Source organism: Apostichopus japonicus, chromosome 8 (genome assembly GCF_037975245.1).
Source record: "Apostichopus japonicus isolate 1M-3 chromosome 8, ASM3797524v1, whole genome shotgun sequence".
NCBI classification, from domain to species: Eukaryota; Metazoa; Echinodermata; class Holothuroidea; order Aspidochirotida; family Stichopodidae; genus Apostichopus; species Apostichopus japonicus.
The window spans coordinates 38690985-38826130 of NC_092568.1; the positions used below are offsets into that span (position 1 = coordinate 38690985).

Genomic DNA, 135146 nt, shown 5'->3' on the forward strand with positions numbered 1-135146 from the left:
TATACCTCCTATTTTGAAATTGTCTTGCTGGCAGTCATTGTCACTGGACACATGCCAAGTCCATTGACCCTCACCAGTCAGCTTGTTGTACAATTCGCATGATAATGCCGTCGGCAGTTCGTCTGAAATAACAAATGCGATATAGATTTGAGGTTTGTGACTTAATAAGGTAAAGTGAGTTTCGCTTTTCCAAAAAAATATAAAACTAGTTTTTATTTACTACTATATCATATTGACATGATAGCCTGCGAGTGGATATAAAGTCAATTTCTATAAGATAAAAAAAAAAAAAAGACAAGGGGTTAACTGTTGTAAGGTACTGTGAGAGGACTTTGACCTTGACATGGGACTGAAAACCTTTAACTTTACGCAAACCTTTCAAAGTATGAGGTTTCAATGAGGTTGAAAATATCCAAGTAAAGCTTTCGAAGATCACACATATGACTTGATAACATCACATGTGGAACCATCGGGTAAAGGAATTTTTAATGATTCAAAATAGGTACATGCATTAATTGATTTGTAATAGCAGTCCCATGATACAATCAGCCACATCTCCAGTTAGGGACAGGATATTAGAATCAGGTATTGCACTAACAGTGTGAAATATTTGTCTCTTGAATAACTGTTTTACGTCGATCTGCCACCAAAATATCACTCTAAACAGAATACGACCAGGAAGCAATTAAAAAAAAACGTAAACCCATTTATCAGCGTTGACCTACACCATGCTTGATATTGCAATCAAATAAATAAAGTTAGGAATGGATTTTTTAGAATCAGTCCCATGATTCAATTCAACCATATCTCGCTTAAAGGCTTATATTAAAGGATGGCTCTATGCCAAATGTAATATCGTTATATTTTATAGTGTAAGAAAACAAAGGATTGCTGGTAATTTCTACAGCTCTTCTGGATTGCAAGATATTCACTTTTAAGAAATGTCTGGAAAGCTATTTGATGACGTTAATCCATTGTTTGAAAACTTCTAATAACTCAACAAAACCAAGTTTTTTTCACCTCACATTAACGAGAGAGCGTTGAATGACATTCTATATCATTTGTTATATTTTACAAACATTTCATTTTGAGGCCATAAATGTCTTGTTTTGTGTTGCATCTGAGGTATTGACCAAATTGTATGTATATTAGACTTGATAGTCCAGTCACTTTAACCGTTGAACCTAGTTTTTTTATAAAGTGTCATTAATCGAAATGTACGATAGAAATAACCTGTAATGACAGCAGTGAGTTTTAATGGCCCCACATATCAAAAGTTCATTTGTATCATATTAAAGTCATATTAAAATGTGTTGTGTGTGCTACGTTCAAGCCCCACAAATTTTCAAAAATTGGGATAGTATTGAAATGTTAACCAACATAACTGAAATAATTTCAACTTTTGGAAACAATTTGTTCCCATTTTAAGAATTTGTTTTAACTGTAATGATATAAAAGCTTACCAGCAGCTGAGCGTTGTTTCAACAGGCACACAAACCAAGCAGCATGGATAATAATGCTCATCTTCGATTCCAAGGATGTTATTAAAATATCCAAGTTGAACATTAAAGTATCAAAATTAACCCCTTGAAATGGTTGTTGCAGTGATTAGCATGCACATGAATTCATTGTGGAAACTCAAATGTTTTCAATAATGCAACGATAAGTCAAGCTTATTCGACATCCTTCTTAACAAGCGTATTAAATGACACTTACGAAAGCTTTCAAGAATTCTGATGTTATGTTCTCCTAGCTGTTTCGGGTTTTTTTTTCGGTTTTGAGTGACAAACGTTCAGTTGAAATACTACATCCAACGAAGCAACAGATTATGAATGTCAAAAAATTAATGTCAGTTCTGAGGCCTTCAACAAGACAGTCAATTAAACGAAGTGAAATATCTTCTGCAATGGCAGTTATATGATTAAGAAAGTCGAATAACGCGCAAGCTCAGTAGAATACTGATAAAATGTAAGGGTCCACAATGACTTCAAGACAATGTTATCTGCAAGGGTTTTTTTTCACCTTTTCTACTTTTCATGTTGATGAAAAAACCTGTATCACCGAAAAGTGATAAAACCGATTACACTAGCCTCTTGTGATTTCTTTCCTAGCACAGGATGTTTTTATGTGAAAATGCTGATTAATTGTTTTCTTTCAAATCATTCATTTTCACACTTTCAAAAGAAACGAATGTTTGCAGTTGGGATAAGCTTTATGACCATAATCGGCATTGTAATTAACTTGATGAGACTCGAATCGAGTAATTAAAACTTGCCTTTTTCATTCGAAACCAATGGCGTAGGAAGGTACTTTTGAGTGGGGGGGGCTGAAGACTGATGGCCGGCCTGGGGGAGGGGTCTAAGGGGAGGGGGTGTCCCCCTCCCCTTTGGAATTTTTTTGCATTTCCAGGTGGCCTCAGATGCAATTTGGTGCAATATAGCACACTTCAACACCCACTCCATTTTGTAAAGAATTTTGCATTTTCACCTGGCCTTAGATGCAATTTGGTGCTTCAAATGAGATTTTTTTCTCATTTGGAAATGAAAAAGGGGTTTTCTGACTTGCGGAGCGGGGGGCGGAACGATACTTCCGCCCCCCCATATTTTTCACTGGGGGCTGGCGCCCCCCAGCCCCCCCCCGGTTCCTACGCCCTTGTTTGAAACGAAATTACAGGAGTGGATATGCACTCATTCGAAATCAGGATCAGTATTATTTAATAAATTGCTTTAACAGGGTCTGAAATTTGAAGAAAATAATGATAGTAAAACGAAGCACATTGATTAAAATGGCGCTCTCAGCTTAAAGGTGTGTTACGTGGTTCATACATAAATATTGAAGTTTATTCATTTAATTTGGATAAGTGAACTGCACAATAATCTGTGTATTACGTATAATTATGCACTCTCAACATTTCATAGATCCACTTTAAGTTCCTAGGTCTTTCACGCTGCGGCCGGGCTCCTTCAGATGTCGCATAACAAATTTATATGGTTACATAATAAAGCATCATATTTTTTCCAAGCACCCTTGACATTACAAAATGGACCGACTCTCCCATGACCTTATTTAATAGAATGGTCCATGTCTCTAGTGAATGCAATACTCCATAGAAAATCTAATGTACGGGCTTGTTTCATACATGGACCCCGCATATACTTCAATGTTATAGCCTCAAAGATCATATATAATCAAACTAATTCAACTGTTTGACAGATGTAATGTTTTACTGATGTGGTATGATACAGTGATTTCAACAAAATGAAAGTGATTTCGACTATGAGGCATTCTTATAAAAGTGAAAAGCACGGGAGTTAAATGCACCTTGTATGCCTATGACATTCAAAATTATTGCACAAAAGCTAACTAAGAAATAAGTAGCCTATTATGATATTTTAGATTTCATGTTTGCCTCCCTCCGTCTGTTAAGTCAATAAACGTTGTAATAATAATAAAGCAATTGACACATTGTAGCACGCTGATGTCAGACTTGGATTTAGACTTGATAAAGTCTGATATCCAATCAATAATAGCAACAAAAATGTATTTCTCGTAGCAAATATATTTCATAATTAATGTGCGGACTCAGAGCCTAATTATTCGGTTTCAATATGGCATGAAAGTGATATTGTTGTGGCTGCATTTAATTGCTTATTAAAATTCTCTACACTAGAACTTTTCTGCATCACTGAATATGTCAAAACTACACCCTCCTAGACTTTGTATGGCGAAGATATGAGATGCTGAAATGAAGTAGTATTTTGTAAATGCCTCTGGCAATGGCAGAGTGAATAATGTCATCACGGCAATTCAGCTGAAAATGTTTTTGTTTCTCCATAAAATATTTGACTCCCATTTGCAAATTGAAAAATAATATTTCTACATATAAGTTGCATTTGATGAATTCTAAATACAGAGAACCTTAGCAACTCGGCAAACATTCAAAATATGCATGGATAAATCGACAAACTAATTATTAAAACCTGCAGAGAGTAGCTTTTGAAGACTTTTGCCGTTGTGACGTACCGTACCATCACGGACAACCTATTCTGAACTTCCAACAACAAATGTGCCTTTAATGGCACTAATGGCCTTCCTTGTACTTACCTGTGAAGCATTCGGCATACAGACGACATCTGATAGTCAGCGTTATGTAACTAAAAACATATATTGCATAATATGAGACTTTTGCAACTGTGCCCACGGTACGACAGTAACTTTAAGTTAAACCCCTGATTGGACCGTGCATCTTTCATACTAGTGCTTCTAAAAGCATTCGAAGGTACGTATGTCACGATTATATTCCAGTTAACACAACGATGAACGTTGTTGTTTGTTATCGTGCAGAGAAACGAAGTAGCCTACTGTAGGAATACTAGGTATACATTACTCTTGGACACTTAAAGTAGACCTTGGCTAAACTTAGGCCAAGCTTTTAACATGTAATGTCAAGTTAATACTTACACTAACAGTAACAGTTGCCAGAATGACAGGAGTCCAGCTTAGCATTAGGCATGAGCACAACTGTAGAGTAGACTACTTGTCGATTGAAAGCACAGTTCGCCTTAGTAGTTGCAGTCTCAGACCTAAAAAAAAATATGCACAAAGCTATCACCACTGGCACTATACAGATGCTCCCCTCAACACCATATCGAATGGATTAGAGCCTTTGGAGGCTGAGTGGACTTGAACATTTATATGTTCGATAATCCCTTTATCCAAGTTGTCAATCTTAGATTATTAACATACGTTCAATTTGTATACCCGTCCACACCAGGATGGAGCCTCAGTGGAAGTAAACATTTTAATGAAATAATCTCTGTGCATGTACACATGTATCCCAGTCAAGTTCCATCTCTCATCATGACTGTGCCTCCACACTGGAAAAAGGACACCTGTCTTTCTTGATCTTGCACAAATTTTGTTAATCACTGTCTTGTCAGCATATAATGCTGTATGGTTCTTACTAGGTAGGCTAGGCTCTACGATAAACCTTCAAGTTTAGTCAAATTTAAGCCTCAATCATAGCCTCATAGGCATTCATAGGCTTTACATTTCTCTTTAGTTTAGTATACATATAAGTCCAGCCTACATCCCTGTGAAATCCAAGTAAAATATTATTCTATTGGACTCACCATTTTATGATCTCACAGTGGAATCTCCAAATCTCACTTGCGTATAGCTACGTAGGCCAAAAGTAGATTTACATGAAGTTCAATGGCGATATGTTTAGTATGATAAATGAGTTTGATTGAACCTTCGATAATCTCTTTGTAAAAGTACCAGTGAAGTCATGTTTCATTTGCATAGTTTTTGTAACCATTACCCCATAACCACTTTGCCCGGGACATTTTAAGAGTGATCATCTGTTAGCTCTTAAATTATCTTTATGAACTGCAATGTTCCATAACATAAATTATTATTTATTTTGTTTTTCAGAAATGCGATGGCTGGTACTATATTTTTCTGGTCAGCTGGGGCAGTGCTGTCTCTCCTCTCCCTTCCTATACTGATTGTCATTGCTCTGGTATTACATCTCCAGTATAGAATACGGAAATTTGCACACATTCCTAGCCCGAAAATGAAACCACATTGGTCAAGGTAACAAATATATACTTAGCTCTATAACAAAAGTGCTTGGTGACATCTTTTCAATCAAATGGGTTGCTTGGAAAATACTCTTCAGGCAGTCTTGTGTTTCATATTTCAGACATCCCAGTGGAATTTTGGACCATTTAAAAACATTAATTTCTGCAATGTGCAATATATGCTAACTGAATGTAAAATAAAAGTAGACACTCTTATGTGACCATTCCCTATATACAGCTACATTTTTGGGCATGCCAACCAGATGGATAAAGTTAGAACCGGAGAAGAAACAATGGATGAACGAACACTGATCTGGTAAGCGAACAATTTCTTACATGTCTAACTTTTGCAATGTCATAGACTCATAATAGCATTGAAATCAATATTTTATGTATTTTGATAAAACATTGATGAAACTGTGGGTAATTTCTATAGAAGAATCTTCACCAATAATGGCACATGTAAAAGAGTGAATAGCATCTGGAATGTGACCTTCAATAAAAAGCAGTATACCTTTTGCAGATATTTAATCCATGAAGGAAAACTTGATCTTACCATGTAGGCAACACATTGGTTGATAACTGTTCTGTCCTGAAGAGACTACTGCTAGGGTGTTGATTGTCCAGGATAGAAGAGATTGTAGAGAGAGGTTTTCAATTGATGTGCATACTTTGATAGGCTATTTTTTCTTTCTTGTTTTCCCAGCACTCACGTGCATACATCTGAATATCCATTACTTATCACATAAACTGTACCATTCCAATAGTAATAATTATGTATAATAACTTGTTAAGGCTACGATGCAAAATATGAGGGAACATTGTAGCTTTGCAATAGAATGCAAAATTTTAAAAAAATGTGGTAAATATTGAAAAGTTTTAATCTGCTGATGTAGAGTTTCATTGTTTCTTGCTGCAGGATTCGTGAAACTGGGCCAGTGATGGTAGTCCATGTGTTCTCCAGGTCGATGATATTGTTTGCAACAAAGGAATCTGTAAAAGTGAGAGTTCAAGTTGCTACTTAAGATAACATCCAATCAGCTGCAAGTGTTATAGAATGATCTCAAATAATGTTTACATATTCTACAAAGTTTTATTGTACTGTAGCTAGGGCTGAGTTTTCAAGCAAAAATGGTCTAAAATTTCATAAAAATGTTTCAGCATCAACTTTTGAAAGTTTTTTTTGGGAAACAATATTTCCCTGAACACATGTACAGTAGGTGTCAGATATTTATCGCACCAAAAAATGGATGCTGACATACAATCAACCACAAGAAAAAGTCACCAGGTGTCAGCATTCCTTTTAGTCAATGGTGTACGATATCAGCTTTTCCCGCAGTCATGGTGTAAGTTGTCAGCATTATCATCAGTCAATGGTGTAAGATGTCAACATTCCCAACAGTCAATAGTGTAAGGTGTCAGCATTCTTAGTCAATGGTGAAAGGTGTTAGCATTCCCATTAGTCAATAGTGTAAGGTGTCAACATTCCCAACAGTCAATAGTGTAAGGTGTCAGCATACTTAGTCAATGGTGAGAGGTGTTAGCATTCCCATTAGTCAATAGTGTAAGGTGTCAACATTCCCAACAGTCAATAGTGTAAGGTGTCAGCATTCTTAGTCAATGGTGAAAGGTGTTAGCATTCCCATTAGTCAATAGTGTAAGGTGTCAACATTCCCAACAGTCAATAGTGTAAGGTGTCAGCATACTTAGTCAATGGTGAGAGGTGTTAGCATTCCCATTAGTCAATAGTGTAAGGTGTCAACATTCCCAACAGTCAATAGTGTAAGGTGTCAGCATACTTAGTCAATGGTGAGAGGTGTTAGCATTCCCATTAGTCAATAGTGTAAGGTGTCAAAATTCCCATCAGTCAATGGTGTAAGGTGTCAGCACTCTCATTAGTCAATAGTGTATTGTGTAAGCTGTCATCATTCCCATCATTCAATAGTGTTAGGTGTCAGTCAGCATTTCCATTATTCATCAGTGTAAGGTGTTAGCATTCGACTCAGTCAATGGTGTAAGGTTCAGCATTCCCGTGAGTCAATAGTGTAAGGTGTTAGCATTCCCCTCTACAATGGTGCTAGGTGTCAGCATTCCCATTTTCAATAGTGTAAGGTGTCAGCATTCCTTTCAGTCAATGGTGTACAAGGTTTTTATTATTCCCCTCAGTCAATGGTGTAAGGTGTCAGCATTCCTGTTAGTCAATGGTGTAATGTGTCAGTGTTCTCAGTTAGTCAATGGTGTAATTAATAGGCATTCCCTTCAGTCAATGGTGTAAGGTGCCAGCATTCCCCTCAGTCCATTGTGTAAATTTTTAGCATTCCTGTCAGCCAATGGTGTAATGTATCAACATTAACGTTAGTCAATAGTGTAAGGAGTCAGCATTATCATGTCAATGGTGTAAGGTGTCAGTATTCCTGTTAGTCAATTGTGTAAGGTGTCAGCATTCCTTTCAGTCAATGGTGTACAAGGTTTTTATTATTCCCCTCAGTCAATGGTGTAAGGTGTCAGCATTCCTGTTAGTCAATGGTGTAATGTGTCAGTGTTCTCAGTTAGTCAATGGTGTAATTAATAGGCATTTCCTTCAGTCAATGGTGTAAGGTGCCAGCATTCCCCTCAGTCCATTGTGTAAATTTTTAGCATTCCTGTCAGCCAATGGTGTAAGGTATCAACATTAACGTTAGTCAATAGTGTAAGGAGTCAGCATTATCATGTCAATGGTGTAAGGTGTCAGTATTCCTGTTAGTCAATTGTGTAAGGTGTCAGCATTCCCGTTAGTCATTGGTGTAAGGTGTTAGTATTCGACTCAGTCAATGGTGTAAGGTGTCAGCATTCCTGTTAGACAATATTGTAAAGTGTAAGGATTCTAAGTTAGTCAATGGTGTAATGAATAGGCAATGTTCCCTTTCAGTCAATGGTGTAAGGTGTCAGCATTACTGTCAGTCAATGGTGTAAGGTGTCAGCATTCCCCTCAGTCAATGTAAGGTGTCAGCATCATCATCAGTCAATGGTGTGAGGTGTCCGCATTCACCTTAGTCAATGGTGTAAGGTGTCAGTCATTGGTGTAAGGTGTTAGTATTTGACTCAGTCAATGGTGTAAGGTGTCAGCATTCCTGTTAGTCAATAATGTAAAGTGTCAGGATTCTCAGTTAGTCAATGGTGTAATGAATAGGCATTCCCTTTCAGTCAATGGTGTAAGGTGTCAGCAATACTGTCAGTCCATTGTGTAAATTGTTAGCATTCCTGTCAGCCAATGGTGTAATGTATCAACATTACCGTTAGTCCATAGTGTAATGAATAGGCATTCCCTTTCAGTCAATGGTGTAAGGTGTCAGCATTACTGTCAGTCAATGGTGTAAGGTGTCAGCATTCCCCTCAGTCAATGTAAGGTGTCAGCATCATCATCAGTCAATGGTGTGAGGTGTCCGCATTCACCTTAGTCAATGGTGTAAGGTGTCAGTCATTGGTGTAAGGTGTTAGTATTCGACTCAGTCTATGGTGTAAGGTTCAGCATTCCTGGTCATTGGTGTAAGGTGTTAGTATTCAACTCAGTCAATGGTGTAAGGTGTCAGCATTCCTGTTAGTCAATAATGTAAAGTGTCAGGATTCTAAGTTAGTCAATGGTGTAATGAATAGGCATTCCCTTTCAGTCAATGGTGTAAGGTGTCAGCATTACTGTCAGTCAATGGTGTAAGGTGTCAGCATTCCCCTCAGTCAATGTAAGGTGTCAGCATCATCATCAGTCAATGGTGTGAGGTGTCCTCATTCACCTTATTCAATGGTGTAAGGTGTCAGCATGCCTATCAGTCAATGGTGTAAGGTGTCGGCATTCCTGTTAGTCAATAGTGTAAGGAGTCAGCATTCCTGTCAGTCAATATAAGGTGTCAGCATGATCATCAGTCAATGGTGTGAGGTGTCCTCATTCACCTTATTCAATGGTGTAAGGTGTCAGCATTATTGTCAGTCAATGGTGTAAGGTGCCAGCATTACCACCTGTCAATGGTGTAAGTTTCTAGAACTTTGGTCATAGGTGTTCATGGCACTGGTATTATTAGCATTTTATTGGTAGAAAGTATCAACATCCCATTCAATATTTGCCATATGGTATTACCAGCCTTCCTATATACCAGCCATTTTTAAACAGTGTTAGCATTTTGGTCAGTCATTTGCATTAAATGTCAGCAGGACAGTTGGATTTGAATCAAACAGCTGCTATTAGTGAATTTATTTTCTTGTAAATGTTCCTTCTTTTATCTTTGAAATAGGAATTTGTTACCACTGGAAGGCATTTTAAGACTCCAGCTGTCTATCAAAAACTCCATACAGTCCTGGCTGAGCGGTTTCTGGGAAATGGCTTGGTGGTCGAACATACAGATCACATCTGGGCAGCAAGAAGAAATCTCCTCAACCCTGCCTTTCATCGAAGGTAAATAAACGTTATTATTGAAGTCTGAAGGGGGGCATGGAAAAACTTATTGTTTTGGTCTGTATATTTATAGCCAAGTCAATGAATTGCAGTATTTGCAATACTACATAATAGAAATAATAAATACTATGTGAGTCCATTTCTTTTCAGTTAAATAGAGGCTTTCATACTTGAAAAACACATGAACCGCAATTGTTGAGGCCAAACAATTTTTAGCTCATACCAGCATGCTGGTGTGAGCTATTGGTATAGTGTGGCGTCTACAGTATCATTCTATCACTCTATCACTCTATCCGTCAACAATTGGTAAAACGGCTCCCACTCGCACAGTGTTTGATGGAATTTAATGAAACTTGGACACAAGGACCATTAGGTCCATCAGAGATGGTCCGAAATTTGGGGTCAAAGGTCACCTGTGGGCCGTAATGGGCCATTTTGTGGAAATACGCAAAATGCTTCTTCTCCTTCAGATTCCATGGTACAATGTTGAGGGTTTGTCACGATAGTACTATGGAAGTGTTACCTTCAGGGTGTTCATGAATTTGAGATCAAAGATCAACTAGGGGTCTTTTGTGGCCCGGGCCGCGGCCCTATATTTTCAAATTGCTCCTGTTCATACAGTGTATGGCCAGTTATAATGAAACTTGGTCACAACGTTCATCGGGATGAGAGTTACGAGGGGTGTTCAGAAAATTGAGGTCAAATGTCATTTAGGGGGTCATTGGGGGTCATTCTTTGTAATATTTTCAAATATCTCAATCTCCTCAAGATTTTGATGGATCATACTCAAAGTTGAACTGATGATTGTTGGATTGTGTATGAATAAGGTGATGCCTACAGTAATAATTTTTGGTCAAAAGTTAATTAATTACAATTAATCCCCATTGTTTAAAAAAATCTGAGCCTTCACCTTTTGCCAAAGTATCTTTAATTTGTCTCCCAGTCTCTGCAGTGTTTGTTTACATTTGTGGTTAAGTTCTGCAGAGGCTGTTAGTGGAATTAAAGCAGGACTGGGAGTTGTTATTAACTGTTGAACTGTAAGCATGAGAGCCCAATAGCCAATCAGCACTTGCCGATTCTTAGAAGTCTTTGAGCCTGAGGTGTGTAGGCAGCCAGCCAAAATTTTGGCAAGGAGTGCTTCAGGTCTGCTCAGGTAGAGTTTAGAAAGTTTAATAGGGTAGGTCAGTGGTATTGTTTGAGAGAGTGGGGAAAATAGGATTTAAAGGGGGAAAATAGGAATTATAGCCAGTGGTGTAGCCAGGATTCTGCTAATGGAGGAAGGGGGGGGGGGGGGTTATCCCTCATGGGCCCAAAATTGGTTGAATCTGAAAAATGGCCTGAAATTTGGTGGGCCATAAAGTTTTGTGGGCCCTACATTTTTAAGCTCGAAAAGGTATGAGCTTCTGCACCGTTGGTGCTCTAGTTTTAAGTTAACCTTGCTCCCACATTGTTCAATGTTATAGTAGTGAAGTGATAATCATTCCTGCCTTGCTGGTTTTGTGAATATGTGTGTTAATTGGCATAGACATTCAACATAGATATATACCTAGATCCAACATGTTGAAACTTTCAGTGGGATGCCATTATCCATGCTTACAATATATGCATATAATTCTGTTCCTGTGTTATGCAGAACATAAAACCGAGACACACAGACAGTATGCATAGAGAGTTCAAATGGAGATATTCCTTTGTTCATTCAGTTGGATCCCAAATATTCTAAATCCTGTATGTGTGGTTATGCATACTGGAATACAGCAGGGCACTATTTGATGTGTTGTTGACACATCTGTGAAATGTTGACAGTAACAAGCAGAACATCAAACAGACACAAGTGCACCCTTAGCTTCAGGCCTGATCGGAACCTCTTTATATGATAAATTAGTATGTACAGACAGTTTCTATGTCCTTATACGCTACACTCTTTAGAAAGATTTCCAGTGATTAAAGTTGATTGCATATTCTCGTAGAATGTGGAATAGATAAAGCAACAAGAATATTACAGAAGACAAATAAAGCCTCTGAAGAACATCTATACAATGCGGAGGACATCACAGACCATCTGGCGTGATCCACTTCAGGAGAAAGTTGGGATTTATCCTGTCAAAATAGGTTACATTCAATCAAATGCATCTCAAGTTATGGACAATTTTTGGTTTTTGATGATAATCGTAACCTTTGCATTCATGATGGCGTATGTGTGTAAGTGTGAGCAGGTGTGTTATTGGGCAGACCTCGTGCTTGGTGTGTAGAAGTACCACATTGAGTACAAGAAGCCTATTGTTTTCAGTGAAGGTCAAAGTCCATTTGGGGTCACCAGGGGTCAAGTTGTGCAAACCCTGTAAACACGATATCTCAAGAAGTGAAGCTTGGGCAAACCTCATATTTGGAGTGTAGAAATACCACATTGAGTACAAGAAGCCTATGGTTTTCGGTGGAGGTCAAAGGTCATTTGAGGTCAACATATCCCAAACATTAACTTCACTCTCCTTTTACCTGTCTCTCTCTTCACTAACGCACCTTCCTAAACATAGGGAGCCTGGACAATTGTACCACATTGAGTACAAGAAGCCTAATGTTGTGGGTGGAGGTCAATGATCTTGAGTCCACCCGGGGTCAAATTGTGAAAACCATGTTTTACACAATATTCCAACAAAGACAGATGTCATATTTAGTATATTGATGTATCTATCACATTAAGATATTCAGAGACTACACAACGATTCTTAGCCTGACCATTGCTACTTATTAACACAATGTATGAGAGAAAATATGTTGATATTGAAGGTATTCCAAATTTGCAGCACAATAAATGTAAAATGCTGTATTCTGTATTGGAAATGCCTCAGATATGAATTCACTAATCCATTTATCAATAATGCATTTTCTGCAGTTTGCTTGTGTTTACTAACATATTTGGTCTCCAGGGTATATTTCTTACTGGAAGTACTGTATTTCATGCCAATCTTTGAATTCATCAGACATGTGGGAACATCATTTGAGGGCAATAGGGTTAAAAGTCTGAAAATCAAAAATAAGGTTCAGAAGTAAGCTTCAAAAGGAAAGCTTGGGTGAACTTCATATTATTTTGATATGTAGCTCTACATTGCTGCAAGAACCTTGCTGTAAACAAAAGGGAAAAAGTTTAATACCTTGAGTGCAGTGTTACATTTTCAAATATGCCGTGGCAAGGTATCACTCAGCCTATCGGCATTCTGGGTAATATTTCTCACAATGGTAATTGTTTTTTTTCTTTGTAGCTACCTTCGACTCTCTATGGACCAATTTAATCGCAGTACTAATGATTTGATCAGACACATGGCTAGGAAAGCTGATGGTAAGACCACAGTCAGAATGCTGGATGAGCTCTCTAAAGTTACGATGGATGTCATAGCAAAGGTAAATTTAAAAAGTGTTAGTGCATGTTAATTTTCATTTGACTTGCAAAGAAAAACATATGCTATAGCATGATTCTTTACAAGGTGGGAACTCACAGCATGTTTCAAGCTGATCAGATTAATGTCCTAGATGAAAGATTCTATGCAAGGTAACCACAAACATTGATTGTTCTGTTCAACCAGAACAAGTAACTTATTCTCACCTTCCATGGATATTATATATACTGTATATTCACTTCGCACATGTCTGAGCAGAACATGAAATGTAATAGCTAGTGAAGTTGGTGTTAGACCATTTAGTTATACCAATCATTTCTCAAGTACAGCCAAACATGGATATATATTGCTTAACAAAATCTTGGGGGTTGCTCACATGCACAGAGATCAATTGCAGCAGTCCAGATCACAAGCAGCTCTTCAGAGTTCTTAGTAATAGACAAGGATAGATATTTTCAATACTGTGTAATAGATGGATTTTCCCAACATTGTGATATTGACAATTTTTCACTTATACAGAGGAATAAAGTTGGTCCACAGTGTGGGAGAAGTCAAATTGGGAGTTTAAGCCAGTTTAACACTTTTGATTTGTTTGATTGCTGACATTCAATTAGAGAATGATCAACTAAGTGGTAATTAATTAGTTTGCAATTAGTTTCTTCAGGTTTGTACAGGTTTTCTTTGATCACCACCAGCCAACAAACAGCAGTATCAAAACTTATGTACTTTGTGCTTTGTGTGTCATCATCACATTATTGTGAGGCAATTATTAAAAGGAATATGTTTAAGTAAAAGCTGAGCAACCATGGTATGCATCTGAATTTCATAATTAATGATATATGTCCCTCTAGGTTGGATTTAACTTTGACTGTGGGTCATTCACCAATGAGCACTCTGAGTTCAATGGAGCTGTGAAAACTGCCTTGAAAGGTTACTCATTCTTTCTTCGCAATCCTTTGCAAAAGGTAAGTTTTCTGAATGTATTGTGTAATATTGTGTGTTATTATAGTCTTATCAATGTACTGTTCACAACAACTGTGTTTGACTGCATATGGCGCACTATATTTAAAAGTTTTCTGATTATTTCTTGCTAGTGAGAAAATCGTTTAACTAGTTTTACCAATATGTGGGCAAAGTATGTTTGATTCAATGTCAACCATTTGTGTCATCAGCAAAGAGACTATAGAGCTGAATGATTGGGGGTTACATTTTGTTTATCATTTATTTTTGCAAGAAAGACCCATGGTCCCAAAACAGAACTATGTGGAACCCCAGTAACGACATCAAATAATAGGAAAAGGTATTATTTACATTTAGTTACACAGAGTTCCATTATTTTGTCTTCTCCTTTTATTTGTTTTTTATTTAGTATTCGTTCAAAGCTGAAACCATTGCTCATAAGAAGAAAGTGCAATCATCCATCAAGTTATTGAGGCAAACTGGAGAACAGATTGTTAAAGATAGAATTGAGAATATGAAGAAAGGAGAAACTGGATCACCCAATGATATTCTCAGCTACATACTGAAGGCAACAAATGGACTCACAGATAAATCGTTTGGAATGACAGAAGTGGTTGATGAGTTTGTGACTTTCTTTGTGGCAGGTAAATATTTAGTAATGTGTGATGTCATTGTGAGTGTGATCAACAACATTTCTACATTATAATTATGCGAGTAGAACCTAGAACCCATTTTAGAAAACTGCGTTTGTCCTGCAACTAGGATATTCAAAATTCTTTTGGTTTGTTAACAAAAACAAGAAGGTTAAAAATCTAATACTAGTAGAGATTGCTCTTAATACTTGACTCAATCTGATATGAGCATAGCATGATTTTGTGTCACTGCAGTTTTGAACACAGCCAGTCCTTTTCAATAGATCTCTTTGGGCAGCCGACATTGGCTCAAAGACACAAATGTAACAGAAAAATTTTCTTCATCAAATTGTCAGCCAGCAAAATTATGCCCTGCACCACTTTACTGATATTTCTTTGAGGTACTTTGCATATTGAATATTCATGTAAAAAGAGTCATGATAACACCATCCAGTCTATTAAAATTGATCCGATGACATGATAACGATATCATATTCCAGTGGCTGTCGAACTGCATCTATATTTGGGGACCAAAGTTACACTCTAGATACGATTTTTTGAAGGTCAATGAAATTCGCCAGGCAGAACTTCTATTATATCATATTGGCTTATAAAGTTTTCTTTTAAAATTGTGTATTTCGCTTGCCCTTGATTCAATTGTAATGCAGCTTTTAATGAAGTCTCTAAGTTACAAAACTTCTTCAAACTACCTTTGTCTTTTATTTACAACAATTTCCCTGGATAAAATAATCATTGTTTACATTTATAGAAACTATATACATTTTTAGGTTAAGAAGCAGTACTGATACATTCCTACTTGAACTTCAAATTTAAAAATATTCTGCAAGAAAGCATGCTCTCAATATGTGGTTCTTACCAGTGGTACAGAAAACTTGGGAAATAACTTCTACCTTCAAAATACTCCTTTATTTACTTTAACAGAGCTGTAGATGTTACTAATTAGGGTCAGCACGAACACTCATTAGTTGTTCTTGTTCTTCTGTTTTTTTTCAGGCATGGAAACCTCAGCTAACACCCTCTCAACAGTATTTATGCATTTACATCAAAATAAAGATGTCATGGAAAGGTTTGATTTCTTCATTGAGACCTTCAGTTTACCTGTAATGGCCTTTTTTTTTCATGTCAACGGTTTTGTATGAACATTCTGTTCTAGCAGTTTAAAACTTCTACTATAATTTCTTCTCATGTTTGCTGGATCCAAGAAAAGGTTGTACAGTAGTTGAGACAAGGGTGAATTACCATCTATCATTAAAGTTGATGCAGATAAATATAAATAATAGCAGTTAATTTCGCAAAGTCAACTTACAGTTAATTGTTGGATTTGTCCAAGAATCAAGTAAATTGATCTTGTTTAAATTCCTCAAACTTGTTCTTGCTATTTTGCCACGCAAGTCAAATTTATAACAATCATCTAATTCATGTATATGTAATGCACATTTAATTTGTCATTTAAAATTGTTTAATAGATTACAGCAAGAGGTGAAAACAGTCATTGGAGAAAGAACTTCCATTAAGTTTGAGGATCTGGGAAAACTGGAATATATGGGAGCAGTAAGTGACTATTCTTCTAAAATATCTTGTAAATATGATTAAAGTATCGCTTTCAGAAGAAAGCTTTCATGTGAAATCTAAAAGTATTGGCCTTCATGATAAGTGTTTACAACTAACATTAGTTTTTAATGTGTGTCTCTCTTAGTCATAACTGAACAGAAGGCAAAGGAGATGTAGAAATTTATTGAAATGTCACAATGATATGTCAACTGGTTACTAGCTAACCATAACAACAACAACAATACATGAGCCTGTGAAGTGATCACCATAATGGAGGTTTGTAAGATTGTTTAATGCAACTAAACAGTTAAACATCACAGTATCTCAGCCTACACTTCAGTAACTCTAGTAAACAGAAAGACTCTGTGGAGTGTTGATCTGTAAGTTTGTGGCAGTACAGGATGGGAGCAGTAGACCACATATTCTATTTAGAAGAGTGGACACTGGAAATAAAATGCATGACATTAACAAGAGGATATAACATAGGGCTACTGGCAATTTGAGCAGCATAAACAAATCTTGATCTAGAAAAAAAAACTTTACATATTGTAGCTGTATAAGTATTAAGATGCTCCTTAAAGATGTTACCTTGTGGTCTCTTCAATGCCAATTGGCATTGTGGTTAAGGCAGTGGACTTGTGATCTAAGGATGACAGGTTCAAGGCATTTTATCTCCATTGCCCCTCTTCACCCAGGTGAATAAATAGGGACTTGCGAGGTAACTTGTAAATATAGTTGCGAGCGCTGGTTTGTGGCAGCACCCTATGGGAAGTCCCCGGGCGGACACATGGTTGTGGTGCACTGTGGTGCCCCAGGAGAGATTGATTGAAATGTGCACATTTTGGTGTGTAGGTGTGACAAGGTACCGATGACCAGGGTTAAGTTGTAAAGTCATGTGAAAGGTTCCAGAACAAGACTGTAAACCTAAATAATAAATCATTATAATTATTGTGAAGAAAAATAATATCATCAGTTTTAGTTTTCATGGATACCTCTTGATTATCCAACCTGCAAGTTATATATCTCAATTTTACTTGATGAGGCAACCTTATTTACGTTAGCCAACTTTGGCAACAGCATCTTTGACAGTTCACATATTTCTTTGTGATGTATCAGGTTATCAAGGAGACATTGCGGGCCTCTCCACCTATAGGAGGGACAGGGAGAGTTTCCAGTAATGACGTTGTGGTCAATGGATATCTCATACCTAAAGGAAGTGAAGTGATTGTGAGTTTCAAGTTACATGGAAATTGCATATGTTTATGATTATTCACTGTATCACTAAGTTTCAAATTTAATATAATTACAAATGAATTTTAATCTTGATCATTCCTCATATTGCTTATAAACATAATGAAGCTTTAGTGAAGTGTAACAGAATCTGAAAAATGGTTGACATTCCTCCTATTTTACTTACTGACAGTCAAGGGGAAGTTACATATATAGGCTTGTAAATCAGTTTATTAATTCTTCATCACCAAACAGTCCTGAACTGAAGAAATTAATTAAGTTCATTCCCACATTGTACTATCTATTTCATTATTCAAATCTGCTGGAAAGTTAAATATGGTTAAGAATTACAACCAACTCCTTTGTGGCAAGTATCCTCTCATTAAATTGTACAACTATTTAAAGAAGTTCACTCTACCTGTTTTATATTTTTGCTTTTATTTACTTGCAGATAACAATCTGTATCGAAAAGATGGAGGAGTACTTCCCCGACCCCAATGATTTCAGGCCAGAAAGATTCCTCCAGCAAACAATGTAAGTACTCTCATCTGATATGATTTTCACTCTTATTGCTTTTGTTCATTCTGTATTTCTTGCCAGAGGCCAAAACAGAAGTGCATTTGACACCTGCTTGTAAAAATAGTAACTCAAAAAGACCTTTGTACTTCATACATCCTTTTGAGCACCCTATGCTTTGCTGTGAAGGTCAAAGGTTATTCAAGGTCATAAGAGGTCAAAGTCTGAAAACTTTGCTAACACAATGTTTTATAAAGTACATCTTTGTTGAACTTCATTCTTAGTACCCTAGAGAACCCTATTGAAATTGGTAGAGGTCAAAGGTCACATGAGGTCAACAGGTGTCAAAGTCTGTAATCCTTGCTAACATCGAAAATAAAGCTGCAATTAATCTGTGAGTTCTCTGATTTACCAAGTTTCCTTATGGTGAACATACTTTTGGCCAATTCAGTTCAGTATAGTTTTGCGAAGGTCTTCAACAATAGGTCTTCAACAGTACAAGCAGTCATCCGGGAAATGAATCTGCTTCCAATAGTTGAAACTCTTGTGTTGCTTGCTGTAAACACACACAGAGGCCTTATCAGTTTTCACACTGAGCTTTAAAGGGTGAACAGGTTATCTCAAATGGTCTCAAAATTGGTCTTATTTGTGATGATTTATACAAGGTGACTTTGGCAGTAAGTTGTATAAAGTTGTCACATAACTCTCATTCATTAATAACAATTATTGAAGGGATAGTTGGTGGCAGAGCTGATTTACTGTTTCAAACTTTGTAAAAGAAATGTCTATTTGCAACAACAACAACAAAAACAAAAATTGAGCACAATTCTGTACTAAAAGGCACATTCTTAAATTGAGAACTATCTATAAACAACAACTGGCAAAGCAAATTTAATATGTAGATAAACTTACAAATGATAGCTCAGAAAACTCAAATGATCCATCTACACAATAATCCTTAACATCTGAATCGGTGATACACAGCCATCACCTTTACATCTGATTGAACACTGAAGCTATTAGATTGGGTAATCTCAAGGAATACCACAGTGAAGTGTGAAGTAGATGTAGAATGTCTGTTTGCTACACAGAACATCTATGTGTCTGTTATTACATAGGAAACTGTTCGTTCTGGATATTCAGAAATTTTAATAAAATCATGACTGTAAAATCCCTTACCAGTGAATAAAATGGTTGATGTCGCCCACAAGGGAGTGTTCAAAATAAGAGTTTAAAATCTCTCTTCTCTGGATCTCTCTTAATTCTTGGACAAATTTAACTCACTTGCTCTACATAAGTCAAATAATTATTGGAAGTATTGAGTAAACTGTAAGGAATCAAGGCAAGGAATCAGAGCTGGTGTCCACAGCTGGTCTCATAAGCGTACGGGACCATTTCAGTTTGGGGGGGCAGAACTTTTTGTGCCCGAAAGTTCCCATGACACTATCTAAGCGGAGCGCCACCATCGGTTGGCGCGTAGCGTACAAGAAAATTTTTGGCAAACAATGCCTCTCAGATTGCCGGAAACGGCACTTCTGAGGCCTTGCAAGTTGCATCTAAACATTCTTTATTTTATAATCTCACGTTTTAGAAATTTACACTTCCCCAAAAATTTGGTAAATTAGAAGAAGAAAATATGGTAACATCACTTTTAAGGGGAAAAATGGGACAGTATATTTTTTAAGCTCCTATTTAGTTACCTTATTTATTATTTTAACACAGTACTCAGCTACCTCTAGAAAAACATACATTAATTCTTCAACGACACGTAGGCCGAATAATGTCGCTGTGTCGGGTGAGACTGCAATTTGTCTCACAAAAAAGTATAAAATATAACAAAGAATATGATAAACCTGTACTTCTAGGCTTGTAGGCACTCCCCCCCCCCCCCCACCATCCATGAAAAAGATTTTTTTTTTATATACACTCATGTTGGGGATGTCCAGGTCAAGGGCGGCGGGAGCTCTTTTAATCTGGGGGGGGGGCTACCGACATCAATGGGAACTTCGCAGAAATTCGATTGGACTAATGCAGCCTTATTTTTAGTACCCTTTATAACTCTTATTGTATTATCTTATTTGTGTATACACATCACTCCATCAACCCCCCCCCCCCAAGGAAAATATGCATACTAGCACTGCAATATCCAATGCGCAAATTGGGAAACAAGGAACAAGTTTTCTATTGAGACAAAATGAGGTGAAACCATGCTAGTTGCTAATGTAGGAATCTTCCGAATTAGAGCTTTTTTCTTGTTAATATCTTAACAAATTTTTTTCCATTTGAAATAGCTTTGAGTTTGACCCACAGAAATTCATTATAAGTCACGGGCTTATTCAGGATTTGCAAAGTTGTATGCACGACTATCTGAGCGGAGCGCCACCATCGGTTGGCGCGGAGCGTACTATAAAATTTTTGGTTTTACAAACCCCCTCAGATGGCCAGAAACGGCCCTTCCCGAGTGTTCATTCTGGTTCCCTGGCCTCTTGCTAACTTCAGGCACCTCAGTTTTTATGTAGAAAAATGGCATATTTTTAACCTAAGGAAAAGTGGGGCATGTTCCCCCTGTGCGCCCCGGTTCCGCCGCCCTGGGTCCAGGTATACAATTGACTAGTTAGAACAAAAAAGATCGTGCAAAAAGCGTGGTAGCCCAGATGAACTGCGCTTACGGTGGTGTTACACGGAAATATTCGGGCATCATGATGCTAAATAAAAAAAAAAACATGGAATTGTCGGGCAAAAATTGGAAAAAGATTCGGGCAAGGTACTGCATATTTATATATATATATATATATATATATTTCCAGAGGACAAGAAATTCGGGCAAAAGTCCTGAAAAATTCGGGCAGCCTAAGAGGAGAAAAAATATATATATATATATTTTTTTTCTCCTCTTAGGCTGCCCGAATTCAGGACTTTTGCCCGAATTTCTTGTCCTCTGGAAATTTGGGGGGGGGCAGTCTGCCCCCCCTGCCCCCCCGCCTCGTACGCCTATGGCTGGTCTCCACAACTGTTCTGCTTTCTTTCTTTTAATCTCCTGCTCGTTTCCGTTCTTATTTTCTTGCCCATCTAAGTGATCCTTGGAATCTTGTATTTATGATACATGATCATGACTAAACAATTTTGCATTTTAAACAGAGTTGTTAACTATGTCAAAATGAGAACTTGGTACTCTGCCAATTAATGATGGTGCCAAAGTTTGCATCAACTATATATTATTTTAATTTCTTTAAAGTGCTTTAAGAAACATTTGATATGTATTCTATCCTGTAACCACTACATTATTACAACTTTATAAAACTCATGGTTGTTATGCATTTTATTAACTGTCTGTCTTCTGCAGTGAGGCAAATACATGGGTTCCTTTCATGGTTGGTCCAAGGTCATGCATCGGTCAACAATTTGCTATGGTCAGTATAATCTTGGTATACCCTAGGGGCCTCAGATGTGCTGTGCGCAAGTTTTCTCCAGCCTCGAGAAGCTTTTTAAACTTGTGCAAAACCTTTAATATCAGAGAAAGTGTTTTTGTCCAATTATATATCAACAAGGCCTTAAATTTACGGAATAACTAACAGTAAAGACATGCAACATTGGCTATTTCACACATAGTTCCAACTTGTGATAGGATATTATGTTAAAGACAGTCCTACCGAACTTCTACTTGTAGTCCTATTCATCCCACACTAGGATATTACATTGGAGACAGACCTACCGAATTTCTACTTCAAGTCCTATACATCCCACACAGGGATATTACGTTAGAGACAGGCCTATCAAACTTTACTTATATTCCTATACATCTCACACTGGGATATGACATTGGAGACAGGCCTACCGAACCACTACATATAGTCCTATACATCCCACACTGGGATATTACGTTAGAGACAGTCCTACTGAATTTTTACTTATAGTCCTATACTTCCTACAGTCCTCCTGAAGGTTGTTTGCATTTTGTTACAGTTTTATTTGTACCTATAAGGGGTCAGTAGGATTGTCAAACAACTTCAGAATGCTGCCCCCATTTATGTCAGCACTAAATTAACAAAGACAAAGATTTAGCAAGCTAGATATATTGGTAGTTATAATCGTTTGGAATTTCAAGTTGACAAACAATCGGTTCTCTCAGCTTTGAATAAGATAATACTGTGGAAACTAGACATGCGGTAAATAGGGCAAATTCGATTTTACTGTGCTTTGTGGATATTTCCTTCATTATTTGGCAATTCTAAGAGAATTTACTGATTTGTTTATCTTTTAGAAAGAAAAAGTTTTGTTTGAAATATTTGATGACAAGATGAAAATATTCTCTTTTTGTTTTTTCATGAAAAAGATGGAAATGAAAGTAATACTGGCCCGGCTTCTTCAAACATTTAATTTTGAGTGGCTCCCCGAACAATCAACCAAAATCACAGAGGAAACAACAATGAAACTTGCAGATGGCGCCCTTCACTACATCAGGCTGCTAGATGGTGTGACAGTTGACGAGTAATGGAGAACATGTAATAGAGGATACATTTCTGCCTATTTGTTATTGGGTACTAATACTAAAACTATATTATAGATCTCTCATAACTAACAATTGAAAGGTGAATTTTTACTTGCTAATCTCATAAATATGAAATTGTGTTTCGTTCACCCTGATCAAGCAAAGCCACGCGTACTTTGATACTCCTCCTAACTAGGAGATAGCAATGGTTACACATACAACCACTCAGGGCAAGACAGTTTTTGCATCCTATAAAGTAAAATTTGATGTTAATCATATTTCGTGGTATGGTTTTGGTGGACTAAAAGATGACTGTTGGCATAAATTATTAATTTTGATTTGTTATCAGTCTTTGTTATCAGTCAATGTTCTGTGTCTATACCACATTTAATTTTTGAGAAAGTACCTTTTAAACATCTAATCAGTCCATCAGATGTAACATAAAATAAACCAGGACAACACACACTTTCATGACCTCAGGAAATGTGTTACTGATGCATTCCATTTTTTTAGTCAAGTGCAAATTGTTGTCTGACGTCCAAGGGTGTTGTGTTGCTCATATTACTGAAGCTTAAAGAATGTCTTTTTGTCTCAGACTTATTAGAAATCATAGAACTATGGTTTAACATAATTTAGATATGCACCCATGAGCTGACATCATCATCAATTAATCATATTTTAAAGATTAATATGTCAATGATAAATGTCAAGACGGAAATTCCGCCTAAAGTCTTGCTTTTAAAGTCTTGCTTTATAGTTAAAGGTAAAATGTTTCCAGATGTCTTATCTTTTCATTTACATTAGAGTATTGTATGACATGAATATGACTAATTCAACACAAAATGCATCCCGACAAATTGAATACAATAAAACAACATTAGGTCACAATTATAATGTTATCCAATAAATCAATATATTTTGTTTAAAAGTGACTTGTTCAATTCAGATATCATCTCTATGCAGTTAAAGTAGCTTTCGTAATATTCCACCGTGATTGTGAATGTAACATTATATTTTACTACAGGATTTGTTCTGCCACAATTATTCAGTGATGTTTTTTACAGTGAATCAAGATAATCAGTGTAACCCAAAGAATTGATTCCTGATAGGAGTCAGAGTTTAGTTGGGTAGAAGTCCAGAAACTTCTCCTAACTAGGCATTTTTTCTTCTTTTCTTTTTAAATCTACTAATTTGTTCTTTGTCTTCTTGTGGTTGTTTTAATTTCATATACTTTTTTTCTACAACAATTTTGTATTTCAACATTTACTTGAATCGTTAAAGTTGTACAACATAGCTGTTAGACGAAGGGTTCTAGGAAGCCTTTGGGTTGAACAAAGAACCCGCCCCCCCCCCCCCCCTCCATAGTGAAAACGAAGAAAGAGATGCAACCAAATAATTAATGGCTTCTTGTAAGCTTTTAATACATAATAAGCTGGCTTGACTAAAATGAAATCTGTGAATTTTATAGAGGTCACCACAATAACAGACTTAACCAAAAGCAAGTTAAACATGTGTTGATAGGAAGCCATAGTCTTTTGCATATTATCTTGCTACAAAAACATTGGACCCAACTGAATAAAAATGTTTTTCTCAGAGTTGTGTTTTTTTTTAATCTGTTTTGGTTATTCCCCTGGGACTACCTTTACTGAATCAATCAACTTGTAAGTATAAAGTGTATCAGATTTATTGGAAGATGGAACTTTCCTTTCTTTCTTTTTCATTTCTTTTCTTTTATGTCTTCTTCTTTTGCATACTTTTCCTCTTCTTTTTTTCTCCTTTAGATATTAAGGGGATAGTGACAGAAATTTTGAAAGAATCTTTCTATGAAATTATTAATATGTTTGTGTTGGATGTAAAATTGATAATAAGATCTGCAGATAGCCCTACAACAAAATAGCAATTCTAACTTGAAATATAGTTGGTACGGAAATTCTCAGAAGTGAGTACAACAACCTTCATGGGCCACTGCTATCACCAGTGTAGGAAGATCCCTCTACACTGGAAGGTTGCTTTAGGCATTCAAATGAAATTTATTTTTACCTAGTTTTAACACCACACGATTTATCCACATTTTCAACATCACATTTTCACATCACAACATCACATTTTCAACATCACACGAATTATCCACCTAGTTTTAACACCACACGATTTATCCACATTTTCAATAAAAAATATCCATAGAAAATGCTGTGGCTTGTTCATCGGATGTAGCCTTAAATTTATGTTTAACTGTGATAAGAAAGTTTGGAAGAGAAAAAAAAAACTATGTACAGGTACTGAATATTCATACAGGTACATTTTCTGTTTTGACTTACCTATTCTTGAAGTCATTTCTGTATAAATCTTTAACAGTGTCTTGTAAGCGTATTAATTACAAAGAGTATACATTTTTCTTGTTGTTGTTTTCAACATAACATTCATTCTCACCAAAGAAATATTTGATATACAGTGTTTTAATTCTTCCCTACGGATGAAGGAACCTTTTTAAAGATGGTACATAATTCTGTTGATAAAGAGGACGGTTTAAAGATGTTTATGTAGATGGGTTTTGTTTTCATCACTTTTGACCTTAGAAGCTGTTATAATGGTAGAGGCTTTTGCATTTATGGTAGATTTAAATTTTCCATTCATGGCTTGTTTTCACTATTTTTAAAATGCTTTGTATCAACAATAAGGTACCGGTAACCACACTATCATGGAAGTTATTGCATTAACATGGCCTGTGGTTTGTTACAGTCCATGGTTATACCACTTGCAGGGGCAGATGAAGGGTTGTTAAAGGAATAACAAAGCAGGGGGTAGGGGGCGGGGGCCGTGCCCCCTCCCACTTTTTTCTACAATAGCAAATGTGACCTACTGGCAAATAAAATGTGCCCCTTTGATTAAGAACTGTCTTTTGGATATTTTAAGCCTTTGTTAATTTTAATATATATTTAATTTTTAATTATTCATGTGCACCATAATAGTATTAATAGCCTACTAACACGTCATATATATTTAAGTGATATGGCCTAAGGACTATTACACATAACTTAATAATGGTTTAATTTTAAATATGTACCACTTTTACAAAACTCAGAGATACTTTGTTTTGTAATAAATCAAATAAAAAAAAAATTCTGTGTTACGAATGCATTTCGTCTGTTTCATCTGAAAAGTTCCTCTCCATAATTGTTACACTCCCCATCCCAACTGTTTTACACATGTGACCCCCCCCCCCCGCCCTTTACTTTACATGTTGCTAAATGCCTGGTTACAGTGCGATATACAATGCCCCACGACTGTAGTGAGCTATTTCTTTTGTATAAATCAATATATAAGTTGGCACATTGAGACGTCATGGCATATCGTAGATGTGAAATAAAGTTATAGCCGGTATATATCCGTTACCTTAGTACTCCTACAGTCTTCTGCAAAACTAAGTATAGTTACCCCTCCCTCTCAGAAAAAAAAGAGAGAAAATGTGGATATTTATCATTAGGTGTCTGGTACAGTAGGTATAAGGGTATTCTAGGTAGAACTACTCCTATGAATGAGATCATGTTTTCTGGTTCCTTTAAACTCTGAGGAATAAATAATGACAACATGACTTAGGGAAAGTCAACCCTCTTCACAAACTTCAAACTTGAATAAAATATCAGATCAAGATTTAACACCATCACAGTTCATCCTCCAAATCATTTCCCTCTGCATCAACCATCTCAACATCTTCTTGGAAGTTGCAACAATTTCTACATTAACATAGGTCTGTACACGGCAGCTCTGCATTCATACAGGAACATCTTCCTTTAAGACATTTGCTGACTCTACAGCTGACACACCGAAGCAAAACATCTTGGGCAGGTGGCTTTGTCATCCAAGTGATTAAAAGGTCATCATTTTTAAGTTTCCATCCATGTCCCTCTGGTGAGGGTACATCAATCCTTTGCTGTAATGCCCTACTGTGAATAGCAGCCTGGTAGGTGCAGCGCTTCACATGCTGGATCAGAGCATCTATTGTTGGTGGTAAATTCTGCTCTGAGGATGGAGATAAACAGAACACCTTGTACCATGAAATTGGAGATTTTTTAGTCTCACATTTTATGGTGGGGTACCGATATAAATACAATTCAGCTAGAAATATGTTGCAAATTACTTTCAAAACTCCAATGGTAAGATTAACATGATATTGTATCTCAAAGCATTTAGGGATTTTTTTCTTGGTGGGGGGAGGGAACCCATATTCCAAGAGTCCTAGATCCACCCCTGAATACTTAATGAACCACAAATTGAAGAAAGTACTTACCCACCTTTTATGATCTGTATCAGTCTTCCTTGTCAAGAATGGTATGCAGCTCCTATAACATAGAGAGTGGCACCTCACTTCAGTGCAACACAGTCTTTCCCTCTTAATATGCATCAACATGCATGGGCTCATCCTAATTCCGCTCGGCTGCTTGTCGAAGCAATCCTGTAATAAAAGGAAATAATAAAAAAAAGATTGGTTTGCATTTTCTGTTGACAAAAATGTAAGTTTGAACAAGTAAGAATTAAGACAATTTCATTTATATACCACATATTTTGCAAAGAAGAATTTAAACAGGTTTTCTGTTGTTATCGGCAGTACATTATCTCTTAACATGATGGTTTAAATGATACAATGGTAGATTATATCTGTTACAAATGATAAGGAATCAGATGGTTGTTCATTTGGTATAGCTAAACAGGCTGACCATAAGACCTTGCAAATCTAACCTTATTCCCCTTTTGTTACACTTAGTTTTCTAACTCAACTCCTTTAATATCTCTACCATTCAAATAACGGGCCACAGTGAGAAAACTATGAAGCCCGTACTTAACACCTAGGCTAGTGCCCAGAAGGAGAATTTTAAACAAAGTTTCCATGCCTACCACCAAATAATAAAACAAATCAGATGACCATGCCACTAAATTAAATTATGTTCAGGTCCAAGCGATTACGCAACACCAATATGTAAATCACGTTAATAGTATGCAGTTTAAGCGATTACGCAACACCACTATGTAAATCACGTTAATAGTCTGCAGTTTATGCGATAACGCAACACCACTATGTAAATCACGTTAATAGTCTGCAGTTTATGCGATAACGGAACACCACTATGTAAATCACGTTAATAGTCTGCAGTTTATGCGATAACGCAACACCAATATGTAAATCACGTTAATAGTATGCAGTTTAAGCGATTACGCAACACCAATATGTAAATCACGTTAATAGTATGCAGTTTAAGCGATTACGCAACACCACTATGTAAATCACGTTAATAGTATGCAGTTTAAGCGATTACGCAACACCAATATGTAAATCACGTTAATAGAATGCAGTTTAAGCGATAACGCAACACCACTATGTAAATCACGTTAATAGTATGCAGTTTAAGCGATTACGCAACACCAATATGTAAATCACGTTAATAGTCTGCAGTTTATGCGATAACGCAACACCAATATGTAAATCAAGTTAATAGTATGCAGTTTAAGCGATAACGCAACACCAATATGTAAATCACTTTGATAGGCGCAGGGTATGCGATCAGGCAACACCAATATGTAAATCACTTTAATAGTCGCCGGTTATATAACAATCCACCCCTAATATGTTATTCACTTTAATGAACTGCGGTTTTTGCGACAACCCACCACCAATACAGTTACCACTTTGCCTGCGCTTCATGCGACAACCGACCGCCAATATGTTATCACTTTAATAGCCTGCAGTTTATGTGACAAATCACAATTTTGACGATATAATGTCTCAACCATACATTGGATTTGTTATATAGAGAACAATTTATTTACAGTTAAATGATTGCTCCTTGAAACCAATTGGTTTAAAATAACTTTCATCTGGAGGTGATTGTGAGACTTCAAGCTAATGTTATAGCCTTATTAAATGAGTAAATTCCGCAATATGTTTTCATTAAGTTACTTTTATGCAAGATCTCATACACCTGTACAATTAACAACTTTTACAAACAGAAATAGATATTTTTTAGAAAAAGTCATTAATGGCCAGCATTTTGTGTTCTTTAATGCAGACCGGAAAAATATAATAGCTTACATGAAAAAAAAAAAAGAAATGTTGAAGTCGTGCTTCAATCCAATAAATAGTTGTCTACTTTTAGGAAAATACTGACAATTTTAAAAGCATTTATTAGTCATAGTTTATTCGCAATATGTAAAAAGAGAGCAACATCACTTGAGTTTCAATGGTAACTTGTTTCTGATTTCATGGTATTATGACACTTATCACAACCTATCTTCTGTTGTCGGTCATGGAAATGGCGTACAGAAAGTGGTTCAATATTTATTCATCTATCATGTCCAACCTACAACCTACATGAAAGTTCGAGGATGATATAAATGAGGAAATAGCTAGTATGTTTAATTTATGGTAGTATAATCTCAATCATATTTCATGTGCTAAGCATCGGTCAGGGTAATTGGAGATTCAGTAACAACTTTGCAAGGACTATATTAATTCATTAGGCTTATTATGAGTAGAAGGTACCGCGATGCCTACATTCAGAATGCATGAGATTAAACTTAATTAAGGCATATCTTTGTGATTTTTAATGCTGTACTGTTATCCACATTCTTTAGTCCTCACCTATAACGTATGTCCAACTTTATCTTTTTAATTCCTCAGTAAGCCCCTGACCCTATTTAGAATGTTACTTCTAAGGTAGAAGAGCAAGATTTCGATGCCAACTTAGAACCTTTAACATGAAGGGAATTTAAGCTGACTTGTTACCTAATCTGAAATGTTTTTAAAATACATATGTTTCTGATGTCTGATTTTCCTGTTTGCTTGTTTCATTTAAAACGATACTTCCAAGGTAGAACTGTCTAAATAAAGTAAATAAAGTAATTTGATCTGATCTGTTACCTATTCTGAACTTTTTAAAAAATCACATGTTTCTGATTGGTTTTCTTAATTTTTTTGTATTCTTTGTTTGTTTGTTGTTTGTTTTATTTACCTGTAGGGGTCTTTGCCATTGAAAAAGAGATATCAATATTTGTTTTGCTGTTTAATGCGCTGACAATATGGTGTCAACGATTAAATGAAAGATAATCGAAAGCAATACAATCAGTAACCTTAACAAGAATGGAAATGATAACAAAAAAATGGCAACGCTTAGTCCTAATTACCCAGAAAACATATAAGCCAAAACACCAAATCCGCACACCTATATTACACAGGTCTCTACTTGATAATCAATAACAATTTTATCCCCAAACTGTTAATATCAGTTTAACCCGATACCCTCCCTTAAAGTCAAACCTGTCATATACAAACAGCTTGTAATTAATAACTGCATCACTATCGCACTAACATGACAACAGACCACAATAGAACAACATTGCAAAACCTCAAAATAACACAATTGAATCATTACATGCCCTTTGATAAACGTCATTAGCTCTCGACATGTTGGCAAGTAAATCATTTTGAATAAATTACAATTTAATAAGAGACAAAACAGCCAACAATTACAAGTAAAACTTCATACGTAAATAGCCTCCCTTTCCTCGTCAATGCTATTAAACTTACGAATTTAAAGTCATGCTCCCAAAACCTAATTAATAATCTTGAAATCATATGAAACCCCATACCATATGACAAATAGAATAACAAAATGCCAACAAATTCTCACCGAAACAATTTCCTCATCACTACAAGGTTAAAAAAATAATCTCCGACTGTCTGTATGTAAGACGATATGCTGTAGGCAATGAAAAGATGAAGATGACAACACTTTTTACTCTGATCAAAACTATAACTAGTCCCAAGTTTTATGTCACTTGACTACCATTATGCCTTATAAATGGACTCAGTGGAAAACATGTCTGCTAGGCAGATCTTTCAACCCCAACACTGCACTAAAATTACTCTGCTTATGCACCATGAAGGACGTGCTAAACCAACACCTAGGTGCAAATCCAGTTTAAACACAAGCTAAGACTAGGTTATCCTTAAATAGACGTACACTGCAGTAGCCTAAGCAAGCTAATCCTAATAACAAGAACCCAAACAGTGAGCATAACTGTAAACGATACCAAATGTAGCCTTAAAATACCCTTTCCCCAGAAAAAAGAGAAGAAAAAAAGAGTGTCTATTCTACAAAACTATAATATTATCCCCGGTAGGACCTCTTGCGAGGTCGAGCAGGGGTAAACTCCTTTTGTTGTTGTAGCCTAAGCAAGCTAATCCTAACAACAGGAACCCAAACAGTGAGCATAACTGTAAACTATACCACATGTAGCCTAAAAATACCCTTAGATAAACAAATTCAGCCCAGAACAATATCAATAACAAATAAATTATAGATAAACGTTACGTTCTCCTAACTGCAATTGGAAATAAATAATTTGGTATCAACATTTGACAAAAATGAAATAAACAGGCAAAAATGTTCGTACCAAGAAAGTTTAAACAAGTTTATTCAGCTGACTCAATTAAGTTTCTCATAACTTTCTGCTTTTTGCAGCAAAATTTCACTTCATTTAAAATGTTGCCTCCCAAGAATGGTCATAGTAGGCGGTAGTGTTTGGCTGTTTGCTATAATGCAGAGAAAAGAATATTGCTAGTAAAACCACTAATGTTAGGAAAATTGTGAATGCACAGCTGAGTTGTGCATATTTTGTTAAAATATACTGGACCTAGAGGATCTACGAAATTCCAGTCAATGTTCACATTAACAAGGAAAGAAAAAAAATATCCTAGTATGTTCGCAAATGTGTACAAAAGTTTGGGACCCTGGGGAGCAGATACTCCGAGTTGTAGGGGCACCAACAATTTATGAAGGGGCACCAATAATTAAAGGTGGGGCACAATACTTATGTGCTGTTACTTCAGTGTGAAGTTTTGTTCACATGGTGATGGGACAAAATAAGGGCATTTGGTGTAGAGAAACTAGTCAAGCACACGCCGCCTGCACCCAGCTGCCTGGCTAACTTAAATGTAACTCACAGACTGACTTTATGAAACAACGAAGATATCATTATTAATAAATCCAATAAATCGTTATAGGTTTTCATGAAATGTGTCGCTTAATAATGATTGGCATGCTGTCTCAATATGTTTACATGCTTTTATTAAAGAACATGAAAGTTCCAATAGAACAAGGCACCTTCATAGAGAGTTGCCTATAAACGTGTATTGCAGCAGTTTTAGCAGTCTGCCACAGTACTTTGTTGTCTACTTACAAGTAGTCTCATCTTCTGTGATATTGTATTGTTTTCATTTTGTAAATTGATTTATCGAAGAACAGTCCGACCGCACAAACAACCAGATGTATATGTGTTGTTATAACTGTATGTCGTCATTGGCCAATGCACGCCTCGTCAACTAAAGCAGATTGTTTTCTTGTTTCCTCCCATTGTTGACACCGGAAGAACTTGTAACGACTGTTTGTTGGAATCATGGATGGAATTATTGGACAGTTTCAACAATGTTAATCATTGTAAAATATTATTGTCAGGAACCTTGTTATAATTCTTTCGACCTGGCCTCTCGGAAAAATTCCAGTTAACTATATTTCGATTTTGAAAGACCGCCCATTTGGATCTGAAGTCACTTCTACTGAAGACAACTCTCCTGATTCTCCTACATTATTCTTCTGACATTTTCACCAAAAATACGTGTTTGAATATTCTGAGGTAGGCCTTCTTACGACTTGGTTATTACGCAAGATTATTAATTCATTCTTTATATTAAATGCACAATTGTAATATATGCCTATTATCTTGTATTATCTTTATTTATTTTGGTAATTTGCAGACAGTGAATTAAAATCGGTTTTATTCATATGAAATTTGCGTTTCGTATGATTGTGTAGCCAGGATACTTTAATCTAAATCTGTTTTGCTATTGGATTGAGTGTCAATTTTGGAAATGCAATCGATAATTTTCAAATGTTGCATTGTTTAGCATTGGTAATTGCTTTTGTGTATTAACAATAAAATTGATGCAACCTATTGGCAATACTGTCAAAATTCTCAAGAAATCTTTTACAGTGCAGGATAAACGTCCATTGATTATCTTGTGTACCTTTCTGTACAGCGCTTTGAGATTTTATTGGAAAGCGCTTTATAAATAGCACATATTATTATGAGTATCATTATTGTGTTCATTTTGAAATAGCTAAGTGGGGTAATATTATGTAGCGCGATCTTTTTCTCTTCACTGTAAATGTAGTAACATTTCATTTCATTTTCGTTTCTCCATAACATACAATAATAACAATATATAAAAATTATGTGTCAATATTGAAAGTTAAATTTATGTTACGAAAGGAAGTGATCTTAAAGCCTTTGTAATCTTGTGAGGCAGATCACTCTCCTTTCTATTAAAAGAGAAGTAAATAAAAATAGAAAACGGGAAAGTTACGAAGGAATAACATCAACAAATTGATTAATAAGTATTTATGTCATGCTTTATCGAAATTTCCGATTTTATGGAGCAATAAAGTTTTACTTAGTTACTTACTTAGTATACTTGCTCTTAAAACCTGATAGTCAGTTGCAGTTATATGAATTTCAGTATAAAGGATTATTCCGAGCTGAGGTAGTTCCATACACGTAAGCTTTGTTTTAAAATATTAGATTTAAAACGTGGTTAGCGGAGGCATCTAGACTGACTTGTATTATAGTCATACATGTCACAGTTTAAGGAGAAGGATTTTTGTAAGTATGTGGGAGCACGATTGTGAATAATTCGGTAAGCAAAGCAGATTCTTGAACGTGGAATTTCAACTAATTGAGGGAAGAAATCAAGTTGCTAGTATAGTCATATGCGTTTACAGACCAAAAATACCGGACCGCCTTCTCTTGAATCATATGTTCCGGCCCAGACTGAAAGACAGTAAGACATGTGAGGCAAAATTAGGGTAAGGATAAGGGAACGAAGGATTTTATTTAGTAAGTAATGCATTCATCTCGACAATAAACCTGTACCTTGGGCAACTTTCACACTAACGGAGTCATTATGAGGTTTCCATGGAAAGATGATGTCGATATGAACACCTTGAAGCTTATTACGATCGACCTTTTGCAGTGGTAATATTCAGAGTAATATTAATGTCCTTAACACTCAATCCATTTCCAAAACTAGATTCACTTAATAACGTCAATTTTTTTCTTTGCATTAATGTGATAGCTTGTTAGCTGAAAACCAACCATAAAAGTTGTTAAATACATTGCAGATGGTATATTCTAGAAGTATGATATCTTGATCCGTGAAGAAAATGCTAGTATATCGTCTGCAAAAAGAACAATAGTACAAATCTGTGAAACATTAGCTCTGTCATTGACATAGAAAATAAAAAGTAAAGGACCTAAGATGGAACCCTGAGGAACCCCACATGTTACGTTTAATGATTCAGAATGGGTCTCTTTATAAGATACAAACTGCCTCCTATTGGATCGAAATCTCATAATCCACAAATTACCTCCTATTGAATAGAGAGCTCTTGATCCACAAACTGCCTTCTATTGGATAGAAAGCTCTTAATCCACAAATTACCTCCTATTGGATAGAAATCTCTTAATCTACTCTAAGCCAACACCCCTTATACCGTAATGGTATAGTTTCTTCATCAAAGTATTGTGTTCGATTGTATCAAAAGCCTTGGAAAAGACTTAAAGTATTCCAAATGTTGTTTTTGTTTTGATCTAAGGCAGTATTCAAATGATTCACTTTGTGAGCCAGAGCTACCTAAGAGAAGTGGTTTGGCCGGAATCCATACTGCCCTTAATAGAAAACATCACATCATGTAATAAAGCTATAAAGGCGATTGTGGACAAATCTTTCAAATATTTTGGAGAAATTTGATAAAATTTAAACTTGACATCTATCTTTAGAAGTGAAATGATTTTTCTTAGCGATACGAATTATATGATTTAACTTGTTTCGGCAAGTTGGAAAATCCGTCCTATCATCCGCTACATTAGTTTTATATTTCTTATAAAGCTTATTTTTACTAATTAATTTGTTTGATTGTAAGATGACGTTACTTTTCCAAGGTTGTCGCTTATTAAGACTGTTGGTTGAACATACATAAGATATTGAAAAACAACTTTCATAAGTGTTACGAGGGGAGCAGGTGTGTACACAGACAACTATCTTGTAAGAACCATGCAGTATGAGGCTAAAACTGGTATGGGCTGTAACAAAGAAGAAGAATGGAAGGGAGAGGCTCGATGAGCGCAAACTGCAGAGTGAAGACATCAGGAAGAGGTACAACACAGAGGTTGAGAACAGGTTCCAGGTATTTGCAGACATAAGGAGAAAGAGCATGATAAGACTTTAGAGGTATACAGAGAAGCGGCCATGAAAATGAAAGGTGTGACAAAGAAACAGAGCAAACCATGGATAGGGAATGAAATATGAAGGAAATGTGAAGAAATGAAAGAAGTAAAACAGATATTGAAAAGTTCAAGATCGGAAAGATTAAAAAAGAGACATAGGTAGGAATACAAAAAGAAAGACGAAAGGTGAAGATGAGTGCAAGGGAGGACAAGAGAAAATGGATAGAGTAGAAAGCAGTAGCAGCGGAAAAGAGAGAAAAAGAGAAAACGGAAGGAACAAAGAAGTATACAGCATACAAAAAAGATCACTGGCAAAAAAAAAATGAAAAAACATAAGGAAGTAGACAATATGTCCTATTTCTACATCACATGAGTAACACAAAAGTAGAAATATTTGCTCCAATATCTTCTCAAAGCTGTAAAATGGCCCATTTAAGTGAGTCTGATGATACTTTTTACCTTCTCCATATTTTAGTATTATCAGTATATTTCAAATCAGTTGAGCTCAATTGCTTCTATACCTGTTTATGTATCTTTGAACCTATAAATAATTTTCTTTTCCTTTAAAAGTATTCACATTTTCGTAATTGTACAGATATTGTGCTAACTGACATTATATAATTTCGTTTTGCTTAACATCACCTAGTATGTAATTTTTTTTTTTACAAAACAAGTGTTTATTTTGTTAGCTGTGATTTACACTTGAGTATGTTTCCTAACTGTGCAATGTTTCGCCGATAAATGATTATGATTAATGAAGATTTTTTGTTTGTTTTATTTTAGTGTAAAATGTAGTAAGAGGAAATTGAACAAATAATAGCAACCAACAACATGTTAAAATAAAAATTAATAGAAAAAGTATAAACAACAAATTAATATTAAAAAAAAAACAATAAACAAAAAATGGTTGACATTTAACCAGGTTTTCAACCATCGGTTTACATAACCAATAAATCATGGTTGAAATTTAACCAGGATAAATCGTATAGATTAACCAAATGGGTTCATCTTACAACTAAATCCTGGTTAAATTTCAACCAGGATTCGTGGTTTGAATAACCAATAAAATGGGTTATACCTTTTCTCCAGATTTCCCTTGTTGATTTTACCAGGTTTGTGTAGGTAGATATATGACTCGGAACCTGGTTAAATGTTAACATTTTCCTGGTTAAATTGAACCATTGTATTTTTAGAGTGCAGCCGATACGTTCACATAACTACAATGCTATCAAACTGAACATAAACAAGTTATATTTCTTTTAATATTCAATACAGTGCTATTCAATTAATTTTAAATGTTAACCATTAATTTTGAATACTTGCCAAAGGGCAAAGGCAAATAATGATGGCTTGTTGTCTGTTAGCGTGTGTCAGTTTCTGACTGGTCTCTTATCAATGTAACCCAATAAAGTTAATGCTGATATAACCAGCAGAATGTTTGTACCGTAGTACGTTAAAAGTAACATGTTGTTGTCTGTATCAGTCAATATTGTGACTACAGATCAGCTAAAGCAATAAAACAAATTCAAAAATTCTAAGTCGACTTTGGAATAATAATTGTACTATTGAGTAGAAGAAACGTATTGTCTCTCGGAGAATGTCAAAGGTCACCTGTGGTCACCAGAGGTCATAATTTGGAAACCCTGTAAACAATACCTCAAGGGGAAATTTACTACGGATTTCATACTATGCATGTGGATGAATCATATTAAGTAGAAGTCTATCGCTTATTTGGGGAAGGGGTCATTTGTGGTCACCAGAGGTCAACATTTCGAAATCCTGTTAACAATATCTCTAGGGGAAATTTACTAACGGATTTCATACTATGCATGTGGATGAATCGTATTAAGTAGAAATATATCGCTTATTAGGGGAGGGGGGGGTGTGAGAGGTTATTTGAAAGGTTATGAAAGAAGAAAAAAGAGAAATTAAGAGAAAAGAGTACGTAAAAATAGAATATTAAACAAAGAGATTTTGAAAATTGATATCACAGATTAAACTTAAAGAAATTAGTTCTAAACTAGGATATCTAGACTAAACCTACTTCCTATCATTTCTAATTTCTCTTTGTAGACCTTTGAGGCCAAAGATGTCTCCACGGGCACTTCTCTGGTTCTGTACTACCATTTTTAGCATCACCGTGGTGCTTATTAATGGTCAGTCTAATAAACCGACTTTGCCTATTCGTGGAAGTACTGAACAGACAAGCGCCAGCCCGTGGCTGGAAAGTAACGTCACCGAGGCACCGTCCTCCTCCGCACCGAGTCGCATCCCACTTTACCTTGCTGTTCTGGTGTCGTTTGGGGCGGTGGATACATCGGGGTCTTTTGTAGCGTCGGATTTAGCTTTGAAACACATCAATGAGAGAGAGGATGTCTTACCAGGCTACGAGCTGCGCATGTCATTGTCAAACTCTGCGGTAAGTTTTACACACACACACACACACACGCATGTTTATACAGAGACACATATATATATTATGCATAGATATTGTCATATACATGGGTGGACATGGACAAAGACAAGGAGTCATAAACATATGCAATAACAATACTTAAATATTTGTACTTTGCTTACCCCCCCCCCCCCCAAATAAGCGTACCAAATTGAATTCCATGTTTGTTCTTCGTACTTCAAATGGCGTACCCAGATCGATTAGAATCAACATATATATATTATATACATATTAGTTAGTGCTGCCAAGTCACCCGCTTTGGGCGGGTGTCACCCGCATTTTCGGGTCGTCTCCCGCTCACCCGCCCGCCTGTCCGAATCTCCCGCATTTTTGAAGAATCTCCCGCATTATATAGGCCCACAGAGTTTTTCCTGTGAAAGTGTATCATTGCTAGCGTGAAATTCATTTCACACCAAAATGCGAATTATCTCAGAACCGCCAGGATCGGAAATTACTCAAAGCCGATCGTGCTAAATATGCCCGGCTGAAAGCAACGTTACCTATACGATTCGTGAAAAATAATAACGTTACGACACACGTGAACGCAACAGCGTCCGCGAAGTCATTGAATGCAACCGAACGAGGTACGCGCGCTACTGCCAGAAACTACCGGTAGCTGTTGTACACATGCACACATCACCGCTGTATACCGTAGGCCATGCTGGAGAACTCCGGCCGGGAGGAGTTCAGTTCCTTAGGAATTTGGAATATCACATTCAAATTCAGCTCAGTGCTACTGCCCCAAAATACAGGAAGTGCTGTTTCCTGCCGCGATCAGGGCCGGGTCTGTCATACGACAATGATTTCCCTGATTGTACGCTACGCGCGCCAAACCGGTGGTCGCGCTCCGTTGTCATTTTCCACCTCTAACCCCTTGGCCCACATCTCAAGTATTGAGGACACAGTGCAAAATTTCAGAGATTTTTTTTATTTCAAGATATTTTTTCCTCTGGAATGAAAAAAAATAGACACAATACAAATATGGAGACAGTATAGATTCAGCTTAGATGACCCGGGAAGTGATGTTTCCGGCCATCTGAGGGGCCGTAAGATCCCAAAATTTTCTTCTACGCTTCGCGCCAACCCATGGTGGCGCTCCGCTTAGATGGTGTACTTAACCAACAGCACCAGACAATTTTCACCCGCCTAAAACACATCTGACCTTGGCATCTCTGATTAGTTCGCCCGTCCGTACGACGATACTTGACAGTAAACATGTGTAAACGAGCACTGAAAACTACCAATGAACTAAAAAATTAGAGAAGGCATGTTGCGCCATTTAAGTACAATATTCCTAAACAAAACAATATTCATAATGGTGTGTGATACATAACCTTCGATTTGCGCACAAAGACTGGTATTTTTGGAACTGAAAAATAAATTTGATCATTTTCTAGTAGCTTGGACAATATGAAATGATTGACAACATTAGAAGATTTTGGTTTTCAGAAACGACTGCAAATACCAACCCCCTTCCGCCATTAACCACCATATAGTCCATCTGTCCCATGCAGCGTACTTGATCAAAACCGTCACTCCATGAAGGTTTCAATACAATAATTTGCTTAACATTGACATTACCACACTGTAACATTTCGTTCTATATTTTGTTCCCTATTCACGTATTTATAATAGTTCAGAGGCTTTGTTTTGTCCTTCAACTTTAAGAAAAACGTTTTAATTAGACAAATGGAGCAGCAAGCGATGCTATAGGTAATTTAAAATGCATGAACGGCTTTCTTTGGATAGAAAATCCTTGTAATTCTACAAAGTAACATGGATTTGAAATTGATTGCTTTTTGCCAAGGTAACCATGGCAACCATTTTAAATCTTATCGATGTTCAACTGGTATTGGCAGATTTCGTGATCGAGCAGTTTTGTTTAAGATGTCCTATATAGATATAATTATGTAGATAGAAATCTTAGGGAGAACGGCGAACTATCTGTTCTGAGAATTATTCATCTAATGTTCTTCTCCTACATAACAAGTATGTCTGAGCTATGTGTGTGTGTGGGGGGGGGGGGTGGGAGGGGGGAAATGGAGCGTATTCAGCTCTATGTGTGTTTGCCAAGTTTTAACTTCGACCTTTCCAGTTTACTGCCCTAATAGCTCAGTGAAAATAACACCGTTCTATGCAATTTTCATATTAATCATCATTATTTTTATTGAGTTATCTGTCGTTAAACATTTTTGAGCTGAATTAAATTCGCCAGATTTTTGAACGAGTCCGTAGATTCTCCAAACTTCAATCAAAATTTGCAAGCCCCACCCAACATATCATTCGCCAATCAAATCTCTCTGTTTTGTTTACGACCGTTAGGCCTAGGCTTACTTTCACTTTCGTGTCTAGCCTGTGTAAGGCCCATTCTCTTGAATAGTATCTTTCTTTCGGTCTTACCGATTTAGCGATTTACCGATTTAGCGAAATTGTGTCATTTCCTTCCATTGCAAGGAATACACAGGTGTTTTCAGGCGTTTCCTCCCTGAAATTGGGTCAAAAAAGTGGACGATACGAGTACATAAAGGTTACATTTGTGTAATGAACATGCTGATATGGGGCGGTCGCAGTGATTTTACGGTAATTTATTCACGCCATAAGGGCAACAGAAAATAAATTTCTTTCTTTCGATTGTGACAGCTTTTCTCCGTTAAACCCACCTGGTCAGAGTGCATTTAGAATAAGAAACATTGAATCTGCTTCGAAAGTTTGTTTTCCGAAATTCATCAGCAAACACGTATTGAGACTTTAAGCATAAGTCTTGTAAGCCAACAAAGTACCCCAATGCCGCTCTTATCAAAGACTTGAACCCTGAATAAGAACCCTAAATACACTGTAAAAAAATCATACCCAACAGACAGAATTTGGAGTTTTCCGAATCCGGCCCGAGGAAACATTCGACCAACAACGACCAACAGTCGGGTATACGGACACCTTAATGCGTTAGTCATGAGCAACGTACTGGCCTGCACTGTACATAGCTCACACTATAGGAATAATGAGATTTTGAATGCAAGTTTAGGGCCCTTTGTCGTAAACTTCCAATGTTTTTGCGCTGGCCCTCGTAGAACAGTATTTGAGAGCCCATGCTATATATGTAATCATGGGCGGCGATCCTGGGGGGGGGGGGAAGGGGAGGATATATCCCCCCATGAAAATGGGTGGAGGGGATGTAATACACCATATCCCCCCCCCCCCCCCACCAAATGCCAGGGATAAGAATATTTTCATGCCTACATTTATGCATCATCGTGAATGTACGGCTTTTTTTTAGCTTCATTTCTCGCCTACCATAAACGCAGTGCGATCTTTTCAAATAAACCGTCTTTATAAAGCAAGAATAGTTGACTGTAGGCTTCATTGGCCCTATAACAACAAAATGTATTATTGCGCCCACGGTATTGATATAGTACATATATGCACCCTCATAGTATTCATATAGGCCCTATAGAAGGCCTTCACACGTACATGTTCCCTCGAACAGCTGAGAATCTCATGTTGGTAATGCTTAATACACGTTTCACCTGGATGCCCTAGCAATCGGTACCTAGGAATGTAACTATGTGTAATTGTGTATTGCATGTGTATAGGCCTATAATAGCCTGCATGAGGCCATTTTCTTCATCGAATAATATAAAAGAGCTCTCGAACATTCTAACGTAGCGCCTGAAACAAGGTTGACAGTGGCAATATTCCCAAAATAACACCCGAAATTAAAAAAAAAGTATTTTGGATCCTGATTATGAGATATTTCGGACATGATATCCCTACTTTAAAGTTGGGTATATGCCGCTTGGAAACCTCGGGAAGTGCCGTTTCCGGCCATCTAGAGGGTTTGTAAATCCCAAGATTTTCTTGTACGCTTCGCGCCAACCGATGGTGGCGCTACGCTTAGATAGTCAACAAGGTCATATCCCCCCCACTCGGAAATACGGATCGCCGCCCATGTATGTAATGACGAACTGATCATAGCTATATACACACTATTTTGCTTACAGCTGACAAAGTTGACGTAAATGATGGGTTCTGTATCGTGATTGTGTTTCATGATTAAGAATGTTGACAGTGTAAGTGACGTCAGTCAAGATTCGGCGAACGAAGAATTCTCGAATTTACTTTTACCTTTGTGGAATAACCTTAACATGTAACCTTCCCCTTGTCTGGTCAATATTGTAATCGCATCTTAAATAAAATTCCAAAATATTTTATTTGCTTTATTGTTTTAGGTGTACTATACGAAAATAGTTCCCGGCAAAAAAAAGGTTGCAAAATAAAAACGATTGAATCTAGGTGTTGCTCTCATCAAGTATACACTAAACTATTTATTTTGAACGTTACTATTTAACGGTAGACGGAATTTAGATGAAAACACTTAAGATTTCTTTCCCTCGCATACTAATTAAAGCAGCTTCTCGAATTTCCCTATTATGCATCGAAGGTTGTTTCTCTCACGCAAGAACCTAACAGCTTCTTTCCCACTTTATCATAACTTATATGCCTCAAATCATTCTTGTGTTAACTCAATGTAAAAATTTAGGACATGTTTTTGCAGGAGTCAAACCTGAACTAATTTTCAGTTTACTTTGTCTTCACTCACATGGGTGAGCATTCTTTTAAAATTTGCTTTAAAATGTTTCTTCTTGATTTAAAATCGAATTATTATCGAGTAGATTTCCGTGATTAGGTAAAGTGAGTCTGTTTTGAATATGCCATGCGCAAAGTATAATCACATCAACATCGAAATGCAAAACAGAAGAAGTCCGAGTGGGAAAGAAACCGGTTTCAAAGTAGGCCAGTATCAATGCTCATGCCCACAAAACGACGTGCACTACTGTGCAGTTGTATAGAAAAACGAAATGGGTTATAATGCATTATCACTGAGCATTTCATGTGGTCAGGAAAAATGCCTTGATGAATCTAAAGAAAAAGATATGTAAAACGAAGCACTTGTTAAAAAAACTATCGGTGCCATTAAAAAAGAAAGATTTAAGAATTGACCGTCATCAGTATTATCCTCAAATATGCTAGATAAGTCAGGTAGTTGTCACCCAATTGTACTTAACCTTAAACATGCATTGGGCTGCCACTCTCAAAGCTAGTTGTCCACACAGAGATAGTCAGTTATCTACTTAATCCTCCTCGTTTGGTACAGGACGAAGGAGAACCAGAGCCTCTAAGAAAGATATTTTACAAATTGAGGACTTGAATTTGAGGCCGGTTGCTGATAATTCTTAAACGGGCTGCAATATATAGTGTAATATGAGATGTGTGTGTGTCTTTGAAAGATCGATTAAGTTTGGGTATATAAGTCACATATGAGTCACAACCTGAATGATTCGTCTTCGTTTGTTCTCTTTATATAATTTTCATGGCTTTTTCTTTACATTCCCGAATTACTGTCGTATCCTAAACATGTTTATACTGCATACCTGCTATATACGCAACCTGCAGTCTCCAAAGTAAAACTTAAATTGGCTTTTTCCCCCGAATATCTTGCGTAACCAGTTTTGAAAGCTCGCGATTTATGAGATACCTTGTGCATTTGTAAAGCTTATGTTTTTTATGACCTTTGGATCGCATCATCGCGGTAATTTTTTTTTTCTTTAACTCACGTCAACGATTATTGAATGAAATATATTCTGACGATAATCTGTATGTTGACAATCTTAATTAGGAATTGTTTAACCTCCATTTCTCTCAACAAAAAAATTAACATATTTAAACATCCTCCTCCCCTCCCCTCTGGACCTTCAATATCTCACCAGTGCGAATAAATTCAAAAACGTATAAAGTAAAGCAGGTGCGGGTGAGAAAATCCTCCATTGAGGACGAATTATTACAATTTACGACCATCATACTATCATAATCAGTTTTTCGTTCATTCATTACTATGACTAATTTCTAAGACTTTTCAGTAACCATTCATAATATTAGACCATTACTGAGCCAAGGCATAGAAACATCACCCTTTTTTGTATCAATTTGTCACTAATATGTCACGTGACATCCTATAATTAATCTTATTTATCTCATTAATTTGATTTATCTTAATAATCTTAAATTAATCTTATTAATCTTATTTATTAAATTCCCAGTGCGATGACGGTACGGCAATCAAGGCTTTGTTTGATCTGATTTTTCGAGAGCCTCAAAAGATTATGATCGTCGGTCCTTCGTGTTCTACGGCAGCTCAGGCGATTGCGAGTACCGCCAAATTTTGGAACCTAAATGTGGTGAGTACAAATAGGTCGAACCGGGTACCATCGGGTACCATCGGGTACCATCACTTCTCACCTGAAAGAGGTGTACTATCATTCATATGTTTACATCATCAAACAATATTTTATATATGCCGGGAGTATTTGAATTTATATATAGGCCTAGAAGGTCAATATAAAATACTGATTTTTCGATTCCATTTTTTTTCAGGCGTGTCTGTTCTGTTCACGTCATCTGTAACGTTATCGTCGTTTATATGACGTCATTGTTCCGTTTATTACCTAAATAACTCTAAGACATGACGTTACATTAACATTAGTTGCAATGAAGGGATGTATCTCACATTACAAGGAACATAAGGAAACGTAATGCGTTATGTAGGCTATAGTAAGCCTAAATAATTCTACAGGTATGCTAGCTATCTATCTATATATCCATCCATCTATCCATCCACCCATCCATATATCTAATATATGTATGATGGTGTGGTCTGTGACATCATCATGCTAGCTATTAAAATCGTGAAGTCTATATGCTTGAAACCTAATACATTTGGAAAGTTTGCTGAGCTGTCACTGGTTTCTTTACTTCTAATTTCATCAAAATGCGTGTTAATATTCCTCTGTGGATAAGTTACTTTCCCACTGTGGATAAAATATTGACATATTACAAAGAAAAGCAAAGACATTTCAACTCAATGGACCTAGCGACGTCTTTCATTTTTTTGTTGCCAGATCTATGCATTTGCACAATATCATTATATTTACAAACAAAAGAACTCATGCATTGGCGATTGTAGATCTTGACCTTAAATAAGAAAGAATAAAAAGAAATCAGCACATCTCTAAGGAATAAGATTAATTCAGTCACCATAAGTTCCTTTCAAATCCGTCAGAATTGATAACCTATCGTTGAACTCGTTGAACGAATTATGCTAAAAGTGCACTCTTGGTAGATATTGATTATAACCTGGAAGTCAGTGTGCATGATTTTAATCCATTAAAGTAGAAATTACTTAAAATTCGTCTTCTAAGAAGTTAATTTAGCCCCAATTAACGGAGAGACCCGTGTATCGACATTGCTTAATAGGTTAAATGAAGGGCGCGCTTTCTGAGACTTATAAAATGCGGTTCGCGGAAACGTATAGCAGAGGAAAACATGAAATCTTTGTACTTTTAAGGGAGTTGTTATATAAAGGCTACGGAGATAAGATATTTGAACATATATAGGCTAATGTTCATGTGTAAACCACTGTTGTAATGTAATGTACTGTTTCTTAAGATCAAAAGTTCTTCTTCTTCAATCACGTATAGGATGCGCGGCTTACGCGTCCTACTGTTTTTTTTTTTAAACAACTAACTCTGCACTTTTATGTTGTTTGTTTGCTGCAATCTGGTGATACCATGGCAACTGGATCGAAATCACTTTAACAATGAAAACAAAATAGATATGTTAGCTCATGGGAACAACACAGTACATTCAATTTGTGGGACAAAACAATCTCGTTACAGGATGAAACGCTATGTTACCCACCAAATTCGCTCCAACCATGCAAAACAAGCAGCATGAATTTGTTTTGTTTATGAAAGTAAAATAATACATTAAATTCGTATACAAAATTTATTTACATGATGAAACGCTTTGTTACCCACCTACATCGCACAAACCATGAAGGGCACAAATGACCGTTATGTTTGCATATATATGCAAACAAAATAATACATTAAAAGTTTGGGATACAAAGTGTTCGTTACATGATGAAACGCAATATATTTAGCCACCGACACAACAGTTTCGTTACAGGGTATACCGGTTTGTTACTGACTCAGTTTAAAAAAAAACAAAATTATTGTAAGAGCACATAGCTATATGAAAGGCATAATGAGTATTTGTATCCACTTACGTATTGACTACAACATAGCTTCATCTGTGCATGGAGCTGTAATTAACACCTCCCTTGTCAGAGTTAACCGAAAGGGTGACGGAATGTGAAGGGTGCGTGGGGGGGTGGGGGTGGGGGATTGAAGCGCAAATTCTAAATTTGATGAGTTAGGTAGGGGAATGAACCCTTTTGCATGAAAGGGGTCATGGACCCGGAGAAGTGGTTGAATTCTTCTCCGACATAACATTCCCGACGGTGGAGGTGGAGTTGGCCGTCCCGCTTTCCTCACCCTTGTGCACGCCATTGTTATATAATTTACTCATATTAGTGAGTTAAAACATTTGTAATGATAATGAAAGAATGTAATCTCATTAAAATAGCTTAAACGTACCTCTCTTTTTTAAATTTGATTTACTTATATGTTTCTGTATATATGTAACGTCAGGGGTAATCGCGAAAACGCAAATCGCCATTCTCGAGTCGGTGATTATATCCCGTGCATATCTCGGATGACCTTCGATCTAGTGAGTAAATATATAGAACAAAACAAAAAACAATATGTAATACAGAAGATCACAAACTTTGTTAAACAATTTCTTCCTTTTTTTTCTTATTTGAAAATGATCTTTGGAGCAGCATTTGAACTGAACATAAACATAAACATTATAATAAAACCGTTATTTAATATAATGAAGAAGATTTGTGAAAATAGCTGTTTTCTTACAGTTATTCGTAAATCATTTTTGGACTCCTATTGTTGTGATGTAATTTAGTTTTGTTAGAGGTGGAATGGTTACGTAAGGATTTTAAGTTTCTATTTATTCAAACTCACATAATTAAAATGTCCTATACAATAACTGCATCCGGTAGTCAATAGGTTAAATTGATTTATTAAACTGAATTACAAACGAACAATGTAGTCAGATTGTCTTGTTGTTAACGTATTTACACATCTTCCAGCAATTTTACTTAGAAGATGCAACTTCAGTTTAAACTAATTGAAAATCATGCGCATAGCTTAAATTATTTAGGAATGAAAGCCTTCACTGTGGTTAGAAATCGTCATTATTGTCGTAAACAGGGCGACAGAGATTGCGAGTAATGGGTAACAAAACAATGACTTTGATATTTTTGGTCTTTATATGTTAATTTCCAAGAAAAGAAAACTAAAGTACTAGTCATGTTTCTGTATAGCTATTCCGGTTTTGAAGATATCCAGCTTTATACTTTGGTATGTTAATCTCTGGAATGATCCTTTAAGCTGACTTGATGGTGACGCCGAACCCTCAGGGCAGCTGAGAATGTTAATCCATTATTTTATAGATTATAATATCTCAACCATAACCTATTTTGGCAACTTCATGTTAAACAGCAGAGCATCCTTTGAGGAGATTCAGTAGCAGTTTTCTTGTTATTTGTAAACATTTGTCAACATGTTATTTGAGACTATAAAGGTACTGTTCTCACCTTCACGTTTGTTGCAACTGAGGTAATCATGTGATTATCCGCTAGTTAGACTACACAGCCCAGTCGCTTTGATTAAGGAACCTCATATTTTTTCTCAAATATTAAATATATCGAAATCTGGACTGGTATCAGCTATTTGAACGGTGTATACAACAAATCAAAAATTATACTAAATCGTTAAGAATAAAAATTGTTCTGGTCTTGTGTTGGTTAATTTTATACAACTGTTGTACACAGTCCTGTTGGGTTGTTGCGCCCGCACATGACTATACTTACCTATAAACTTAAATTCCGAATTCGAAACCGTGTTCCGAAGTTCGGAATTAATTAACAGGCAAGACGATTGCAAAGGAAAATACACAGTAAAGTATGCAAATCAAAGTAGTAAAAAAAGAGCAAGGAATATCTCAACTTGCGCTAGCTTTTAGGGGCTTTGCTCTCTGGACCCCTACTAGAGCTTTCAAATACATTACCATAGAGTTGAATTCTTCCCACCGTATATATTTTTGTGGTTCAAGTCTTCAGGACCCCCACCAGGGCTTAGGTACATTCCGGAGAAACTTAAATGCTATCTGTCTCTCTCAGACCTGTATTTTTGTGCTTTAATCTCGCTATATGAGAGAACAATAAACGCTGCAGCTGCCGCGTGCTTAGCCCCTGGACTCCCTTGGGCTATGCTCTTCAATCCCTAAAGCAGAGGCTAAGAGTTAGTTGAAAATGCTCAACCTCCTTGTACTCCCAGCGAATAACATCGAACGCAATAGGTATCACGTCTGAGTACACAGCTGTGATTATAAAACAAATGGCCACTATGTTAGTCTATGTTTGAATATGGTTAGTTGCTTGAACAGTCACTGAAGTCGGTCTGAAAAAAAGCTAATCGGTATACCCTAATCGATGTACTGTATATAAACACCTATCATGCCAGGATTCAAGTTGTTTCATCTAACAAATTTGTGAAAATTACTAGTCAAAATGGATAGCAATTGACCAAAGGATAACATATAGGGTGCGGTACTGATGTACAATCTGGAGAAAGACCCCCAGACATCGGGTGATCGCAGTACTCCCACCCCTTCCCCCCAAAAACATCCACTGAAGTCGGCCAACAAAAACCTCCAGATAGTCACCTAAATGGAATTTCAAAGGAAATCCTGTCCTCGGCAGAGGAAGCCCGAAAGTATCACATCCCGGTGTCGTAGAGATGCCAAATATAACAAAGAGCTAGCCCAAGCTCAAACCATGGTTGGGCTTGGGTAGATATGGACTCTCCTTTGGGAGCCCACTTACATAGTGGGAGCTGCACCGCTCATTGCTACACCACTTCCCCTGCCCCCAAACACCAAACGAAACGGCTCAAATCTCCCGATACCTACCAAAATGGGAATTCAAAAGAAATCCTTCCATATCCGGGTGTCAAGAGGTGCCAAATCAAACATTGCCTGCCTAAGCCCAACCAGTTGTGCTTGCCTCCTAAAGAGTTCTTCTGTGGACGCTCATGAACACAGCATTCAAGTATGAGATCCAAATCTATTTCTCCTTAAAAGAATAGTCCAAGTCAGAATTTCTTTGTGAAATGTTAAAGAGAAACATATTCTAAGCATTCTGGTGAAATTTCCATTTCATTCCTATGCACCGTTTTTGAGATATTGACAGTTGAAGTTGCCACCTTTCGTAAGTGAACTTGGAGCAAACAGGTGTGACGTCATTGTTGCACACTGATGTCATTGTTGTACACTGATAAATAATGTTTTGTGAAGAATTCCATAGAATCCTGCCTCACACTCCCTGTGATGACCCCTGTCCCCACCCCCTCCCTTCGGTGGGATTTGGCTTCAATGACTACAGGGCAGAAGCCACTTCTTGACATGATCCTTCATTCGCCTCTAGCACTTCCATATATATATACCTAATATCAGTCGTAGGAGGAGGCTCAAGATTCAGTTCGTTGTCAGGTAAACCATTTCAATCTACCCAGACTAAGAAGTAACCATTTTTGTTAAGCATCCAATGTATGGAATTATGGCCTATGTCATGAAATTACCAACTATTATACTGTATCATTGATAGGTTTATGTATTCTGCTCTGTTACTTTTGCATATTTCATTCACAATTCGGTAACCTGCAGACGAATCGAAGGAAGCTCAAGGCAGAAATTTCCTCAAAATCGATTTTAAAACTTACAAGTTGCTTTAGGATGTATTCTTTAATTCTTTCACGGAGAAATAAGCTTAACACGTTGTTAAGAAGTCAAATTTAACGCAAATTAAGCATGTTTTGATCTTCTTATTGATAATCTTTCCCTTGATTTTTATTAGAAAGTATATTTCCAAGCTTGACATTAATCCATTCACGGAGATATTCTGTAATCCTTTCACGGAGACATAAGCTTAACACGTTGTTAAGAAGTCAAATTTAACGCAAATTAAGCTTGTTTTGACCTTCTTATTGATAATCTTTCCCTTTTTTTTTTTTAGAAAGCATATTTCCAAGCTTGAAATCTTTATGAACATGCATGAGCAAACCAGTCACCATTATCCAACGAGAATAAGTGAAACCTGTAGGCGACAGTGTTCAAGAGCAATTCATACGGTGTCTTTCACCTCAAGAGTTGACCAAGGTTTCCTTACGAAACCTTCGAAATAAGTTTGTGTGTGATGTGTTAAACCTGTTGAATATATTTCAGCTCATTTTAAAGCGCTTCTATCAAGTGCTGAAAAGATATCTTTTTGTTGCAAATATACAAAAAAAAAAAAATCCAAATTTTATTTCAACATTCTTTCGTTGCATAAATTATAATTTCAACATTCTTTCGTTGCATAAATTATAAAGGAACATAACATGAAAATAATTTATACAAAAAAAAAATATATACAAATTGCATTTGCTACCCCCTTGGAGCATTTAAACCAATTTTCGAAACAATTCGACATGTAAGTATATTTAATTTACGTACAACATACGGCGCTACTGATAATGATAGCAGTAAAGTACCACTAATGACAATGAGATGTAACGAACTAAGCGTTCATTAGGGAGCCTACTTTCTTTTCTTCTTACTCTTTTCTTTTTTTTCTTTTTTTTGGGGGGGGAGGTTCATTTTATTATTATTCTTTTTTCTTGCGTCCTTGATCGTTTTCTACGGATATTTGTTTGTTCACCTTCTACTTTTATTATCATAATTACGGTTGTCAATCATGACGCGACATTTGGTTACAGATACAAACACCATATGTAGATTAATGTGAAGCCTATTGGACGGGTTTTCATCTTCAACGAAAACACTCATTATAATACTTCACTTGGCTAATGTTTATTGCAAATACCATATCTTAGAGGAATATGCATATTCATGAAGATAACAACTTTTAATGTCAAAAGAATTCAAATGAATACAGGATTACAAAATTTCAGTCTCAGGCTTGATACAATCGATCATCGACTAGAGGAGGCATCAAGACAGATATTTAACCACTCTGATGGGATAATAGGATACCCTCCTCCCCTCTCCTATCCACTTCCGTTCCTTATAATTTAAAAACAAATCTATGCCTTCATGTTCATAATATGATTAAAATGGAGGACTTTTGTTTTTATTTGTTGGTATTTTCACAATGATATACCGTCAACATGCTGATGTAAAAGCGTTTTAAGTGAGTGGGTGTCCCGCCCCCCCCCCCCCCTCGTTTTTTATCCTCATACAGAAAAGTAAAAAAAAATATTAGCACAACCCTGTTTTTTGACCTCATTATATCCTAAATATGCCTCACATTGCACCATTTTGCCGGGGAGGGGTGGGGCTTAGGACTCCAACACATCCGACTGGACGATTCCCACCCCCCCCCCCCCAATGATACATCAGCAGCCCAGCATATTCCACACTGAGATACTAGTGCTATTACAATGTCCTTGATTTGTATTGAATAAATTCAAAGGTAACTTTTTGAGAACGAGTGTCCATTTTGTATTTGTACTTCCGTAGCATCCTTGATGGAAATACGGTCAACTTTTAGATATGATCATTTAAATATAGGTCGTCACGTACAGACGGAAGTCGCCAACCTAGATCTTTACATAGTTTTGTTCACCAGTAATGTACAATCTTTTTTCTGCCTAGAGAAACTTTTCTTTTTCAAGATTAATATTTGCGTGTTCCAGGCCGTGTTTCGTCAACCCAGTTGTTTTTGATGATCACCACCTCATTTTAATTAAAGTCATATTAAATTTGTTACGTGTAGGCAACTGTAGTTGTTATATCTTCTATAGGGCCAATGGTTGATTTACCTCAACAGTTGCTCTTTTATTTCTTGATTAAATTACCTATCCTTGTTTCTAAATTCGGTGTCTATACTCGAAATGGTAACTTCTGGTGAAAGTGATCGAGCGCGGCATTGTATTGCATTGTTTTGTAACCTTTTGTGCTTATTATTAAGCAAACGTATTGTTGCAATTGCCATACATGTTTTAGAAGCTAGCACCTGGATGTACATTAACATGTTTTGGTTTATATCAGAATTAATTAAATCAGCGGATTCCATGTAAAATTTGGATCCAATGCAATTCAATTTACCATTTAGTTTTCAATACTTGTACAAGAAATTGAAAGGAAACCAACCGACGAAAACATGCATGCCATCACCTGAAAAAAAGAGTAGGATATAAAAAAAATATTTATATATGATAATTCATTTTACCAAAGTAATTTTCCATCGATTCGTGGATACAAGCATCCGTTAAAGCCTATCTGGCAAATATTCCTTTAAACTGTGCGTTGTGCGTTATATTACATTTTTGTTTCGTAAACTTAGTTTATTTTTACGCTGAATTGACAAGTAGTCTGCAACTTTGAGTCGTTTTGACCAAGCCGGCAAAGAATCCTTGAAGCTTACATCGAGAACTTTTAAAATTTAACTTTTAACGAGAAATAAACATTAACTGTATGTAACGACTTACGGTAACTGAACAGCGAACGTATAGATAAAAAATGGCTCAAGGAGCGATGCTGACGTCTTTTTGAAGAAAGGAAGGAACTCTTTCCCGAAATATGAAAAACAGCTCAAGAATAATAATTATCATATAGCCCACGCAAATTGCTTTTCATTTAAATAAATGGCGCTTTGATTGACCTAATATACATAATGGTATTATTATCGAGTTACTCAATTCAAAGATTCTGTTTCATTTGGGAGCATATTTACCGTTCAACTGTCTAACTGTTTACCGATCGCTTCATTTTGTCAATTGTCTTCTAATTTCGCATCATATTAAATAATGAATTTTGTATTTATCTGTCTTTTTTAAGGCGGGGGGGGGATGGGCTGGAGGTGTGGGATCATCATAAATCATTTGAATTGTAAACAGGGATGAGTCCAGGATTTCAAAAAGGCGGGGATGTTGCTTTGGTGTCGTTTAAACCGGCTCACATGTAACCTAGTTGGGTGTGAGTGTCCTACCCAGATATAAAAGGAAGATAATAGCTTGGACGTATGTGGTACATTCTAAGGCCTTTTTAAACTATAAGTCAAGTCTGTGCTAGTAACTTATTGTACTTTTTGTGGGGATTTAAAAGGGAGTACCACCCCCCCCCTTAAGACCTCCCCTGGGTCCGCGCGTGGTTAATTATGAAGTTAACCCTGCTGCTTATTGAGGACTTTAATGCACTTTATTTGACACAGTTACTACTCAATTTGGTTATTATTGTCACAAGGCTTGGGAGTGTGTCACTGACATGTAATATATATATATATATATATATATGTATATATATATATATATATACATATATATATATATATATATATATATATATATATATATATATATATACATATATATATATATATATATATATATATATATATATATTTATATATATATATATATATATATATATATATATATATATATATATATGTAGCGGTATCATTCGGATTCGGATTCAAGATTTTGATGGCCGTGAATAAGTTAACAGTGTGTTTAAAAGCACTCAAATTTGAAACCTTAAAAGCACTCAAATTTGAAACCTTAAAAGGAAATGCGTGGAAGATTTTTTTTTCTTCAAAGAATGGAAAAATCACATGAAAATGAATAAAATTAACAGAGGTGTATACTTTAAGAACATTTGGAATTGAAATATCGACAAAATAACTAGAAATAGTTTGATGCAGCAGTATTAATTGCTGCGCCATCGATGATGGTTTTTATAACTTAATTTTGCAACTCTCTTACGGCAAAAGTACATAACCTTTATGCAGCAGGGAAAGTGATTTATGAAATAGGTCAACTACTGACACCGTTTTGGAAATTCATTTACATCCTGTTGTTTTAACATATTAAATCCTGTTGTTTAAAGTATATTTAAGTATAGTAAAACTTCAAATATTTTTAATCCGTGTAGATTATTTTAATCCGATTCCGTCGTAACGTCAAAGGAATTATTTTGGCTTATCTGGGACGGCAGGTCGTTTCTGATGTTTACACCGAATGGTGCCGTGCATGGTCTTTAGGTTTAGTTCCCAGAAATTTTCTTTTCCATTTCTGAATTTTAATGTCCAAGAATTGATTTGATCAATGGCAATAACACACTAATTCTCAATCAAAATGATTTGGGAGATTGAAGTAAAATGCAAGAGTTTGGTTGATCTTTTTAGCCTTGATCGCCAATCTATGTTTTGTCATTCTCATTCTTATCTTATTTTAAGTTGCTAGTATTGCAGTAGATGAGGTGAATGGCATTTTTAGACAGGAAGTTTATTAACTGCTTTTCAACGTGCCTGTGTTTTGATTGCTCTGAAAGTCCCCAGTATAGAATCGACAAGTAAGCACGTTTGCAATTTTGTGTACAGGGTGATGATCCTGTATTTTCTGTTTTGTTTGCCCTTGATGGGGTGTCATCCTGAAAAGATGCCCGAACTGAAATGTCCCACAGGTTTCTGGGTCTTGTAAATGAGATGACAGGTGGTTCTGAAAAACTGATTTCAGACGTTCGGTGCTTTGAAGTATGTGAAAAATGCTCTGAATGATATTTGCCAGTGGTGAGAGACCAAGGTCGATGTCAGTAACCAATGGTATAACTTTGGAACTGGTTTTGACGAGTTTTGTTCGTCGATGTTTCGGTGCTTTTGGCCTTTTTGATAGCATACTCAATAGAACCCCGAAAGATGTAACTTGAAAAGGTATTGCGACACTTGCTTGGTGCGTGAATCAAAACTCGACTTCAGAGGAGCAAATGCGCCGAATGCCCAAGGCTTGACTGTATGGAATGTTTCTGATACAGTGACGTGGATGACAACTGCTTGGTAAGAGATAGTTGTGCTTGTTCGTGGGGTTTATTGAACAAGTCTGTTTCGAGTGAGCCATTTTGTAGGGTCACAGTGGTGTCCAGAAAGTGAACGTCATATCTAGAAAAGATTGCAGTATTATTTTATTGTTTGATGAAACGAGTTTATGTCATCAATGATGAGTTTTAGATTTCCCTCACCATGGGTCCATACCATGAATATATCGCCAATAAAACGTAATCAATGGTGTGGGTTCAAGTTTTGTAAAGATAGAACTTATTCTCGCAGTTTCCCAAGAAGATTTAGGCAAAAACAAACAGCCATTTTGGAACCCATCGCGGTGCCATGAATCTGGAGATAGTGTTTGTTGCCAAATACCAGATACACACACACACACACGCATATATATATATATATATATATATATATATATATATATATATATATATATAAACCTCACCTCTTTCCTAAATGTCACCTTCGTTGCAACTACATTGGGTGGTAGCAAGATCTAATATTGTGATTGTTTCATATAAACATCATATATGTTATCTTCTCCCTTTCAGATGTCACCCACTGCCTCTTCTCCTGCTTTGCATAACCGTAACAAGTACTCGACCTTTGGTCGTATTATACCATCAGATACGTCACTCAACCCGTCACGTGTTGCTCTCATGAAACTCTTCAATTGGACCAGAGTAGCCACCATCCACGAAAATCATGAAGTGTTTTCACTTGTAAGTGTACGATACTGTTTATATACTTACAGGTTTAACAACTAACCAACTGGGTTGAGGTTTGTATAGGTTTCGGTTGGGTCTGAAGAAGACGAATATACACCGCTAACAGGGATGTGAGAGCTGGTGACTATATAAACCAGGTCACCGGGTCATATCCCTGTTATAGAGGGTGTGAATCCGTCCAATTCGAACACAATAGCACACTAGCAAATAATTGTTAGGAAATATGTTTTAATTAAGCTACCAATCAAATTTAAGTTAATATGTACTTAAAACATATTGAACTAAAGCAATTCGAACTAACACTAGCTAGAATAAACCAGCTATTATTTTTTAAATCAATAATGAATATTGTTCGTGTGTTGGACTGTATGTGCTGTTAGTAATTTTGTTTACTTATAGATATATAACATTTCTTTTCTTCCCTTTTCCCCCTCATCCCAAGCAAAACGTATTTACAATATGTTGGATGTTTCTGTCGCGTTTTGCTTGTATTTGTTTTAATTTGTCTCCTTATAATTTGTATTGCCAGAGCGTTGACGATCTTTTGAACCATTTGAAGGACAGCAATATCACCATCATCTCATCAGAAAGCTTTGATGATGATCCGAAGAATCAAGTCGAAAACCTCAAGGTATAGTCAATGCAATGGCTGTTTGTGTAGGCGACCCTTAAAGAGCACCTCAAGGTGTAATAATTGCGATGGCTGCATGTATAACCGACCCTTATAGAGCACATCAAGGTGTAATAATTGCAATAGCTGCCTGCATAACACGACCTTTACAGAGCACCTCGAGGTGTAGTCCTTGCAATGGCTACTTGTGTAACCGTACCCTCATAGAGCACCTCAATGTGTAGTCCTTGCAATGGATGCTGTACAAACGGCCCTTAAAAAGCACCTCAAATTATAGTCCTTGCAATGGCTACTTGTGTAACTGGCCCTGATATATAGAGCACCTCAAGGTGTAGTCATTGCAATGAATGCTTATATATAGCCGGCCAATATAGAGCTACTCAAGGTGTGGTCATTGCAATGGCTACTTGTATAACCGTACCCTTATAGAGCATCTAGAGGTATCGTCCTTGCCATGGCTGCTTGTATAACCGACCCTTATAGAGCACCTCAAGGTGTAATAGTTGCAATAGCTGCCTGTATAACACGACATATACGAGCACCTCGAGGTGTAGTCCTTGCAATGGCTGCTTGTATAAACGGCCGTTATTGAGCACCTCAAGGTGTACTACTTGCAATGGCTGCCTGTATAATCGGCCCTAACATAAAGCACCTCCGGGTACAGTCCTTGCAATGATTACTTGTCCGGCCCTTATAGAGCACCTCAAGGTTTAGTCCTTGCAATGGCTACTTGTATAAGCGACCCTTATAGAGCACCTCCGGGTATAGTCCTTGCAATGGCTATTTGTATAAACGACCCTTATAGAGCACCTCAAGGTATCGCCTTTGCAATGGATACTTGCATAAACGGCCCTTATTGAGCACCTCAAGGTGTAGTCATTGCTATGGATGCTTATATAGCCGGCCCTTCCCAAGGTATAGTCATTACAATGGCTGCTTGTATAAGCGGCTCTCATGGAGCAGATGTAGCAAGCCGGAGGAGAAGAAGAGGGGAAGAAGGATGGCATCATCGCGACCACATGGCCACAACTATTTAAAATACTGCATCTGGCCCTTCCTATACAATCGAACAGTTCCAACATGAGACATCCAACCTTATATATATTTCGCTAGGTGCCTTTCATCCACCATTGGTTTGAGCCTTGGTCAGACGATATGATATGTACTGAAGACCCACTTATTTTCTGGTTATCACTGCCTATCACAAAGAATGATATTAATTGTTCTTCATAGAAACAAGATGCCAAGATTATAGCCGGTAATATGTATTACCCGACAGCAAGAAAACTGTTTTGTGAGGTAAGTACCAGCATGGAGGTAAAAACAGATCTCCATGGTACCAGGTAATATAATTGGAATTAACCATATCATAGGCCTTCATATACATATACCGAGCAAAAACATGAATAGAGGTATAGGGAAATATAGTCAAGAAGCTTCATCTTTTCTATAACGTATCTATAACTCGGACGATGTATAACAACGTTAGTTTATGCAGTTAACAGTTACTGTAATAGCACATTAATTTCTAAACAGATTTGATACTTTCACCCACCCATCCCTTACCTTTCCTTGTTCGTTCGTGGTGATTAACTATGTAGCGGTATCATTCAGCTTCGGCTGCAAGATTTTAATGGCCGTGAATACAGTTAACAGTGTGTTTAAACGCATTCAAATTTGAAACCTTAGAAAAAAAGTCGTGGAAGAGATTTATGTTTTTCTTATTCCGAAATGGAAACGAAACGTTTATTTATGTGAGAAGAAAGCGTCATGGATTAAAGTCAATATGAAAACAGTTGCATATAAATTTCCCTTCAATAGCAAAATATAAGTTGAATATAAGAACATTGTAAAAACCGTAGTTGTGACGTCATTGCACAACTGGCTGCAGGCAAGTTATTATTTAATACTGTGTCTTCAAAAAACTCACAGGAAAATAAATGAAAATCATCGAATATATATATATATATATATATATATATATATATATATATATATATATATATGTATATATATATATGTATAAATATATATAAATAAATATATATATATATATATATATATATATATATATATATATATATATATATAAATAAATATATTTATATATACTCATATATACATATTCTTTTTGATAGGCATATATATATATCTATGTATTATGATTATTAGACAAAAGCAGGGAAATGAGATATGACTCATTATTGGACTTTTCGGCATTACTTGGCAGTGGACTGAAAATTACAAAATGTAACACAATCAAATTAGTATAACGATCTCTTGTGTCATACTTTCACATTTTTTACTTTTCATTCCAACTGCCAAGTATTGCTGACGAAGTTTACAGTTAGCCATATGCCGATAGCATTCGTTACCACCAAGATCCTTCCCTTGTCGTTTCCCACGAATTTTGTCCTGCGTGTTCCCCTTCCCTTCCTTCACTCAACAGAAAACTATCTTGGCGTTCTAGTTCGTTACGTATGATTATGGCTTGTTTTATTGGGAGAGGAAATATTTCACACGTTTGTACGATAGTTTAAAATTGTCTAAAAACCTAAAAATATGTTGTGAAGTGTTGCATATAGTTATGTTATGATATTAGTGATACGCAACATACTTTTCAAAATGTCGGGCAGGCATATAAACATGGTATGTACGGAGAAGGTTACGTGTGGTTGCTCCTGGGAGAATACAAGAAAGACTGGTACAAAGAAGATGATGATACCCTCAGCTGCAGCAAAGAGGAACTCCTAGAGGCAGTGGAGACATCCATGTACATTGGAACACAAGCACCGGTACTGGGCAAGGAAGAATCCGTCACCGTGGCAGGAATAGTAAGTGTTTCTCATGCACAAAATAGCACACCTTGAAGCATGTGGTGTTTAACTTTTCTTTGTTGTTGCTTATATATATATATATATATATATATATATATATATATATATATATATATATATATATATATATACATATATATATATATACATATATATATATATATATATGTATATGTTTTCTTTTCCGGTCAGGTCATGTGGTACAATACAAGTCAGTAAATTACACATGTCACATAAATTATGTCATATCATTGAATACGTTTGTTAACTTTGTTGTTGTTGTTTTTTCTGTTCTTTCTCCTTTATCTGTGGTACAGACTCCGTTGGACTACTTGCGATTGATCGAGGAACATCTTCAACTTTTCGACTCATATTCGTTGACCAATCAGGCATCGTATGGCTATGACGCTATTTGGGTAGTAGCAATAGCTTTGAACAAGACAATAAACATCCTTAATGAGAAACGTCTTGAAGATGGAATCACAAAGAAACTGGAAGAATTCACCTTCGACGACAGCGATATAGCCCAAATCATTCTCGACGCTATCAATAGCGTTCACTTCGAAGGCGTATCGGTAAGATACTCTCAACGTCTGCTTTCATCTTTGAAGGTATATTTAAGACTTAATTTGATAGTTTATAGACCGTTATCACAAACACTGCCATCCTTCCAGGTCGTATTTCTATACCATTTGTAGCTTTTTTGGAGAAATGATCCTTCAAACATTTGAGGTTAATGCACCCGATACCAATGGCTCGTACAGTGACTGCTGTTCATGTCCTGTAACACATGTTACGAGCACAAAGTAATAATTACTGATGCACGGTTGTGGGACATGAGGGACATGAGTGCGAGTTCTTTAATAAGAGATTCTAAAATGAAGTCGTATCTAGTCGTTTTATGCTATAAGTAGGCCTATGGTTATACCCGAACATGGCCTTTCTTCTTTCTCGGCATGACGAATTGGGGTAATTTAAAGAGAGCATTGAACTGGAATCAAGCGGTGCCGTACCTCCTTAACTTCAAGCACATAGCTAGTACATAATGGTGCCACCTGTAACTCATGTTACTACTATTCATGTCGCACAACCGTGCATCAGTATAATTACTGCTTTGTGTTCGTAACACGGTACCATGTGTTACAGGTGGCACCAGTAGTTACTGTACTAGCATGTGCATCGGCTGGCTAATTAACTCCAGCGATGCTCTGTTGTTCATATGAAGTTAACAGAACATTTTGGTTGAGTTATCAGAATTTATAAAACAATTTGTTAACGTTCACATTATGGCCTGTACTGATGAGCCGGCCTCATGAACAATTGTCAAAACTACAAATACAAAAAGGACGGTGCAGCACTTTCAGGTGGTTTCCCTCAACCACGTTTTAAAAACGGCATCTTCGGTAATAAACTCTACATTTGAAACTACAGAGCGTTAATATGTCTTGTGTTCGTATCAATTATAATGTATAAAGGTACAGCAACGAACGCCGAAAGGGACAAATGTAAAACCAACACATGGCTCCCTGTCCGATGCACTACATTTGTGTTACCGCAAATCAATAGACTATAAGTTACCAGGTTATTCCATTGAATCAGCCTTTCTCTTTCACTGTCTCAATTACGAAGTTAAGAAAAGTGTCTTGAAATGTCTCTTCATTCTTTTAAAATAAATAATTATAAATGTTTTAAGTTTATTCTAATTTCCCGAATATCTTTGTCTCCTTATTTCCAAGCCTCATAAATTATACCTCTCAGTCCTTCTCAAACGTTTCACGTGTTCTTAATATTATTGATTCATTCTCATGATCTACCGCTCCCTTACCCTAGTCTTATAATCATTAAAAAAAAATTGCTTTAACTTTGGCCGTACCTTATCTTCTAGTATAAAACTCTAGCATGTTGTTTTACATTGTCCTGTATTGACGAATTCTATTTGACATTTCTTATTAACTTTAAAGGGTCCGATAAGTTTCCATAATGGTGAAAGGATTGGTCTAATAAATTTGGAACAGCTAAGAGGTACGTTCATTCATGATTAGTACAATGGATAATTGTACCGACACATGGACGTACACATTCATTAAATGCACTGTTTATATTTGTAAAATATGTACCATCACGTACGTTAATTGTGATGATTTGATATACATGGTTCTATGCGCATGTGTCAAGCCAATGCTCTGGTCAGCCCCTCATCATGATCATGATCATGACCATCAACATGATCATCATGATCATCATCATCATCATCATGATCATGATCATGGTGATGATCATGATCATCATGATCATGATCATCATCATGATCATCATCATCATGATCATGATCATCATGATCATCATGATCATCATGATCATCATCATGATCATCATGATCATCATGATCATGATCATCATCATGATCATCATGATCATGATCATGATCATCATCATCATCATCATCATCATCATCATCATCATCATCATCATCATCATCATCATCATCATCATCATCATCATGATCATCATCATCATCATCATCATCATCATCATCATCATCATCATCATCATCATCATCATCATCATCATCATCATCATCATCATCATCATCATCATCATCATCATCATCATCATCATCATCATCATCATCATCATCATCATCATCATCATCATCATCATCATCATCATCATCATTATTATTATAATTATTTTTTCGGTCGTCTCATCACAGAAAGATGTGTATTAAGGGTGTAGTATAACTGATAGCATATAGAATTTATTAAGTATTATGATAGCCTGCAATCTAGAAATTTAATTTATGACTATTATAAATATTTTGCTTTCTCGTAATACAATTTATGTTGGAATATATTCTTCACAGACAGTGATTGTAAACTGTGTATTGAGACAGTGCTTTGATGGTAAACTGGATATAAACCATTTATATTTTCATGAATATACATGCCTCTGTTCTTAGTAATTGGTCCCTTTGTTAATTACTTCATTTAGTCAGGCAATGTTTGCCGTCATTCGATTAATACAAGTATCGTATTTTCTTAATTGTTTTGGGGCTAAAACTGTATATGCAGCGACCAGCGTGGCGTATAATAATATGATCATAACAATTTAAACTTTCACTGACCTTTGATTTTTTTAAATTTTGATTTATCTTTTTTTTTCAGGGGAATGTGAGGATGGCTGGCTCATCTACGGTAGATATTGTTATAAGTTTATATTGGAGGAGAAATCTTTAGAGGACGCTATTTCATATTGCAACAGCCTTCAAGGTCATCTTATCGATGTACGGAATGAAAAGGAATATGAAGCCCTTAAAAAGATGGAAATGCAAGAGCACATGGTCGGTGCAACTCAGTGGTAAGAAAAAAACACGATAGTTGAGGGAGAAGTTAAGGATATGCCTAAAAGTGTATAATTTAAAGCAATTATAGTTGTAGTTGCGAATGTAAGGTTCGTTACTCTATTACCACAATAAACCGTTTTGCATGTTTGTTCTTGTAAAGTTTACCTCAGAAGAGTACTTAATACCTTTTTGCTACCTGAAGTGAACACCAACATTCAACTTGGCATGCCACCCTTACACAGCATACTTTTTAGGTAGGGCCAAATTTACACAGAATCAGCAGGTGCTGATCGAGGGGTATGGGCTAGGAGGTGTTACGACACCCTTTTTTAACCTCACAAAAACATCGAAAGTAGTTACTCGCACAATTCTATTTTTTCTGATGGAGGATTCTCCAATGCCTCCTGCATGGAGAGTCGGCTGCAACGACCCCATTGCAACCCCGAGACACACCGTCCCTTATAAAATCTTGGATCCTGGAATTTCTTCAAGTGATTAGATAGTTGCCAGGTTAGACTCGTTGCAGCGCCATTTTTGGGCTAGAGAAACAGTTCAAAACGTACGAACGATAAAATACACTATAGTTACTGCATACCAGAGACAATATTCACGATACAACTTAACGGGATACCACAGTTTGTGCACTGGGTGTGAGTAATGAAACAATCTTTGAACATCATCTCCAGATCATGGAGGAGGGGAGTGAGGAGAAGAAGAAGGTCAGACCCACAAACGTGGGCACTCCTTATTCCCTTACCCCACCTCGAGCTGCTTCATCACTGCATCAGTTCTGCAATTGTTGTTTATTCTTGTTTATACTTGTTTGTGTTTAAAGGTTACTCTCCTTGCAGCGAGATACTGTGGGAAGCTTTCAGTGGGTCGACGGCCCAGTTGCTATCACTCCCGGCTGGGCTCCATGGGAGGACGAAGATGGTACTCTGATTAGCGGCGATGGGCCTTGCTTTGTTATGGATCTATCACGTGACCAATGGGAATCTGTACCCTGTACCTCGTTTCAGGCTTTCATGTGTAAAAAAGGAGCTGGTATGCTTAATTTATGGACAAGATTCTGTATATTGTCGATTAGTAATCAATTAAGTGCATAAGACACCCCCTACCCCTCTTGTTTACCTTGTTTTCGCTCGCTTAATGAGCTTTCAACTTCATTTGTACACTTTGACAATTTATTATTACACAAAATGGGTAAAAGGATGCAAAAAGTTTTTTTGAAATGCATATTTTGTTGAGAAATCTTAAAAAGTGCACTCATCCTCCAATTCGCTTCGTTGCTCCCTTTTCAAGTTCTAGTTGAAACCGTACAATTGTCATTTTAACTAAATGAGCACGTACCCTTATCTATTTTCCAATAATTGATTAGTGTAACTTAATGATGATATCGGTATCAATGACGTACATGGTTAACAATGATTGCAAATGTGTATTTCTCACCTTCTTAGAGTGCAGCTGATCATTTAAAGTGAGATTTTATTGGAAATTAATTTCTACACATCCGTGATATTAAGATGGTCTAGATAGAGTCTACTTACTTCAAAATTAAAACTTTATAGTATTTCCCTGTGAAAACTACAAAGGCCTAGGCCTACACTATATGTATTCAAAGACTGCAGTTAAAATGACATCGGTATAGCTAAAGAGCAGCATTTAACTCTCAACCTATATTTGATGTGACGACTTTTTAGGATAAATAGGGGTGAAGAGCAGCAAGTCGTACATACATTAGTATTATCTTCGCCTTAATTTATGAAGGAGGGCTCGGGGAGTGGGGGGGGGGGTACCCATCGTGGCCATGAACCATGTATAACCACTTTGGAGCCTCGTTGCCACACCGCTGATTTATTATCATATTTCTTGATTTCCCTTCGCAAGAATTTAGCCAGGTTATCTTTGCACGACACGACATCGCCAAAGGTGAGATTGAATGGCTGTCGGACATCATTTGGCCAGGTATGGACAAAACTGAAAAACAAGGTTTTGAATATTCATATAACCGTTAGAGGGACTGGCGTTACGATCCTGGCAGGTTCTTCTTCGGGGCCTTTGCCAGATCGAAACGTCATACCTTTTAACGTTCACCTATTCACCAACACAAAGGCTTTTAGCAGTAGATAAGTGATTTCTTAACAGTTTTCTCTCTTTGATATTAAATATTCATAAGCTAAATTTACCTGTCTTTAATAAGACCATTCCATTCTCTATGCAGGGATGGCAAATGGGTACTATTTAGGTTTAGGTAAATCATATGTAAGGTTCCGAACAGTAACCAAAAATTATTATTATTATTATTATTTATTGATATAGGACCAACATGATGTCACTGAAGGAATCAAGATAGCAAATAAATCGCTATACGTTATCGCATGTTCTTTATTAACATAATTACAGGGGCGGGATTTGATGTGTGAAAGTTGGAGGGGGAAAACTTGGGAGAGGGGTCTAGTGTGATTGGTGTCCCCCTCCTCTTTGGGAAGTTTTTGGATTTCATAAAGCCCCTATATGTAATATGGTGTAATATTTATAGGTTATTTCCCAGTACTTTAGTTGTGTATTTGAAACTGTAATTAATTTAAGCTATCTGCATAAAAGTGTTGACAGATTTATGGAGCGACATAAAAAGTAATTACCGACGGTAATGAATACAAAAAAAAAACCAGTTCAATGTCTGGAAAAAGTGAGGGCAAGAGCCCTCTCCCCACCCCCACCCACGCGTGATCCAGGCTATGCATAACTTAATGTTGCACTCTCTTTGTCTTCTTTTATAGGAGACCAAGTCCCATTGGACCATACTCCACATATTACATTTACTCTAGTAGAGAGTTACCAGAGTATACCCTTACTCGTGTACCTCATCATGTGTTCCTTGGCAGGAGTCGGCATTCTCTTAGCCTTGGTGTTTCTCATCTTTAACATTTACTTCAGACAACAAAAGTGAGTCATTCCTTTAATGTATTGTCATTGAATAAGGAATACCTAAACAATAGTAGTTTGTTGTTAAGAAAACCTTTGTCAATGTCCTCCAGGGGAAGAAACTCATGTATTCACCATCTTGTACGGAAAACCTACGGAGTAAAGTAACTTCCATTGAAGGTGTAAATATCGGTGCAGAGATTTATAGGGTAATGAAGAAAAGCTAATGCCGATCCTAATAGAGATAACAATTGCAAAATCACCAAATTTCCAAAGGTGGTAACAGTACTTTATTATAAACATACAGAGATCGTACATATCAGCCAGTTGGGAAAATATCCTAGTGCTAATACCACTCGGTACTGTCCTACCGTTTTATGCTTCAAACCACTAGCATTGATAGTTCATACAGTTCCTACCCTTTATCTGATAGAAACATAATTATCATACTGCTCATACTGAAATAACGAGTGTTCTGAAAGCGGGACATGACAGTACAGTATAGAACAAGTTGTCCCAACTGTTTGAACATAATAGCGTATATAATATCACTGAGTAGAGAATTAATATAAAATGTTCCGTCTTTATCCTTCAGATTTATGAAGATGTCGAGTCCAAACCTGAACAACCTTATCCTGGTAGGAAGTATCTTGATCTACACATCAACCTGTCTGAGCGGTTGGGATTCTCCAAATATCAGCCAATCGATATTCCGTATCCTCTGTCAGGTGAGTTAAACAGCATGCATACAGTTTTCTTTAAATATTTTAGAAAGTCAGATATGCATGTATATACGCACATACAGACATATGGACACACATACATACGTGCCTGCCTGGAAAATAAAGTAATTACTTTTACGCAGATTATTACTATAATTACACTAACATTGGGGAGGGTGGGGATGGGGGTGAGCACTACCGGCGACCGTTAAATTAATAAATAAAGATATTTACTAATTGACAACACTAGCAGGTTGAATATAACGAACGAAACGTATTCTTGTTAAGTTGATTTGGAAATATGTGATAATGTATAGTGATACAATATAACACGATGCGGATACCTACTACTTCATGTAATAGCACGGTTATTCCGTTGATGGAAATTGATTTTGCTGTAAACTGTCCGCACCACTATACGTATAAGTCCACTCACATAACATGTTGAGTCTGTGAGTTCTTACCACCACCCCCCCCCACCCTCTCGCAGAATAAATTGATGTTGGTTGCGACAAATAATTCTGCCCTATAGCACCCCTCATCCCCTTCCAACTGCCTCCCCCCTGTTGCAACACTATAAGCCTTCAAGGTGTGGTAGGCATTATACATTTTAACAATGTGGGATCCTTCAGTTACATGAAATTTCTTCGAGTTTTTTCTAAGGCTGCATGTAAACTTATATGGGAGCGGTGCTGCTGAAACAAGTAACGTAGGGACAAAGGTTGACCACGATAAACAATCTCTTTGCGGTATTAAAATTATAAGTATTAGACAGTTTCAATCAATTGATGGTTTGTCATTATTTCTACAGACAAGAGTATGGGTTTTCTCGGTCGGCTTCGTCCTTAGCTTTGGCTCGATGTTTAGTAAGACATGGCGTGTACACAAAGTTGCTGCGTTAAAGAACCCTAAGCGCGTGGTAAGTATTATCTACTCAACAGTTCATGGTACACACTGATCAAACCCTTCACTCTGACAAGTCCATTGAAGTCCTGTTACACATGCAGTTGATTTCACAAGCCATTATTAATACTTATCCTCGTAATGCGTCATTGTCAGCCAGCGGCGTAACGCCTATGGGTTCGGACGGGGCAAACCCAGGGGCCCCCGACCAAAGGGGGCCCCGATGCACTGATGTACAGAACTTAGAAGAGGGGTTCCCCTTTTTTCTTTCTTTTTTTGAAACGGCACGTTTTCGTTGGAAAAGAAACTATAAACGAGACAATGAACATATTTTTCTGTGCGTGAATACGTTCGTCGTAAATCTTATGCAACTGCAAATCTCGTATCCTTCTTTCCGCACGACTGACTCAAGAGCCTGAGGTACACACTGGAACTTGATAGGCTCCGCTGGTACATATTATAGCGAAAAAGCGCCTCTAATTTCAATGAATTCGCTCTCGGTCAGGGTTGCCAGTTGCCACATGACATTGGCCGATAACTGGCCAAATGACACAAATTTGGCATATTTTGAACCCCTTTGACTGATGCTTTCCTCAGCTATCGGCCAAATCACCGATGCCTAAGATTTGTGTGTGGATTTGTATGTTTCCGTATCAGACAGTAAATCGAATTTGGCATATTTTCCACCGTTTTGCTGATATTTTGCCACGGGTGGAAATATACATGTTTATGTTAATTGGACACTCGTCATTTGGTCTTATTGTCCTTTCAATCTCTTAATGTATTCTAGCTTTGCAACACATTTTTTCATGTTCCCAGTATGACAGACAAGGCGGACCAAAAATGTGTCTATGAACGCAGATTTTCCCCAAAATCCCAATCGATAAAATCACCACGAAATGTTCAATATACGGCTTAGATTTCACCAGAGAGCTTGTAGAGCCCCAGAGCTTCCTGGACCCACGCCTTTGGGACTTCGCGCTCCACGCTCGTGATGTACGCTGCGCGCACACCGGTTGATTCTCCCCAACAGCCAGGGGGCCCTTCCTTCACTTGACCCAGGGGCCCCCAGATTCATCGTTACGCCGCTGTTGTCAGCACTTGTATCACTTTATCGTGATGAGTGTGTTCCTCTTGAAAGCTTAATCCTTTCGTAAAAGATGAGGATTTAAAAGAACGAAACAGAAAGGAAAGACAAACAAACAGAAAACATTTTATTTACCATCGAACACACCGTCCGAGTTAAGATATTGTATTGACAAGTTATAGCTACTTCAATTGAATGGCGGTCTATGTATCTCACGTATTTTGTCACACCTTATATTAAATAACGTTTTTCTTTTTAGTATCATTAGTGCAGTTTTGCAGTTTCACGAATCAAGTTTCATTTAAGACAATAAGGAAAAAGTAGAAAACGATTGACAATTTTCACCCTGCTATTGCAAGTGACTAATATCATGTCATATCATGCAGTGGTCCTTAACCTATTCGGGCCATGTATCAACTATTAGCTTTTAGCATTTGGCTATGACCCGTCGATCAGTACTACCCCAACCTCCCTCTGGCCAAGATGATCATTACAATATGGCACATGAGAAGTAACCTACAGTAATAGTTTCATTAATTCCTTTCAGTAAGGGGCTTGAATTAAAATATAGCTAAATATCTCATGTAGTTTTTGTTTTGTTTTTTTCCCCTTTATATCGTTCAGATTATTACCGACCGCCATCTCTTTGTTATGGTAGCGGTGCTTCTTCTTGTTGATGTTGTGATCTTAGCAGCCTGGTTTATAATAAACCCAATTACAGTACAAAGACAAAACCAATACCGAATGGTAAGTAGTCAATTTAAGGGAATTCAAACACTTTTCTTTTTAAATTAATATAAAAATAGGCCTTTGATAAAAAAAATTAAAAAAAATAAAATAACATGTCCTTATAATATATAACATGACATTGTTAGATTAGTCTATTGTCAACATTGAAAATAACCTGTTGAGGTGGAAACTTGGTAAGGAAGTCTGGAGGAAGTGAGTAGAATTCTAAGGTTGGGGTGCTGCGTGGGGGGGGGGCGTGACGAAAAGCTAGCATGGGGGCGGTATCTTTAACGATTCTCCTACAGGAATAAAGCAAACTCCTGTTTGATAGAGCTCATAAAGGATTTGATGAAGAGGTTGTAATTAGGCATCAATGAATCCACCAATGGTTAATCATATAACATTGTAAAGTAACTGACGGATGTTTATACTAATGGAAAGTGAGGATTCGGCGAGTTGAGACTTCTCGACGTCGTATTTATACCCTGGTGTTGATCTGTATAGGTAGCCGTTAATAGTTTTGTCATACTAGGGTAATAGCGCTAAATTAGATTTTCCTAATAATCAGATACCATCTCATGGCGCTCATCTTGTTTTTTTCTTTCCCTTCATTAATTGACAGGAAGACAGAGAGCTGCAGATAATCTTACAGCCTTACATACTGTTCTGTGCGAGCGATAACGACCTATACTGGCAGGCGGCTCTATACGGCTACAAAGGCCTACTCCTTATCTTTGGAACCTTTCTAGCTTGGGAAACCAGGAAGGTTCGCAATTTATGTTTTCTATTTGATTAAATGACGGATGATATGCAAGAAAATAAGAGTCCTTATCATTATTTGTGACCAATGACCGAGTGCCTTGAGTGTGTAACGAGTTATCCAGGAGAGGCCTGGCGGGTGGGCAGTGTTCCCCGCAGCCGCCATTTTGGTTATAGTTCTCCTTGGTGTGAGAACATTGAAGAAAGCCAAATCCGTAATCAAGCTACAAGCAAACCTGATATTAAAAAGATGAGTTGAAAATATGAACAATTTAAATCGGAACCAGCACTCTTGTTCCTTCCTTCAAGATTCCCTTTTCTCATCCTCTTTTCCACATTTTTAGGTCACCATTCCAGCTCTTAACGACTCAAAGTTGATTGGTCTCTGTGTCTATAATGTAATCCTTTTAAGTGCAATCGGCGTGGGGGTTAACCTTGCACTTGCAACCGACACCGCGGTTTCCTTCGTGTTTACCTCAGCGATACAGACATTTTGTACTACGGTCACCTTGATCGTGATTTTTGTACCAAAGGTAAGAATCATTCCTAGTTCCGAAAACTAATGAACTATTATGCTTGGATCTGTTTTACCCCAATCAAGGACCCCCCCCCCCCTATAATGTGAAATAGTTATCCCATTAACGTCGTCCTATGACATTACTGATATGCCACAACAGTGTGTGTTTGTGGGTTTTGGGGGAGGGGGCACACCAATTGTCAGTCGGGGGAAAGGGTTCAGTCGCGGCATTGCTGCACTAGGGGACGAATAGGGTCACTACTAAGGGTGTACATCCTCTCTTTTTTTCAACCTCCCACAAAATATTTATTGGCCAACCCTTCCGTTGGGCCACTTATATAGTCTAACTTTCTATGAATGAGTCTCAGAATGCTTCATTTGACGTGTATTTATTAGTTCTGGGGAGGACCCAGAACCCATCTACATAGGAGACAGCTTCACTGACACCAGGGAAGTACTCCCCAGCAAACACAAAACGTACATTTTTAAAAGAGCCTCTAAAATATGTTTTTATAACGTTTAATGTGGTGTTATAATAACGTCGGCATAACGTTTTTATTAGATATTAATGTTATATTTATGTTTTAACGAAAACATGTTTTGAAATAATAGCCTCAAAACGTTTTCGTGACTTATTTATTACACCACAAATAACGTTATCAAAACAAAAGACGAAACGTTTAAATGACGTATTAAAAACGTTAATGTGTTTGCTGGGTCCCTACTTAATGTTATTATTGAATGATTCAGGACCATACTCATTCGGGGGGACATGTTTCTATTTATTATTACTTAGTTATTATTTGTTAGCACAACATACCGTTTACAGCCACTTTTATAGACCTAACTTATTGTCTAAATATGCCCCAGAATGTACAATTCGTCTTATGAATTGTTATTTCGTTGAAGGGAAGGATTCTTTCTTCCTCTTCATTTTCAAATTTCTGTCGTTTTACAGATTCTCTCCGTCTACAAGTACCCCGAAGGAAAACCAGTGACCACCATGACGACGAACACAACCAACTTTTCAACAAATGACGCCTCCAATAAGAAAGATGATGAAATAGAAGACTTACAACTGCAAATCAAAGAGGTCAGATGTTTAGTCTATTATACCCTCCTTTCCCCCACCGGCCACAAAATATCTAACGTAAACACCCTCCCGCCGCTCCCCACCCTCCATCTGTCTCAGCCACAAAACCTGAAACCGTTCATGCCCCATTTCCCTTGTCCGGTCAAAAAGTATGTTGTAAGTCATCTATTAACGGATGGAAGGCCACAATGACTTTTCCCTGTAAGGTATTAGGAGGGGTGTACAAAACGCCTTGGATCCCTTTGTGGAAAATTGTGTGTAGTTGAAAAGAGATCTTCAATCAGGTGTATTGTAAAAGTGGCTGCAGAATAGGTCCGAACATTAGGGTCATATATACTGATAGATCAACGCAATTCTCCGTAACCTGTCTTCTCTTCACTTATGCACTACGATTATTTCAACCTAGCTTCTGGTTTCACTACCAGATTGCCAAAGGTTCTACCTCTAAGGCTTCATCACCGGACCTCTCACCCCCCCGGACCTGATATGTAATTGAGTGATAAAGTGAACACGTCCTCACTAGAATTAAAATCCTTGCAATTAAAACATAAATGATTATTACTGTGATACTGAAACTTTCATTTAGTTGATTCCCTGAAAATCACTCTTTCATTTTTGCTCCATAAATTCTGTTGCTACACTTTCACGACTGGATGTGATACATCATGGGTATATGTTAAATGAGTACATGTTAATTATTTATCCCATATATGTTCAATGAAAGAAGTGTGACTGGTAGAACGTTATAATGATGTCTCCAGTTACATGCTGTCTTCGGTATTATCAGATCACTCATACACAGCCAAATATCCAAATATAGTAAGGGCAACTGCACTAACAATATTTTGTAACTATCATCATTTTATGCAGTTGCAAAAGAAAACAACGGGACGGGATCAAGCACACTCTGGTTGTGGTTTCTGGTGTGGCGCCATCCTTTGCGCCTTCTGTGACGACGGCGATTACGAATCTGATATAGAGGGCGGTGTTGCACCTACAGATAAATAAGTTACCACACTTAAAACTGTTATTTTGTGTTGAATCATCAGTATTTCGTGGAACAAAAGACGACCATTTAGAAGAAATATCATTAAAAAATGGTATGTTTGTTGGTGAATTACATAATGTAGACCTTGGGGGGGGGGGGGGAGAGGCGGGGGATGACATTAACGAAGCAACAGTGCCATAATTTCATGACTTAGGAGCAGTGAGATACTTAACCACATGACTTTGTAAAAGAAGTTGCAAACGGTTTGGTCAGAATGACATAAAGTTACAACTCAAAGTAAGCTGCAACTTTAAAGTGTGAATGACCACTTTGTGTGGCAATTACTGTGTGGCAATTTCACATTACTGTGTGTGCACTTTGACTCACGGATGTGCATAGTATGCCTAAAAAACAGCAAAAATATACCGCATCAAGGGCGTAGGAACCGGGGGCTGGGGGCGCCAGCCCCCCCCCCAGTGAAAATGTGGAGGGGCGGAAGTATCATTCCGCCTCCCCGGTTCGCAAGTCAGAAAACCCCTTTTCATTTCCAAATGAAAAAAAAATCTCATTTGGAGCACTAAATTGCATCTAAGGCCAGGCGAAAATACAAAATTAAGTTTACAAAATAGAGTGGGTGTTGAAGTGTGCTATATTGCACCAAATTGCATCTGAGGCCACCTGGAAATGCAAAAAATTCCCTTAGACCCCTCCCCCAGGCCGGCCATCAGTCTTCAGCCCCCCCCCCCCCCCCACTCAAAAGTACCTTCCTATGCCACTGTACCGCATAAATTAGTAACCATATTATTGATGTACGAAAATGCTCGTACAAATAAAATTGCTTAATAGCAGCAAACGAAACGATTGCTGTTAGATGCCTAAATATGGTTAATAAATTTTTCATTGATGTTTTTTATTTGAGTGATAGGTTGAAGTGCTTTAAAGAACCCTACAAAACTGTAAATAATAACAAAACATAATTAATACGAGAATTATTTGAATATTTTGCAAAACTGTGTAGGCTGCACGGTAGTTATTATACAATACATCAAGTGAAAAATCAACGTCAGTATTATAAGAGGGTATGGTTGTCATCAACCAGTGATGGAAAGTCTAAGTTTGAACTTAGTGGAAGATGACTCTTTCACCCTTCTTTTTAAGTATAACAATATCCACTGTTCAAACATGTACTGTGTATTTAACCCGACCTAACATCTGATCTCTCTCTCTGGTGATTTAATTGTTACTTAATCCTAAGTCAATCCTAGTTATTTATCTCTCAAGTTTCATAGAAAGAACTCAAGAAGATAACAAAGGAAAATGTTACTGGAATATTTCTGACATGTCATTAATATCATATGTCACTATATATCTAAAGAACATTATGTTCTCTACGTTTAAATGACAGTCGATTGTATATATGTTTTCCCAAGATGACATAATTACTTGATTACCTAAATATGTAGCCCGTTTTTATCATTGTTTGTTCAAGCATGAATTAAAACTGCTGTTTTCCTTTTGTTGCGAGCTTTTGATATTACCTAACCTACCATGTACTAGTTAGCATAGGAAACCGATTGATTAAACCACATTATTAATTTTTTTTATGTTTACCAAACCTACCATGTACTGGATAGCATAGGATAGCGATTGATCAAACCGCATTCAGTTTTTGATAATTTTACAAATTCTACCATGCACTACATAGCATTGGAAACCAATTGATCAAACCACTTTACTCAGTTTTCGATAATTTTACAAATCCTACCATGTACTACATATCATGGGAAGCCGATTGACCAATTCTTTTCCACTGTAAGTGAGAAATTAGTGATTCGAATTGGTTCTGAACAAACCATACTCATTTCCTAGATATTTTCTCACATTTGGATTAAACCACTACAAAAATCTGATGTCTACCCCCAAGAAATTCTAGGAATTGTACATTAATTAAACTAAAAGTGGTCTATTCAACATAATGAGCTGCACTTTTACGTGATTTTAGGATCGATAACGAGTAGCATCCAAAATGTACCAACTCAATGTCCAATAGTTAAGATACAAGGAAGGAAGAACAAAAGAAAACAACAACAAGTGCAAATGCATTGTGATTATTCTCTGAGCAGTTTTAAGAGCATAATATATTAAACAGATGTTTATGTCATGTAAATATCCCATCATAGCTTTCATCACGTTGAATAAATATTAAAAAATAAAAAATTCCTTCTACATAATTGACACGTCATATGTAATAGTTTCCTTGCAATTTCAGCCAATCATATCTGTAAATATCCCAACTCCATGACTTAATGTGTTTAGTCTCACAGAGACAATATTTGTTTATTTTCTGTTATTGTTTCAACATCCTAATCGTTAACTTTGACTATATCATTCTCCATCCACCACCAATAGTATGTTTATGCCTCTCTGTATTATTTCAATCATTCACTTTTAATTTTGAGTTTTTCCTAAAGTTAAGACCAGACCTTTGCTTGTCAGAAGCTGTAACTCGATCAGCATAATTGATCATAAAGGTACTTGGATATTAATCTGATCACATCATATGCATAACACGTTATATGGTTACATTAAAATCTGCTCCTCATTTTGTCTAACATTATTCAGTTTTATTGTTAACATTTTTAGTACACATATTGACGCGCCGTATGTAATAGTTTCCTTGCAATTTAAGCCAGCCATATCTGTAAATATCCCATCTCCATGAACTGATGTGTTTAGTCTCATAGAGACAACATCCGTTTACATTCTGTCATTTTTTGAACATCCTAATCGTTAACTTTGACTATTTCATTCTTCATCCACCACCATATTTTTTTCCTTCTGTATTACTCAATAATTCACTTTTAATTTCGAGTTTTCCCTAAAGTGAAGACCAGACTTTTGCTTGTCAGAAGCTGTAACTCGATCAGCATAATTTATCATAAACGTATTTGGGTATTAATCTGATCACATCATATGCTTCAAAACATTATACGTTTACAGTAAAATCACCTTTTTCTCATTTTGTCTAACATTATTCAGTTTTTGTTGGTAACCTTTTAATATACAATCCTTCAAGATAATTGACGCGTCATATGTAACAGTTTCCCTTGCAATTTAAGCCAATCATATCTGTAAATATCCCATATCCATGACTTAATGTGTTGAGTCTCACAGAGACAATATCTGTTTATATTCTGTCATTGTTTCAACATCTTAATCATTAACTTTGACTATTTCATTCTTCATCCACCACCAGGAGTATTTTTTTCCTTCTCTATTATTCAATAATTCACTTTTTGAGTTTCAATTTTGATTTTTTCCTAAAGTTAGACCAGACTCTTGCTTGTCAGAAGCTGCAACTCGAACTTACTTGGATATTAATCTGATCACATCATATGCTTTAAAACATTATACGGTTACATAAAAATAATACTTTTTTCTCATTTTTTCAGAGTTCTTTGGTAACCTTGCTGAACAGCTTAAAGGAAATTGAAGGTTTCTGAAATGAGATTTAAATTAGAAAATTTAAAAAAAAATTGCACCAGGAATGATCAAATTAGACATAAATGTCAACAATTGCAAATGAAACAATGAATTCATTACATTAATTTTGTGGGACACAAAATAAAAGAAAACTCTAGAAATTGGAGTAGCCAAATTTGTTGTGATTATGGTAATCTCTTTGTTAGGTTCAAAGTTCCACCACTATGAGTAAATACTGCATTGCTTGGTCAGAACACTGTAGAAATAACACTGCAATGAAAAGGTAGCTTAAAGGTATGTTCACCAGTAGTATGTTGTTTGAGCTCTATTAGGAGCTCCTTCGGGAAGGAGCTCCTACAGCTTAAAGGTATACTGCGTGGAATATTAAATGTTCATCACTTCTTCCCTAAACTATGCTAGGAAGTCAAATAATGGCCAACACCGATCAACCTTCAACAAGAATTGTACTGGTGCACAATATCTGCGCAAAGGCTTCGAGGACTCTTTACAGTTTTAGCATACAACAATATGAAGCGCACACTAATGACTTTTATAAACAAATAAAAGAATATGTCAGGAGTTACTGTAGAAAACATGAGTTGTTTAGAGCATCAAATCGTAAAAGGAAACACAATGGACTTAATTTCCCAAAGAACCAGAACCTAACTGTTTAGTTACTCAATCAAACATCGTCTTGTTATTTGAAAGTAATTTAATTTTTGATGTTCCAGATGTATAACTTACAGATTCAAGAGAGATTAAAGACAAACAAACGTGTTCCTTCTTCTTCTTTTTGGTCTTTTGAGTTGCTTGTAATTTATGCATATTCATATTCCATTCTTCATCACATCCCACGTGTATCAGTATTGCATGCCCACATGCTCTAAAGTCAAATAATTGTCACATATGTACAAAACTGTAACAGCCACATTATACTGCCAATCTCAAGGCAAATTTGCTCTGGGAGAAATATCATCCAGTAATTAAACGATTAAGTGTTAGCACCTTATTCAAGCAGTTTACGCTTAAATGTATAAATGGTATAATCGGATAGACAAGGCGTTTCCATGAACAAAAGAATTCATTTCCTTCGCATATATTCTTCACGAAAAAGGACTACCCTATAGTTACTTGTGGACGAAGATGTGGATAATTGAGTGGTTTGACAATGATGTTTATAGGAGCAAATGCTCCAGTAAAGTAGTCTGGAAAGACTTCTAGCATTCTAGCTATATGCTGATGAAATTGAAATGTACCTAGTCCAGACTAGTGGTTCTTGCAGTCTCAATTTGTTTTGCCATCTAAATACTCCTTAATTTACTTTATTTCTTATATGTGTGTCACAACAGATGTTTAACTTCAACACTCAACCTGGGGATAGCACACTTTCATAAATGGATATATCTATATTAACGTATCTTACTTTGAACATACAACATGAAAGGCTGATTTTTGTTTATTGTCATTAAAACTGTGGAGAATAACTACTGATTAATTGCACCATTATAAACAATAAGGTAAACAGCTTCTTCTTTTTTTTTTTTACTGATCATTGCAAATATATCTGAAACGAATATGGTGGAAATTAGACTATGGCTAACATGTGTAAAAGACGACTTCAGTAAAACCAAGTAAATCTGAGGATATAACTGGTATCCGCAATTAGAAAGGTCAACATCTTTTCCGGCACTTTCGTGACATATTGAGTCTCAACTTTACTACCTATTTAATTCCTACCAACTCATGAAAAAAAGTTCTCCCATAATTACAGATAAAAGATTCCTTCCTTGGATTTGGGGACAAAAGTATTTCAATCCCTTTTTCTACAAATTTTTGATATTGTACTTCTTTGATCTCTTTTCGTTATCTTGATATTTATTATTCATAAACACAAGATTATCAGACTGAAGTACAGCTTAAGATTTGAAAGAGTTTTTAAAATCATTTTACTCCATGCTGAGCAATATAATAAAAATCTTAATCTCCTAGTTTGGATTTATAACAACAACAAAAACAGTATAAGTATTAAATATTTTGGGGAACAATAAATCTAGGTTTTGCTGATATTTATCATCAAAATAGTTGCACATGACATTTCTGAGAGGTTCAATATACTATTCACAAAGCCATTAAGCTTTAATAAGGAAGTTTAATGCCAAAACCTTGAACAAAATTGCATTTAAGAAAAGCAATATAAAGCTCTGGAAAAGAAACCAGATAAGCTGCAAGCTAAACTTAAAATAAAATGCTGTCTCTTGCATAATGCCAAAATCAGAATCGTCATAGCCAATTATTAATCATATACACATGATATTTAAAGGAGTAATCAGGATCTGATTGGAGCAATGGTCCTGTCACAGTTGTCTGTAGCTTGTTTTCATACTAAAAGTAATTGACAATATTGCCGCTTAGTTTTGGAGGACAAGAACATAGTATTGCTTGGTATGGCCCATAGACGATCCAAGATTCCTAACAGATTTAAAGTGACTCTATTCTTGTAATTTAGCAAAGCTCCTTGTACTTCAGTCGCTACCTTGTGGATTTGTCGACAAACGAAGAGGATTTTGGAATTCTAGTAAAGGAAACTTATGCAAGATGAAATATTGCATTGTACTCCTTCTATTGTAATCAAACTAATATTCTGCTTCCGAGCGTGAACTGGCTGAATGCTACCATAGTGTAAGACTGCACACAGGCAATGAAATTACTGCATTTCTGCTTCAATTTGTAAAAAATTGCATACCTATTTTTCAATTTTAATGATGGCCTTGCCAATCTTCTTGCATTCATATGGTGGTTAGGCTGAATTTGATCCATATCATTTTGTGTGTTAGGCTATCAATCAGTTACAATATCCTTCAACAATTGCCTACCAACAACAATTGCATATCTTCTTCTACAATACTACATGTCACAACTTTGATGTTACTGACATTGGTTCTCTTCTGGTTCTGTGAGTCTGCACTGCTCCTCCATTTATCTCCAATTTTGGTAGGTATGAACCTGACGAAAAAAAGATTTTATCTTTAATTTTGGAATTGTCCAATCTAGGTGGGTGTCATAAAACAAATATTCTTGTGACGTAAGGCTTTTTCATAATTACATTAATAAAGGTAAATATAAATTAGGATCAAAACATCAATTTTCATGTGAACCACTCAACATATTGCACAGTATCAGCCATTTTATCTAGGGGATGCACTGCATTTTAAATTTGGTCGAATTGAAGGAAATTTTTCAAATCCAACATCTGGCCAGATCATTTTCTAATTGCCTGATTTAAAAGAAACATACGAATCGGACAATCAATTGTGTTGTAGCCCTTAGAAAAAAAAAATACATGTCTAGTCAATTCCAATGTGTTAATGCCCTTCTACTCCACTATCCACTGAAGGAACTGTCTGCTTGTGTTCTTATGTGTGATTGCCATCTTTCTCCGCTAAGCACTGAAAGAACTGTTGTATTCTTCTTGCATAATTATTGGGAAAGTATCAAATTCGTTGTAAAGTAACATGACTTGTCAAATCCGCATCTTGGGAACCAATCGCCTTTAAATTTAATGAAAATAGCGGCTTCTCCACTCTGAACATTTTGCAATATTGAAGAGGAAACTATTTAACATTTATTCTGGTCCTGTCATGCGACGTCCAATTTCCTTTTAGATTGCGAACAGAAATTTTTTGGTAGACAGTTTATCTGCTCAAAAAAAGATCTTTTCTTCGGCAAACTGGTGACAGAATACGACCCATTGAATTTTTTTATCCTTCACATCAAATACTTTATCTTCAATTGTAAACCAAACAATGTTAAGCCTGACTGCTACAATTTCTTCTATAAAATGAAATTCATTCTTTAAGTTGAGAAGCACATTGCCTTGAAGCGAAACTCTACTAGCTCTGCTCGTAGAAAATGCATGGCATTAAGGACTTGTTTTTCTCATTCAATCAAGGAACTTTGCGACTCTTGACTTAACCTCTGCTTATCATCAATGTTTTTCTGGATATGTATACATATATTTCGGTATAAGTGGAGAAGAAGAAATACTCAATTCAGAATCAATTTTCACATTATGTTAATAATTCCTTTGTATCATTCAGATGACATACCTATGTTGTTATCAGAACTTTTAATATAATCGATGTACCACAAAAAAAACATCACTTATCAAATGCACATCATCTTCATTGAAGTTAAGTGTCAACATTTGCAATAAAAAATAGTAGCAGAATCATGCAATTTTTTTAAATTTTACCAGTTCAGATACTTTTTCCATGAGATTATTGATCGTTTGTAAAGTGGACACTTCCCAAGCCAAACACCATATTGAGCTGTAAAGCACAGTTCATAAACTTTTAGATTCCTAGCAAGCTAAACTTGTGGGGCGGATCCTGATGATTTTGACCACACGCATCTCCCTACTTTATGCGTGCACTTCCAGTTTGAGGGCAAAGAAAATGCCAACGTTCTTACCCAGTTTAGCCATAACTTCTTCCACTTTCGATGCTTGCCATGAGAGACTTCCACCGTTTTCACTGAAAGTTAGAAAGAAAGTCGCCAAAAAGTCATCTTACACTGACGTAAATGGCCGCAGAATTATCACACCCAACAATACCTGCCCTTTACTTCAACTTGGACAAACTAAATTCACTTTCTAATCTATTATATTTTCTTCTTTTTAAAGTTTATTTGGTTAGATATATGAAAAGGCTATCATCGACAGTGGCATATAGTAAGATATGATTATAAATATTATTACAGTACGCGAGAAGATTGTCAAATGTTTTACTTGTCAAGGACAAGTGGCACTGAATGTCACACAGAGGGCCTCTCTTGTTCATATGAAATTTAAGAACATTTTTTTTTTCTTTGACTTATTAGAATATATGAAACAATGGACTACATTAATATTTAAAGCCAGCACTAAGGAGCCGATGTCATTATCTAAGTTAGCTGTGAATGTCACACAATGGTCCTCTGTTGTTCATATGACGTTTAAAGATCATGGTTTGGTTAATATATTGGAATTTATGAAACAATGGAGTACATTAAAATTTAGGCCAGCACTGAGGAACTGATATCATCATCAAGTTAGCCTGAATAGGTGAATATCTTGAGAACTAGAATATCTGTAGAAACATTACCATATCTCATTTACTTTCTATTGGGACAACAACATAGACGGCTGAAATATTCTGCCCAAAAGGCATCCCTTAACTCCAATATCCTACAATGTCACTGAGAGTTGAATAGAACATACCTTTTATTGCACTGAATGTAGTCCATAGCAACCAGGGACGTTAGTGCATTGCCGATCAGGTTCAAAGATAAGGTGTCAAAATGCTTCATTTCATCTGTAATAAGAAGGTGGAAGTAAGATGGCTCCATATTCTAATCTTGATAAAGAATGCTGCACAGAACAATTACAGCCTCCCACTCACGACTACAGCATTCAGTTTGCCTCAAGACTACCCCCTCCAGGGTCACTGCAGAGTCCATGCACACACACAAATTTGATATCACCCTTTATCCTGTTCATGCAGGACTGAGTAATCCAATATTCCACTTGAAAAATGTCCAAGCAGATTTCATCGAACCCGTCTACAAAATGAGGGGGTTAAGGTTGAGGGTACTAACAGTCTTGAATCAAGGCAAGATCTTCTCCCAGGACTTTTTCCAAAATTAACCCCTGGTCAATTGGTAACTTGTCACACTCACACAACCAAGTGCGCACAATTCAAGCAATCCCTCCTGGGGCACTACAGTGCAGCACATCTATGTGTCCCCTGGGTGACTTCTCTCATAGGGTGCAGCCACAAACCAGAGCACACAACTATATGTAAAAGTTATCTTGCAGGTCTCCATTGTCATTTTTCTTAGCATTTAGGTCTCATACCGGGAGGGTGGAATTGCCCTTCTGGTGCAGCCTCCCTGTTATTTAAGTTTCCCACATAGTTTTTAAAGTTTCCATTCTGTGTGTTTTAGTCCTACAACCAGATAAACAAACCTGCAGTCAACAGAAGTTTGATGAAACACAAAGTAAATCACAAACAAACAGAACACACATGAAGAAGAGTATCAGACACACTTGTATTACAAACAGACTGATGAACAAGAACAGATAAACAGAGACAGAAGAACAATAACAGATAACCAAACAGATAGATGAACAAAAACAGATAAACAAACAGACAGATGAACTACAACAACACATAAACAGAGACAGATAAACAACCACAACAGATCAACAGACAGATGGATGAATAACAATAGATAAACAGACAGATGGATGAACAACAATAGATAAACAGAATGATGGATGAACAACAATAGATAAACAGAGACAGATGAACAACCACAACAGATAAACAGACAGATGAACAACAAAAGATAAACAGACAAATGGATGAACAACAATAGATAAACAGAACGATGGATGAACAACAATAGATAAACAGAGACAGATGAACAACCACAACAGATAAACAGACAGATGGATGAACAACAATAGATAAACAGACCGGCAGGTGAACAAGAACAGATAAACAGACAGATGGATGAACAGACAAATGGATGAACAATAACCGATAACCAAACACAGATGAACAACAACAGATAAACAAACAGACAGATGAACAAGAACAGATAAACAGAGACAGAAGAACAATAACAGATAAACAGACAGACATATGAACAACAACAGATAAACAGACAGATATATGAACTACAACAGATAAACAGTTATGGAAATATGTAGGGACAGACACCACACTATAAATGTGACTCACCATTCATGAATTTTTGAGCAATTAAAGCCTGAATGTTCTTGGCAATTGACTTTGATTTGTTGTCATTGTCTGGATTCCATTTGGTTTGCACCAAATATTGACATACCATCTGAAATAAAGGAAAGGAAATATAGCCTTCAAGTCTTAGACATCTTCAGGAAAGAATTATGATATCGTACTCTATTGATGAAGACGTACTAAAGAATTGGTACTACTATGGCACTTTTGAACATGAAAGTGCAGATTTGATATCAAAGATAAAAGTATAATTGATCAAGTTGAAAAATAAGAAAAAGGTTGTTGTGGTGCATCATCACACTTCACTACTTCCTTAAATGTAATGATAATATACAGTCAGGTAGATAATTGATGCAGTATAGAATCAATGAAAATTTATGTTGTTTTGTTCAAAACCCTGGTAAGTCAGTTTGTACTATACGGGAGAAATCCACACATTTCTCATCTGAAAATTATATCTTGCAAACTGCAGCAATTTAATATGAGCTGTACTGTTAAATAGATTGTCATAGTTTGCAGAAGTCCAAATGTATCTATACCACGGCTGAAGATCAGAGCGAAAGCTCTTTGTGATGATGACTTAGGTCCATTTATTGATTTTTGGAAAGATGTGACAATACAGTTATATAAACATTGGTGTACTTTTGCATGAGGTCATCCACTACTTTATGATTTATTATAAACTGTATCACTTTGTGTTCACATTGTGCAAAGCAATATTCTATTATACTTTATATCCCAGGTGAGTAAAGTGTAGCCCACAGACTGCATACGGCCCCATTGCAAAATTTCTGCGGCCTGTTAGGTTTTCAAATTCCCACCAAAGATGGCCCGGAAACCATATGGCAAGGAAAAACATAAAATATGTATAGTTGTATACACACTTTGGGGTGTTTCTGTATAGGCCTAGTACCATATTGTGATAGGATGATATAATATAACACATGGACGAACTTACTGATCTTGTTTATGAGCACACAGCCTTAGGACAAAAGACAGGCAGCCTAATAAATACAGCTTCTTTAATTGTATTCTTCAGTAAGCAAACAGCTTTACATTACCACTTCACAGGACTAATGTAACTTTCACTGAAACCTGCAAAAGCCATTTGGTGCCCACCCTTCACTTACATAATACCCTTGAAGGAATGGCTCCACCATCTTGGAAAGAAATGACATAGCTTTCATGCCATTGGATAATACTTCAACTTTCTTCTCTGTGTTGCATACTTGTATAAAAGTGCAGCTCTCAAGCTTCTTCAGTGTAGCTGCAAACTCCTGAATTATGCAACAAGACAAAAACAGAAGAAGGGGGGAAATCCTTACATCAACATTTACAAAATATGCCATTTAAACGACGACACAAGCTTGATGCCATTCATAACTTACAATATATATATGATTAAAAATTGGTCTATGCTACCCTGGTGAAATTCAATGCCATATTATGTTTGAAGAAAGTAATTTTGTTATCATTTCAAAACTAAAATTTTAAAATTCTTTAAGTTTTAAGAAGTTCTTGTATTGTAATATACATGTTTGCTGTTTCCATAAACTGCATGGAAAAGGTTTTATGATGGAAATGGAAAATATGTCAGGAAACAACACCAAAAGCATCTGGTCACATGTGTTCCTTAATTATCTCTCTCGCTTTGGAAAACATTCCAACATGGAGAATATTGTTTATAGTCTTTTGCCCAAAATGAATAACAAAAAATCTGAGATTTATAAGAATACAGAGCTTGAAAAACCAAGCTCATACATCCAACTACCAGGTACACAGCTTTTCTTTTGTCACTATTGAAATATGCAACAGCACAGTTTATTTGCAATGCATTGTGCATATACATACTACAAAAATAACTGCTGCTATTTTCTTTGAATTTGAAATCATTATACACCCTTTGGAATACAATACATGAGGTCTCCCAATTTGGGCTATTTAATATGCTAGATCAGCCAGTGGATATCACCGTATGACAATAGAAAACAAAAAGACCCATGCAATGTTTGCAAGTGGACATTGAGAACATAAACACAAGAGTCGGTTTATAACAATCATTGTCAGTAAAAAATCGTCGTCACCATTTTGTACCTATCATAAGATCCACCTAATGGCTTTATCATCAGCACATATTATTGGGCTGGTTTCATAAGCTGGTGCAGTAACTGATCTGTGTTCTAATCCAATAATAAATTTTTAAATTCTAGGGATGACTCTGTGACAGCTATCGGTATCCTGAGATATGGTCAAGTTATTTCGTCAAATTAAAAAGTAATTTCGACAGTGGGAGGGGTCATATTTGTCTCGGTGGGAAACCAACAGCAAATTTCATATCTAACTGCTAAATGGAACAATACATGCTATGTGCGAAAAATGAGTGGAACAAGTGGAATGACGAGATTATGGTTCTGCAGATTTAGAATGGAAATACTCCAAAAGAGTCTTACTGTAAACACAATTGCACCGATACCAATCAATGAGAATGTTATAGCTAAATGACTTACGGTTTCTGTCACTGATGGTTTGAAAACAAACTCCTTCTGGAAGACTCGGATAAGAAACCAAAACTTTAGAAAGAGATCACCTGTGAACATGGAAGGGGAAAGTCAACAAGAGGTATTCATACTCGCATTCAGTTGGAGATACTGATAACCTTTGAAATTGCCGTAAGTGTTTATCTTTTGTCTGCATGTGCATTATTATCAATCACACATTAGAAAATAAGCAGGTTTGTTTGGACACTTGGTGATACCAGTATATGATATCGCAGATCAGAACATCCAATGATATTAGTAGATGAGATTATCCAATGGTATCAGTAGATGAGTGATCCATGATATCACAATATGAGATAACCCATTGATACCAGTAGATGAGATCATCCTATGAAATAATCACATGGTATCAGTAGATGAGATTATCCAATGATATCAGTAGATGATATCATGCAATGATATCAGTAGATCAGATCATCCAATGGTATCAGTAGATGATACCATCCAATGATGATTAAATAAGATCATGAGATAATCCAATGATATCAATAGATGAGACATCCAATGATATCATTAGATGAGATCATCCAATGATATCAGTAAATCAGATCATCCCATGGTATCAGTAGATGAGATTATCCATGATATATGTAGATGAGATCATCCCATGGTATTAGTAGATGAATAGATCTTGGAATGATTCCAGTCAAAGATAGAAGGAGAAGAGATCATTAAATGATCTGTCATAGTTCAATGCTTTACTGTGCATGAACACAACATGAGCACAACCTACCAATAGATATTGCATTAGTCCCACAAAAGGAAGAAGTGAGGAGGCAGACATTAGCCAGTCGACACACGAGATGATTCCTGTACATGGCGATGCCCATCGGCACGACGGCTAGTGACATTACTTCATCCAGACTGTTCATCTCCATAGAACCAGTCGGAGGCAGGGGGCTCCCTTCATAGGCATTAATAGAGACCTGATTCTTGTGGGCGAGATTAACAAAGGTTCGGTGTCTCTTTAGATGAGATGTTACCAGTGTTTGAACAGAATACTCACCTTTGGATGGGAAAAAAAAAGCAATATAATAATAGTATTTACACTTAAGATTACAGTAATAACTATTCCATATATGAAATATTGTAATATGAGGGACTCAAATTTCAGAGAACTTTGTGTAAGGACAGTCAGCTATGCAAATTACTATGCATATACTACAGTACTACTTAGTCAAATGTAAAATATTGCTTATGATTTATTAAAATCTTAGAGAACTTTGTTTAAGGACAGTCAGCAATCCAAATTACTATGCAAAGACCTATATCTTCCTGTAAAATAACATTGTGGTTAATATGCTATTGTGAGGTCAAAGCCTTCTGCCTTTGCCAGCTAATTTGCCTCATTATTCTAGAACATATTGTAGAAAATCAAGATATCTAAACTTCAGAGAAGGATTCAGAGTTGAATTTTCAATGAAACGGTCGATAACATCTCATATAACAAACATGTTTATTGCGTGTCTTCTTACCCTTACAAATGTATTAATATTTAATAGTCTGTTATTTTTGTTTTTTGTACTTTATGAGATTGTTTTTACTAACCTGCAGGAGCTGATCAGGCTTGTTCCCCTCCCCCCCCCCCCCCGACACTAGAGCAACAAAATAACACTGATGTCTTTTATTTTAGTTAAAATGTCTTTAGGGTGGGTGTGGACACAATCTACCAAAATACACCCACTTCCTTGAAATCCTAGCAGCTCAACAAAACCTTTTTATAATATCTTTCAAAACTGAAATTTCTTGAAAGTTTCAAATATTTTTCCAAAATTTCAGTCGTTGAAATAAATATAATATTCCTGCTGCTACTGTCACCATTATGTGTGTGTGTGTTTTTTATAGCATGCTTCTTCTTGAAGTTTTGAGTAAAAACCCTGATCCTTGCTACTATAATAACTAAGACCATCGAATTCTTTTGTGAAGGCAAGAGAGATCAAAGGACCTGGGGTAATGCTTACTTCTCAAGGGTTACAAAATACAGCACAATATGCATATCCATACTTCATCAAGTACTGGATAGAGGCACGCAGAGAACTTTTTCCAACTAGGGAAAGTGTTATAAACTTTGGTGAGGATCTTGTACCTGATGTTCACGTATTTGAGAAATTCATTGTATTTTTAAAAGTAACAAAATTAAAAATCTGGTTGTTCTTGCCACTTTCTCTATGACCCAGCGATGACATTAGACCTGCAAATCAAGAAGATTGCCAAGTCAACTTTTTGACAAAGAAAGCAAAATTTTCCAATAAAAACAGATTGCTTATCTACAATGTCCCATTTAGACCCCTTTTACTCTTTGAATGGGCAAGCTGAACACTAAAACCTAGCATAAATAGCAACGAAGGACTGAATAATTACACTGCTCTTCAAATTTGGTCCTATCTCCAGCATTGATTTTTAGAAATGTACACCTTTTTGATCACACACACATGCACAATTTGTTAATAAGTGAATAGGCAACAATCAACTTCAATATATTTCAAGAACAATACCAAAATGCTGCCAAACACAGAACAATATACCCATAGGTCTTTCAGCAGTCAAACCTGAAACAATATGGTACAAATAGGTCGTGATGAACCTTTCAAAGGCAATTGTAAATACATTATTGTACAAGTTTGTGACTGCGCTTGTGACGGCAAATTCCTCAAAAAAAAATGTTGTGAAATTAAAAAGAATACTGCTCAAAGTACAGAAATTTTCAGCCTTAAAATTTGGTAACGGGTCACGGAGCTTACCTGGCCAAGCGACCTTAGCACCGAGGTTAATGGCCAGGTCCTTCAACCACTCTACGTCTCTACAGAAGTCCCTCAGAGTGTAACCGTGAGGTCGTTGCATCAATAGGGTAGCACAGAGAACCCAAACTGACATGTATATATTCCTGAGCTGAGATTCCTGAACATTATAAGCCAAGTCTGCTACAAATTTCTGTTCAGAAGATGATAAGTTGAATAGAAACCTGAAGAAAAGAAAACAGCAATGCATTCCATCAGCCATGAATGTAGGAGATGTGCACACACCAGGAAGGAGAGAAAATGACAGATGTGGGGGGGGTGGGGGGGTCTTGAAAAGTTGTATTACAAATGCTGTTTCAAAATTATAGTTACTTTTGGAAATCTTGTCATAGTTTAGAATGGTCTCAAGAAAAAGATCCAAAAAAAAAATGAAAAATCAACTTCATACATCAAAAGCAACCAATTGACATTTCCCACACAAATAACAAAGTTTACCTTTAAGTAAAATATTTCATATGTATGATTAACACATAGGCTTAACCCTTAACAAAATGAAAGGTAGGATTTTCTGTATGCCAATGGGCACTGAAGTGATGTCAGTCCCGTTGCTACGGAGATCATACTGAGCTAGTTATCAGTGAGCTAGTTAAGAGTGCAGTTATGGTTTGGAGACAGATATGGGAAGAAATTTTCAATCATTCTACCTATTTCAACTAGCTACATGTCTATTTACGATTGCAATATTCAACTTGTTAGAATTGTCTTCAAGATGCCCATTTCTACAGCACATCATTTAAAATGACAACAATGTCAACATAATTGATGATACTTTCACAGTGTCTATAATACCAAATACAAGCTAATATTCATTTAATACACACAGGTTATTTCTTGCATTTCATGTGCACACAAGAATACACACAGGTTATTTCTTGTGTTTCATGTACACACAAGAATACACACAGGCTATTTCTTGTGTTTCATGCACACACAAGAATACACAGTTTGTTTCTTGTGTTTCATGTGCACACAAGAATAGACAGGTTATTTCTTGTGTTTCATGCACACATAAGAATACACACAGATTATTTCGTGTGCTTCATGTGCACTCAAGTATACGCACAGGTTATTTCTTGTGTTTCATGCACACATAAGAATACACACAGATTTTTTATTGTGTTCAATGCACATACACAGGTTATTTCTTGTGTGTCTTTCACACACATGAATACACACAGGTTATTTCTTGTATTTCATGAACACAGGTTATTTCTTGTGTTTCATGCACAAGCAAGAATACACACAGCTTATTTCTTGTTTCATGCACACACAAGAATACACAGGTTATTTCTTGTGCTTCATGCACACAGAAGAAAATACACAGGTTATATCTTGTGTTTCATGCACACACGTTATTTCTTGTCTTTCATGCACACGCAAGAAAACACACAGCTTATTTCTTGTTTCATGCAAACACAAGAATACACAGGTTATTTCTTGTGCTTCATGCACACACAAGAATACTCACAGGTTATTTCTTGTGTTTCATGCACACGCAAAAATACACACAGCTTATTTCTTGTGTTTCATGCACACACACATGTTACAGTAACTGTAGACATGACATGCCAATGAATGCCCACACTTTCAATTGGATTTACCTTTCATTGTAGATCTAAACAACATTATCATGCCTGATGATATGCATACATTTCGTTCATGAACAAAGTAACAACTACCTGGCTTAGTATCTCAAGGTATAATCAGAATTTTGACAAAACTATTGTTTGACACAAACTAAGAAATTCAAGCTTACAGCTAGACACCTTCAAAGTGCAAAAGTCTAATATTCTTTTTCCTTACAACATTTTATATATAACATTACATTTACCTTGGAAGAGTATTATGCACTGATCTGTCGATCCTCGGAGAGGCCATCTCACGAACAGATATAGGGTCACCAACATGAACATAAATGTCACCGTAGTTGTCTTGTAAAATAGTTCTCGCTTTGAACAAACCCTGAATGGGCGAAGAGGAGAAAATGGAAATTCCATGGCATTTATACAGGCCACTTTAAAAGATGCATAACATTCAATTAACATGTCATCGAGATCACATAAGACTGAATTCAAAGTCCAACAAAAATGCAAATTTGAAAGCTAATAACATATCTACAAATATTCTGGCTTTCAAGATATTCATTTCACCTTCAGTTTATACTGAAAGCCTAAAATACTTAATTTAAGCCTAAATTAATGATGATGCCTTCTTCATCCTTGCTAGATGTAAGTAAATACTCATCAAATCTTTTACAAATTTCAATAAAGTTCTCTACCCAAAAATTGTTCTTTCAATTTCATGCAAACAAGACCTCACCCATTTCACAGCAAATGTTTAAAGTGATGTTAAGCAATGTTATTTCATATAATATATATATTTTTTTTTCCAAACAGATTTGTTTTGTTTATGATGACTTGGCAGAATGGTCTGTGGGGTACTCTTAGTAGTCATGTGACATTTAATTGATTTCTGACCCAGTGAAGTCCAAAGGGTCACTTCTCAAAACAAACAAAAAAGTAACTAAATAAAGAGTGATATAGACATACAACCTGGACAGTGAATTTAACAACCTACAATATATCAGACCTAACTGTCTGCTCACAGACATCATTTAATGACACTTTCATCGGCACATGTGTTTGCAGGTAAAGTTCTTACCAACACTTAGTGACCTAATGATTTGATAGCCAATTTAAAATCATCCGAACTTTAATGAAATCTGTCAAAAACCTTTCTTCGTAACTAGTAATGAGGAATAATATGAAGGTTGTTCAGCTTCAACCAATGAATCACCAAAATAACCAAATAAACACAAAATGCTTCAGAAATCAACTTTTGGCACTTCTTTGGCAGTTTGTTTACCAAACACCTTTTTAAACTAAGATTATATTTAAGATTCCATTCACTGCCAACAAATTTGTCATACAAACAAGTTTGTTATCCCAAGGCCTACCAGGGGGGGGGGGGGAGTGGCAGTCAGAATATACACATTGCTACACCCACCCCACTTAAAGAACTTGGAATATGGGGAACAAACCCAGCACAGAAACCTCTGAATTGAACAGTATATTGACATAAAACAGTCACAGAATTGGTGGAATAAAGAGGTGAGCACCAAGCAATATCAAGATAGCTACCAATTGCAAATATTCAAACGTTTAAAAGTCGTAAACACACTTCTAGATACTTTGGGTTGTAAAATGAGAAGACATGTCATTGACCGTAAAGTGACCGGTCACTGAGGGTGTACAGTGCTAGTTACCAGTTCACTCTAGCCATGGTAGAGCAGAAGTCCGAGGTTGTGGAGAGACAGGTAAGCCATGAAGCTAAGTAAATATATTAGTAACCAACACCCAAGTATCCAATTATTACCACTGTCCAATTCAAAGCAAAAGCTTTGTGTCCTGAACTGTCAAATAAGAATGCTTTGTTTCATGCATCAATCTCTGCAGTTTATGCTGCAATTCTATCATTCCTGTTGTTATATTCTAAACTAAAGAAACTAATTATGTTTTCAAGGAACTTTTAATTCCTTTAGTGGTCAAGTCTGATACCAACTTCATTCAATGCAAATTGTAAAATTTGAACTCTAGGATGCAGCAGTTCAATCATGGTGATTACAGTATTAGATTGGAAGCTGGTCACTTCGCCCAACAACCTCTTCGCCCAACTGCCATTTCGCCCAACATTACCATTTCGCCCAACCAGTCTGGTCATTTCGCCCAACCAGCCTGGTCATTTTGCCCAACCAGCCTGGTCCTTTCACCCAACCTAGATTAAATATTATACTTCAATAAGGACGTTCGGGGATTGTTAACGGTACGGGATACGAACCGAATATTAAGGAAACTTGAAGTCGTGGTTACTGTCGGTAGGATGGATCAGTGTTTTAGGGGTTAGGTTTGATAGGAAACGTTCGGGCATTGTTAACGTTACAGGATACGAACCGAATATAATACTATAACCCCAAATAAATCAAATTGAACTAGTGAAATAGAAAAGGTGATATTATTCCACCCCGATTCTGACTGAATATGAGTAAAAAATGGTTGGGCGAAATTACCAACAACGTTGGGCGAAACGACCAACAAGTTTGGGCGAAATGACCAGGCTGGTTGGGCAGAATGGCAGAATGGCAGTTGGGCGAAGTGACCAGAAAGCATTAGATCAACTTTATTAAGTTTCAAAGCAAAATCCTCTTTTGAAGGAGTATGGATCTCACAATTCCTGAAAGAATTAGCCAACATCTTTCAAATTACTCCGTAAAGAAAAGCAACAATGGTCTGCAAAAGCTTAAAATAACTGAAAGAAAAAGAAACATCATTTGCACCGGTCTTGTAAAGCTGGAGGTCAGACTGGTAGACTTACTGAAGTAGATTCCTTGGGTTTGGGAATACCTAGCATCTCTCTTGAGTGTAATAACTCCTCCAGTATACGATCATATGTAAAACTGACAGGCACAACTAGTATATCTGGGACTTTCCCTGTGAAATATGGCTCCAGTGCTACGGCAAGCAGTCCTGTGAATGAGGAAACCAGTATCAATTAACAATTTAGCCAAAATCAGATGGTCACAAAATAAGGAAGAAATGTCAAAAGTAGAAAATTTACACGTATGATTTTATAGAATATTACTTACCTACTTAACTCATTGACATTCAAAGCCTTACTATTGGCGCACATTAAAGGCAGACCTAAGTAGTATTTCAATTTACCCCCCCCCCCCCCCATTTACAATGCCAGCAAATAACAGTCAGTTGGGACAATATCCTAATGCTAATACCTCTCTAAACTGTCATCCCATATCATGCTTCAAAGCACACATATTGACAGTACAAACAGTTCCTACCCTTTATCTGATAGAAACATGATATCATACTGCTCACTACCAGTGCTCTGAAGCGAGACATGAAAGTACAGTATAGAAAGCATTGTCCCAACTGGGTGGCAAATAACAATTTAATTGATATTCATGAGGTGAATTGCTATTGATGTGAATTAGCTGCGGTATTCGAAAGTTTATCATGTTCATATGAACACTGTACTGCACTGTACTATAGACTCAAACCTGTGAATAAAGTAAGGAAATGCTGTTGCCTTGTTCATAGTCAGACATTACCACCTTATATAATACAAAACATTACAGCAGTATGCACGTCAATTGTATACCAAGTTTTGGCGGTAGAAATTTCCCGGTCCGGCTCCGTGTACCCTCTAGAAAGAATTCCAGGGGAAGTTCCCCATTGATGACATTAGTCTGTACGTATTCTGTGAACAGCGCCCAGTAAAGGTCATCTGTGCCGAATGACCGACGGATGTAGAAGGCACCGCACATCCTCAAGACTTCGTTGATTAACTTCATCTTATTAAAATCTGAAGAAGATAAGCAAATCAAAGCAAACCCCACTCTTTATGGAATATAAAAACTTTCAGATTGTAAAGATATGTCATTAAACTGGTAATACAGAGAAGTGGTTTTGCCTTGTACCATTCTTATATACACAATCCAACAATTGCAAGGACAGTTGTGTTATATATTGTACATTTCTGTGTATGATATTTAATGGTCAGACAAAATATGCCAAACCAACAGGTTGCATGAAAAACCACCGGCAAAAGTGGTAAACATCCAGATTTGAGATGAAAGTAAACCCCCACCTGTACAATGGAATTTTTGTTGCTGTTTGTCAATTTATTCAATGAGACAGGATAATTAGGGACAGCCAACGACAATTGTTTCAAGCTAAGGATGCAGCAGTAAAGACAAAGTGCAAGCAATGTCTGTGGGATTTATATAATTTCCACAAAATAGCTAAAACTCTGAGCGACTCTCTACCATGTACTGTATATCCGTAATATCACAAAGAACAGCATACCTTGGCCGGTGGCTACAAAAGGCAGTGGCAGGCCGTAATGGAAGCAGACATAGGTCATTACCAAGAAGTCTTGGTAGCTCCTGTGAGTTGGCAGCAAAATAACAGGGGCATCTTTCACCTGAGCTCGTAACTGGGGGATGAAATATACCACATACAGTATGTGATAGAATTAGTGCCGAAAATCTTATTCCAATGTATGTACAAGAACTGTATTGGGTTCTGAGATGTTTGCTACAAAAATGTTGTTAAATACCATCAACAATTCATTTTCATCCTCTTAGGGCTCTATACCCCTCACCCCACCCATTCCCTCCCCTTTACATTAGTCAGTTTCCTACTTCATCCTTTGAAGGCTTGCCCCCCCCCCCTTACCCACCTTGTACCCTCAATTTAAACACCCCACTGAAATCCCCCTCCCACCTCACTTAAATTAGTCAGTTGCCTTACTTGGCCATATTTAATTTCTCTCCAGATTCACTCAAGAGTAATGTTCCCTGCAAGGTCCATAAAGTTTTCCAGGTTTCCAAACAGGTTTGATAAGCTTATACTTAGCCTTCTAAAACCTACAATGACGATATAACCCTTTCAGCCTGATTATTAAATTTAAAGTAGGCTTGGTACTCTTGATATTAATGTATGGCAGATTTACAGCACTAGGTAAAGTATTGATGTAAATTTAAAATACATACTGTAACAGACTTTAGGAAGACTTTAAGCAACTCTTGTGAAATTAAAGTAGCATAATACTGTAACAAAACGGTTTTATGTCTTACAGTAGCATACATCTGGTAGTGAGAGAAATTAGGCTGCAGCGACACAGAGTTGGTTAGAATATTATTTTCAGGGTTACAGAGATACTGTAGGAGAATGACTGCAATCATAAAGAACACCATAGCAGTTTTCTTACTATTATGGTCTGCATTGATAATTTAAATATTGGTATCAGAATTCTGGTACCTCAAGAAGCACTGCTTGATGCAAAATGGCAGAGAGCACAGAGAGTGTCCCACGACAATGCTTAGAATTGGCAGTAAAGGGCATCATAATATTAAATGACTTACCAAAGAATTTAAGGAAGTCAGAAAAGAAAAGAAAACAGAAAACCCATAATAGCACTTAAATTCTTTTTTAACCCTGAAAATAGCAAATCAACAAAGGCAACATACAACTTATATCAATTTATGCTCAAATTAGTATTATAACATTAAATTTTTCAAATACAAAAAAACAGACAGACTACATACCTTCTCGATTCCATCTTTGTTCACGTATAAGTGCCTGAGTAACCTCTTATACAACTTGGGAAATATGTAGGCTAATGTACGTAAATTGGTTAAGGATTGTGCATGAGCCATGTCATCCAAAATCTCGAAGGCTTCTTTCTCAACCTCTTTTCTTGACAGTCCAGTCTCTGTAACAATCTATTCCAAAGAAGGGAGAGGTAACAACCATTAAGAAAACATTTCTCGTATCAGTGATAAGGGTTAGAGATTATAGCCAAAGGTTGAGGTTAGAGAGACAGGATCTTCAGCCCCAACCTCCAACATCAAATTTTGGAGGGATATTCCCCTGAAAATTTGTGCATTTAAAGTCATACAGGAGACAAGCTAAGATCTTCATTGCTAGAAATCTATCAATGTTAGTTCCAGTATGTTTCAAACTATATCATATTCAACTTACTGTCGTCATTTGTTACAGTAAAAATCACATAAAGTTGAAGGTTAAATAATCTAGCTAGAATTGTGGTCCTGGGTATATATACCCAGGACCACAATTCTAGCTTGATTTGTGATTTGTGAAACATTCTCAGTTCAAAACAGAGTACCAACAAAATGTCCAGCCCTACTGCACTTACTCCTGAAACTACCCTTGCCTTGATGGGAGCCAAACCTTCGTCAAAGTATTAAACAACGTTGATGTAATGTTTGCAAGGGGCAACATGGCTGTTATAGCATCACAATCAAAATAAGGTCTGCATCTTCCTTACTTATTTCATTGCACTTCTGGAATCTGCTTTGCCACACCAATACACATGGACTTGTTTTAATGATTAAGTTAAAGGCATTGAAGACTCGCCCCAAACCAAGTGCCACGCTCTGAAAAAGTTAACTTTTCGTTGCTTGCAAGTGAAGTTTTCTTCTTGTCGCTACAAAATGCAGACAGTAATGAAACGTGATACCTTGTTATGTTTTATCTAGACCTGAGATGTTCATCGCTGCTATGTACAGTGTGACGTGGGTATTGACCGTAGCTGTACGTATTGAGTCTTGACTGTACACTAGTGTCTAATTACCGACGGTAGCAAGCTGTGTGTGTATTTTCTGGGATTACTGGTGGTGTTTTACACTTCTGTTACACCTCATTCGAAACTAGGTCAAATTACCGGCATGAGACGTTTCTTTGTGTGCATGTCTTCACACCCTATAAGTACATACAACATAGTTATGGAAGAAAGTGTTCTAGCAAGCCTTGAGGCTAAACCAATTAGAACACATCTGTACAGAAAAGAAAGAAAGATAGACAGCTAGAAAGCCAACCTTATCAATAGTAAACTTGAGTCTGGGTGAGGACAACACACTCTCATTAACTTGGCTCCTTGTTTGCTTATTTGTATATTTGTACTCAGGAACACCATCACGAGACTGAAGAGCAAACCTAACATCCAGCTCATTACGTCTCGGCTCCAAGATATCCTCAAAGTCATCCATCTGTTGAATGGAAAGCAAAGTTAGCGTATGGGCTTGCAAAATTTATATGTGAATGTAGAAAAGGGCAGACCATATAAAATCTTTGTCAATTCACCATCTTGAACCATCTTGACTGAATATCACTTTATACCAGAAGTATTGTGCAGAAATCAATGAGAGAGCTTTACAGATGCACCTTTGTCCAAACATGACAAGGGTAAGATAGATTTGAGTCCTAAAGAAATGGATGGAAAGTTTACATTTACTGAACATGTAATGCTTTTACAAACTTAGGGTAGTTCATTTTATTCTTCAACTTTAGCGCAAATTTGTACTTAGGTATTTCTGGTTTTCCCTCGTACAACCAGGTCTTAATCTTTGGTTGTCTAATGTATCAAAATATTAACAGAGAATGACCAATATGTACACTGCAGGAAAGATGTCAAGCTTTTGGTGAATAAAACACCAGCTCTGGGCCAATAAATCTCCCTTGTGGTGGATAATTTAGTCCTAACATTGCTAGTTTCGTTTTATTGCAATATCTCTGAAGTGGTGGACAATGATACCAGTTTATCAGGAGGTATCTTCCACAAACATTAAGGCCTAGTAAGCTACTTGTACAAAGTTGTTGCTTATGATGAACCAACAAATAGAATCTAACCTACAGTAGGCTAACCATAATCCCTATCTTGCACAGATAGGGATATATTTCTGTGTGAGAATCTTATTTTTGAGCCTCTTTCAAAATAAATAAGGCCAAATCCCCAAAACATAAATATTGTAGGATAATAAATTATGATTTTGGTTGATCTAGAATATTTTTTTCTGGGTCTTCAAAGCAAACTTTCTAACAAAAAGTAAGGTGAATACCAATGAACTTCACCATATACATTCAGTCTTCACCTAGCCTAGACCAAGGCTGGGCCAACAGTGAAATATTGTGTAGCTTACTTACTATGTCAGTAAATGCCAGACGAATTGAAGAAGAATTGAAGGTATTTACATCACAATCAAAGTTGTACGTATGTTTAACATAACGTTAGCCCTAATGCTAGTGACAAAAGGACTCTAGAAAATTAGGTGCTGTTACAATTTACAGTGTTAGTGAAAATGTCGAAAATATCGCAGAACTAGGCCTAGAACACGACAACCATTTGTTAACACAATGACAGGTCCTTGATTTCAAGGATAAGTTCTCTCCGCTCTCTATCACACACCTCTGCAACAACCTTTTTCATTGATCTCACCATGTATTCCAAGGCAGAACGTTTTCTTTTGTAAACAAAAAGCTAGAGAGAAATGCCCAGCTACAATGCCGCACTCACACAGCCGATGTATGACTAGTAATTGGTATGAGTATGAATATGACCAAGGAGTTACTGCATGACAATAGCTTCTGTGCTGCACACATGCATCTATACACATGCACAAAAGGAACAAGGACAACCTCTACACACTGCTGATGAGTGTACGCCTTCTTTCTGCTATCTGTCTTTGATTTTAAATTGCTACCATTGGTAGACATTGGTCACGCCACTTTATCAAATACCCTGCACTGATCGGAAAGACATGCATTGCGAAATATACAAGTCTATAAATTATCGAACGCGGAAAGGGTCACAGTTAGGCGCTGTCCGTACATATTTCATATGTAATATCAAACAACATCTATAAGTTCCGCAGGGTAGTTTTCAGCTAGTACCTCGTTTGGGTTGACTTTTTGTTCGGCAGCGGAGGGAACAGAGATGCATCGATTTCTACTCGTCCCTCTGGACGTAGTGGTTGGCAGTTACTTTACCAGTCAGAATACAGCGTTCACAATTTCTCTTGAAACATTGTTTGACGGACGAGCGTCGACACTCGTTATTAGAAAGCCCACGCTAGAAGCCGGAGGAGGGTGGGGGAGGGAGGAGGGTGCAATCAAGTGATCTATTTAAATATGGATGTATCCCGTAAAACTCCAAAATTTTGCATTTGCCATGTCGACGAATTGTGTTAAAAAATGACATTTCGAGATAACGAGGACTAATTTTCCAGATAACACGTCGAAATAAAGTATGGAAATTTTGACGTAAAACGTCGGAGTGTCCATTTGAATTGGCCAAGGGAGGCGCGAACCTATAGGCAAATTATCAGAGCCGTAGATTCGGCATTGGAAACCATCTAAGCGTAGCGCCACCATGATTGGCGCGAAGCGTACAAGAAAATTATGGCCGAAAATGCCTCCCAGATCGCTGGAAATGGCACTTCCCATGCCTTGCAAGTTGCATCTAAGCATTTTCTATTTTGAAATTACTAGCGATATCATAAAAACGTACACAAAATGTGCTCAAGGCGGGGGGGGTCGTCCCCTTCCCCCCCCCCCTTTGGCTACGCGCCTGTATTTATTAGAGCAGGAATTATATAATTCGACGGTCGTTAACATGAGTTTTCAGTACAGTGCGACTACTGTAGATGTCTTCTCGGCATATGCGCTGTCTCGTCAGGTTTATAAGCAACTATAGCCTACTACCTGTCCGCGGTCGAAGGGTCGTTCATGAGTGGTCATCATGGAGATTCGAGACCATTCAGACCAATGATATACTTTTCGCACATGCAATTTTTTTTCGACATCCAAAAGCCGAGTGGGAGGGCGACTGGGGGCGACAAGCTTTCATGGGGGTGGGGGTGAGGGCCGTCGCCCCCACGCCTCCCGTGGCTACGCCACTGCCTGGACCACAACTGACGCTTTCAATTGCATTCCAGCGAAATTGAATGTTAAAGTGAAAGTGAAAGAAAATCTGAAATTACTTTCAAATTGTGCTATACAAGTTATTATCAGGGAACATTAAATAATTGCAATATGGAAATATCTCAGCTGAAGTCCCAAGGACTCCCACCAGGGCTCGGAATATAAATAAGAAGTTTAATTCCTCTTTCTGTCATGTATTTTCGCGCTTTTAACTTGCTACGAGAGACCAAGAAGTCTTAGAAACGTTGCAGCTTCAGGGGCTTCACCTCCTGGACACCGCTAGATTCGGAGATATTATTTTTTTAGAGTAAAATAAGAGCATTAATTCCCTTTTCTGACATGTATTGATGTGCTTCAACATTTCTAGCAGACGCCAAAAAAGTGCATCAGCTTCGGTCGGTTCGGTCCCAGCCAATAACAGTGAACAAAATCGGAAATATTTTCTAAGCGTTTAAGTATACAGCTGCGCGCGCGCAATTATGGAACAAAATTGTCACTTATGTTTCTCGGCCATTCCCCCCCCCCCCTGTCCCCTCCTGGCAGATAAAATATTACCACCAAATAAATTGTGTACATTACGTAAATGTATTTAATGTTTACACATTACAACCTAAACAGCCGAAATTTCATCAACATTGTTTTTAAAGTTGCAAAATGTAGCACCATTTTGCATCAAAGCAACCTCCATCTTACCGGAATTTCTTAAGGCGGAAGGGACACAAATCGTTTATTGTAAATAATGGTTATATCTTTGACAGTTATCTGGTGATTAAAAACCAAAGTTTGCTTGTCTCCCAATCCACCCTTTCCCCACTCTGGATTTGTTTTGCGGACGCCTGTGCTCAGGGACGTAGCTAAGGCCTGATGATTGGGGGAGGGGGGGGGGTGTAGTTGCTGAAGGGTTTTGAAGCCAGAAAATTCCGACTGCTACCTTGTACCCCCCCCCCCCCCAACTCCCGCGCTACTCATCAACGATACGGTCAGTGTCAGTCAGACACCCCGTCTTTCGTGACTGCACTTTTGTTCCGAACTTTTTTCGATACATTTGTACCCACTGGCACTCACTTCACAAACTTATAATCCCCCCTCCCCCCCCCCCAACCAAATATTTTTGTGAAAATTCGGGCAATATGCTGATAACTTTTCGGGCACCTACTGAAAATCCGACTGTCGCACTCCAATTTTCCAACTATCGTCAATTTTACCAAGTTGGGGGTAGACACCCCACCCCCCCCTCCTCTAGCGACGTCCCTGCCTGTGCTATCAGTGATCTTGACCAGTACGGACAAACGGAGGTTTCGAGTAGAAATGAAACTTGGTTTATCGCGCATGGCCAGCACATATACTGTATATTATTCGACGAAAGTAGACACAATTTTAGAACCGTTGACGCAAAAATATAGGATCTGAGAAGTGATTAGTATAGACCTAATTATATTTGTCGAGTCGCATGATAATCCGTCGTGTTCTCAGATAGTACTATACTTCCTCCCAGACAAACCGGCTGCCACGATTCTAGTCGACAACCTGGATGGCTATTCGCCCCGACACCGCAAGATGTTTGCGACAACTTGTGGTCTTGAACTAGAGTTTACATATTTTAGGCTATAGCACCGATATAAGAACAGAGAGGAAAGTAGTTTATTCGTAACTTCTTTGTTTGTTTTTTTATTTGAAAATATGTTAATGATAGGTTATACCCCTGAATATAATTGTGAAAGAAAGGTTCGATTCGAAGGGCATGGGATTGTTTATAACAACCAACAACCAACGACAGAGAACAAGTTAGTTTTATCATTTACTTTACTCGTCTGAGTACAAAATGAAAACGCAAAGAACTAAAGAGAAACATATAGAGTGACAACTAATACCAAGGAATTTATGTAAAAAAAAAAAAAACTTTTCGAGCTTGGTCAATAATTAATATACTACCATTTATTGATCAGACTATATAGGACACTTTGGTGGGATTTATGATAAGTGAAGTGCATAATGCGAAAATAAATACTTCGACTATCGTCATCCAGACACTTTTCTGAGTAATTTTAAGTTTAGATAAGAGCAAAGATATGTATGGCTAGAACAGGTATCAGACAAGTGCGCCAGCCAGAAGCCATAGTACCTTGCATACCTTGTAAGCAGGGATCAACTTGGGAAATTTCGGTTTCTTATATATAAGTATATGAACAACGGAGAACTCTCTGTTAGTAAGGGTGAGTATTATATTAAATAAAGGCCATAAATGGCGGTCTAGCCGTACATATCGTTGTTCTTTCCCATTGTTAAATCCCAGTCAGTTTTGCATTGTTCGTTTACGCATATAACTTAAGTTTATGTAAAATGCGTATAATATGGTGCACATCCTCCTAAACATCCGCATCGACATTCGTTTTCAACGCAAGAATTGATCAATTAATGATGAAGCAGGATGTATGAACCCTTTCATTGAGTTAATACTATGCAAACCTATACATATAGTCCCAATTAGAATATATCTCGGTATTTAGAAATTAGGTCTTGCCCTGTATACGTACAGCGTGGTAATCGTATGACTTCCTACGAAGGGCTATGACTATACACTACCATCATAAAAAGTTCGAATCTCAGGCAAATATCAAACGAAAACCACTCCCTCCCCCCCCCCCGCCCCTCCCCCATATTTTAACAGCCTCAATTGTGCTCCTTTTCATAAAATAGTGCGCTGGTATAGGTATGAAAAGTGCCGTTGTCATAACAAGAGTGTCATTTTGTTGTACGAAAGATGCAAAACTGTAATTAAAAAGTGCCATGCTATAGTTCATAGATGGAGAAAAACATGTCATTTACAAGAGCCCTCTTGGGGAAAACATTAAATTCTGTAATCTTGTGAATGCAGAATGCAGTGAGGGTTTGTAGAAAAGTATCAAATCAGTCCATGTTCCACTGTATAACCCAGGTTTTTTTCCACTCCTTGCACTCTCCCTCGACAGGTTGAACCTTTTTCTGTCACGCCTGAGTAACATGACTCACGGTCAGTGGCGTCGCCAGACATTCCAATCTTGGAGGGCACAGGGGGGCAACTCGCATTTGGGGGTGGGGGCACCTGGGGAACACGGTTTTTTATTGGGAGGGCACGTGCCCCCTCCCTTTTGGCGACGCCACTGCTCACGATGGTCACTTTTGAGGCCTGTTGCAATTGAGCCGATCAAAGCGACTTTCAACAACAACGAAAAAACCCTGAACCACATATTACTCGCCCGTATCAGAACTTTTGCTTAAAAATTTGCAACATCAGATCGCTGAAAAACTTCGAGTGCATCGGCTTCTCTTCGATGCACTGCATGTCGGTTTGTACTAACCGAATCATGGCATAAAATTCCTTACAGCTTACTTTCATCTCCACTGCTTTCTTCTTCATCATGTTGTAATGCAACAGTTTGGCCCTTTCTCCTTTGCTGTGAAATGCAGTGAGCTCTTCTTTCATTATATTAAAAAAACCTGCAACAGCATTAAGACCATCTAGGAAAGCGGAAAGTGCTGGAATCAGGGAGTCGCTTACGACGACTGCTGATGTCTTGTTGATCTCGACTTGTTTGGCCTCCTCCGCCGCTTTAGCCATATCGCTGTTTGCACTACTGCTGAGAAGAGGCGAGGCAATTAAATTCACACCAGGAACAAACGCAAGGCCAAAAGCCCATCCTCTTGAGTTGGCAGCTTCTTTTTCTAACGCTTGTTTCCTTTTTATCAACTCGTTATTGAGAACCTCAAGTTCAGAGATCAACACCTTCGCCTCATCCTGCCTCTTCTTTAGAGGAACCATCATATCCTCGTGCATGCGTATGACCTCGGTGCAACATTGCTGGTATCCGTTTACTTGTTGCAGGATACATGGAAGCTTGCATTTCCAGGCGGTTAGTTCATGTTTTTTGTAGTCGTCGAAGTACTCTTCGATGGCTCTTATCATTTGACTAGAAAGAGGCAAAACCTTCTTCATATAGACGACGGCATCTCTCCTCGTCTGGTCACGAATGTTGTTGATTTCAAAGGCCTTGTGTGATGAAAACTCCACTGCATTCTCCTCATACAGAGATCTAAGACCCCGTGAGAATATTAGCATGTTCCTTGGCAATTCTTTCAACTCAACTGAGAAACTATCTACCCTTCCTTGAACCGACATCTGTAAATGAAAACCAAATTGAAAACTTTAGTCGACTTTTCACGGACAATGCGAACTGCTTATATAATTCCAAGGTTAAGCTGAAAGGCACGGTATCTTTTGACAATGAGGACAACAATATAACGTTTTCTGGAAGGACGGACATGGTAAAGATGCTGCCACTAACAAGAATGAAAACATATATTTGGATTTGTTATTTCAAATTAAATTATTTTGCATTGTACAAACATCAACAAAAATAATTTTTTCCTCATGATAACCTATGTAGCATATATATTCAATTCGAACTCATACAAAGATCTACTTATTGTACAACAACACATTTTTAATGATTGTTCAAAAACAAACATTGCTCTGCTTTAAAACATAATAACAAACAAACTTAAATTGCAAATCCTGTTGGTAAACCATATACATTGTAGTCAAATTTCTCGGTTGTGTTAATCATTATACAGTACGGTATATGTTAACAATACATATCTACTATATAAGTACATATTATAGTATGTGTGTATAGGTAAATGCAAGAATGTATATTTTATATTGACCCAAATGTAGATGTTGTGTTGTTTGTTGTTTGACGACAATCGTTAAGTAACGTATACGGCGCATGGATCTTGACAAAAGGTGTCAATCACCGAATCAAAGTTCATTCGTTCAGATCAATCTCGTTCTATACGCTTAGTTTGACTAATGAGAAAAAACATTTCCTTTGTCTTTGCTGACCTGAGGTAAGTTTTTTGTTCTGTTTTAGACAACTAGATGATTTCTCGTTTGTCGCTCGAAATAAGGCAATGGTAGCCAGCATTTAGCACAAAATGTTCAAGTTTTGAAGGGACGTTATTATGAATGTTTCATTATTAAATCCCATCTTACATTTTAAAAGCACTGGGCAGTAATCGAAAATGACAACACAAGTTTCTGCCGCTCGAAAAACTTCCAAGTTTAAAGATCCTGTTTTGTTCATTTGTGCTTTTGTTACTTTGTATTGCACGTGAATGGTGGGCGATACAAGCACTTTGCTTTCACCTTTACGGTAGATATAAAAAAGACATCTTTCCTGGTTGTGTTTGAATTGGGTGTACGTGCGAATTGGGTGTACGTGCGAAGGTATGAATAAGTTATTCATTCGCCGGAAACCTAGAACAAGTGGATTCGGTTGTCGGGCGACGCGGGCGACGCGGGCGACGCGATTTTGTATCGTCCCGGATAATCGGATATATATATATATATATATATATATATATATATATATATATATATATACATACGTATATACATACATCAATATTACTCAGTATATATGGTTTAATTTCATAACAAACAACAACAAAGAAAGAGGAGACCGAGCAAATTAGTGTTATCAATTATTTTGTTCGTTATACATGGAAGCATATCAATTGTGCTGTAGGCCAATTTATGATTACGAAAGTGAAGAGTTTAAAGAATAAAAGGGGATGGTTACATCTGAAGTACATATATAAGAACAATAAATGAAATGGCTTAAACAAGAGGAAACCACTTTCGAGTAACTTTTCGCGTTTGTTCAAACCTTGAAAGTATCTCTCAAAAGTAGAATATAACATCATTGATTAGACTATTACATGACTTGCAGAGATTGAAGTGAAGTCTATTGAGATATTAAGACATTTGTTTCGATTATATCCACCCGGACACTTTTTAGAGTAATTTTAATCACAAATGAGGATCTTCCAATTTAAACTTCATAACTTGAAATGAAACGAGATTGTGAAAGTACATTGTCTTGGGATTAAACTTATAGCATCGACTGTCGCATAACACTTAAATATCGTTGATATACTATTCGAAACTAAATTAAAACTGCTTTAAATTTGTTGAATAAAGCAAACGTATAAAAGTGTTTGCTGAAGTCAGAATTGTATGCGTTATTGACCTTTAAATAAATCTTAGAAAGCCTATACATATCGTACATATGAAATTGACCTCATGGCGAGTGAGGGAAAATTCTTGGGGATGCCGACTTTGCATTTCATTTAACAATGGCTAGTGATAATCTGTGACGGCATGAGATCTCTACGAGTTTACGAAATTTCGATTATATTTTGCTGAAGGTTGCGAATTAGATTAGAAAACAAAATGATCCTCTGTTCATTCACATTTGAGCATCTTCTTCAACGGGCCCGTAATCTGTTGGGAATATTCCTTCTTAATTCGTTCCTGTTGCTTGATTAGCCATTTATCGACGTAATTCTGGTCATCCGGCTTCTCTGGGATGCACTGTAGGTCGGTTCGTACTCCGGGAATCATGGCGTAAAATTCTTTGCAGCTTCCTTTTATCTCCACTGCTTTCTTTCTCATCATTTTGTAATGAATAAGTTTGGCGTCTTGAGTTGCCTTTTCTCTTTTGCTTTTGAAAGTAGTGAGCTCTTCTTTCATTACAGTGAAGAAACCTGCAACAGCATTAAGACCATCTATGAATGCTGAGAGTGCTGGAATTAGGGCCTCGCCCACCACAAAGATGGCTGCCTCATTGATATCGACTTGCTTGGCCTCCGCCACTGCTTTAGCCAGATCACTATTTGCACTCATATGGAGAAGAGGCGTAGCAATTGCATTCACGCCAGGAACAAATGCAAGGATGGAAGCCCACATTTCTGAGTTGGCAGCTGCTCTTTCCAACTCTTGTGCTTTTCTCGACAGCTCTTGGTTTAGATCCTTAAGCTCAGAGATCAATATCTTCGCTTTATCCTGCTTCTTCTTTAGGGGAACCATCATATCTTCGTGCATCTTGACTACCTCGGTGCAGCATTGTTGGTATCCGTTCACTTCGTCCAGGATGTCAGGAAGACATTCTTTCCATTCGTTGTGTTCAAGCCCTTCATAGTACTCAAAGAACTCTTGAATTAAAAAAAAAAAGATTTTTTCAGTGGGGTCGGCGCGGGGGGGGGGGGCTTGACCATTTCCTGGGAGGGCGTCTTGTTACTATCTAAGCGGATCGCCACCATAATTGGCGCGCAGCGTAACGGACATTTTTAGCTAAAAAGTTTCTCAACATCCTTTATTTTGAGATCCCATGTCTTGATATGATCATCAAATAGTTTAGTGAAATAGAAAGTAAAATCAGTCTGGTAAGTAACTTTGAAATATCATGACATATCTTTTGTGAGTTTGACACCGGCATTGACATTTTGCGACAAATCTGCAAAATGCGCGGGGAAAATAAGGAAAGATTGACTAGGCTTACAGGCAAGTAACATACTAAAAATGACCGAACTACATGTCAAACTGACATCAAAGATTGCGTCTGAAATATTATTAGAGTGATAGACTGATTGGACGGAATTTCTCAGCGATAGCATTGTCTCCTTTCTTGAAAATTTGTATTTTTTAGCGGTTTTAAGAGCATCAGGGTACGTACCAGAAGTGAAAACCCGATTGAAAATGTAACAGAGTTTTGAGGCAATGACGCGAGCAATGATGTGAAAAGCCTGTATGATGTCAGCATTTTTTACCTTTTAACATCTTCTTTGGCATTCCAGTACCCGGAAACCACCTTTCTATAAGGGTATAGTATAGCTCACTAGCGTGTTTGATCAGTTAATGCGTACTGGCTACATGATCCTGATTGGCTATTTGTATTAGTATTTATTCAGGCGCGTAGCGAGGAATTGGCCAAGGGAGGGAAGAAACCTGTAGGCGAATTATCAGAGCCGTAGATTCGGTATTGGAAACTTTCTAAGCGTAGTACCACCATTAGTTGGAGCGAAGCGTACAAGAAAATTTTGACCGAAAATGCCTCCCAGATCGCTGGAAAAGTTGCATCTAAGCATTTTTTATTTAGAAATTACTAGCCAGATTAAAAATAGCGTTCAACAAATATGCTATTTATTATTATACGGTATTTATTAGAGCAGGAATTATATTACTCGACGGTCGTTAACATGCGTTTTTAGTACAGTGCGACTACTGTAGATATCTTCTCGGCCTATGCGCTATGTCACGTCAGGTTTATCAGCAACCATAGCCTACTGCCATTCCGCGGTCGAAGGGTCGTTCATGAGTGGTCATCATGGAGATTCGAGACCATTCAGACCAATGATATATTTTTCTCACATGTATTTTTTTTTCGACATCCAAAATCCCAGTGGGAGGGCGTCTGGGGGCGACAAGCTTTGATGGGGTAGGGGCGTCTCCCCCAATCCCCCCGTGGCTACGCCACTGCCTGAACCCCAACTGGCGCTTTCAATTGCATTCCAGGGAAATTGAATGTTAAAGTGAAAGTGAATGGAACTCGGAAATTACTTTCAAATTGTGCTATACAAGTGATTATCAGGGAACATTAAATAATTGCAAAGTGAAAATATCTCAGCTGAAGTCCCAAGGACTCCCACCAGGCCTAGGAATATAAATGATGGAGAAGTTTAATTCCTCTTTCTGTCATGTGTTTTCTCGCTTTGAACTTGCTACGAGAGACCAAGAAGTCTTATAAACGTTGCAGCTTTCAGGGGCTTCACCTCCTGGACACCGCTAGAGTTAGGGGATAATATTTTTTAGAGTAAAGTAAGAGCAATAATTCCCTTTTCTGACATGTATTGATGTGCTTCAAAATTTCTAGCAGACGCCCAAAAAGTGCATCAGCTTCGGTCAGGCGCGTAGCCAGGAATTTACCAAGGGAGGGGCGAAACTGTATATTCGGCATTGCAAACTATCTAAGCGTAGCGCCAACATGTATTGGCGCGAAGCGTACAAGAAAAATTTGGCTGAAAATGCCTCCCAGATCGCTGGAAATGGCACTTCCCAGGACTTGTAAGTTGCATCTTAGCATTTTCTCCATTGAAAATACTAGCGATATAAAAACATTAAAAAATAAAATAAAAATATGCTCAAGGTGGGGGCGGCTGCCCCCTTCGCCCCTTGGCTACGCGCCTGGCTTTGGTCGGTTCGGTCCCAGCCAATAACAGTGAACACAATCGGAAATATTTCCTAAGCGTTTAAGTATACAGCTGCAATTATGGAACAAAATTGTCACTTATGTTTCTCTGCCATCCCCCCCCCCCCCGTCCCCTACTGGCAGATAAAATATTACCACCAAATAAATTGTGTACATTACGTAAATGTTTATAATGTTTACACTTTACAACCTGAACTGCCGAAACTTCATCAAAATTGTTTTAAAATTTGCAAAATGTGGCACCATTTTGCATCAAGGCAACCTCCATCTTACCGTAATTTCTTAAGAAGGAAGGGACACAAATCGTTTATTGTAAATAATGGTTATATCTTTGACAGTTATCTGGTGATTAAAAACCAAAGTTTGCTTGTCTCCCAATCCACCCTTTCCCCACTCTGGATTTTTTTTGCGGACGCCTGTGCTCAGGGACGTAGCTAAGGCATGATGATTGGGAAGGGGGGGGGGTGTAGTTGCTGAAGGGTTTTGAAGCCAGAAAATTCCGACTGCTACCTTGTACCCCCAACCCCCGCGCTACTCGTCAACGATACGGTCAGTGTCAGTCAGACACCCCATCTTTCGCGACTGCACTTTTGTTCCGAACTTATTTCGATACATTTGTACCCACTGGCACTCACTTCACAAACTTATTATCCCCCCTCTCCCCTCCCCCCCCAACCAAATATTTTTGTGAAAATAAGGGCAATATGCTGATAACTTTTCGGGACCTACTGAAATTCCGACTGTCGCACTCCAATTTTCCAACTATCGTCAATTTTACCAAGTTTGGGGGTTAGACACCCCATCCCCCCCCCCTCCGCTAGCGACGTCCCTGCCTGTACTATCAGTGGTCTTGACCAGTACGGACAAACGGAGGTTTCGAGTAGAAATAAAACTTGGTTTATCGCGCATGGCCAACACATATACTGTATATTATTCGACGAAAGTAGACACAATTTTAGAACCGTTGACGCAAAAATATAGGATCTCAGATCTGAGAAGTGATTAGTATAGACCTAATTATATTTGTCGAGACGCATGATAATCCGTCGTGTTCTCAGATAGTACTATACTTCCTCCCAGACAAACCGGCTGCCACGATTCTAGCCGACAACCTGGATGGCTATTCGCCCCGACACCGCAAGCTGTTTGCAACAACTTGTGGTCTTGAACTAGAGTTTACATATTTTAGGCTAAAGCACCGATATAAGAACAGAGAGGAAAGTAGTTTATTCCCAACTTCTTTGTTTTTTGTTTATTTGAAAATATGTTAAGGATAGATTATACCCCTGGATATAATTGTGAAAGAAAGGTTCGATTCGAAGGGTATGGGATTGTTTATAACAACCAACAACCAACGACAGAGAACAAGTTAGTTTTATCATTTACTTTACACGTCTGAGTACAAAATGAAAACACAAAGAACTAAAGAGAACACATAGAGTGACAACTACTACTGATATAGGACCAAGTAATTTATGTAAAAAAAAACTTTTCGAGCTTGGTCAATAATTAATCTACAACCATTTATTGATCAGACTATATAGGACACTTTCGTGTGATTTATGATAAGTGAAGTGCATAATGCGAAAGTAAATACTTCCATTATCGTCATCCAGACACTTCTCTGAGTAATTTTAAGTTAAGATATGAGCAAAGATATGTATGGCTAGAACAGGTATCAGACAAGTGCGCCAGCCAGAAGCCATAGTACCTTGCATACCTTGTAAGCAGGGATCAACTTGGGAAATTTCGGTTTCTTATATGTAAGTATATGAACAACGGAGAACTCTCTGTTAGTAAGGGTGAGTATTATATTAAATAAAGGCCATAAATGGCGTTCTAGTCGTACATATCGTTGTTCTTTTCCATTGTTAAATCCCAGTCAGTTTTGCATTGTTCGTTTACGCATATAACTTAACTTTATGTAAAATGCGTATAATATGGTGCACATCCTCCTAAACATCCACATCGACATTCGTTTTGAAACGCAAGAATTGATCAATTAATGATGAAGCAGGATGTATAAACCCTTTCATTGCGTTAATACTATGCAATACCTATACCTATAGTTCCAATTAGAATATATCTCGGTGTTAGAAATTAGGTCTTGCCCTGTATACGTACAGCGTGGTAATCGTATGACTTCCTATGAAGAGCTATGACTATACACTACCATTTGAAAAGTTCGAATCTCAGGCAAATATCAAACGAATATCACCCCCCCCCCCATTCCCACTTCCCCATATTTTTAACAGCCTCATTTGTGTTCCTTTTCATAAAATAGTGCGCTGTCGTCATTTTGTCGTACGAAAGGTACAAATCTGTAATTATAAAGTGCCATGCTATAGTTCATAGATGGAGAAAAACATGTCATTAATAAGAGCCCTCTTGTGGAAAACATTCAATGCTGAGATCTTGGTATAGAATGCAGTGAGGGTTTGTAGAAAAGTATCAAATCAGTCCATGTTCCACTGTATAACCCAGGTTTTTTCACTCCTTGGACTCTCTCTCGACAGGTTGAACCTTTTTCTGTCACGCCTGAGTAACATGACTCACGGTCAGTGGCGTCGCCAGACATTCCAATCTTGGAGGGCACAGGGTGAGACAACTCGCATTTGGGGGTGGGGGCACCTGGGGAACACGGTTTTTTTTATTGGGAGGGCACGTGCCCCCTCCCTCTTGGCGACGCCACTGCTCACGATGGCCACTTTTGAGGCCTGCTGCAATTGAGCCGATCAAAGCGACTTTCAAAAAGAATAACAAAAGGCACTGAACCACATGTTACTCGCCCGTATCAGGACTTTGCTTAAAAATTTGCAACATCAGATCGCTGAAAAAACTCCAGTGCATCGGCTTCTCTTCGATGCACTGCATGTCGGTTTGTACTAACCGAATCATGGCATAAAATTCCTTACAGCTTACTTTCATCTCCACTGCTTTCTTCTTCATCATGTTGTAATGCAACAGTTTGGCCCTTTCTCCTTTGCTGTGAAATGCAGTGAGCTCTTCTTTCATTATATTAAAGAAACCTGCAACAGCATTAAGACCATCTAGGAAAGCGGAAAGTGCTGGAACGAGGGAGTCGCTTACGACGACTGCTGATGTCTTGTTGATCTCGACTTGTTTGGCCTCCTCCGCCGCTTTAGCCATATCGCTATTTGCACTACTGCTGAGAAGAGGCGAGGCAATTAAATTCACACCAGGAACAAACGCAAGGCCAAAAGCCCATCCTCTTGAGTTGGCAGCTTCTTTTTCTAACGCTTGTTTCCTTTTCATCAACTCGTTATTGAGAACCTCAAGTTCAGAGATCAACACCTTCGCCTCATCCTGCCTCTTCTTTAGAGGAACCATCATATCCTCGTGCATGCGTATGACCTCGGTGCAACATTGCTGGTATCCGTTTACTTTTTGCAGGATACATGGAAGCTCGCATTTCCAAGCGGTTAGTTCATGTTTTTCGTAGTCGTCGAAGTACTCTTCGATGGCTCTTACCATTTGACTAGAAAGAGGCAAAACCTTCTTCATATAGACGACGGCATCTCTCCTCGTCTGGTCACGAATGTTGTTGATTTCAAAGGCCTTGTGTGATGAAAACTCCACTGCATTCTCCTCATACAGAGATCTAAGACCTCGTGAGAATATTAGCATGTTCCTTGGCAATTCTTTCAACTTAACTGAGAAACTATCTACCCTTCCTTGCACCGACATCTGTAAATGAAAACCAAATTGAAAACTTTAGTCGACTTTTCACGGACAATGCGAACTGCTTATATAATTCCAAGGTTAAGCTGAAAGGAACGGTATCTTTTGACAATGAGGACAACAATATAACGTTTTCTGGAAGGACGGACATGGTAAAGATGCTGCCACTAACAAGAATGAAAACATAAATTTGGATTTATTATTTCAAATTAAATTATTTTGCATTGTACAAACATCAACAAAAATATTTTTTTCCTCATGATAACCTATGTAGCATATATATTCAATTCGAACTCATACAAAGATCTACTTATTGTACAACAACACATTTTTAATGATTTTTCAAAAACAAACATTGCTCTGCTTTAAAACATAATAACAAACAAACTTAAATTACAAATCCTGTTGGTAAACCATATACATTGTAGTCAAATTTCTCGGTTGTGTTAATCATTATACAGTACGGTATATGTTAACAATACATATCTACTATTTAAGTACATATTATAGTATGTGTGTATAGGTAAATGCAAGAATGCATATTTTATATTGGCCCAAATGTAGATGTTGTGTTGTTTGTTGTTTGACGACAATCGTTAAGTAACGTATATGGCGCATGGATCTTGACAAAAGGTGTCAATCACCGAATCAAAGTTCATTCGTTCAGATCAATCTCGTTCAATACGCTTAGTTTGACTAATGAGAAGAAAAAAAAACATTTCCCCTGTCTTTGCTGACCTGAGGTAAGTTTTTTTTTGTTCTGTTTTAGACAACTAGATGATTTCTCGTTTGTCGCTCGAAATAAGGCAATGGTACCCAGCATTAAGCACAAAATGTTCAAGTTTTGAAGAAACGTTTTTATGAATGTTTCATTTTTAATCCCATCTTACATTTTAAAAGCACTGTGCAGTAATCGAAAATGACAACACAAGTTTCTGCCGCTCGAAAAACTTCCAAGTTTAAAGATCCTGTTTTGTTTATTTGTGCTTTTGTTACTTTGTATTACACGTGAATGGTGGGCGATACAAGCACTTTGCTTTCGCCTTTACGGTAGATAGAGAAAAGACAACTTTCCTGGTTGTGTTTGAATTGGTGTACGTGCGAATACGGTATGAATAAGTTATTCATTCGCCGGAAACCTAGAACAAGTGGATTCGGTTGTCGGGCGACGCGATTTTGCATCGTCCCGGATAATCGGATATATATATATATATATATATATATTTATATATATATATATATTTATTTATATATATATATATATATAAATATATACACATATATATATATACATACATCAACATTACGCAGTATAGATGGTTTAATTTCATAACAATCAACAACAAAGATAGAGGAGACCGAGGAAATCAGTGTTATCAATTATTTTGTTCGTTACATGGAAGCATATCAATGCTGTAGGCCAATTTATGATTACGAAAGTGAACAGTTTAAAGAATAAAAGGGGATGGTTACATCTGAAGTACATATATAAGAACAATAAATGAAATGGAGGAAAAAAAGAGGAAACCACTTTCGAGCAACTTTTCGCGTTTGTTCAAACCTTGAAAGTATCTCTCAAAAGTAGAATATAACATCATTGATTAGACTATTAAATGACTTCCAGAGATTGAAGTGAAGTCTATTGAGATATTAAGAAATTTGTTTCGATTATATCCACCCGGACACTTGTTAGAGTAATTTTAATCACAAATGGGGATCTTCCAATTTAAACTTCATAATTTGAAACGAAACTTGATTGTGAAAGTACATTGTCGTGGGATTACACTTATAGCATCGACTGTCGCATAACACTTAAATATCGTTGATATACTATTCGAAACTAAATTAAAACTGCTTTAAATTGATTGAATAAAGCAAACGTATAAAAATGTTTGCTGAAGTCAGAATTGTATGCGTTATTAACCTTTTAATAAATCGTAGAAAGCCCAAATATCGTGCATATAAAAACGACCTCATGGCGAGTGAGGGAAAATTCTTGGGAAACCGACTTCGCACCTCATTTAACAATGGCTAGTGATAATCTGTGAAGGCATGAGATCTCTACGAGTTTACGAAATTTCGAATATATTTTGCTAAAGGTAGCGAATTAGATTAGAAAACAAAATGAACCTTCGTTTCATTCACATTTCGAGCATCTTCTTCAACTGGCCCGTAATCGTTTGAGAATATTCCTTCTTAATTCGTTCCTGTTGCTTGATTAGCCATTTATCGACGTAATTCTGGTCATCCGGCTTCTCTGGGATGCACCGCAGGTCGGTTCGTACTCCGGGAATCATGGCGTAAAATTCTTTGCAGCTTCCTATTATCTCCACTGCTTTCTTTCTCATCATTATGTAATGAAGCCGTTTGGCGTCTTGAGTTGCCTTTTCTCCTTTGCTTTTGAAAGTAGTGAGCTCTTCTTTCATTACACTGAAGAAACCTGCAACAGCATTAAGACCATCTATGAATGCGGAGAGTGCTGGAATTAGGGCATGGCTCACCACAAAGATTGCTGCCTCATTGATCTCGACTTGCTTGGCCTCCGCCACTGCTTTTCCCAGATCACTATTTGCACTAATACGGAGAAGAGGCGTAGCAATTGCATTCACGACAGGAACAACCGAAAGGATAGAAGCCCACCAGTTTGAGTCAGCAGCTTCTTCTTCCAACTCTTGTACTTTTCTCGACAGCTCTTGGTTTAGATCCTTAAGCTCAGAGATCAATATCTTCGCTTTATCCTGCCTCTTCTTTAGGGGAACCATCATATCTTCGTGCATCTTGACTACCTCGGTGCAGCATTGCTGGTATCCGTTCACTTCGTCCAGGATATCAGGAAGACATTCTTTCCATTCGTCGTGTTCAAGCCCTTCGTAGTACTCAAAGAACTCTTGAATGGATCTTACGACTTGAGTACACAGAGGTAAAACTCCATTCACGTAGACGATGGCATCTCTTCTCGTTTGATCACGGATTTCGTTAATAGCAATAGCCTTGTCTGATGAAGAACTCACGGCCTTCTCCGCATATAGAGATCTCAGACACAGTGAGAATATCCGCATACTTCTTGGCAATTCTTTCAATGCAACTGCGAAAGTTGTTACCTTCTCTTCAGTTGCTATCTGTAAATAAAAATCAAAATTTAGTCGGCGCATCAGGAACAATACGAACTGCGCTTCTAATGTCGTGGTCACGATTGAAGTACAGGTACCATTTTGATAACGCTTGCATGACTAACGAATACAGTATATATAGATGTAAACACTGGCGGATCCAGGGCCTTTGTTTGGGAGGGGCCAAAGTGGCATTAGAGTGATATGGGGGAGGGGTCTAAGGGGAGGGGGTGCCCCCTCCCCTTTTGAAATTTTCTATTGCTGAATGCCCTCAGACAGGCGCGGCGGAACGGAAAAATTATTGGGGGGGGGGTCTAATGTGTGGAGACTATCTAAGCGGAGCGCCACCATTAGTTGGCGCGGAGCGTAGAAGAAATTTTTGGGTTTTTTCAAACCCCCAGATGGCCGGAAACTGCACTTCCCGAGTTATTTATGCTGAGAATACCTAGCCCTAAGATATGGATCTCAAGCCTGCAATTTCTCAGATTGCACGTAAAAGTCTATAAAAACATTGTAATTTGTATATTCGATAGAGAGTAGCTCTTACTCGTAGTGTACTCGTAAAGACGTTTTTGAGTGTAGTAAGGGCAGTGGGACGCTTTCGACACTGTCTAAGCGGAGCGCCACCACAGGTTGGCGCGGAGCGTACAGAAAATTTTTGAGTAAAGATACTCCCTAGATTGCAGGAAATGACCCTTTCCGGGCCGCGAAATTATTTTTCCCACTTCGACGCGGCCACATTAGCATAATGGGCGTGGACTATCGGTCGTTGTTACGGCTTATTGGTCCACGTGACAGACTATGCAGTGATATCTCTCGGGTGTTTGTTTGGGTGCTGAAAGTTCTCAATTAAGTTACATGTCAGGGATTCTAGTACACGTACCAGTATAATAAATAGTATAGTACAGAGGGACATTGCTATTTAGGCATAGTTATAGCAGGGAGCTGCTACTCTAACAGTAACAGCTCCCTGGTTATAGTTAATACAGACGCAAGTGACAACTGTTTAATAAAATGGGTAGAATATTTCAAGTCCGTAACAATACCCAGTAGCGTACGTAAACTAACGATGAAAGCACGTAGGCTCCTTACTGCCGTTTAAAAGGGGGTTCATTTATAAATGAACAAATAATTTAAAATGATGGATAAAACAATATGGGGCACAATACAATACATGTATCTTTGTAGGTTTTTAGCATTGAAAGGTCAGTGGGCCTACCTGGTGTAATATGAAGTGTAATAATCAATACCACGGGAAGTTCATTTATAACTTTTCCAGACCCTGCTGTCACGGGAGGTTCTTTTCCAAACTTTTCCAGACACGGGAGGTTCATAACACATCTAATAAACAAACACAGTTTGATTTTGTGATGGAATTTACCTCAAGAGCTCCATAAGACCCGATTGACTGGGAGGAGCAGTCGCACATCATCATGGATCTCATGAAGTCATGTCTTAGGCCTGAGTATATTAGGCCTGAGTATATTAGCTGAGTATATTATTAAAGAGCTATACGTAAGAGCTCGAACTCGAAGTCACAAACTTGCCGGCCTGTGACGTATTTCATAAGCCGCGCCCATGTGGCCGCGTCGAAGTGGGAAAAATAATTTCGCTTCCGGGCCTTGCTAATTTGCAGATGAACGGGGAATAAATAGGTGTCGTCGCCATTTTGTAGGAAAATTACACCAACAGAATATGACAAATGTCAATAGGTATATGAGAGCGCAATAAAATAGTCAATAATCGCGAATAAATAAAAAGTAGTGAAAAGCTGAAAAGGGCGCCAGCAGTCCATTTGAGTCCGTCGGGAGGGGGGGCATCCGCCCCCTGTCTGTATATATGGACGCTCCGCCACTAAGTAAGGGTGTGTTGGAGAACTGGCTGAAATGAGGCAAGTCATTGGCCTAAGACGAAGTTGTGTTACGCTTACCGGTACTCACACTCACTGCTTCTCACTTTTTACGGGGCGTGAAGACGCGGTTGGGGTGACAATGTGGTCTATAGCCAGGGGACGGGCCGAGGGTCCCCCAGCAATTACTAAAATTATTTCACCTATATAGTATACGTGTGCATCGGACAGATCGACAAGTATGCATTGAAAAATGGGCTGATGCACGTTTCGGAGCCTCGGTAACTATTGGGGGGCTTGTCATGCATTTGCCCCCTCAACTTTTTCATTGGGGGGCTGAGCCCCCCCCCCCCAAGCCCCCCCCGGTTCCGCCGCCACTGCCCTCAGATGCAATTTGGTGCGACAAAAGTGTACAATGGTGATGTTAATTTACTTCTAAAAAAAATGTTTCCCAGGTGTAATTTTCTAAAATATTTAGAAAACAAAGTTGGGATCATCTTTCTCAACTTTTTTTATTTCTCATAGGTTATAAATTTCTTACAACCAGCCTGTAACTGCAAAATGGTGTTATACTGTAAATCTTCATGCTCATACATTTACATAGCTCCCAACTCTTGAGAAGGCAAATGAATCGCCGTCCTGGGGGAGGGGTATAAGGGGAGGGGGTGTCCCCCTCCCCTTTTGAATTTTATTGGAATCCCGGTGATGCCTACATGTAAAATGGTGGCACTTAGAAAGGCTTTTGTCACCAAAAAATTTCTGAGAAATATGCATTTTTGTGTGTGTAAAATCAATAAATTGAACAGTAGGTGATAATTCATTCTTTCCCGTGGCATGAAAATGTTCGCTACTCGCCCCAATGAAAAGAATTATAGGCTAATTTGATGTTCAAATGATGCTGTTAAGGAGGTTTTATACTCTATTATGCTAAATGCTAAAGAAATGATGGTTGCTAAGTCAAAATTTGATGCATGTATACTTGACAATACAATGCGGTTTTTTCGGACGCTTGTGCGGGTCAGCGGGTTTGGGTGTTAGAATGCGGGTCTAATTCCCGCGAATTGCTTGTCAGTTGGGAGCTCTGCATTTAATTTTAAACCAGAAAACGAAAAGGTTTAGACTAGTCTACCACTGCTATTCCTCTCGATTTTTTTAATTTCCAATCATATGATTTAGCGGATGTTCGGAAACACTTTTTGGCTCACCTTTGGGGGGGCCATGGCCCCCCTTGGCCCCCCCCCCCCTTGGATCCGCCAGTGGATGTAAAAGAATGAACATATATCTTTCCATTCGCTGGTTCAAATGAAAGTATTTTTCATTGAACAAAACAAGGAGGTTTTGGTTTTCAAAGAAAGATGACACATAATTATCACGTCTCTCTTTATCATGATAACCAAGTACAATATATTCACATCTGATCGAACTCATACAATGATACAATTATTTTAGTTGAAAGCTTTCTAAATTCTGTACTCTTTCTTTTTGTTTTCTTCTTGTGGGTGTCGGGGTTCGCTTAAATTGATGATAATCTCATTTCACGTTAAAAGTCTTCGTTAAAGATATAGTATCATCTGGTTTCGTTTGATTTTTTATGACCATAAAATGTGACATACCTTGGTATTATGATATCGTCACGCTGTTTCACCACGTTTGATGTAAAATGGCATTGGGATTTGACTAAACTCGTGACCTTTGACATTTTGTTTTAAAACGCTCAAAACAATTCATTCAAGCAGTCATTAATCTCTTATGGGCATCCCACTTTCGGCTATTCTGTCGTTTGGGCATGTGCGTAATAGCTAAAGCAGTTTTGTATTTAATGTAACTTGCCAGCGATTTGATCAAGCAATCAACAGTTCTGTATCCACCGGAATTGACAGTGGCGGAGCTAGGGGTATTGGTCAGGAGGGGCGAAAATGGTCTGTATGCAAAGCGCCCATGGGCGCTTTTGACACTATCTAAGCGGAGCGCCACCACAGGTTGGCGCGTAGCGTACAGACATTTTTTGAGTACAGATACTCCCTAGACCGCCGGAAATGACCCTTTCCGGGCCTGACTTATTTGCAGATAAACGAAGAATAAATAGGTGTCATCACCAAATTACACCAACAAAATGTGACAAATGTCAATAGGTAGATGAGAGTGCAATAAAAAAGTCAATAATCGCGAATAAGTAAAAAGTGGTAAAGAGCTGAAAAGGGCGCCAGCATTCCATTTGAGTCCGTCAGGGGGGGGGGGCATCCGCCCTCCTGACTGTATGGACGCTCCGCCACTGGGAATAGACGTTAACCACACATGCAATGTAAACGTTCCTATAGTCTGGTATCATACGTGGGTTCGTGGTTATCGGCCACTTTGTCATTCTGATATGCTCGTAATGAACAAATTGCTGCTTTTAGTCTTGCGACCTTCGACCAAATTCATACATACGCACACATTTAAAAAATGAAGTCAAACCCATGTTCATATATCACATATGGTTCCTCCTCTCCATCACTAAGGCACACTAACCCACCAATTTTCAGTTTAATGCCTCAAAGGTTGTGAGGTGGGGAAACATGTTAGTACCGGTTTTGCAATAATTGTCGATAGAGTACAGTACTTAATCCCCATTACATAACATGTAGAGAATAAGATCATCAAAAATGCATTCTGTTTGTGAAAAACATTGACAGATTTGCTCCCTCAAATCATAGCGAAATGCTCCCCTGTCCCTCGAATGTGCCCCGCCTCACCTGACTGAACACTCCCGACACTAATCACAGAGTTTAATAGGGTAACGGGAACATTCTAATAAAAACCTCGACTGATTTAGGTAAAGGGACTGAACGCATATGGAAAGCCATTATCGAAAGAAGGATTTTATAACAAGTGGTTTCGTTGAAACCGACTCCCATATGCAAGTAGGTCCGGAGGTCCTCCCCAAGCAAATTTAAACGTCAAATGGCGCACTCTGGAGCATATTTAGATCATAACATTACGTCTATATTAGCTCTAAACACAAGGTTTTGCTAATTAATACTCGTTATGTATTCATGCGTGTGTGTGATTGACAAAAGTGTTCATCCGTATGCGCAGCAACGGCCTAATTCTGATGGAAACAAAAATCCACCAACTAAGCCATTTCCCTAATCTGACAATAGAATGTAGTGATTATCCCCAACCCCCTCTCCCTTGCGCACGTCACTGTGAGATAACAGAGATGCCTTTGTTGTCCTCTTCTGGGAAGTTTACAGCTGACTTCTAAATGTTAATTTCGCTGACTTACGAAGTTTTTCATTATAAGCCTACGAATTAGATTCCACTTGAATGGAAACTTCAGGCCCTTTAACTATAAGCAGGTTTTGTTCAGGAGATCAGCAGTTTGTTAAAGGTTTTACTCTGATTTTATCATATCTTTATATATTTTTCACAGATTGCCTTCCTTTAGTAAAGGTACCTAACATCTATAACAATTTAAGGATTTATTCATGTGTTTCAAATTCATTACATAAATGTTGAACAACCAATTGGAACTTAGAAGCATACAACAATATGTGTCACCGATGATATACCCGACGAACTTGCCTAGTCAGTCAAGCAGACAGTAGACGTAATCTGGGAAAACTTTGGTAGTCGTCAAAAAAGGCTACTTATAGTGCTCCCCTGCAACTTATGCGGTATATTACTGAACAAAGAATGGAAGAATTTAACTGACAGTCAATTCAAAGTGTTTTGAACGATCAAAATCTAAAAGCATTCACATGGGTTGGAAAAGTTTCTTTTTTGGTTTTGGTTTTACAACTACTACCACAGAACATATTTTCTGCATATTAAACTTTTACTTACCTTCGCAACGGCAGACATTTTCAAGATTCGGAAATTGAAGATGAAATCTGGAAATGTTTTGCTACTTTTTTAAAAGTCCCCTAAGAAAGAACATGGACACGAAAAGAGAAACAACTAAACGACTGATCCGCTGTCAAGCCCAATCCACTTGCACCGAGACTGTTTGGTCAGCAGCTTAAGTGATCTTCAAATCAAGTGCAGAATATAGTATCAAAAATAGCCCTTAAAAAGGTTTTCCAGACGTGATCAGACGGTAGCAACGGTGATCTACCAATCAATTTGGAAACTGATTGATCGAACAGCCAATCACAGAAGCGAACAGGTATCGCCTATCCAATCAAATGTATGATAAAAAAGGTTAATCAAATATATCGTATCTAAAAACCGTATGTTTCACACACTCGACAAATTCTTGAGCTGAAAGAAGTAGATTATTTTTATTGTATCTAACCTGCAATCTGGAACCAAATCTGTGAACAGATCACAGCGCCATTAAATCCCCATTGAACACGACAACAGGGCTTTGTTTACTTCAATTTTCATTCGTTCGATCTCTGTAAATGGGTCAAATTTTGGAGGCAATGCACCACGTCGTCATTGTATGATTATTTACTACTAAATAGTACGAAAACAAGATTCTTTAGACCGTCAAGGTCGAATGCATAATGGGGCTGGTTTAAAGGTAGCGGCGTCGCCAGACAATTCGATCTGGGGCCACAGGGAGGGCTCAGCACTTAATTATGGGGCACGATGTTTATTTGTGAATGCTGTACTGGGGGAGGGGTCTAAGGGGAGTGGGTCTCTCCCTCCCCTTGAAATGTTTCATTAATTAAGGGTCTTTAGATGCAATCTGGTGCTATATTTTGCAACTTGAAGTCACTTTAAGTTCCGGAATATTCGGCCTTTGTCTGTCCGATATTTATGTTTTTAATTAAGGCGGTTAAAACAGATATACAAAATGTGGAAATTAACCCTTTTCCTTTGATAGTGTCTCAAATAAGAGTGTTGAAAATATGAAAGTTAAATTCATGCAGGTTAGTAGTGAAGTTTAAGAGCTACCGGTTAATGCCGGGGCCTCTGTGACCTTGTTAGTGAGAAAACAACTGGTTACTGTGATGGTCGGTGGAAACTGATGAACTGATGAACATAATACGTTTCGTCCTTTTTTAAAACAAGGCTCTGTTTGAGTATTTTTTTGAACACTACAAATCGCATCTGGGGGCACCTGGGGGGCACGATTTTTATTTGGGAGGGCACGTGCTCCCCCCCCCCAGGCCACCCCTTGCGACGCAACTGTAAGTTTAATCACAGTATGTTATCGTTCAATACATAATGACTGTAGCCTACAGCGCTGTGTACTGATCTGATACCATACCGTTTCAATTTGATGTGGAGCCTCTTTGGTTTTGTGTTCATGAATATTAGAACAATACTTATACCAGTATATGTCGTTACCGTCTATCTGATCTTGTCGCAACGCCAGGTGCTACGGTGGAATTTGCATGCATGACTAACATCGCTTAGGATAGAGAAAATACATGTTTACTTATATAGTCAACATCCAGTCTTCAATCATGGTTCATTTTAAATGTGTATGTTACCCTTGGACATGGCCATGGATACATACTGTATTGGTTTCCATTCAAAAGGGTGGAAATCTATTGTATTATAAGTTTTATATAACGAAATCATTCCATTGCTTATGTAATAGATCCAGCAGGATCATTAGTAATAATTAAGTAGGTGGGCAGACTTCTTTGCCTTCCCAGTGGCTATTTGCTAATTTACTGGATGCACTGGGGCAACATGAAATTATCTAACTTTCATGCAATTATACAATAGTTCAATACACCTTTGCTTATGCTATTTTTATGGGGAAGATGCAAGAAGTGTTCAAAAATTCAACAAACTTTGGTCTTAAAATTGCCATCGGTTATAATACCAAAAATTCCAGCACCTTAAATTTCAATTACAATTCTTCAACTTACTTCGATATTGTATTTCATATGAAATGTCAACTTTTCGGTATAAGAAGTGGAAATTTCAATATAAAGGTTCCACACTTTTACGTTAATGTTCAAATTTCGGCAGTGTTTAAATTTCAACATTTTGGTATTTTGTTTTCGAATAAGACTGGTTCGAATATTCAAACAATATAACTTATTTAAAGGCATAGGCGTAGGAGGCGGGGGGGGGGGGGGCAGGGGGCTGCATGAGAATGTTTCGGGCACCTACTGAAAGGAAACATATTGCAATTTGTTTTTCAGTGGTTAAACTTATATTAATATTATCATTATTATTGTAACGGCTTGCCCAAAAATTCTAACCAATATGGAAGGGTAGTAACACGGCAACTGATTGAGTGTAATATGCATGCGATGTAGTAACCGATGCATGCCTATATGATATTAACATTTACATGTTGAAGGCGCGCGAAAAATGTTGGTTATATTTTTTGGACAAGTCGTTACAGCACCCCCACCCCCAATTAAATTGGGCTCATGTATAAAGGTTACTACTGAACTAACTGAATGGATTTCCGGAATGATGGAATTGTTGTTGCCTAATAACTTTACTTACAATATGCATTTACAAAAGACACCCTAACTGAAATCGAAACAACCAAGTTGGCAAATTTGATGAATTTGGAATATTTGATAATTATCTCCTGTGAATTTCATTGTGTAGTTTCTACACAATGAAATTCACAGGAGATATATATTTGCCTTTTGGCAATTTATCAAGTATTGGTATTTCTGAAGACAAAGCTATGGCTGAATCGATCCACAAAATGCTGGAATTTTTCTGCCACCTAATTACCTTACTTACCATATGCATACAAAAGAAACCCGACAATTTTAGACGATTTTAGAAAAGACAATATAACAAGAGACACCCCTAACTGAAACCGAAACAACGAAGTTAGAAAATTTGATGAATTTGGAATATTTGATGATTTTGTATACAACGAAATTCGCTGATAGTATTACCCTTTGGCAGTTTAACAAGTTTTGGTATTTTTGAATACAATGGTTATGGTTAAATAGGTTCTCGGAATGTCTGATAGATAGAAAACAGGGAGCTTCACTTTCAGTTTCAGTTTCAGTTTATATTCTCCACATCACCTCAGTGAAGTATAAGAGACCATTTACACTGTACACTTCAAATTTCAATAACAATCCAGAGATTAACAAAATTACAAATAACATATAACTGAAGAACAAAAGGGAGTAAAAAGAAAAAAGAATGACACACGTTCTTTCAACGATTGGCCTGAATAGTTTGAGAGTAGAAAGAGGGGGGGGGGAGGGGAAGGGGAAGACTTGAGAAAAGTCTAAAAATGATGCCGGTGCATTAGTGACTACTATATGACTCTCTAGCATATTTTAAGTCACCTTTGATGACCTACATTATGTTTTGTATGTTTGAGCATGTGCGCTTCACTTTTGTTATACACGAGCCGTGGCTGGGATTCCGTTGGTGGGGGGGGGGTAATGATTTGGGAAATATACCCTTATCCCCCTCCCCCCCACCACCAACAACAACAACTACCACCACTGCCGAAATCATGTCATCATTTTATCACTTTTTTGAGGGAAATGAGCTTTAGGATCAATCTGGCTTATAGTTCATGTTTTTTCATATAATATCACATTTTGCACTGCTTTGCTTATCACTTCGTCTTTTTTTTTGTCGCATTGGCAACGCTGCTGGTAACAATTGATACTACCTTGCTAGTTTGAACAAGCAAACTGGCGGTGAGCCTAATTTTTCATTTTGTTTCTTATGTAAATTTTGCCAACGAGGGCATACATCATATATTGATCTCACATCCCTACATGTTATGTATAGGGAGATGAGATATTGTACTTCACCCAAAAATCAGAAGTATAAGGAAGTGTATGTGAATGTGACATTTGCTCGTAAACACTTTAACTTCAGAAGGATAACTAGGGTAAATTTCATATTTGGTGAGAAGGTTCCTCTTAGTTAGAACTGGTTTGGGTTTGTTGTTGGTATTATAGTCAAAGGTCATTCGAGATCAATGAAATTGAGGAGGATCAAAAAGGTACACAAAAACATGGAAATTAATCCCTTTGCTTTGATAATGTTTTTAAATAATTAAGGGTCATAAGATGCAATTTGGTGATATCTGGTGATTATCCTTTATGAAAAAACAAAAAGATATTTTCCGCTTGAATAGTTTGGGCGGAAGCATACTTCAGCCCCTCCATCTCAAGAGGGTTTACAACGTGAAGACAACGTAAAGAAGAGTGTTTACAACGTGAAGAAGAGTGTTGAAAATTAAATTTAAATTCATGCAGGGTAGTAGTGAAGTTTAAGCACTAGCGGTTCACGCCGGGCCTGTGTAACCTTGTTAGTGAGAAAACAACTAGTTATTGTGATGGTCGGTGGAAAAAGTTTTAAAGATGAACATAATAGGCATAACAAGCTCTACCAAAAATATGTCGAGCAACCTACTCCTGAGAACAAAGCAGCACATGACAGATTCAGAAACAAACTTACAACTGTTATTCGTATTGCTAAGTTTAATTACTACCTTAAAAATTTATGAATCAAATTATAAAGGGAACATTGAACACCACACTGTCTTGCTTGGGTGCATGGGCGTCAATCCAGGGGGGACGGGGGGACACGTCCCCCCCACATTTCGATGGATGGGGGAAACAATATCAAATGTCCCCCCCCCCCCACACACATTTGGCCAAAGAGTAGTGTCGTGGCTCTATTTGGTTACGGCTTACACATCTCAGGATTCATATCCTCGAATATCACTCAATGTTGCTGAATGGATAATTCCACCCAGATCTCGTGAGTTGGTACCCTGAGCTCTCCAACAATCTTAAGCTTAGTCTGCCTTTCTTTCGAGGCCAGTTCCATTCGTCGTCGGTTGAAGGGTATAGACAAATATTCAAGTCGATGAATCCAGCGGTACGGGCTATGCTTGGTGAAGTCGAAGCTCTCTTGCGGTTGCTCCTCGTCTCCTCCGCCAGTTCGACGGAAGCCGAGAGATCTTTTAGTGCTCTGGGGCGTTTGAAGACAAGGCTACGGAGCACTATGACTCTACAGAGGCTGAACCATGTGATCGTGTTCCATATTCACCGCGCAGGGACGTCGTTAGAGGGGGTGTGAGGGTGTCTCACCCCCAAACTTGGTAAAACTGACGCTAGTTGGGAAATTGGAGTGCGACAGTCGGAATTTCCGACTGTCGCACTCTAGTTTATCTAAGCCTATTCATTTATCCCTGTGATTGTGCATGACCTAATTTTTTTTTTTAAATTTCGGTCAAAATTGACCTTTAACCTGTCATATTTACCACGTTTTCCTTGCCACTTTGGGAAATTGTATCTCGCGATTCTTATACTCCACCGTACAAAACTTCGTATGATTTTGAATACTACAAAAAAATGCCTAATAGAACTATCGTCATAGGCGTAGGAGCCCATTTTGATTTGTGGGGGAAGGGGGGGGGGGGGTTGTAACGACTTGCCCGAAAAATATAACCAAAATTTTTCGCGCGCTGCGCGCGCATTCCACATGGTAATGTTCATATCATACAGGCATGCATCGGTTTTTACATCGCATGCAAATAGCATACAATCATTTTCGGTCTTATTAACCTGCCGTATATTGGTGAGAAATGTTGGGTAATGAAAATATCAGTTTAACCACAGAAAAACACATTGCAAATTATCTTTCTTTCAGTAGGTGCCCAAAAGCTATCAGCATATTGCCCGAATTTCACAAAAATATTTGGTTGGGATGGGGGGGGGGCACTAAGTTTGTGAAAAGAGTGCCAGTGGGTACAAATGTATTGCAACAAGTTCATAACAGAGGTGCAGTCGCGAAAGATTGGGTTTTCTGACTGTCACTGACCGTATCGTTGACGAGTAGCGCGAGGGTGGGGGGGGGGGGTACAAAGCAGCAGTCGGAATTTTCTGGCTTCAAAACCGATTTTCAGCCACTACACCCCCACCCCCCAATCATCAGGCCTTAGCTACGTCCCTGGGTACATGGTGGTTACATAGTACGCTCCGACCAGAATTCACCCGATAACCAAATGCAGATCCACCTAGCAACCGAGGTAACTTTGCTTGAGGACTCCAACGAACAACCACTGATTTATTTTCATGCCTTCATCACTTTAGCCACCACTCACATAGGACCTATTCTAAGTCTGACGATACATGCGCATTTGTGAGGTCCTAAAAACATAATAAAAGTGGTTTGTCTTGCTATCCTTGTTTTCAAATTTCATATAAATGTATTCTCGTAGACCTAGCAACCTGGTTTAACATGCTGGCGTTTGACGACTTTTGGCCAAATTTGCGCTAAGCTCGCTATACGAACTCGCATCTGGGCTGTGCCTTATTAGTTAGTTATTTAAATTATTAATAATAGCGTATAAGGAAATGCACCATTTTGTGGTATGACTCCCAGGACGGCAAGTCGAGAAACTCACATGCAGTCGCGGCGGATAGCTTCCTTCGCCTATATGTCGGGGGAAATTTTGGGACATCGTTCCTATAGACCAGGGGTGGGCCTGCTGGCCACATGCGGCCCGCCAGTGATTTTTTTTCGGCCCGTGAGATGTCTCAAGAAAAAGAAAAAATCAATCTATTTTGCATCATCACCAAAAACGAGCTAGCTGCTTAAAATTTATCTGCACCAATGATGCTGTCAGGTTGGTCTATTATCACAATTAATTATCAACTGGACTGTATTGACATTATGGTTTTGTGAATACAGATTAAGTACACACACTCCAATTGCTTGAACGTCCTCGTAATCAAAGGTTTTAAATCAACAGCAGGTGCGGCCCTGTCAATCTTTCACTCCTACAATCTGGCCCATTCATTCAAAAGGTTGCCCACCCCTGCAATATGCATATATCTGAGGCCCTGGGGTCAGTGGCGTCGTGCCCATTGGGGCCCGGGGGGGGGCACAGCCCCCCCAAATATGTGTCAAAGGTGTCATAAAATTTTGTCATAATTTAACAAAAAAAGTGTTTTCGAAATCGTAAAGTAGAATAAATATTCAATTGCTCTTTGATGGTCGTTGCGAATTTTCCACACACCTCAAAGACGACATATCGGGATTAGTAATGCCATTACCTTCGAATATGTTTGTCCTAAGCTCGCGTTTGATACAGTCTCAATTAACATGGAAAATAATCACTTCGTAATCGCACGTTTTCCCCCTAGGTTTCGCTACTTTCGCTTTTTCTGCCCATGTTTTCAAACGGCATAGCTTTTTATTCACCCAGTCACCACTTCTCACGGGCATGGGCGGCGATCATGGATCAGCCAACACAAAAATGTTTCGATATCTTAAATTTTGGGCGCTTCTGGGAGACTAGGAATTGGTAAACTGAGGAATAAATGGCGATCACTTCCTTCGAGAATATTTCCCAAAATAAAAAATTGCCGGAAATTTTGTCAATTTTAGGGGTGTTGCTTACTGCCATAATGCACGGGAAGTGCCGTTACCTGCAATCTGAGGGGTCTGCCAGAAGAAAAAATTTTCTTGTACGCTGCAAGCCAACCGATGGTGGCGCTCCGCTTAGAGAGTACTTACGGCCGGAATACTCGAATCGATCACGTCCCCCCCCCCCCCCCCCACATGTTTACAATCGGATTGACGCCCCTGCTTGGGTGAATAATTCGTAAGAGTAATTATATTAAAGAACTTAATAAAAATGGTAAGAGTATCTCTGATATCGATGTTATTTGCAATATTGTCAATGATTACTTTTTAAGTATTGGACAAACTTTATCTTATGGTATTGTGAATGACACTTATATTTCTTTTGTAAATTATTTGCCACCCCACCCCACAGACGATTCTGAAATCTTTAAAAATATTTCCAAAAAATGCTAGCCCAGAGTTTTTATTGCTCAGCCTTATGTCATATTATTAACCTATCATTAAAAACTGATCTGAAACAAGCTAGAGTCATCCCAATTTATAAAAGTAATGAAAACTCAAAAGAGTAACTACTATAGACCAATTTCTGTCCTACCAGTCTCTTCCGAAAATAATTGAAAGAATTGTAAGCTTGTGTTGTTTCTGACAACCTGTGAAATTATTCAAAAAAATCAGTATGGATTCCTTCCAGGAAAATCAACGACTCATGCTTGGATCAGCTATGTTGACAGTTTTATAAGTGCCTTTGAAAGTAATAAGTTCTCATGTGGTATATTTCTTGACCTTTCGAAAGCTTTCGACACGCTTGATCATAACATTTTTATACAAGTTGTATCATCATGGTATTGGAGGAATTGATTAAGCTGGTTTAATCTTCTAATAGACACTGTCAGTTTTTCCAATTCTAAGTCACATGTCCGAACTATTAAAAAAAAAACGCTCACTGTGTTTCGACGGAAAGTTTGCTTGAATGCTGAAATATATTGAAATACGCAATGGGTATTTAGCCGGTGTGTGTGGAGATGGGGTGGGGGCGGGGAAAGTGGGTATGGTATTGCAGCAGGGAGGGGTTGTTTCAGAATATTAACTCGCCATAAGGCTCATTATCCTCCATTCCGGATTTGAAAGTACTTACAAAATATATTCCTCAAGACCTAGCTAATTTGCATGTCCAAACTGAATAGATCATCTGCGCGCGAATGTTTTTGTTAAGTGTGTGACTTAGCTCTTCTGATTCTCTCAGGAGAAAGAGGACCGAATTCAACCCGAACACTCTTCCCTCTTTACCCTTTGCTTGGTCGATCCTTACCCCACTGCAGGACGATGGACATCCATCAGGATTCAATAAGTTTTCCTGTCAATATCCGTCCAGTAAAACCTCTATCGAATGTTATGGCGTTGGAAGAGCAGTATGGTGGAACAGCGACAACACTATACCAGCGGCGGCTGACGAATTTTTTTCCCAGCGCGGTAAAGGCCAAGATTAGCATACCTCGGCTGAGGTCCGTATACATAAGATTCATAACAATATCAACTAGCAGCTGATGCTGAGCTCATCACATACCACATTTCACAAGGCCACTTTGCTACACTCAAACAAGAAAACAGACTAGCAGCATAATTCACAATGGTACGCGTTTGATTAGAGTTAATTTATTTGTCGGTGTGTTATGCCACGGGTGTAGAGGGTCTGTGGTTATGTATCGCACAACTCTGTTGCTGTAAATTTAAATAGGCCTAAGTTAAATCATACCGAAACAGTTTGAAGACGATACAAAAAATCACCATATAATATAAACGTACGACAATTTCTGTGTTCAATAACCATAATCCACAGTGGCAGTGGTACTACTAACATACATGGCTTAATATTAGGCCTTTATCTTTCGTATTATATTATCTGAAAACCGTTTCAAAGGGTCATAATTTTGACATTCAAATCAATGTCTATGTTCAAAATTAAGAGTCTATCAGTTTAAAGTTTAAAAGCATCTCAAGTAAATAGTCAACCAGAAACGGTCAAGCTGTCCAATGTTTTGAAGCAATCAAACGCCCGGTACTTATCTGCGTACATTGCCACCGCAGTACTCTGTACAGCAAGTTCCACCATCACTTGTCAAAACTAACTTATTCGATTGATTGGCTTTTCAGGTTTGGATCATTCACCTAGGTAATCATTACCTTAACAAAAGGACACTCATCTACAATGAGACGTGTACAATCACAGCCCATGGTCGCAGTATTGTTTTACGAACTTATGGATGTAAATGTACACAAACAAGTCCGCGCAAAAGCAAAGAAAAAACATTTTAACAATTTTTTTAACAAAGTTGTCTCAAGACAGTCGCCAGTTCGTACAGTACGTGTATGCAAATCACGACCCACTGCGTGCACGTGTATGTTCATGTACATACACACACGCATACTGTAAGCAAGAACTTCCCAATTCAGCATCAAAAGTGCAAGACCCAGCCAATGAGACGAGAGGTATGCAAATGATTGCCTTTACCGCGCTGGGAAAAAAATCTCGCAACCGGGAACATGTTGTAAAACAAACGAAGGCGAAATTTCAACGAATCTGACGAGCGCCATCTAATGATATGGGTTCAGAGGCGCTATTTCGGAATGGCTGCAAGCTGTGTCAAAGATACATCGAGAACGCGGATTGTCATGCTAAAAAGTTAGAAACGAGAAAAATGAAAAAGCACTGTGGGTATCGACTCTTCAGTTTTGATATATCAACCCCGTCCTCCCCCAACCCCCTCACCCTGACAGCTAAACATTGACGAAATCTCTAATAATGAAACAGATACCGTATCAACAGCCAGTAACCTTGAAATGAATCGTGTGACATCATGCCATAACGGTAATTATCCATCTGTAATTAACGACTTAGTAATTGGAAATTTTACCTTTAGAATCTCCCTGTTAAAAGCAGCGCGTATTGTATACAATCAACAGATATTTTATGTGCTGTTACTTTAAAACCGAGCAGATGTATTTATGTTTCCATCATAAAGGTTAGACAATCTTTCACAAATAATAGGCTAATAGGTAGATTTCGAATTGCTTGTACAGTGGCGTCTCACAAGAAGTATGGAGTGACGATGGGTGAGTGTGTTGAATCAATATATACCCTGTATAAATTCAAATAAAGTATTATAACTTTAGAAATCATTATTGCGTGTTATAACCTTCGTACCTGCTCCACCAATCACTACATAACTTCAGTACGACTATTACTGTGCAACAATGAGTCTTTGATATAAATTACCAGCGTCATTTCGACTATCTGGTCTACCCCCTTCCTCGCACTCCCACCGCCCTAACCTATAATTAATGATAAGGGCACAACAATGTTGTCAGAGAAATGATACATCCGTATAAAACGCGGGATAGTTAAAAAAAAACTTGTCCAAGATCTTGTTAGAGTTGCATAGATTTTAATTGGTATAGTTAAAGAAATGAATCGTTATGGTCTGGATTCATTGTTCGTTTGTGTCATATATACCATAAATATTTCTGTAGGGCTATTACAAAATGTAAGTTACTTACCGTATTCAAATATTAATTTCTCATTAAGATAGGTCGCTTCCTTTGTCTAGTTTATCATGTATTTCATTTTTCAATTTTATCACATTTAATGACGAATACAATAGTCTTCATTGTTATCAATAAATTAATATCTGACATTCAATTTTGCGAATGTATATCCATCCCGCGCATCACAGTCAACACCTACTGTACTTCACACAGATCCTAATTACAAATAGCGCCAACGATTAATGTGAATCGACAAGCTTGGTTGGTCAAAATTGTTACATGATCAAAGTTATTAATCACGTTGAACTTTAATTGTCGTAGCACAAACCGATGTAAAAACACAATAATGTCATAGTGAATGTTTCTATTAAAACCACGAACAGGTGATCTTATTGGTGGGCTATACGAAATCAGTAGGCTCTCTTGTTCAGTGTTCAGTGGATAGAATTAGCATGGACAAGTGAGCCACAAACAACATTCCATATTTATGTTATCATTATTTTCTTTACAGCTATTGGTTTAACTGTACAAAAAGGACTCCCTATACTTCAATTAATTAACCAGTAGTGGTTATTCCTAATAGTATCGAGGTTATTGTGGATTTGGGTATATGAAAGGCAAGCAGGAAGTTGTTGGATGCAGTCGTCCGCGTTCCATGTTATAAAGCAATATATAAGCAATGTTATTACGTTTTCTTATTATAACTGGAATATTTCCTAGGCGGGGAGGCGAGTCGATAGACTTTCCTTCCATAAGCAAACAATGTTACGGATGTTTAAACTATTACGTACACGAATTATTGCTATTCGCATGCTGACCAGACAGGGTTCTTTTAAAAGAAAACCACGGCGCTTACTACATATCTGAGAACACTTGAACATGTGAACACGTGACATAATCTCATGGACTGATGTGAAGTAGAAATATGAAATATCATGTGAAAAGATATTATCGTATCGACCCTGAAATCTTTGAATACCAGTTGTCTAGACCATAGGTTCTCAAAGTCAGGGGCGACGATCTGTTTCAATTATTGGGGGGGGGGGGGACATTTGCTTTGGTGCAGGTGTGTAGCAACTTTCATCCCCCAAATTGTTCGCGCCAGGGTCGGGATTTGAGTTGTGAAAGTGGGGGGGGGGGCAAACCTGCCAGCAAGACTATCTAAGCGGAGCGCCACCATCGGTTGGCGCGGAGCGTACAAGAATTTTTTGGGCTTTACAAATATTCCAGGCCGGAAACGGCACTTCCCGAGTGCTCAGAGGTGCATGTACCCATCCTTGAAATATGGATCTCATGTCTGCAATTGTATCTAGATAGTTAATTATCGTTTAAAAATTTGAAGAGGATTGATAGTAGAACATATGGTCAGATGGTTATGTACAAATTTTGTTATACGTTACATTCTAAGAGGAGCGCAATCCTCGTTTGGCAAGGAGCGTCGAAATTTTCGAAGAAAGGGACCCTTGATCGGTAAAATTAACACCCATATAGGCTTTAAATTGCATCTAAACAATTAATGAACGTGTGTAAATTTAGGGAGGACAGATAGAAGAACTTTATAGGGTGATGTACAATTGAAGCTTCTACGTTACTATTTAGGCGGTGCACCACCATCAGTTGGCGCGGCGCGTCGAAATTTAAGTAAAAGGGAAATCCTAGATCAGCAAAAATGACACTTCTGGTAACAATAAATCGCATCTAGACAGTTCTTTCCCCCTAAAATTATGAGTTTATTGTGCATTGGACCGATCAAGAATATATTCAGCACCCACTTCGAAATTCTCCCTGCGGTCCCCACTTCTTGGAGCACTTGGCAAATATTGGGGGCTGAACATACCTTTACCCCCCCCCCCCCCCACTTTTTTCATGGGGGATAAGCCCCTCAAGTCAACCGGCTCCGTCGCCACTGAAGTCGAGGCGGGGTGACTTTTTGGATTTTTCAATGCGACTAGGTGCAACAAATTCAGTACACTGTGTATTGAATTTAACTATTGATAAACCCAATATGCAAATCTGGCTTTCGTAAATCGTTTAGTTATTCAACGCATTCAGTAGAGCTGCAACGTTGAAAATCAATTCCTGAAGCTAGCAATGTTGCACATGCCGCGGATTCATCACATGCAGAATTGAATCGCTAGTGTGTTATCTCCAGGATTCGTAACCTGTGCTGCGAACCATGTGCTAGCTCCAGCTCCAGTTATTCTGCATGCTACATGTTACGATGTTAAACACAAATTTTATTTAGCTTCGAAACAAATAGGCCTATCTGATAGAGCTGTTGTGGAAGAATAATTTCGATTAGGGTTGTGCACATTTGTCTGCAAAACGACTAAGGTCTGGTAAAAAGTGGGGGCAAATTCCCCCTCTTGCCCACCCCCCCCCCCCCCGTAACCCGCCCATGGTTCGCGCTATAGTATATATACTCGTTATAGTATATCTATATGGTTACTGATTGCTACAGCCCTATTTTCCTTTATTTATTGGCAAACCAAACATCATTACGAATACGTCCCTCTACCACCTGAGTCCGGCTGAACCTCTATTCTTAAAACCGAAAGCTGCACTATAGAATGCAGTTTACATTTTTTTTGGCTCTTTGCTTTTAAGTTGCTGTATAAGACATACATAGCACTACATTTACAACCATCATCAATGTAACCAAGTATTCAACATTATATATTTTTTTTAAATTTAATTCGACATATGTCTATTTCAGGACTTATGGTAGAATAGGTGCAATATGCCCCGTGTACGTTTTCTTCTGTGTCCAGGCGATGTTTCAAAACCCGGCAGCACTTGGAATTCTGTGAGATCGTGATTATCAAAACTAACCCATAAATCAGTTGAAACAGAGAATTTCACTGAATGACCTATGCGACATCATTGAAACATTAAGGGATTTTGTATAAAGGGCCTACGTGTGATATGATAATTCAACATAACAGAGGGGCAATGCACAGGGTATAATTTTGTGTTTATCTATGTAACTTCCCATTAACATTTTAACCATGTCTGTAAAGTTGGTACATCCTTTGAGTGTTGCGACCCACGGATTTGATGCAAAATTTTAACCCAATATGTCAATTAACCACAACTATAGCGATGCAATCACCACGTTGTCTACACTAAAACATGGTTTCTAGTACGAATTAATCTGCACTTTATACGTAATGGCGTTTGGCTTCACAAATCTGTAACAGCTGGATTTTCTTACTTTCATTTTTCTTTCCTGAGTTGAACTTTACCATATATCATTATGAAACCATTGGAAATCGTTGACATCCGAAAACAGCAACTCCCTTAAATTAAGACAATGAACTTTAATTTTTGAAGATGTATTACGCAATAATAAACATTCACATCCTACGCTTGCTCTCCCCGTTTCCTGTGTCTGTATATTTCACACAGACATATAAAGGCTTAGTGTGAAAAACCTAACAGTATAAGTGCACACTATGGCGGAAGTATATTCAATAACGCCTCCGTTCAAGTTTAGTAGGGCATAATGCGATTGAGCCGTCTTATAATTGACGTGTCGAAAATCTTTATATACTATAATATGCTATGTATAGATGATCTTGCTATAACTGTTAATTGTGCAGATTTTCGTGCTCTAAATATTACTATATAAATACTGTTGCTATACTGCTATTGTACATATGACCTTGTAATGAATGCTATTGTATGGGTGCTCTTGTTATGATATGATATTGGGCACATATGATCTAGCAAAATATACTATTGTATAAATGCTATCGCTATAGTAACATTGTACAAATGATATTGCTATAGTGATATTGTATATATGATTTCGCTATAAATGCTAATTGTAAAGAGTTTTCTTACTATAGATATACTATTGTATGGATGCTATTTCTATAGATGCTAGCGTACACATGATATTAATGCTACTTTATT

The 135146-nt window shown here is 37.5% G+C and overlaps 4 protein-coding genes across 8 annotated transcripts; 2 read left to right on the forward strand and 2 right to left on the reverse strand.

Annotated features, from left to right (window-relative positions):
* The first annotated feature begins 4355 nt into the window (after window positions 1–4355).
* LOC139971934 (cholesterol 24-hydroxylase-like) lies at window positions 4356–22980 on the forward strand. The gene is made up of 14 exons (XM_071978786.1): window positions 4356–4376; window positions 5437–5598; window positions 5824–5901; window positions 6505–6586; window positions 9848–10008; window positions 13269–13407; window positions 14255–14368; window positions 14773–15007; window positions 16010–16082; window positions 16483–16567; window positions 17684–17794; window positions 18249–18331; window positions 21657–21723; window positions 22647–22980. The coding sequence occupies exons 2-14, from the start codon at window positions 5444–5446 to the stop codon at window positions 22803–22805; spliced, it is 1542 nt and encodes a 513-aa protein (XP_071834887.1). The 5' UTR covers window positions 4356–4376; window positions 5437–5443; the 3' UTR covers window positions 22806–22980.
* Window positions 22981–32118: 9138 nt separating this feature from the next.
* Window positions 32119–72458, forward strand: LOC139971921 (gamma-aminobutyric acid type B receptor subunit 1-like). Its single transcript, XM_071978765.1, has 20 exons — window positions 32119–32489; window positions 37212–37557; window positions 43689–43826; window positions 55009–55179; window positions 55715–55816; window positions 57050–57115; window positions 58453–58650; window positions 58971–59228; window positions 60615–60675; window positions 61818–62010; window positions 62832–63040; window positions 63884–63961; window positions 64777–64942; window positions 65517–65649; window positions 66455–66562; window positions 68258–68380; window positions 68985–69128; window positions 69466–69654; window positions 70597–70731; window positions 71602–72458. The coding sequence occupies exons 2-20, from the start codon at window positions 37228–37230 to the stop codon at window positions 71737–71739; spliced, it is 2940 nt and encodes a 979-aa protein (XP_071834866.1). The 5' UTR covers window positions 32119–32489; window positions 37212–37227; the 3' UTR covers window positions 71740–72458.
* A 3374-nt stretch (window positions 72459–75832) lies between these two features.
* LOC139971922 (dihydroxyacetone phosphate acyltransferase-like) lies at window positions 75833–97494 on the reverse strand. 4 transcript variants are annotated; one of them, XM_071978767.1, is made up of 15 exons: window positions 97145–97494; window positions 95778–95948; window positions 94485–94661; window positions 93241–93370; window positions 92534–92737; window positions 91733–91884; window positions 89193–89323; window positions 87305–87525; window positions 85297–85569; window positions 84513–84592; window positions 83136–83282; window positions 81988–82096; window positions 80460–80553; window positions 79673–79734; window positions 75833–78205 (listed from the first exon to the last, which is right to left on the reverse strand). In XM_071978767.1, the coding sequence occupies exons 1-15, from the start codon at window positions 97175–97177 to the stop codon at window positions 78114–78116; spliced, it is 2076 nt and encodes a 691-aa protein (XP_071834868.1). In that variant the 5' UTR covers window positions 97178–97494; the 3' UTR covers window positions 75833–78113. The 4 variants fall into 4 exon arrangements, with proteins under 4 accessions (XP_071834868.1, XP_071834869.1, XP_071834867.1 ...); XM_071978768.1 differs by having other exon boundaries at window positions 97175–97493; XM_071978766.1 differs by having other exon boundaries at window positions 97375–97467.
* Window positions 97495–110007: 12513 nt separating this feature from the next.
* LOC139971924 (uncharacterized) lies at window positions 110008–120461 on the reverse strand. Of its 2 annotated transcripts, none has more exons than XM_071978772.1 (2): window positions 120237–120461; window positions 110008–111455 (listed from the first exon to the last, which is right to left on the reverse strand). In XM_071978772.1, exons 1-2 carry the CDS (start codon window positions 120252–120254, stop codon window positions 110529–110531), a joined length of 945 nt encoding a protein of 314 aa, XP_071834873.1. In that variant the 5' UTR covers window positions 120255–120461; the 3' UTR covers window positions 110008–110528. The 2 variants fall into 2 exon arrangements, with proteins under 2 accessions (XP_071834873.1, XP_071834872.1); XM_071978771.1 differs by lacking the exon at window positions 110008–111455 and adding an exon at window positions 112819–114568 and having other exon boundaries at window positions 120237–120446.
* Window positions 120462–135146: the final 14685 nt, after the last annotated feature.

Bases quoted from the DNA above. Each gene is read 5' to 3' on its own strand.
- LOC139971934 (XM_071978786.1), top strand. From the start codon at position 5,444: ATGGCTGGTACTATATTTTTCTGGTCAGCTGGGGCAGTGCTGTCTCTC. The intron at 15,008-16,009 runs GTAAATATTTAG...GTTTTTTTTCAG, and splicing joins TGTGACTTTCTTTGTGGCAG to GCATGGAAACCTCAGCTAAC. The intron at 16,568-17,683 runs GTAAGTGACTAT...GTGATGTATCAG, and splicing joins AACTGGAATATATGGGAGCA to GTTATCAAGGAGACATTGCG.
- LOC139971921 (XM_071978765.1), top strand. From the start codon at position 37,228: ATGTCTCCACGGGCACTTCTCTGGTTCTGTACTACCATTTTTAGCATC. The intron at 43,827-55,008 runs GTGAGTACAAAT...TCTCCCTTTCAG, and splicing joins AATTTTGGAACCTAAATGTG to ATGTCACCCACTGCCTCTTC. The intron at 59,229-60,614 runs GTAAGATACTCT...TTAACTTTAAAG, and splicing joins TTCACTTCGAAGGCGTATCG to GGTCCGATAAGTTTCCATAA.
- LOC139971922 (XM_071978766.1), bottom strand. From the start codon at position 97,452: ATGTCTACCAATGGTAGCAATTTAAAATCAAAGACAGATAGCAGAAAG. The intron at 92,738-93,240 runs GTATGCTGTTCT...TATCTTCTTCAG, and splicing joins TTTTGTAGCCACCGGCCAAG to ATTTTAATAAGATGAAGTTA. The intron at 80,554-81,987 runs GTGAGTCACATT...TTCTTATTACAG, and splicing joins TGCTCAAAAATTCATGAATG to ATGAAATGAAGCATTTTGAC.